The sequence below is a fragment of the Candoia aspera genome, chromosome 2 (genome assembly GCF_035149785.1).
Source record: "Candoia aspera isolate rCanAsp1 chromosome 2, rCanAsp1.hap2, whole genome shotgun sequence".
Lineage (NCBI taxonomy): Eukaryota > Metazoa > Chordata > Lepidosauria > Squamata > Boidae > Candoia > Candoia aspera.
In genome coordinates, this window is record NC_086154.1 from 182,419,799 (window position 1) to 182,552,702 (window position 132,904).

Sequence of the window (132,904 nt, forward strand, 5' to 3'; positions counted from 1 at the left end):
CGATTCCATAGATCTCTGGATCTGTATTTCTTTATTTCTAAAATGATATGCTATTTTGCATTGGGAAAGCTATCAAAGCAATTATAACTGAATGGAAAAGAAAGGTAGAAGGGAAATCTCCCTTCCTCTTAGCTCAATGTGGAATAATCCACAGATGAATGCTAAATAACTTGAGGTTAAAAATATATTTCATCAATAGCTCTGGTCATGTTGTGCTCAGCAAGAATCAAGAAATCAGATAGTTCTATAGTTGAAACTAAAACTATATGTGGACTTCTGCGTTTATGATGGCGAATATTGAAAATGAGAGAGATGGTTAGCTTGTAGCCCTCTAGTTGAACACTAACTCTAGAAATCTTACCAGTCATAGCCAAGAGTAAGGAATGCTAGAAGTTGTACAACCACACTTGAAGGACCTTGCCCTGGTTCTTTACTCTGTTAATAAGTATTTGGATTTTTCTAGGGTACTAATACAAAGGAATACTGTGGGTGACTTAGAAGAAAAATCTTGTGATAGTTCCAGGGGCTAGCTTAAAATATGTTCATGCAACTGTATCTTACCACTGAATCTACCAATTAGCTAATTTAGTATCTTAATCAGTGTTCATTCTTGTTTACGCATTCAGTTCAATTTATTTGAGATAGACTTTGAAAAAGGTATCCAGCATTCCCTTCATTACTTCTTTGGTGATGGCCTTTGTAGTACTAAACATCTGACAGGCACAGGATTGAGAAATGTTGATCTAAACTTGATGCATTGTAGGTTATAACATGTTTTTCATGCTTTCAGTCCTTCAAAAAATGAGAAAATACATGAATTGCACATTGAGAGGTGGCATACAGCATTTAATTTTGTTTCAGTGGTTTACATGGTTTTACATTTTTAGGAGTAAGGACACAAGAATGTTACCACATACAGTCCACATTATTGAATCCTATGACTAACTGTATCTTGATGTATTTTGACAAATGCAACTGGCATTACAAAAAGAAAACTGGCTTGAAACAGTTTTGCTTTATTCACTATGGAATGTAAATATTAAAAACTTAACCAAATTTTGATGCACTTTTATCTTGCATGTTTATGTAACAAAACAGTAATTATCATCTTGATCTGTGTTCCATATTTTATGGTTAAACATTAAATTAAGCTCTTGAAAAAAATGTGGCATTTTTAACATTTTAAAGCAGAAATATCTTTCTTACTATAAGCTTTTACCAATTTTTCAGCTGCAACAAAATTCTCTTCTGGATCATTGAAACAATGATATTTCAGCATCAACAACAGCAAATGAGAGTTTCACAAAAAGTCTGCTTCATTAAGCTAGCTTGTTTTACTACAAAAATCTACCCCATTTTAAACACTATTCTTTCTAAGATGGTTAATGATAAACAAACACCTATAATTAGTCAGAGCAGCACAGATAAAAGCAAAATAGTGGTCACAGAATTTAATTATACATAAAACCAATACAACCAGAATTTTAACTGTCTGGGAGAATAAAACACTCCTTGTGTAGAGTTGCAATGGCAGTCTCCCCACAAAAAAAAATTCAAAGTCGTTGGATCACAGCCAAGAAAGCCAATTCCTCCCTCTCTATCATCCTCTTGAGAGAAGGAGTTTCAACAGATACTGTATAGGCAGCTTTTCATTAAAGTAAGAGAGCCTTCAAGCATCCATCACTAAGCAACACAGTCGTAAAGTGTGATGTCATGTGACCATGCTGACTTATGACAGCAGTTGCAGCAGTCCCAGTTGCTGTCGTTAGGTGAATCCTAATGGTCACAGCATCCTGCAGTCACGTGATCACCATTTGTGGCCTCCTGCTGGCTTCCCTATTGACGTTGCTTGTTGGAAGCCCCCAGTGAAGATCGCAAATGGCGATCACATGACAGCAGGATACTGCGACTGTCAAAATTGCAAGTTGGTTGCCAAGTACCCGAATCGTGATCATGTGACCACAGGGACACTGCAAAGCTGCAACTATGAAAACCCGTTATAAGTCCCTCTCGTTCAGCACGGTCGTAAATTTGAACGGTTGCTGAATGAGTGGTCATTCAATGAGGACTACCTGCATAGCAGTTTTAAATGAAAAGTTGTCTTACCTTGGTTCAGGATTTCACGTTCTCATTTTTGGTTCTAATTGAAGAAAAAAGGTAATGTCATGTCATCAATTCTCCAGTTAGACATCAAAGTTTAAACAGTTTAGAAGCTCAAACTACAGCAGATTTTTCATGTGATTCATTGGAATCAACTTTTGCAAATGATTGTTTTTTCTGTATAGCTTAAACTCTTATGTTCCTTTTATTCTTGTTCATGGGCAGTCTTGAATTACATACATAGTTGAAAAATAGGAGATTAAGAAAAGTTAAGCATGTATGTTTACAGAAGGTGCAATGCAGCACTGATCAATTTTTAGCAGACATTCATGGAATCTTGCTGGACAAAGCAGACTTTGATCTGATCTGGTTAAGCACTTTTCTTCTTAAGCATTTTTACTACTCCAGTTACTCAGCAAAGCTGAATTTCTCATACCAGTTAAGAAATCCTGAATTCACAGTCTTGTTTTTTAATAGTAAGATTCATTCAAGAATAAAAATGATGGACAACAGAAAACTGAAATTGACATGACTACCGTAGGCAGCTAAAGCAGGTTATTAGCTATCTAATTTATTATTATTCTGTTATTGCTGCTAGAAGTAGGTGCTTTTAAAATTTTCTGCCTCAAGTGCCAAATCAATTTAACCAGACATGGATACTTTGACTGGGAGAGATACTGTATATCCTGCACAGAACAAAATGTCTTGTGGCTGCTTCCAGTTTATGACATTTTACAGTTTTTCAAACCTGTATTATATTATACAAAAGATAAATATTCCAGCTTTTTAATCTTGAAGGTGATCTAGTTGAGTTCAACTCCTGGTGACTACATTTCAATAATCTTGGCAGTGTTACAGAAGTGTTCTGCCATTGTTTTCTTCCAGATGTTTCCAGCATGCTTTTTCAACTTCCCTCTCGTGTCTAGTATCCTGGAATTCTTGGGTGGTCCTTCAAATATTAACTCAAGCCAACCATGCTTAGCTCTTAAGATAAGCCAAGATTGGCTAGGCGTTGTTATACACTAAGGTGTTCTAAGTCTGCAGGATGGCTTACCTAACTTTTGTTCTGCTTTACTATGCTCCTATTTTAAAAGCTTTGTTTTAACTACAATTGTCTTAGAACTGTTCTAGAACAATGTGAAATGTTTATAGAACCCTAGTGGTCTCCCTCCTGATTAGCTTTAAAGGACTTGCCCATCAAGGCTGCATTATTTAGTTTTCTTCTCATCTTTATGGGAAGGATTCATTAGAAAATATATTGTAATCCAAAGTAAGAAGGTTAATACCAATTTTGCAGGTAGAAACTATTTCACACGCTTTAGAGCTCCCATATGGAGAAAAATATAATAATTATTCAAAACACAGTGGTGTACTTGGTTGCTTTTTACTGTTGGGCCAGACTTCACCTAATTTGCTGTTTTTTCACAGCATGTATGCTTGCCAGTTTTTCCAGTTTCTGACAAAGGTTCACAATTAAGCTGTCTGTTTTCATTTCCCAGGAAGAAAGCATTGGAGCTCTGGAGAACAGTTAAAAAGGGAATTAAAAGTCAAGAAGGTTAACCCTCTTCAGAATAACTGGAGATTGCTGAATCACAGAAACAGAGTTCTAACCTCCTGCTCAGCACAAAAATCCAAATTAAATAGATGGCTACCTAGACTTTCCTTGAAGCCATTGTGTTTGTGTGTGTGTGTGTGTGTGTGTTTTCCACTGAGAGAGAGCCCACTGCTTCTCAGGACAACTGGTTCCATTGTTTTAATGTTAGAAATCATTTTCTAATATTGATTGAAAATCTGTCTTCATGCAACATAAATCCATTATTTTGTGCCCTGTATTCTGGAATGGATTACACATCTTGGCTTTCTGTGTGATGTTCTTTCAGAAATTTGAAGAATGCTAGCATACCACCCCAAAATCCTCTCTTCTCAAAACTAAACATTCCCAGTACCTTCCATTTCTCTTGATAGGACTTGATTTCTAGTCTAGTAATTGTCTCCATTGCCCATCTCTGTATTTGTTCTAATTTTTCTGAATTCTTATCAAAATATGTATATATGGGGGATGGGGGCGTGGTGGCTCAGTGGTTAAGATGCCAGGCTTGTTGATTGGAAGGTCGCAAGTTCAGTGATTTGAGACCCTAGCCCCACGTGACGGAGTGGGCTCCTGCATTCACCCCAGCTTTTGCCAAACTAGCAATTCGAAAGCATGCAAATACAAGTAGATAAATAGGTACAGCTTTGGCGGGAAGGTAACAGCGTTCCGTGACTGTCATGCTGGCCACATGACCGCAGAACCGTCTTTGGACAATGCTGGTTCTTCGGCCATGAAATGGAGATGAGCACTGCCCCCTAGTGTCGGGCATGACTAAACGGGAACCTTTACCTTTTATATGGGGGATAGGATCTATCAATCAGAATAAAGAAGAACAATTATTTTTTATGATTTGGAAATTATCTCTATGTTGAAAACCATAATAATAAAAAATATTACCTAATGATTCCATTATAGTTAATAAGCTAGATAAAGAACGCTAAATCCATCCACAACGGAGGAGTTGGTTTAGGCACTGTTCTCCAATCTCATGCCCTTCAGATATACAGCACTGAGTTTTAATTCCCATAATTCCCTAGCCAGCATGGCCAATGACTGGAAGATTATGGGAGCTGACCTCCGATACACTGGTTTCATCACATTTAGCATAGGCTAAAATGGATCGAGTACTTTATGATTCAACGGGGGGTGGTAACTGAGCCATTGTCTTAGTGTGTTGTGTGAATGAGACTATCACATTAAAGTATAGTGTGGTTTGTTTTGGCATAGCATGTTATTAGGATTAACCAGGTTGTATGAACCTGGCCATCAAGAAGGCATGGGCTGGAAAGGTATACACAAAAAAACATTATAAAAATGTGGTAAGGTAAAGGTTTCCCTTGACATTAAGTCCAGTCGTGTCTGACTCTAGGGGGCGGTGCTCATCTCCATTTCAAAGCCGAAGAGCCGGCGTTTGTCCGTAGACACTTCTGTGGTCATGTGGCCGGCATGACTAAACGGAACACCGTTACCTGCCCGTGGAAGTGGTACCTATTAATCTACTCACGTTTGCATGTTTTCAAACTGCTAGGTTGGCAGGAGCTGGGACTAGCAATGGGAGCTCACCCCGTCACGCGGATTTGAACCGCCGACCTTCTGATCGGCAAGCTCAGCAGCTTAGTGGTTTAACCTGCAGCGCCACCACGTCCCTTATAAAATTGTGGGCATGCAGCGAATACTGTAAGTACAATAAAAAGAAATGCCAGACAAAGAAATCAAACTTAAAATGGCCATAGTTATTTTTAAAATATCACCTTTAAAAAACAGGGATCCAATACTTGAAAGCTGTCACATGATCAAAGCAATAAGAGAAGTAAAGAAAATTTTATAGCAGAATAATGAGAAAAGGGGGACAAGAATGCATAGACAAGGAAATAGATCAATAAATTTACCACTGAATTCGAAAGCATTGCCACAGGAAACATCTGTTTTTCTTTTAGAAATATGTTCTGAAGAATGCCAAATGCTACCTTTTCAGTTTTGTCCTTTTATTTCCTTTGCCTGTTGCTAAAACTAAAATAAATGCAGGTTTCATTTTTCTTTCTATTCATTTTTCTAAAATTGGTTATCTTATTAAAACTATCTTTAAAAAGTTATGTTTGCCCTATTCATAGAACACTTGTTTCAATACATGACCAGTTCTCTGGCTTTGGATAGAATAACTGCCTTCATTCAGACATCTCCCTTTGAGGTTTGCTTTGGTACATTTTGAGCATAATTTCAGTCATCTTGAATCATGTTGGCTGCATTTTAGGATAATCTCAGCTGTTAGAAGGGTAGAGTTTAAATTATGAAAGAAAAATTAAAAACAAAACAACTAGGCAGGAATAGGTACCAGCCCAGAATCAGTCTTGTTTCCAAAGGCAGATTTTGCACCTTTTTCCTTCCTTTAAATTGCTTCAAATATCAAGCTTTTATCCAGGGTGGAAAATCTGTGATTCTCAAATTGATGCTGGAGTCCAATTCCTAACAACCCAAATCTTTATGGCAAAGGGACACATGGATATATCTGCAGGGGGAGGTCAAAAAAGTCAAGATAGCTGCACTTTAAAAATGGGGAAAGTTTCAATCATGCAGTCTCAGTCACTGTCTTGAATTTTTGACAGACCCACCCCCACACACACATGCCCCTGGGGGTACAGATAATGGAAGCCAAAATCCAACAGTCACCTTGCCTTCATCCAGAAGCTAATCACAAGTAGGTACTTGAGATATGCTACCTCAGTTTTTCTTGTTTATAGTCAATACTACTGTAAAGGTACCTTGATAGCCATTTTGATTGCAATTAGACATTCAGAAACTTTTCAGTGAAGCTTTTCTATGGCATGGAAGCAAATTTTGGGAAATTCTCTACTTATTTAACTTCCTTTTTTCAGGTTCTTTGTTAAAAGATTAGGTTTCAATTCCATTAGAATCAAATTTTATACCTAGACCATGTGAAAGCTGAATTCCATGGCTTACTATTTCTTGAAGGGTTGGGACATCTCTACTGTAGGCATTCTTAAAATCAGCGTGCTCTTGAATCTACCTCTCTTGGAGCCCAGTCCAATATCCTGAATATTACACCACACTGTTTCATACAGGCTCATAAGCAGAGGCACTTCTAGGTCCATATCAGATCTGGGCCAAGGCCCATATGATACAAGATTCCATAAATGTTGTATTTGTTTTGATCTATATGTGCAATTTTAAAATAAAGCATTTTACAAATTCACTATGGTTAACAAAAGGAACAGTCTGAGAATTGCTGAGAATATGAAGAATAATTTTCTCAAATGAAGCCTTTGCTGCTTCCTGTACACTACAGAACAAGGATGTATATCTAATGATTTTGTTGTTTATTCGTTCAGTCGCTTCCGACTCTTTGTGACTTCATGGACTAGCCCACGCCAGAGCTTCCTGTCGGTCGTCAACACCCCCAGCTCCCCCAGGGACGAGTCCGTCACCTCTAGAATATCATCCATCCACCTTGCCCTTGGTCAGCACCTCTTCCTTTTGCCCTCCACTCTTCCTAGCATCAGCATCTTCTCCAGGGTGTCCTGTCTTCTCATTATGTGGCCAAAGTATTTCAGTTTTGCCTTGAATATCATTCCCTCAAGTGAGCAGTCTGGCTTTATTTCCTGGAGGACGGACTGGTTTGATCTTCTTGCAGTCCAAGGCACTCTCAGAATTTTCCTCCAACACCACAGTTCAAAAGCATCGATCTTCCTTCGCTCAGCCTTCCTTATGGTCCAGCTCTCGCAGCCATATGTTACTACGGGGAACACCATTGCTTTAACTATGCGGACCTTTGTTGTCAGTGTGATGTCTCTGCTCTTAACTATTTTTTCGAGATTGGTCATTGCTCTTCTCCCAAGGATTAAGCATCTTCTGATTTCCTGACTGCAGTCAGCATCTGCAGTAATCTTCGCACCTAGAAATACAAAGTCTTTCACTGCTTCTACATTTTCTCCATTTGCCAGTTATCAATCAAGCTGGTTGCCATAATCTTGGTTTTTTTGAGGTTTAGCTGCAAGCCAGCTTTTGCACTTTCTTCTTTCACCTTCATCATAAGGCTCCTCAGTTCCTCTTCACTTTTAGCCATCAAAGTGGTATCATCTGCATATCTGAGATTGTTAATGTTTCTTCCAGCGATTTTAACTCCAGCCTTGGATTCCTCAAGCCCAGCATGTCGCATGATGTGTTCTGCATACAAGTTGAATAGGTAGGGTGAGAGTATACAGCCCTGCCGTACTCCTTTCCCAATCTTAAACCAGTCCATTGTTCCGTGGTCTGTTCTTACTGTTGCTGCTTGGTCGTTATACAGATTAATCAGGAGGCAGACAAGATGACTTGGTATCCCCATACCACTAAGAACTTGCCACAATTTGTTATGGTCCACACAGTCAAAGGCTTTAGAATAGTCAATAAAACAGAAATAGATGTTTTTCTGAAACTCCCTGGCCTTTTCCATTATCCATCGGATATTGGGAATTTGGTCCCTAGTTCCTCTGCCTTTTCTAAACCCAGCTTGTACATCTGGCAATTCTCGCTCCATGAATTGCTGAAGTCTCCCTTGCAGGATCTTGAGCATTACCTTACTGGCATGTGAAATGAGTGCCACTGTTCGATAGTTTGAACATTCTTTAGGGTTTCCCTTTTTTGGTATGGGGATATAAGTTTTTTCCAGTTTGATGGCCATTCTTGTGTTTTCCAAATTTGCTGGCATATAGCATGCATTACCTTGACTGCATCATCTTGCAAGATTTTGAACAGTTCAGCTGGGATGCCGTCGTCTCCTGCTGCCTTGTTATTAGCAATGCTTCTTAAGGCCCATTCAACCTCACTCTTCAGGATGTCTGGCTCTAGCTCACTGACCACACCATCAAAGCTATCCCTGATATTGTTATCCTTCCTATACAGGTCTTCTGTATATTCTTGCCACCTTTTCTTGATCTCTTCTTCTTCTGTTAGGTCCTTGCCATCTTTGTTTTTGATCATACCCATTTTGGCCTGGAATTTACCTCCGATGTTTCTAATTTTCTGGAAGAGGTCTCTTGTCCTTCCTATTCTATTGTCTTCTTCCACTTCCATGCATTGCTTGTTTAAAAATAATTCCTTATCTCTTCTGGCTAACCTCTGGAATTTTGCATTTAATTGGGCATATCTCCCCCTATCACTGCTGCCTTTTGCTTTCCTTCTTTCCTGGGCTACTTCTAGTGTCTCAGCAGACAGCCATTTTGCCTTCTTGGTTTTCTCTTTCTTTGGGATGTATTTTGTTGCCGCCTCCTGAACAATGTTGCGGACTTCTGTCCATAGTTCTTCCAGGACCCTATCTACTAAGTCCAATCCCTTAAATCTATTCTTCACCTCCACTGCATATTCCTTAGGAATATTAGTGAGCTCATATCTAGCTGATCTGTGGGTCTTCCCTAATCTCTTTATTCTGATCCTAAATTGTGCAAGAAGAAGTTTGTGATCGGAACTACAGTCAGCTCCAGGCCTTGTTTTTACTGACTGTATAGATGTCCGCCACCTTTGGCTGCAAAGGATGTAGTCAATCTGATTTCGGTGTTGTCCATCTGGTGAAGTCCATGTATAAAGCCATCTCTTAGGTTGCTAGAAGAGGGTGTTTGTTATGCACATTGAGTTGTCTTGGCAAAATTCGATCAGCCTATGTCCTGCTTCGTTTTGTTCTCCCAGGCCATGCTTCCCTGTAATTCCAGGTGTCATTTGACTGCCCACCTTAGCATTCCAGTCTCCCGTGATGAAAATAACATCTCTTTTAGGCGTGTGGTCCAGTAAGTGCTGCAGATCCTCATAGAACTGCTCTACTTCAGCTTCTTCAGCATCTGTGGTTGGGGCGTATATTTGGATCACTGTGATGCTAGATGGCTTGCCCTGAATTCGAATTGAGATCATTCTATCGTTTTTTGGATTGTATCCAAGCACTGCTTAGGCACTTTACTATTAATTATGAAGGCTACTCCATTTCTTCTGTGGTCCTCTTGTCCACAGTAGTAGATCTGGTGGTCATTTGATGTGAAGTGGCCCATTCCAGTCCATTTCAGTTCACTGACGCCCAAAATGTCTATCTTTAATCTTGACATCTCACCAATAACCACATCCAATTTGCCCTGGCTCATAGATCTGACATTCCAGGTTCCAATGGTGTGTTGATCTTTAGAACATCGGATTCGCCGTTCACCACCAACACCGTCGTCTGCTAGCCATCCTTTCGGCTTTGAGCTAGCTGTGTCATCACATCTGGGGGTAGTTGAACTCATCCTCTGTTCCTCCCCAGTAGCATTTTGACCATCTTCCGACCTGGGGGTCTCATCTTCCGATGGTATACCGACATATCTCTGGTTGTACTGATCCATTTAGTTTTCACGGCAAGAATACTAGGGTGGGTTGCCATTACCTTCCCCAGGGATCGCGTTTAGTCTGACCTCTCTGTCATGACCTTCCCGTCTTGGGTATCCCTTCATGGTTTAGCTCATGGCATCATTGAGGTGCTCAAGCTCCAGCACCACGACAAGGTAACGATCTAATGATACAATGACATAATTGTAGAATGTGACCTTAATAGTTTTGGTGGACCCCCCTTACACAATCATGTCCTTCCCTCCACTGGGAGGAAAAACATGTGGTGAAAGCAAATATCATGCAAGTTCACTCGACAAGACATTTCAGTATTTGCCAAACAGCTTGTTCCAAACTAAGAACAAGTAATGTTAAAAAATCTTAATGTTACCAGTGAAAAACTGGAGAAAACCAATACACACACAAAATCAAGGAATGTCCTCCAGTGCCTTATGGTTATGATATTCCTCTTAAGTTCCAGCAAAAAGGAAAGAGGAGGAGGAGGAGGGAAGAAAGGTTTGCAGTCTTAATTTTGACTGGATTCACAATTGCCCTTAGCTATGGTTTACTGAATAAGCCACAGCAGCTAAGTTCAGGTATGTTAACCCCCATCTGAAAATGAAAGAAACCACTTTTTGGCTTACCATGATGCATGAATCCAGTCTTTCTAGTAATGACAAAAGTCTTGGGAAATACCAAGACTTGAAGAAATAAAGGGACAAAAAATTAGAGAAGCCCTCCATATAATGGGAACAAACTACTTTTTTATTTTATTTATTTATTTAACATCCTGCCTTTATTATTTTTATAAATAACTCAAGGTGGCGAACATATGTAATACTCCTTCTTCCTCCTATTTTCCCACAACAGCAGCCCTGTGAGATGAGTTGGGCTGAGAGAGAGTAACTGGCCCAAGGTCACCCAGCCGGCTTTCAGGCCTAAGGCGGGACTAGAACTCACAGACTCCTGGTTTCTAGCCCAGCACCTTAACCACTAATGGGAACAAACTACTTTTTCCCACCCAATAACCAGCTGGCTCACTTATCATTTAGGGTTTTTCTTTAAATCCCCAGATTAAAAAGTTTTACCCTTTGTCCACTGTCTTTATTGCTAAGTCTGTTTAATAATCAATAGGATGTGAAACTTTAGATCCTGGGTAATAACAAATCTATTACTTCCCCTAGTAAATGGTTAGGGGAAGGAATTTGCTTTCATTTGCTGTATTGGCAGTTTTTAAAAGAAGTGAACTATGTTTTCAAAGAGAACCCTCTCAAAGTCTTTTTATATTTATATTTATATTTATACATACATACATATATATAATAGCCAAAAAACGGCAAGGTGGTCTCTAATACAGTACCATCCTCTGAATATCTGAGATACGCAAGTGGAAGGATGCTACGGTGTTTGCCCTCCATCCTGTTTATACCCTTACCAGGGGTATTTAATAGTTCAACATGGCTCTTCTTATGTTCTTATGTACCCATCTGATGTCCTTCACACTTCAACTTCCATGATCCCCAATCAGAAAAGACTAATCAAAGTTGAAATTGAGTAGCTCTAGATTCAAAGGCCGAGAGCCAGTTTGGTGAGGTGGTTAAAGGCACCAGGCTAGAAATGGGAGACTGTGAGTTCTTGTGCCACCTGAGGCAAAGCCAGCTGGTGACCTTAGGCCAGTCACTCTCTCTCAGCCCGAGGAAGGAGGGAATGGCAAACCACTTCCAAAATCTTGCCAAGAAAATTGCAGGGATTAGTCCAGGCAATCGCCAAGAGTCAACACTGACTCGAAGGCACAAAAAATAAAAAGATTTGAAGGTTACCAAAAAACTCTTGCTCTTTCCAGCTTTCCTCAGTTAGTTCTTCTGGGGGATTTCATAGGACTTCACACTTTGCTTTTGCAAACATTTTCAGACTGCTACCCTATGTTCCAGTACAAAGGATTTCCTTCCTGACTGGTTCTGCTTTTTAACCAGTAATCCTTCCTTCGCTGAAGTTGAAGATAAAAACTTTAGCCACGCTCCCTTCGGTCGGCTTGGCTATTGCGAGGGGGATGCAGTACCCAGCCGTGTCCGCCAGGGGAATCTCTTGGATTCTCTTCCTTCCAGTACAGCATTCAAGAGCGCGAGTCCCGCCGGAGTGCGGGGCGTTTGTTGATATCGCGGTGGCGTCTCGCGGCGTGAATCCCGATCCTTTCTTATTTTTGTCGCTAGCCTCCCAGCGACCCGTGGAAAGCAGTGCGGCGTGGGGAAAGCGACCAACTTGCCCGTAGCAGTAAATTCCCCATTTTTGTTTGCCTGGAGTTTTGGTTTGTTTTTTCCCCCCTCCCTGGAATTCCATTTGGAGTTGATTTCCGTGAGATTGCAAAATACCTTCCCGTTCTCCGTCCGATATCCTTGCATTGTGGAAGGAAGACCGAGAAAGAAACCGCCACCTATCCCAACGGGTTGAACGAAGGTAAATCCCAGGGAATGCCTATTCGCTTAGGCTGACTCTCCTCCTTCCTATAAGAGCCCCTTCTGCCTGGGCTCGCCTCAGATTCCTCTCTGAAATGGACGAGGGTGCGCGCGCGCGGTCGTGTAGCCGAGGAAGCGGAGAAGGAGGGAAAACTGCGCATCTTGAATTGTGCAACAATGTGCCGTGAAACTTGGCTCCCCCACCACTTTTCCTCGTCCTTCGCGGCGTAATCTCAGGCGGCTCGTGGTCTCTTCCGAAGCTCGGCGGGATTGTTTTACTCCTAAGTAAGCTTGGAGTGGGATTGCCGCCTCATCCTGGGCATCTGTTTACTCGGAAGCCAGTGACACCGATTGCAATGGAATCTACCCCCGAAAAGGCTGAGAAAGGGCAAGGAGGATCTGGCGGTTGCTGCTGCTTTTCAGTGGTATTCTGTAACCTATTATTATTGTTGTCTTGGAGTCTTTTAGCAGCTGGGGCCGCCGATCCCCGTCCTCCTCCTCCAAATGGTTGTAAGGGACCGTTTGAATTAAAGGGAGCGGGGAGAATGTTGTTGTTGTTGAAAAAGCCATGCCTCGCTGGAGTCATGTGTTTAGCTGCTGCCTTCGTCTATCGCCTTTCGTAAGAAAAAGATTAATTGCCCGGGAGAAAGAAATTGCAACAGATTCAACACTTGGGGGGGGGGCAGTAGTAAAGGGATGTTGTGGCATTCGTGGGAGGATTAATGCCAAAGAGATTTTTATATTTTATTTTAATTCACGGGAAGTTTACTGTCTCAACTACATTCCACATCCAAGTAACCATGCAGTTCTGGGAAAAGCCAGCTTAAAATAAACCACAGATAGTTTAGCTAAACCCAATCCCAGGTAAATTGCACAGGACAGCAGCCTTGGCTTCCCTATTTTTTTTTTTTTAAGTAGGAGTAGTCTAGAATGATTTCTTCTGGGTCTTCTGTCAAACATCTGGAGCCCCTCCCTTTGATGAAGTGCAGAAGTTTCCTTCAGATTCTGCTTTTTAAGCTTTTCTTCAATAGGGATCAACAGCTTTTTTCACTGACTCTCACACAAAAGATGGAAGATTTCATTTTTTGTGGAACAAAAGTGGCAAACGGACTATTGTTTAAAACCCAAATAGCTGGAGGTGAAAAGAGCAGTGTGGGAACAGTTCGGATGAAAAAGCTTGTAAGAACAGCAGTTTGGGGAGAAGGAAATTTAAGGAATAGGAGGGAGGGGGAAGGTAAGCAAAAGAGAAACGCCTGTTTAGAAGTCCTAGGTTGGAAGGAAGGAAGGGTTATTCCAACTCTTTTTCTATTCTGTTCTGTATTAAAGATATTTGCCTCACTTCTGTTAAGGGAGCTGGATTTAACTGCCTTTAGGGAATCTCAGACTGGTTCTTCAGGACCTGCTGCTTTAAATAGCTTTGATTTGTATCTCTGAGGAGGTGAAGCCTGAAATAGAAATAATGGCAACAAGTGTTCTTTATATGAAAAAATGGGGGGTGGGAGGGAGGTTTACTGATGGAAAGCAAAAAAAAAAAAGATGAAACAGTGGCTGTTCTCAGTATTGATTAGCAGCATTTTCCTACTACATCTCTCCTGTCCATAGACACGAGGTGGGATCCCCAAAACAGATCCACTTAGTGATTGTAATTGCTCTGCTGAGGGGAAAGGAGGCCAGCTGCCAAAGCTTCAGGATTGGTGACCTGTTTGTCACCTTCCAAGCAATGCTTGTTAAAAATGGAAAGGATGTGGGGTTATATAAGTGGAAGCTAGAGGCTGCATTAGGGAAAAGCTTGATCTCACGCAGTCTGTGAATTTGGAGAAATGCAACATTTGGCGAGGAAACCCAGTCACATGACTGGAATCCTTATTGGGGCCACTCTATAATCAGGTATCTTGCAACAACAATCATTTAAAATATTTTAATATGAAAATGTGGAATCCTGAAACAGGTCACAAGCACCCTGCTTACTGGCCTATGGTATAATTATAATTTTCAGAGAAGATATGATAGATACATTGTATGTTTATCAGGCATATCTATAAAATAAGTTTCTTTGAAAATGATATTTGCTGCTAGACTGTGCTATTCCAAGTTCTCCCTCCCTCCTTTAGCATTACATAAAAGAAACCAGGATTCATGTAAGATTTTTAAGACATAAAATTCAGTCTTTTTATATAATGGTAACTTAGGCCAATCTTTGATTCAGATGGAATAATCAGATAGTATTCTTGACCAGACAGCTGGTCAAGATGGAGGAAGAGGGATAAATCTATCCCCTGCTGAATATATAATCAGCTCAGAATTGAAGGGTTTTAGGAACTGGGTTGGGTAGAGGAACCACACATACAGTGCCTAGTTGTTACTTCACAGAGCTACTAGAAGTGCACAGGTAAACATAATCTTCCATGTACAGGATGAGAAAATCTGCTTGTAGTGCATTTTCTTTTAATAAGATCTCTCTCTATCCATCTTACTTACCTCTTATTGTTTAGGTAAGATTATTAATACCTTTGATATAGTTTTCAATCAGCTGTTTGCAAAGTAATGTAAATAAGATAATTATCTGAACAAAGAACATTTAATTTAAAAAATTGACTCATGGTATGAAAAAAAAATAGGCTCATGGCATTTTAACTCCTGTTTTCAGGATTCCAGGCTGTTAACCAAATTCAACACCATTTGTTTCTCATTCAGTGCTCACTCTTACAGTTTGTAACCTATGCCATTATAACCAGCCCTAAACTAAATGCACTGTGATTGGTTTTGATGAGCTTTAACTATCCATCCTCATTGTTGTGCTTCAAGTAGGTAGCAAAATCAGATTTGTTATTACCAGGCATGGTTGGTGAACTGTGTTTGGCATGGTGGATCTTCAATTGCTTATGTCTGCCCTAAGCTATGGGCATTTTTGCCATTCTTCTTCCTCTGCATGATGAAATGTGCTCTAGAGAGTCCCAAAGTCTTTGAAACAGATTTAAGTAATTTGCAGGGACCAGAAATCTTGTTCTGCTGATATGTAGTTGTTTTGTAAATGTGTAGATTTAACTAGATTCAGACCTATATGATTAATCCTTGAGATTTTTCTGTTTAATTCTAAAAATGGCTGTTTTTTTTCTTTTTGCCTTCTCCTTGCCTTTTATCACCTGCATGTAGTAACTACAACTCCTGTTCAATTTACCTTCTTGAACCATCACTGATTAGCAACTCCCTAACATCTGAGATAATAGCCACACTAGTAAAGCCTTTGTTGATTTAGAAATTCTTTTTCCCTGTTACCATTCTCTCTTCTTTTAAAGACTCTGATTAAGTAGGAATGATTCTGCCAATAAAATGAAGAATTAAACAATTTACAGGGGTTCTTACCTTGGATTAACTGATTTGTTTTTGAGTTCTAAAACAATTGGTATCAGCTTTACTGCCAGATATGGACAACCAGTAAACCTTTCTTTTCCGTATGTCATCTTGTCCTGTCAATAAATGCTATACGGTAATTCCTTGTAAAACTGAGGATTCATTTCTTTAAAATCCTCAAACAGGGATAATAGACAACTAGTAAGCTTAGGATGTTATAGGAAAAATAGATTTAGTGGAACCAAGTTACAGTACAACTTAATAAAATTCCTCAAATATTTTTATAGCCTGTAATAAAGTTTTTAAAAAAGAGAGTAAAGAAACAACAGTAAAAAAATAATTATTGAAGATTGTGAGTGCAAGCCTGGATATGTCTATTTACAATATAGGCTGTCTGACCGAGAACAAGATTGCACCATGTGACTGCTTTCTCGCTCCCTTTGTGTCTGAACCAGTATATGTCCTTTCTGTCATTGGCTTAAGCCGAGTCTGGGTAATCTGGGTGGAGTTTTGGCTCAAAGCAGCAGACATTTAAGGAGCACATGGTACAGAAAACGTCTCACTGATGTTGGAAAAGTAGAGAACCATGAGCTACAGAAGAAGAAATTGCTGCAAAGTGCCACTAGACTAATTCCTGGACTTTTGTAGGAGTGGTAGTGACTAGTAGTAAATATCTGGTTCCTGTCTGTCTCTAGGGGCAACTTCCATAGCCCCAATCCCCTTCATTTTATTTTACATTATTTTGGGGGGTGATGGTTTTAGTTAGCTAGAAAGAGAAAGAGGCATTCCCTCACTACCCTGTTTTTCTGGGGAATTCTGGGAGCCAACCATGGCTGGCTGGAGAATTCTGGGAGTTGAAGCCCACCCGTCTTAAACCTGCCAAGGTTGAGATACACTGACCTAGACCCACCAGCAGACCATCCACTACCATCAAAATGGACTTGCCATGGGCCTGTTGCAGGTAGGACAGCATGTTATACGAATAGTTCAAACTTGTGCTGTTAGTCCCATTTATGTTGACTACTCTACAACCATTGCAAAGCATGGCTTAGCAGGGGGAAGACACCAGACATCTTTTGACATTGGGAGTGCTTAAGCACCTATTTAGACATCCATGTATCCTACCCACCTCTGGCAGCCCCATGTTACTGAACAAGATTCCTCCACAGTGGTTGAAGCAGCTGTTGGCATAGTGGCCCAAAGGAATGCTTTGTGTGACCAGCCATTCAACATGGTAGTGAATAGCAGATTCTGGTCCTATTCCATCTGGTTGCCCCTGAATATCAGGCCTGATGCACCATCTTCAGGAGGTGGTGGTGCCCTTCCTGTATCACCAATGCAAGGAGAAAGTAGCAGGACATACACCTCAGATGTTTCATCCAATCAAGGGTTTTTAAATTACTTTAATACAACTGTGTCAGTAATAATTATGGCTGTGTAAACACTGTTACCCTTCAGTTTTTAAAGAATGAATGAAACCTTGATCATCCAGAAATCACTTTTCCCGGTCTTTCCTTTATGTTGCTGAAGACCCGATTCAAAGGCTGAGAGTTGACACATTTCATTGGGCCAGCCTTTGGAATCTGTATACACATGTTACACATAAATTTCCAGAAATATGTGGTAATTTTTTTAGCAGCAATCCAGGCATGGTAAATCCAAAGTTCTTCATAAATTCTATTTTTAGTATACTTCAGCTATGCAGTAACATCTTTAAATCCTAACCTCTTTTCAAGTACCTCATTCATTATACTAAGAACAGCCAATACTAAGAATTCAGCCAAAGACAATGATCAAAGTACATTCAAATTCATTACATCCAAAACATAAGGTATTCAACCAACACTATTTAAGCCTCTTTTTTTTCCTGAAAAATAATTTTTGATCAATCTCATTTTAATAAAAAAATAACATATTTAACATTTTGTCATGTCCCCCGTTGCGATGTATACATACATCACAACGGGGAACATGCCTTTCCGATGAAGGGGAAGGGGAAGGAAAGAATCAGTGCTAATCCTATAAGCACTGAAAGACAAAAACAAAGGACAAAGGGGCATACCTTTGCCCTGACCCGGGAAGCCATCATCCTATCTCCCTGACATCTCTGCATTACCACGGGGGACACACCTGCTCCGGACACAGGAAGAGGACAAAGGCAATCAGCGCTAATCCCCCTGATCGCCCATCGAGACTCTGGAATTGTCCCCTGATCACCCATCGAGACTCCAGGTTCACCATCGGGCAAGACTTCGGGACAATGGGGGGTGGGGAAGGATCAGGTCTGCACCGCGGGTATTTACCGGCTACCTCGCACGCCATGTGCTCATTCCCGTCTTTCTCTGTGTCTGCATTCTATTCCTAATAAACCAGATATCCTTAGCCCTGGCTGGTGAGTCTGTGTTTCATTAGAATAAGGCAACCATCACATAAAGACGGGAATCAAAAAAAAATTTCTGCTAGTACCATTCTAGATTTCGTCTGTGAGGGATCAAAGCTGGCGATGGAAAGACTCAACCCACGAAGAGGTGGCTACCAGAGGACCGGCGACGGGGCACCCAACTCGACGGCATGGGCGATCGGTGAGAACCCTATTCCCAGATGGTACGAAGTCCAGGAGGGTTCGGGATCAAGCTCGGGGGAGGAGGAGGCCAGAAGGAGCAGGACACCTGAAGCCACCAGAGAGTCGCAGGGTGAGTGGGTCACCCTGGACGAGACACCGGGATCCCTACCAGAGACGCTCAGGGCGTCTAGGAAGCCACGGGACCTGCTGTCATCGATGGTCGCAGGAGCTGAGGGAAGGCGCCGGATCAGACGAACCGAAGAAGGCTCACAGACAGCTGAGAGGCTGAGGATAATGGAGGCGAGGCTGGAGTCAATCGAACAGCTGTTCCTGAGATGGTGGCATGGGAATCCCGAGGAAGGGGTGAGGTGGAACCAGGTACCTTCACCCCCACCCCCACCCATGAGACACGACAGCTGGGGAGAGGAAGGAGATGGCAGGAGGCTGAAGCAGCGCCGGGCAGAGTTCACCTCGTGGAGTCCGTCAGGAGGTCAGCTTCCCCCCCTCCCACCCTGGAGACGCGAACGCTGGGAAGAGGCTGGAGCCGGCACGAAACTGAGACAACGCCGCCCGGAGTCCAGCTTGGGGAATCCCCACACCGAGACAGGAGAACCCAAGCAGCCTGAGGTACGCCCAGATGACCAGATGTGTTTTGGAGCCCACCAGGAGCGGGGGTGAAAGACTTCAGGGTCAAATTCGACGGGGACCCAGCAACATTATCCTTCTTCCTAACAAATGTAAAGAACTACCTTACTCCATTGAAGAGGAGGAGAGCGACCAGGAAGAACCGGCGGGAAACGCCAGCCACCTGCCCTGAGAAGCGCCAGAGGGCAGGTGGAGGAGGAGAATGGGCGCAGCAATGTCTGGGTGAGTGCCAACTGTCCCACCCTGTACGTAAAAGTTAAGTTAGGTTCCACCAAGAAGTCAGTTGAAGTCTGGGCCGTAATAGACTCAGGCTGTTCTAGATGCCTAATGCACCCGGACGTGGTTGCTGATTTAAATCTCCCGTGCTTTCCACTTCAGCACCACATAGTTTTTACGCAATTGGACGGTTCGGCAGCGGGAGGGGGCCCGGTCACCCAATTCACCGGAGAAGTGGTGCTGCAGTTAGGTAGTCACCGGGAGAGACTGAGTCTGTGTTTCATTAGAATAAGGCAACCATCACACATTTTTACAATATAAGACCATTGATTTTGGAAAATAGGAAACTCTAATTCTCTATTCCATCCAGATTTCTGGTATATTTAGATTTCATCTCGATCACCTTGATTGACCAGACTGTCACCGGACAGAGTCCTCTGGTCACAACTTGCTTTCCATTTGTCTCTATTCCTGGCTTTTCTTCTCCAGGTTCGGCCAAAGTCCTTGACTATTGGATCGTCCCATCTCTCTGGAGGTCGACTGATAGGTCTTTTTACTTCTCTTGGATACCATTCAGCAACTGCTGTTGTCCAACGGCCATCCGACATGCGCGCGATGTGTCATGCCCAGCGTAGCTTCCATTTTTGATATTCGATGATATCATTTATTCCTCTTTGTGTTCTAATCTGGCTGCTTGGGATGTGGTCTTGGAGAGAAACTTTCAGCGTGGATCTTTTCATAGCCCTTACTACTCTTGAAAGCTCTTTCTCTTCTGCCTTTGTTAGCGACCATGTTTCACTTCCATATAGCACCACCTATAAGACAGTCGAATTAAAAAGATTAGAATGCAGTTTTCCGTCGATCTTCTCATTCTGTAAGACTTCCCTAATGGAGTTGTAACTAGCCCATCCAGCTTTCTTTCTTCTAACCAGTTCTTCTCTTTGATCGTTGTTCATTTTGATTAGCCATCCCAGGTAGACATAGTGGTCAACTTCTTCAATAAATTCATTCTGAAGCCTCATGTGGAATTTTGGAAGATTCCCTGTCTGCATATATTTTGTTTTAGTGTGATTCATCTTTAGATCCACCTTTCTGCGTCAAGTTGTTGAAGCATTTTTTGCAGCTTTCGAGCATCCTTTGCGATCAGTACAACATCATCTGCAAATCTGAGATGGTTTATATTCAGATTTAGTTTAGTAAAGTAATTGTCAGGAAAAATAAATTGCTAGCTTAGATTCTTAAAAAAGTTTGTCTAGTACACAGAAAACTTTAGGGGTTTCTGAGGTAGCCATTAGGTCCAAGCAAAAAACAGTAAATGTTTTACCAAAATATATTGCTGCTGAGGCAGGGTTTTTTGGCAAATAACATTCTTTTTTGTAACCTTTCAAGAGTTTTAAAATAGCATTAACAATTAGCTGATTTCAGGCCATCTTTTTCAAAGAAAAAAATTTCCTGCCATTATTGAATAGAGATTATTCCAAAAAGTCAATTTATCATGAGACCAAGAATCACATTTTAATTTCTTATCAAATACAGGTAGTCCTTGTTTAGTGACTGCCTCATTTAGTAACCATTTGAAGTTATGACAGTGGTGAAAAAGTAACTTTATGACCAGTCCTCACTTTCATGATGTTCACAGGTCTGTAAAGCAAAGGAAAGCTGAAATAAGATCATAAGCACAATCACAGTTTACTTAGTGACCATTTCACTTAACGACTGAGTTGCTGGTCCCAGTTGTGATTGCTAAATGAGGATTACCTGTATTGTACAAATATGTTTGAATGCTTTCAGAGCTACAAATACAATAGAGTTTCTACTACATTTAGAACCAAGATTTGCCCAAGATTTCTGAGCTGCCAAATAATTCAAACTCTAACCTTAAATTAAAATTCTGAGCCCTTACCAGGTGGTCCACCTGTGAATTAAAAAATATTTTAAACAGGTATGCAAATTGTATGTTTTATATCTGGTCACTCCCCCCCCCCCATGTTATTCCATCATTCATGTATTCCTGATTTAGGAAAGATTTTTAAAAGTATAAACTGGCCTAATTGTATTAAACCATAATGTGGTTTGTTGGTTTTAGCTTAATGTACCCTGTGAATCTAGTCATTATCATTTGTAATTACTAGCTTATGGCCTAATGTGTGAACCTGGCTATTACAACTAATTGAACAAACCATGGTTAAAATAAATAGCTTAGCACAGCTTGTAAACCCAGCTTGATTAAGTTTAAATTACAAATTTAGTAGAAGACATCAAATATTAGTAAAGGTAAAGGTTTCCCTTGACATTAAGTCCAGTCATGTCCGACTCTAGGGGGCGGTGCTCATCTCCGTTTCAAAGCTGAAGAGCCGGTGTTTGTCTGTAGACACTTCCGTGGTCATGTGGCTGGCATGACTAAGCGGAATGCCGAAGCGGTACCTATTCATCTACTCACATTTGCATGTTTTTGAACTGCTAGGTTGGCAGGAGCTGGGAATGGCAACAGCTCACCCCGTCGCGCGGATTTGAACCGCCGATCTTCTGATTGGCAAGCTCAGCAGCTCAGCGGTTTAACCCACAGCGCCACCACGTCATATATTGCACGGAGTGAATTCCTGAAATAAACATACCTATAGTCCTAGGTCAAATCATATTTTGATTAATTATTGGATGATTGTCTCACAAAATAAATTGAAAGAATACTTAAGACAATGAGAATATTTAAGACAATGAGAAACATGTTCAATTATATTTAATGAAGCGCTAAGAGCTTGTCTGTTGGAGGTCTTTATTTGCCTTTGACATGGAAAGGATAGAGAGGAATATAGGTAGTACTTGCTCACCAACCACTTGTTCAGTGACCATTCAAAGTTATGATGGCACTATAAAAGGAGATTTAGGACCGGTCCTCTAAATTGCAGCCATTGCAGTGTCCCCGTGGTCACATGATTGCAATTCTGGTGCTTGGCACCCAGCACACATTTACAACGGTTGCAGCATCCTGCAGTCACATGATTGCAATTTGCAATCTTCACAACTGGCTTCTTACAAGTAAAGTCAATGGGGAAGCTGGCAGGAAATTGCAAGTCGCAGCCATCATGCTTAATGACTCACGGTGATTCACTTAATAACTGCAGCTGGAACTGACAAACTGATGTAAGTTGGGCACGGTCACGTGTTTCACTTTATGACCACGTTTAGCGACAGAGTTGCCTGTTGCAGTTGGTAAGTGAGGACTACTTGTAGTAGCAAAAGCCTACAATTTCTTGCTTTTTAAATGGCTTACGTGTGAAGGGTATGCTCTGGTATTCCCCCAAAACATTTTAGATTATTTACACACAGTTTTCCGGTCAGTACTTCTGTCTATTCATGCTTAGCTTCAGCTATAAAACTTGTTGCAGAAATGTCAGATAATAAATAAGTATCACCCTCGTGTTCAATTCTCCAGGCACTGCTGGGTCACAGAAATCTTAATAACAAAAGGTAAGTGTTGTGAAAATATATGCAATATCTCAGAATGAAAATGATTTTTGTTTTTAATGTCTTCATGGTAACATTCACCACCCATCATGATTTTGTATCTCCATGCACATGTATCTTGTTTGTCCAGGAGCTTCTTTCAAATTCAGGCATTGTTTTACAAGCTTTGATCCTGGGGGAAATTTTCATAAATCACATGACAGTATAATGTGGTTTGTTTGGTTTTGGCAAAGTGTATTTGTAAAAACAGGTATTATGGTTTGTAAACCATGTTTTATGGCACAGAGTTATATGTTAATGCCCTTGTGGTATATTCAACAAACTGCTGTTAAATCAAGATTTAGCTCAGTGCTTATGAACGTATCCTGTGTGACCAAGCACTCTCACAATTCCCTGGATAAACACCTTCAAAGCTACCATCATTTGATAAAGATTAATACAGTTATGCAAAAAGGAGAAAGTGGAATTCCAGTGTATATTTGTTTTATGGTTAAATTCGTTAAAGATTCTAAAAGCACTTTCATAGTAAAAGTCCTACATGCACGTTTAAGGATAAAACGGAATTAGTAATGAATTACACAAGTGGCTTTTTGGTAGACCAACTCATAACTTTTCTTCATTCTTTCCTAAGTATGTTATTCGTTTAGTCGCTTCCGACTCTTCATGACTTCATGGACCAGCCCACGCCAGAGCTTCCTGTCAGTTGTCAACACCTCCAGCTCCCCCAGGGACGAGTCCGTCACCTCTAGAATATCATCCATCCACCTCGCCCTTGGTCGGCCCCTCTTCCTTTTGCCCTCCACTCTCCCTAGCATCAGAATCTTCTCCAGGGTGTCCTGTCTTCTCATTATGTGGCCAAAGTATTTCAGTTTGGCCTTTAATATCATTCCCTCAAGTGAGCAGTCTGGCTTTATTTCCTGGAGTATGGACTGGTTTGATCTTCTTGCAGTCCAAGGGACTCTCAGAATTTTCCTCCAACACCACAGTTCAAAAGCATCAATCTTCCTTCTCTCAGCCTTCCTTATGGTCCAGCTCTTGCAGCCATATGTTACTACGGGGAACACCATTGCTTTAACTATGCGGACCTTTGTTGTTGTTGTCAGTGTGATGTCTCTGCTCTTAACTATTTTATCGAGATTTGTCATTGCTCTTCTCCCAAGGATTAAGCGTCTTCTGATTTCCTGACTGCAGTCAGCATCTGCAGTAATCTTTGCACCTAGAAATACAAAGTCTTTCACTGCTTCTACATTTTCTCCCTCTATTTGCCAGTTATCAATCAAGCTGGTTGCCATAATCTTGGTTTTTTTGAGGTTTAGCTGCAAGCCAGCTTTTGCACTTTCTTCTTTCACCTTCATCATAAGGCTCCTCAGTTCCTCTTCGCTTTCAGCCATCAAAGTGGTATCATCTGCATATCTGAGATTGCTAATGTTTCTTCCAGCGATTTTAACTCCAGCCTTGGATTCCTCAAGCCCAGCATGTCGCATGATGTGTTCTGCATACAAGTTGAATAGGTAGGGTGAGAGTATACAGTCCTGCCGTACTCCTTTCCCTATCTTAAACCAGTCCGTTGTTCTGTGGTCTGTTCTTACTGTTGCTATTTGGTCGTTATACAGATTTTTCACGAGGCAGATAAGATGACTTGATATCCCCATACCACTAAGAACTTGCCACAATTTGTTGTGGTCCACGCAGTCAAAGGCTTTAAAATAGTCAATAAAACAGAAATAGATGTTTTTCTGAAACTCCCTGGCTCTTTCCATTATCCAGCGGATATTGGCAATTTGGTCCCTAGTTCCTCTGCCTTTTCTAAACCCAGCTTGTACATCTGACAATTCTCACTCCATGAATTGCTGAAGTCTACCTTGCAGGATCTTGAGCATTACCTTACTGGCATGTGAAATGAGTGCCACTGTTTGATAGTTCGAACATTCTTTAATGTTTCCCTTGTTTGGTATGGGGATATAAGTTGATTTTCTCCAGTTTGATGGCCATTCTTGTGTTTTCCAAATTTGCTGGCATATAGCATGCATTACCTTGACCGCATCATCTTGCAAGATTTTGAACAGTTCAGCTGGGATGCCGTCGTCTCCTGCTGCCTTGTTATTAGCAATGCTTCTTAAGGCCCATTCAACCTCACTCTTCAGGATGTCTGGCTCTAGCTCACTGACCACACCATCAAAGCTATCCTCGATATTGTTATCCTTCCTATACAGGTCTTCTATATATTCTTGCCACCTTTTCTTGATCTCTTCTTCTTCTGTTAGGTCCTTGCCATCTTTGTTTTTGATCATACCCATTTTGGCCTGGAATTTACCTCCGATGTTTCTAATTTTCTGGAAGAGGTCTCTTGTCCTCCCTATTCTATTGTCTTCTTCCACTTCTGTGCATTGCTTGTTTAAAAATAATTCCTTATCTCTTCTGGCTAACCTCTGGAATTTTGCATTTAATTGGGCATATCTCCCCCTATCACTGCTGCCTTTTGCTTTCCTTCTTTCCTGGGCTACTTCTAGTGTCTCAGCAGACAGCCATTTTGCCTTCTTGGTTTTCTCTTTCTTTGGGATGTATTTTGTTGCCGCCTCCTGAACAATGTTGCGAACTTCTGTCCATAGTTCTTCCGGGACCCTATCTACTAAGTCCAATCCCTTAAATCTATTCTTCACCTCCACTGCATATTCCTTAGGAATATTAGTGAGCTCATATCTAGCTGATCTGTGGGTCTTCCCTAATCTCTTTATTCTGATCCTAAATTGTGCAACAAGAAGTTCATGATCGGAACTACAGTCAGCTCCAGGCCTTGTTTTTACTGACTGTATAGATGTCCGCCACCTTTCGCTGCAAAGGATGTAGTCAATCTGATTTCGGTGTTGTCCATCTGGTGAAGTCCATGTATAAAGCCGTCTCTTAGGTTGCTGGAAGAGGGTGTTTGTTATGCACATTGAGTTGTCTTGGCAAAATTCTATCAGCCTATGTCCTGCTTCGTTTTGTTCTCCCAGGCCATGCTTCCCTGTAATTCCAGGTGTCATTTGACTGCCCACCTTAGCATTCCAGTCTCCTGTGATGAAAGTAACATCTCTTTTAGGCGTGTTGCCCAGTAGGTGCTGCAGATCCTCATAGAACTGCTCTACTTCAGCTTCTTCAGCATCTGTGGTTGGGGCGTATATTTGGATCACTGTGATGCTAGATGGCTTGCCCTGAATTCAAATTGACATCGTTCTATCATTCTTTGGATTGTATCCAAGCACTGCTTTAGCCACTTTAGATTTAGCAAATTTAGCTACAACAAAATATGTGGCTAATTTAAGCTGCTGTTGTTGTGAATGTTGTAGATCAGTTCTAGCATTGGTATTTACCATGTCCCTTGAAATCCTGAATGAATGGATAGAATATATTGCCTCTGGAAAAACAGGGTGAGGATTTAGTGCCATTATTGCAATTGGTTGGGAAAGCTGTAACGCTGATTTGGATTAAGATTATTAAGGTATAATAAAAAATAATGTCTATCTGTATTGTTTTGGGTTTAATATGATTAAGATTATTAAAATTGTACTGTTAAGTACAATGGCAGACAATTTATATGTTCTTTAGTTTGATCTTTATTATAGTAGACAGGAATGTATAGAATAGTAGGAAGGAAATAATAAATGTTATCTTTGGGGGGAAGTTGACTAGGAGGTTTATATATATATATTTCTTTTAATATAAAGGGGAGGGAGTAACTGTATTTAGTGATTTTTATAATGTGCTAAAGGGGAATGATTTATAGAAATAATGTGATTTTGGTTTAATATAGAGTAAGGGATTGATTATGGAAAATTTTTGTATATCCTTGTTAAAAGTCAGAAGTTACCTCTTTTTGTAATTTTGAAAAAATTTTCTCTTGTGTTTCTACACTTTTTTTTAGTTTTTTCTTTTTTCTTTGTAGTTTTTTGTTTTTCTGTAGTTTTTCTTTGCTTGAAACTTAATAAAATTCTTATTAAAAAGAAAAAGAAAATTGTAACACTGTAAGAAAAGTGTTGTAGTATATTAATCAGCCATTTTGTTTCTAACAGTGGCCAGTTTGGCGTCCTTTAGTATTTCTATTCTTAAACAGGATATGAAAACAGATACTTTGCTTTTTTGCCTATGCTTCTGCCCTTTGTATTTCAATATATTAGCAACTATTTTATTTAAATTTAATAGTTACATTAATTAGATAAGCTATCGAATTAGATTGATTCAGAGGAGCTTTCTCCAGCCAAATGCCCTCTAAATGTGTTGAGAGCAGCCTTTCTCAACCTTCTGACCCTGGAGGAACCCTTGAAATATTTTTCAAGTCTCGGGAAAGCCCTGCACATTCAGGCTCAAATATAGGCCAGAAGTTACAAAATAATTATATTTGTTTCATGTGTAGGCCTATATATATATGCATTAACAGTGTTCTTAAACTAAAAATAGAGAATGAAACCTACCTCTTTAATGTGAAGTTGCCCAAATTTGAAATAATTCATGAATTCCCGAGGAACCCCGAGTGACCTCTTGCAGAACCCTAGGGTTTCATAGAACCCTGGTTGAGAAACCCTGTGTTAGAGCAATCAGCACAGGTAGTCTTCATGTTGGGCCGAGGATGAAAGGTGTTACAGTTCAGTTCACACATCTGGAGGGTACCGTGTTGGGAAAGAGGATGGGTTTATATAGCCTTCTCTTTGAGATTTATGGTATTTCCTTTCTCACTTCCTGAGTAATATTGTTGCTGAGTGTACCTGACTGATAAAAATGACTAGTGGGTACTTTGTGATAATTGCTAAGAGTTGTTAAGAGAATTAGTATTAGTTGCAATAAAACAGGAGAATAATGGTAAGGAAGGGTTATTGCTATATAAGGCTTTGAAGATGAGCTTCTTTGCTTGAATGGAACTTTGTGGAAGGATTTTTCATTAGCTGATTAATAAGAGACATGGTCAGGTGTATGAGGAAGTGAATGGAAGTTTAGTAGCCGAATGAATTCAATTATCTTCCTATATATTGCTCAAAATATGACAAGTAAATCTAGAATCTGATGGAATGATTTTGCAGCCATAATGTATCCTTCACCTGTCCCTCATTCGACAGAGATTCTTTCAATGAATGGATTCATTTATGAGCAGAAAAATGAGTGGCATGGTGGTTTTTATTGCTGTGTTCTTATATTTCATCTGAGGCAGGGAAGAAGTTCAAGTTTAGTAAAGAAATGTAGACAATGTTATTCCTTCCTTCAGTCTGTTACAGCTGGTGGAGTGTAATAGGTGGCAATGTCAGTTAGGAAGTTCTTGTTCAAACCATATCTTATCCATGAAATGCGCCAAGAATTGGAGACAGTTTTTAAGCAGTGCAAGTCTTCCAAAGGATGTGACTGCTGTAACCTTTCAAGAAGCATGATTAGTTTTGGACTTACACATTTTGCAAAACCTCTCTTTTGATGCTTTGTATAATGCTGTAAATTAGTAAGTAGAATCTTTCTTGATTTTTAATGAGCATAGATATATTTCATTGTAGATACTTTATAAATGGATTAGTAAGAGTTTGATAATAATGATTCAGTCTTGATATTTAAGTATAGTGTATACATTTGTGCTAAATTCTTGTTTTAAAAAAAGCTATTTTTAGTAATAGAGCAACTGATTTTTAGACAATATCTTGCTTTTTAAAAGCATTTTAAAAATGAATTTTAAAACATAATTGCAATCAATGGTCACTTGTCCCAACATAAGTAGATATAATTGACATTAAACTGTAAAATGAAATAAGAAAGAGGAAAGTATTCCATAGCTAAATTACTAACTAAACCTTACCTTACTAAATTAAAATGCCAGATGATTTTGTTATAGTGTATTAAAACTATAACCTTCTTTATTGTTATGCTACAACAGCTGATACAGTGCACAAATCTCAAAGCACAATCTACTCATAATTCCCATTGCTGTAAAAATTACTTTTCTAACTTCAGGCCATGAACATTTGCTTTGTAAAGTCCTTCGAAGTACAAGGCATTTGCACCCATTGTTTGCATTCACCATCATTTTAAGTCAAAAATCACAATGTAATAAAACCAGGATGTGTGTGAGCAGTATGTTTGCACATACAGTTTGATTGCTACTGTATTTGTGTCACACAAATGAATAAACATATCTGATAGTTTAAACCCACAATTATATTTAAATTTGTCTAAAAAAGCCCGAACTTTTTAGCAAAGACAGTTTTAAACTGACTGGTGATATTGGCTTATTTGAGTACATTTAACTCATGAATTCAGACATTCAAATATAATTGTTTCATGGATATTTACCTCCTTAAGAGAATGGAAGAGTTGTTTGTTCTACCTTGCTACTTGTTCACATACTTTTATTTTATTTTATTTATTTTTTACTTAGTACTGTATAATATATGAATGCCCCAATTATTCTCTTGGCCAAGTACTGTTTACTTGGTTCATAGATGAGGTTTTTTGAATGTCTTACATTCAGTCTACAAGATAAGAACTTATGAAAATACAGAATATTCCTAAAATTAATATTTTACTCCCTTAGTTCTCACACCTTTTGTATATAAAGCAACACTTAAAAGTTACCTTACCACTTGAGCTTTTTAAGAAGATGGGTTATGAATAGCATGCATCCTTTAATTTCTGAACGGATCATTTCCCAGGAACAGCTACTGTGTTGCTTCACAGTTAGGAAACTGTTCATTCCTTGAAAATATTTTTTCACTTTTAGAATTATGAAATAAGATGTCATGTTGTCACAATTTCTTGGTCCCTTCTGTATCTCAGTTGCATTCAAACATGTTGCTAGTGTCTTCATTTGCTGGTGAAGGGCATTCTGTAGGTTCTCGAAACATGTTGAGTTCCAGGCATTGTAGGAATGGGCTTTAAAAAGAAGGTATAAAATCTGTTGCAGGATCTCATAGATAATAATTGCACTGCCTCTATTATTGACTTTGAGAATTTCCAGAGGAAATCTGAAGTCTGTCACTTCAGATAAGCATTGCAGTGGAATTTCTTCATTTGTTCTGCAGAGATTATGTAAATTATTCTGGATCAGTTGCTTCCACTGGGCATGAAAGATGGAGCATTTGAAAACAGAATTGATCGGATTTTGCAACTTTGCCAAGACAAGTAGCACGAGGCAAATTTTTAAGCTATAATTATGAGTGAAGGTGATCATGATGATAATGGAGACTGCTGTGTTTCCTGAAGTCTCCTTAAATACATTTTGGAGACATATATTTAGAATCTCCCTTCCTTGTTAATTTATTTATTAATCATAATATGGTTAATTTTTTCTGGGCTCTAAATGCCTTTAGGGCATTGTTACTTTCTGTTCCTCCTAACTGAGGTCTAGCTGACATTTGGGTGGTTCCCGCCCTGCCCTGCCAGTCTACTATATTCTTAGACAAATTTGGCTCAGAAGGTTTGCATTGGGAAACACATCAGGAGAATTAGGGACTTGAGGAAAGCATTAGGTCCTATGTGGGAATGATCTGGGGATGATGGGATCAGAGAGGTAATAGGTGTATTTAAGGGCAAAAACTGTGGAGATCAATGGAATGGGGAGGAGGAAGAAGATCTGATTTATATCTATGTGTCGAATGTATGTCTGCATGAATGTGTTTGTGTCAGCGTGGTAGCTTGTGGGTGCATGAAAGTAAATGCCTGCATATGTGGTTGGCCAGTGACCTGAAGAGAGAGAAAGAGATTAGAGTGAAAGAAAGCTAGGAAAAGAAAAGTGAGTGATGAGGTATATGAGTAGCTTTGTCAGTGAAGTGGTCAATGGCTCATTGGGAGAAGGAATTGTGCCAGATGCCTCAAAGGAGGTGGTGATGCAGTCATTTCTTAAGAGACCTTCTCTGGATCCAGTAATTTTACATAACTGTTGTCCTGTGTCTACCCTTGTTGAAAAGGTGGTATATAGGAGGGGGATTATCTGTACCCTCTTCCATCAGGGTTCACACCTGAGCATGAGGCAAAAATGGCACTGGTTGATGAGGTGGACGACTGTAATAGGCTGTAGGAATAACCTTGAGGAGCAAGAGGAAGAGGCACAACCAAGACAGTGATCAAATAAAAGAAATTTGAGTCCCAGGCAGAAATGTAATTTGAGAAAGCGCCTCAGGCTTGACCTTCCCTAGTTCCCTTGAAGATAAAGGGAGGGAGAGGGGAGGTTCAGTCAGCCTTGCAAAATTCTGTTACAGTAACCTTATAATAAAAGTAGTATTAGCATTCATGACTTTAGTTTCCTAGCCTGGTCTACCTTGAAGGGCTGACAACGACCTTCATCAGGACTTGGATTTTGGGAGTTTTCTGGGCTGCCTGTGATGACTGGGAATAAGAGACACTGTTTTGCAGTAGTTCTGCTGATTCTTAAATGTTGGTGGGGGATGAGAGGCCATGCCCTTGGGTCCTTTCTTGTGCAGTGCTGTAGGGTTCAGCCCTCTCTCTTACTATTTAGCATCTACTTGAAACCACTGGCAGGAGTCATCCATGGGTTCAGGGTGAAACATCATCAATATGTCGATGACACCCAATAATACATTTCAGCCCCTCTTCCCCCCAACTAGGATGGGGATGCTCTGGAAGTCTTGACCCAGTCTGGAGGCTGTTTGGGCCTGGATCATTGGGCCTGGATGAAACAGATTGAGATTGAACCCTAACAAGACAGAGTTGCTGTTTGTCTAGAAACCATCTGGCTCTTTGTCAATTCCATTTTAAATTCTGAATGGAGTTTTATTTCCACTAAAGAAGCAGGTCCACAGTTTGAGAGTTCTGGATTCACTGTTACTGTTGGACGCCTGGGAGGAACCATGACCAGAAGAGCTTTTGCCCAGCGTTGGCTGATAAATCAGTTGCAGCTCTACCTGGACTGGGAGCCAATAGTGATTGATACCTTTTTCACCACTCAAATGGTGAAAACACAGTTTTTACATTGGAAAGTACTTGGAAGCTGCATTTGAGGCAGAATGCAGTGGCTCACAACCTGATGAATGAGAGCCACTACAGCCATATCATGCTGGTACTGTGGGTGCTGCATTGGCTCTCAGTAGGCTTCTAAGCACAATTCAGAATGCTGGTTTTAACCTTTGAAACTCTTAACTCCAGGATCATTATGTCCAGCTGGAGTTGACCCACCTGGCACAGTCATTTGAAGTAGGGAAGCTTAGGGTGCCCCATATTTTTGAGACTAATGGAGTGGAGGTATGAAGGTGGTGTTTTTCTGTGGTGGCCCCCAGAGTTCCATGTTGTATTTATCTTGGCATCTTTCAGAAAGGCCTTGAAGATGGAATTCTTCTACAGGGCATATGGAACCCCTGCACATTCAGGCTCAAATATAGGAATTTACAAAATAATTATATTTGTTTTATGTGTAGGCCTGTAATATATGCATTAACTGTGTTCTTAAACTAAAAAGAAAGAATGAAACTTACCTCTTTAATGTGAAGTTGCTCGAATTTGAAATATTTTTTAAAATAAATTGTGATCTCTCAGGGAACCCCTAGTAACCTCTCGCGGAACCCTAGGGTTCCACAGAACCCTGGTTGAGAAACTCTGCTCTCTCAGTAGATTTGGTCTGCTGCCTCTGACAGAATATTTCTTTTGCAGTGCTTTCTAAATGTTTTGTTCACATTCAGCTTTGAATTATTCTGTTGAACTTTTGGTCCTGTGGTGTAAACCAGGTATACTTGGCCACCTGAATATGCTTTACTCACCCTGAAGTAAATTATTTCAAATAACTAACATGTTGCTACAAGGTGTGTGCTCTTCTGTCTGCGTACAGTGCTGAATCATAGAAAGACAATATGCATATAGAGTATGACATTTCTTCAGCTGCTTTGCAAACTCCAATTCATAAATGAAGTGTCCAGCATACCAGTGTGTCATATGCTTGCTCAGACCCTTTAGTTTTATCTCATTGCAATCCTTGGTTGAGGAAGTGAGTTATCATTGCTTTGTTCTCTGATCTTTTTTCAGCTTCCTAGTCTAGCCAGCTACTAGAGAAAAAGGGCCAAATGTCTAGCCTATGAAAGCATTTTGTGAGTCTGTTATTCTTAACCAAGAATTATATCAATCTGTGCCTGATTGCTTGCTCTGGTCAATCTTAGATTCCTCTATCAGAGATGTGTTTAAAAGAAATTTTCTTGCTGCACCTGCTCTCTAATATCTAAGCCAGCTTTTCCTTTTGCACAGTTGTAGTCCAACAAACTAGGAAAGGATGCAGCTGGAGAAGGTTGATGGTAGTTTATTAATAAATAGGGATGATGGGTATTCATACATTTTCACTGTCTTTCAACAAACAACAAGGATTCCCCAAATATGTTAACATTTTAAGGTTTTTCCTGACCAACTTATCATCTAAATTTGAACTCTGATTTCATTTCTGGTTACTAGGAAATTATAAATTATAAATTATAAGCATGCTCTTACATATTTGGATTATATTTCATGGAATAACTGTAAAATAAACATAAATGGCTTGTGTCCTGATTTATAGTCAGTATACTTTTAATTGTGTCCTGATTTATAATCAGTATAATACAATTTTAATAATATAGTCAGTAACATTTAACATCTTCAGCAAAGGATCGTTACCTTGTCGTGGTGCTGGAGCTTGAGCACCTCAATGATGCCATGAGCTAAACCGTGAAGGGCCACCCAAGACGGGAAGGTCATGACAGAGAGGTCAGACTAAATGCGATCCCTGGGGAACGTAATGGCAACCCACCCCAGTATTCTTGCCATGAAAACTAAATGGATCAGTACAACCAGAGAAATGTCGGTATACCATCGGAAGATGAGACCCCCAGGTCGGAAGATGGTCAAAATGCTACTGGGGAGGAACAGAGGATGAGTTCAACTAGCCCCAGACGTGATGATGCAGCTAGCTCAAAGCCGAAAGGACGGCTAGCAGCCAACGGTGCTGGTGGTGAATGGCAAATCCGATGTTCTAAGGATCAACACACCATTGGAACCTGGAATGTCAGATCTATGAGCCAGGGCAAATTGGATGTGGTTATTGGTGAGATGTCAAGATTAAAGATAGACATTTTGGGCGTCAGTGAACTGAAATGGACTGGAATGGGCCACTTCACATCAAATGACCACCAGATCTACTACTCTGGACAAGAGGACCACAGAAGAAATGGAGTAGCCTTCATAATTAATAGTAAAGTGGCTAAAGCAGTGCTTGGATACAATCCAAAAAATGATAGAATGATCTCAATTCGAATTCAGGGCAAGCCATCTAGCATCACAGTGATCCAAATATACGCCCCAACCACAGATGCTGAAGAAGCTGAAGTAGAGCAGTTCTGTGAGGATCTGCAGCACCTACTAGGCAACATGCCTAAAAGAGATGTTATTTTCATCACAGGAGACTGGAATGCTAAGGTGGGCAGTCAGATGACACCTGGAATTACAGGTAAGCATAGCCTGGGAGAACAAAACGAAGCAGGGCATAGGCTGATAGAATTTTGCCAAGACAACTCGCTCTGCATAACAAACACTCTCTTCCAACAACCTAAGAGACGGCTTTATACACGGACTTCACCAGATGGACAACACCGAAATCAGATTGACTACATCCTAACAACCAAATAGCAACGGTAAGAACAGACCACGGAACAACGGACTGGTTTAAGATTGGGAAAGGAGTATGGCAGGAGTATACTCTCACCCTACCTATTCAACTTGTATGCAGAACACATCATGTAACATGCTGGGCTTGAGGAATCCAAGGCTGGAGTTAAAATCGCTGGAAGAAACATTAACAATCTCAGATATGCAGATGATACCACTTCGATGGCTGAAAGCGAAAAGGAACTGAGGAGCCTTATGATGAAGGTGAAAGAAGAAAGTGCAAAAGCTGGCTTGCAGCTAAACCTAAAAAAAACCAAGATTATGGCAACCAGCTTGATTGATAACTGGCAAATAGAGGGAGAAAATGTAGAAGCAGTGAAAGACTTCGTATTTCTAGGTGCGAAGATTACTGCAGATGTTGACTGCAGTCAGGAAATCAGAAGACGCTTAATCCTTGGGAGAAGAGCAATGACAAATCTCGATAAAATAGTTAAGAGCAGAGACATCACACTGACAACAAAGGTCCGCATACTTAAAGCAATGGTGTTCCCCATAGTAACATGGCTGCGAGAGCTGGACCATAAGGAAGGCTGAGAGAAGGAAGATTGATGCTTTTGAACTGTGGTGTTGGAGGAAAATTCTGAGAGTGCCTTGGACTGCAAGAAGATCAAACCAGTCCATCCTCCAGGAAATAAAGCCAGACTGCTCACTTGAGGGAATGATATTAAAGGCCAAACTGAAATACTTTGGCCACATAATGAGAAGACAGGACATCCTGGAGAAGATGCTGATGCTAGGGAGAGTGGAGGGCAAAAGGAAGAGGGGCTGACCAAGGGCGAGGTGGATGGATGATATTCTAGAGGTGACGGACTCGTCCCTGGGGGAGCTGGGGGTGTTGACGACCGACAGGAAGCTCTGGCGTGGGCTGGTCCATGAAGTCACGAAGAGTCGGAAGCGAGTAAACAAATAAACAACAACAAACATTTAACATAAGAATCTAAGAAGAGCAGTGTTGGATCAGACCAAGGACTTATTTAGCCCAATATTCTATTCCCAAAGAGGCCAATTAGGTCGTTATAGGAAGACCACAAGCTCCTATTTATGCTCCTCAGTATATTGGCTCTGATCCTGGAAGTGATATATAGTTGTTGTGACTAGTAACTATCGATAGCGTATCGTTCATTCATTTCTTTCAACGCTTTAAAAAAAAAACTGGCCTAATATGGACTGCCCACCCATGGTTAATAGACCTGGCATACTGTGTCAGGGATTCATATGCTTCTTGCACTTGTCCTGCCCTCCTTACCTGTTTCATTCAGATGCTTGCATCCATCTCAGTTACTTGGCTGAATGCTAGCTATTGTTAATTTTAAAGTACAGGATAAAGGCTGGCTTGAAATTTCAGTTAGAGAAATAGGATTCTAATTGTGATTAACAACCAGCTTTTTTCAGATATAATGCTAATCTCAATTTGTGCTAAAAATGAAATTTCAGTGGAAGAGATACATGGTGCAGAATGGTGAAAATTTGTGCCCTCATATAGGTTAATACTAAAGTTGTATATCCTACTATTTGATTCAGATACTGTATATAACTTCTTTGTGTATCAAAGTGGGGGAACATTCAATGGACCAAAACTGCAAGGAAGAACACAATAGATACACATTTTGTTACAAATCCAATTTGCTCATACACACACACACATATATATTCAAGTTATACTCTGCATGAAGATGATATATTCATATATATTTAGTCATATTTATTTATTTTAGCATTTAAGCTGTCTGTAAATTATGAGTTGATGGTTTTAAATGGTGGATTTTATTGTAAACTGCCCAGAGTCCCCCTCTTGGGGGGGGGGGGGAGATGGGCGGTGATAGAAATTTGAATAATAAATAAATAAACAAAATAAATCTCTGTGTGTATCTTTATGCACAAAATAGCTTGAATTTCTTTCCACTTTCGTATTTAGTCACTTTTTCTGTAAATAAATGAGGTAGACTTGTGACACTTTAAAAAAAATTATGCTTTTTAATTAATAACATAAAAAAGAAAAAGAAAAAACAAAACCCCAAAATAATAATAAGATACATACATCGGGGGGGAAAATAAAGTGACGAAATACAACAAAGGAAAAAGAACTTGTCATAGTATATCATTATAGTTAAATATATAGTTAAATCTGAATATATTGATCTAATGTAAATACTATTCAAATGCATACATATTTCTAGTACATTTACATGACTACGTGTATGTGTGCGTGTGTATTACCCTACTGTGTTTTGTATAAATGAGTCCCATATTTCATTATACTTGTCCATACAAAATCTATGTCTATAGGCAGTCCACTCGTAAGCAGCAAGAGCAGTCAGGTCTTCAATCCATTGGATAAATGGGTCCATACATTTATCTTTCGAAGGTAGACTTGTGTAACTTAGAGACAAAGTAATTCTTTCTGAGTGGTTAAAAGGAACTCTGAAACTTTTCCTGTCATTAATCGTTTTGTTCTTTACCTCGTAATGTGTTTCTTCCTATCTCTTTGCTTTCTTTATCACAATGAGCTTAAGGAGCTTATCTGGTAGTAACAGTTCTGTTTCCTTGCAGAAAATCTCCAGTTCAGTACACAATATTACCTATTAAAATTGAATACTTGCAGGCTTACCTGAGACTTAGAAAAGCTGGCAGTCAGAATTGGCAACACTGGCCTAATTGTGAAATGGACCAGCACCCTAACTCACTGTAAGTTCATTCACTGTAATATTTCAGTTCTTGTTTCAGTTTTGGCTTTCATTAATTGAATACAAAAGACAGAAATTGTAAATACAGAAAGTTATAGAGAAAGTAGACTAAGAAAGAGAGAAAAAACAGACATACAGGTCATATATTCACAGATGCATATATATGTGGAAATCAGTGTGGTGAAGCGGTTAAGGTGCTAGGCCTAGGCATGGAAAGAACCAGGTGGTGGTTTCCCCTTAGGCACGGAAGCAGCTGAGTAACTTTGGGCCAGCCCTGCTGTCTTAGCCATATACTAAGAGGTTGAAAAAAATGACATAAATCTGCACTGAATCATTGCAGTGTATCATCCAGAAGCCTTCATCCTGCAGTGGCTAAGAACTGGAATTTGCAGTAGATGTTAAACGGCCTGATGTAGCATGGACTGTGAATCAGAAAATTAATGTATCGAAGGCCAAAGTTGTGAAAAAGAGAAGTGAGCAAGGCAATACATTAAGTCAGCATTTCTCAGCCCTTTGAACCTGGAGGAACTCTTGAAATATTTTTTCAGGCCTTGGGGAACCCCTGCACATTCAGGCTCAAATATAGGCCAGACGTTACAAAATTATTATATTCATTTCATGTGTAGGCCTGTGTATATGCACTAACAGTGTTCTTAAACTAAAAATAAAGAATGAAACTTACCTCTTTAATGTGAAGTTGCCCAAACCTGAAATAATCCTTTAAAAAAATTGTGATCTCCCAGGGGAACCCCTAGTGACCTCTTGTGGAACCCTAGGGATCCATGGAACCCTGGTTGAGAAACCCTGCGTTAAGTGGTGCATGGATGTGGTAGAAGCAATGATGATTTGCAAGGCTGGAAATGTGTGGAGTGGTGGTGATTGATATTAACTTTTTCTTTTTTCATGTCTTTTTCTTATCTCGTGCCTTTATTTCTTTGGCTTAATATTTCTTTCTTCTTTTCTATATTTTGCCCAGTACGGTTTATCCCAAAAAGGAACAGCATAGTAAGTATGTAAAGAAGTATGTTGGTTGAGAACACTAATCATTTTAACTGGGTACTTAGCTTAATATTGGTTCAAATTAATTATTAAATTTATGGAATACTGTACTAATATATGGTCTGTCCTGGGAATACAGCATTCAGCTTCATTTATAATGATATTGATCACAATGATTTTATAACATTCTTGCCTTGTATAACTCCTGAACTGCAATTAGTAAGAGATTATATTCCATCTTGTTCAGCCATACAATACACAACAGTGTACTGAATTTAATATCTGAGGTAAGCTTTTACTTAGCATGCCAGAATTGATAGATTAATGTTGGTAACAGCAGGAATATGCAATTAATTTATCTGGTTCATGCAGTGGTGAGAAATGGTATTAGTATTCAAATAAAGGCTCTTCAATTTTCACTGAGAATTTTATCTGGTCAGAACCTATCAGATAACAAGATAGATGTAATAAAATATGTAACAGTTTTCAGATATTCTGCTTTGCATTCCTATTGTGTTTTAGGGAGGAAGTATTAAAAATATTCTCCACATTGACCAGTAGTGCCAGACAAAAAATAAAAAGGAGCATGTTTTCCAGATCTCCTGATATTCCTTCGTTGTGCAAAGTAATGTGGCGCATGGTGTGCGTGTGTGTGTGTTTGTGTGGCATAAGCATACACATATTTAAAATACCTATCCATAAGACTTGAAAGACAGGATATTAGCTAACTAAATCCAGCAAAAGCCATAAAAAACCCAGGTCTTCACTTTATCTAGAGGATAGAGGGAATGGCCTTGAAAGACAGGAGAAAGAACCGCTACCAAGGCAATGGTCAGATAAAAGGGGTCTGAGCCTAGGACAAGAAAGTAATGTGAGAAAATGTCTCAGACAGACCCCTCCCTAGTTCACATGGAAATGAGGGAGGGGGAAAGTGTATTCAGACTTGCAAGATTCTGTTACGATACAGGTAGTCCTTCCTTAGTGACTGCCTCGTTTAGCAACTGTTTGCAGTTACGATAGTGATGAAAAAGTAACTTCACTACTAATCTTCACATTTACAATCTTTGCAGGTCTGTAAAGCAAAGGAAAGCTGAAGTAAGATTGTAAGCACAGTCACAGTTTCACTTAGTTACCGCTTCACTTAACAACCAAGTTGTTGGTCCCAATTGTGGTTGTTAAACAAGGACTATCTGTAGTCATTACAATAAAAGTAGAGCTGGCTTACATGGCATTGATTTCTTAATCTGGTCTGCCTTGAAGGGCTGACACTTTATGTCTGAAAACTGATAGAATTGGAATTAAATCAACCCCTTAATTAGATAACAAATGTGGAGAAACTGGTGTATGTTCTGACAGAGGGATGTGATAGATAAATCCAACAAGGCAGGATTACTTACTCTCTGTGATCAATCTCGTATTTAAATAACCTTGTTCTTTCCCTGTGACTGTGACCAAGTCAGAGGATATCATATGACTAGCATCCTAGAGACTGAATATCCTCTCTCTATCAAACAGATGCAGTATAAGGGAAAGACTATGATAATTGCTTCCAACTTAACCAGTCTTTGAAAGTGTTGACTGTGTCTTGAAGTATTGTGAAATAGAAGCTTTAATCAGTTTTCTCTGTTTTCTAAAACTTAACAGGGACACTATATCTCAGAGGTGTTACTCCTCACTTCCCTCCCAGGGTTCAAAGTTCAAGAAGAACTGGCTGCTGAAATGGAAAGCTTGTGGTTGCAGCATCTGGGAATACTTTTCATTTTGTCATGTCTTCTGTCCCTGTGAGGCTCTGTAGAAACAGTCTAAGAGAGGGCTGGGACAGGGACACTGGGAGAAAAATATCATCTCAGTGTATTTGTAAAAAGTTCTAGAATAAACCAGATATAAAATTAGGTGTATCTAATTTTCTCTCTGATTATATCCTCTGACTGCAGAGGATATAAACTGCAGTTGGACTGATTAATAAGCTATCACAGTGTTCTTCCATTAGTTACTGTTTGGTATTCCAGAACTTGACTGATTTAGAACTTTAGTTATTAATAATCTGCTTTTGGGGGGGATCTTCCTTGGGCCCCCTCAATCCCCCTGCTCTGTAAAGAATTAATAGTCAAAACATAGAACTCATAAGCAGGACTATTCTATAAGCAACAGTGATATCAATTATGTTGTTTTTGTAATGACAACTTCATTCCTGCAAAAATTGGAACACTGAGTTCTTTCACTAAAGAAACAGTGACTGCACTGCTTTGCTTTGCTTTAGTGATATGACAAATGTGAATGGTTCTGAGAAATGCTAAAATAAACTACAGTTGACAGCCAGATTCTAACTGATTTATAGTATACTTTAAGTCTGGGTCTAAATGGACAATAAAAAGGAAGTAGCCATCTGTCCCCTTGGTTTAAAAAAGAAACTTTGTATTCCTCCCTTTTCTCCTTAATCACCTCCTTATTTTATTGGTTTACCCTTAGAGAGACCACCTGCTCTTTATTTAAACATGTGTCTAATTAAAATGGTTAATGGCTGGAAAGGAGTAGGTTATGCCTAAAATACGGCTATAGAAAGTGAAGGGGCAAAACTTAATTTGAGAATTACTGTCTGCTTGCAGGTAATAGCGCTTTCGTGGTTCAGTGGTTGATAATATCATCTGTAACGTAACAATTCCACAGTTTGAACCTCACTTAATTCCATGAATTTGTTGAGTACCTTCAGGTCTAGTACCATTCTCTTAACTACAGTATTTATTTGGCTTATAGAATTGTTTTACAGCAGCCTTCTCCATGTCAAGTTCCTTCAAATGCTTTGGCTATTACCTCCATTAGCCCTAGCCAGCATAATTTCTATACATGGAAATGGTAGTCCAGGACATCTGGAAGAACCCATAATGGGGAAGGTTTGCGATTACATATGATACCTCAAGATATTTTCAGATGTACTGTGTAACTATGAATACTGTTTATTACATTGTTTGGAAAAGGAAAAGTTTTGGAAGAGTTCATGAAAAGATTACTTAAACATTTGGTTCTCAGCTATATAATACCCACACAGCACAATACATACCCCTCAGAGGCCCCATCTTAAGAAGGGGAGGGTGAAACCATTTCAGAAGGGGTGTTTATTCTCTTTCTAATGTTTTTCTGATGCAGCACGGTTCAAAGAATTCTATCCTCACACTACCTACTTTAAACTGCTCCTTACATAGCTGTTTCCCTTATTAGTAGAAATTGTCAGAATTTTGATACAGGTTTGCATATAATGCATGGTTTGTATAATATCAGATGCTGCAAGAAACTATACAAAAAGGTGTAGTTTGAAGGTAGGTTAGTGGCTGCCAAATCTGATGCTGTCTGTTAAATCTTTGTTGTGGGAAGTGGATATATTTAGATTATTCTCTTTCTCTGTAATACTAGGTTACTTCAACAAAATGACAAGTCTTTACACCATTAAATTGTAGGGTAGTGAACAGAAGTGAGTTTTGGAGAATTTCATTGAGGAAGGAACATTTAGTGAACTGTAATGGAGCTCAGATTCTAAAATGAGTATATTTTTACAAGTTTTCTTATATTTTTGTGCTTCATGACAATGTTGTCTTGATGTTACAGGTCGTGGAATCCTTCAGGACTTCTGACTGTTTGAAAGGGATATTCTGATTTTAGATTACCCTATTCCCATGTAGGAAGGTTGACTTTTGTTAGCACAAAACTACTACAACCAACAATGCCAATTCTGACACCACCAGTCCCTCAAAATAACCCAGTCAAGCAGGCCAGAAATGTATTTGAAGATATCTTTCAAGGGAGTCGGCATGTTAGTCTAGAATTTAGCTTTGAAAGTTTAAGTGAGGTTCCTTTGTTCACTGAAGTGTAACATCTCCTTGATGAACCGGTGGGGAAATCTGAACTGGCTGAGAATTTTTCTGCACATTGCTGTCTGCAAGTTGCTTTAATAAGTGCTGCGCCTCATTACAGATTACAGAATTTGTGAGTTTGTTCTGTTTCATCAGACTGAGAATGATTGTGAATAACTGGCTCTGTGTAAAATGGAGCATTATATATTTTTTAATAAATCAATGCATTTCTTCTGCCCTCCTTGACACTGGGAGATGTCAAAACTTCTCTGCAAGTTTTCCATGGTTTGCTGAAAGACACTGCTTCTGTTTCCTGCCTCTGATCTCCCTCTCACTGCAGCTATTCTCTCATACCATGTCTCACAGCTCCAGAGCAATGGCGGCCTCATCTTGCATGCTGTGCTCTGCCTCCCTCTCCAGCTGGGGTGGAGGGAGGGAAGCTGCTGGAAGAGAGTGTGAGGGTACTAATTGGCAGGCAAGCAGAGAAGCTTGTTGCCCCTGCAAGTAGCAATATCTGCTGGCTATCCGTGCCATCTCTGCCACTGGCAAGCTGACAGACCCTGGCTTGAGTAATGACATTCAGGTCAGCTGCATAGCTGTCCTGCTTGACCATGATGCTACATTTTCTTCTTAATCTAAGGGAGGATCAATATCACCTGGCTAAGATCAGCAAGATGATATCTTACATCCAGCTGTTGCTATCCGGTGTGTGCCAGGGAGGCTTGGGTCACACAAAATGACCTGGAGGACTTATGCAACTCATAGTCCACAAGTTGGAGACTCATGTTCTACAGCTCTTGGAATTAAAAAATAATAATAAACTGATAACAAACTTCCATTAGGTTAACTAAGCTCAAATTATTTTTTCTTACAAGATGGTATCCACAGCTGTGTGTAATGAGCTGACAATAGTGTCTCTAACACTAAGCCCCATCCAAGTGGATTTACTAACTGGTTGGACAGTAGAATGGTGATTTTGGGGGCTTCCTACAAAGAACCTTTAGAAATTAGACTCTGTGCCTGTGAACAGAACATTTAATATATGTATATCTTGAAACAGACTGAAATTAGATTGTCATGGAGCAGAAGAAGGGATAATGCTTTTCTGTGCTTAGTCTGTGCATTCTTTGTTTTAGAACAGCAGAGCAACCATTTATAGCACCTTCAGATATGTTTAGAGGTGGTTTGTGATGAGATTAAGAGATTCAAACAGCAAGGAGCAGAATGAAAAGTTACATTCCTTGACAGGGGCACATGCATCACTAGGGTGAATAATCTGAATCTCTGACTTCAGACATCAAAGCCGTTCACTTTCCTTGATCTCTAGAAATGCTACTGAAAGCAAGTGGTATAAATTCCTTCATTGGTAGGCTTGGCCTTGAGACCATTCGCTCCAGGGTTAGTAAAATGAGCCCAAGAAATGTGTTTATTGGTTTAGCTGTGACTAGGATCTAAAGTGCACAGGATATATTTTCTTTGACACATTTTATTTGTGTACCGTACCTCTGCAGACTTCACCTCTGACGCAATAATAGAAAAAGAAAAATATGTAACTATAGAAACAATACACTGAAAGCAAAAACATAATCTTTAAAAGAACAAATGAAAACTGTTTCCTTATAATAAAAATACCTAGGTATTAAGACAACCAATTTATAATTCCTTGTCAGACAGGGAAACGGATTAAAACACATCGACTGAAACACCTGCAGATGGACCTTTTTGGGTTAATCCCAAATGTTACAGAAATATGATAAAGCACTCCCTAATTGTATATGTCTTATCCAACATCCTGGTCAAAACATTTTAGCTGTCGTATTTAATGTTGATGTTGGTTTGAAAGGTCTTTCAAATATTTCTTGTATTTCTTCTCTGTGTAGCAGCTGCTTTCCATTTTGAAAGGGTTGATAAAGGGTTCCATGTGTGAGAAGTCTGATGTAACCTATTCACATTTCTATCAGAAATTAGCCAGTCTTTTTACTATATGTAGGATTGGTTGCAACAAATTACAACATATGAAAGGAGATACATGGGAAAATAATTATATTTACTCCATCTTCCCGTATCTCAGTTTAATTGTATTGATCGTGGGCTACACATTTCATAAAGCAGGAAATTACTTCTTGATGAATCTCATTCTTTTTCTCATGAGTATTTGTACTTGAATCTCAAACTGGCAATCAGTTGTTGGATATCTCATTTGTTAATCTCTTTATAGGAATTAACACAAATCTTTCCAAAGAAATTATTATAGGTATAGTAAATATTTGCTATGAGTGAGCATGCTAATATTGGATTTTTTTTCCCTTGGAACCCAAGTCTTCTTTTTCCTATTATACATTTAGTATATTCTGAGCACCTTTCTTCCATCTCATTGTCAAGATGTACATTTTAATGCAATGTTTTCCTTTTTATCTGCAATTAATATTCTTGCTTTAAGTGACACAAATTGGACTTAAGGATGAGTCAAGGATTAAAACCTTGTAAACTGTCCAGAGTTGCTCTTTGAGTGAGATGGGCGGTGTCATGTTCGCCGTTTCAATGTCTTTGATACATCGTAACGTTTCGCATGTCATTAGCAGGATGCGTGTTTCATCTTTCTCGGGAGGATGGGAGTACTTATCTTTTGGCTTTGCTCTGGAATGTATTTGCATTATCTACTGCGCTCAAGGTTACTTTCCCAGGCTAGCAACTCTGACGATTGCTAGCACCTGTGCCGGGCGGGGCTGTTAGGAGGGAGGCGGGATACGTTTGCACCAAGGGTTTAAGTTTGTATTTGGCGCGCTTTTGCTCATTCTCAGCTTTCTCTGTATTTGCCTTTAGTTCCTTAATAAATCAGATTTCATATAGCAGCCTCTTGTGAGTCTGAGTATTTGGGCTAGGGCAATCATTACAGGCGGTGACTAAATTTGATGTATAAATTCATACATACATACATACATACATACTATTTGGATATAAAGTCTATTGGCTGCATCCTGAAATAGTCGATCTGTTCCTGGTCTCATTAAGTGGAATTTGAACAAGATAACCATACCAATATAAATGCATTGCCCCCTCTCAGAATTGGCATATACAGTTCCACAAACAAAATGTGTGTTGTCAAAATAGTTGATTTTTCCTGCTGGTGGAAGGAGGTGCCAGCTCGTACAGGCTTTTTTTTTTTTCTGAATAATGACATAGATTGTTCCACAGTTCCTACAGCCTAGTGTAATGCTTGTGGCTGTAGCGCATTCAGTACAGATAGAAGGGAGTTTTTCTAATTGTTAATAAGCATGAAGGAAAGGTCAAGTGCTAATATAGCAGTGTCTGTAGAACTCTAAATAATTGTAACAGTCAGAACCACACAATGGGTATGCTTTTTTCCCACTTTTGAGAGGATGAGGTAGTATACAGTTGGTGTTCTTTCCTTTCCTAGTAGTTGCCTTTAGACCTGATCTGGTTAACATTTTAACGATTGTGTGAAAACTATGTATGGGATGTGATTTTTTATTATTATTTTGGGGGCACACATAAGATATTACCAGAGTCTCTAGCCACATTGCTTTTATGTTTGAAAATCCATAGGTTAAGATAAAAAGTGAAGAAAGAGTAGTGAAATTAATTGGATTCCTCCTTTGTCCCATTCCTTCATTTTGTTATCTTTTTGAGACTCTTTTTAGGAATTCCTTTCTGATACTGGGGGAAATTAAGAAGTGGTCACCTACAATAAAAATAGAAAAGCATTAGGAAAGCTTAAAATGCTAACAACAAATTGTTCTCATCCAAAAGAGCTATATCTGGTAGGTAGGTAGGTAGGCTGGCATGTAGATAGATGCTGGAGCCTGAAAAGAGCTATGGAGGAACCTAAGCTGAGTCATAATCTTTTTTTAAAATTGCAGATTTTGTTATCTCACCTTTATTGTTTTTATAACGGGAAAACATACCTAATACTCCTTCCTCCTCCTATTTTCCCCACAACAACAACCCTGTGAGGTAGGCTGAGTGAGAGTGACTGGCCCAAAGTCACTGAGCTGGTTTTCATGCCTAAGGTGGGACTAGAACTCACAGACTCCAGGTTCCTAGCTTGGAGCCTTAACCAGTAGACCAAACTGGCTCTTCCACTTTGCTCTTTCCTGGAAGGAAATCTAGGCATCTGAGAACTGCTGGACTGTTTCCTTGTGTAGGAAAGGAGCTGTGACAGAGTTATCCTCAGTATCTATAGCACCTGTGTAAACTTCCCATTACTTTTGCATGAGAATTTTTGACACCTGAAGGTACTAACTTAAAACCATTTAATCATAGTAGGCAATTTCGCTGTTATTATCGCTCTGGTTTGGGATTACAACATCACTCTAAAGCAACATCAAGGAATCTTTATCTTTGTGTCAGAACTACAGATGATCAATATTTGATGCCTTGAATGTACCTGTGAGATTATGTTTCTTGTTCTTATACCAAATTGTTGTAAGCTAGAGTGCATTCTTTTAATGAAGCAGTAATCTGTATTACAGTTGCTTAAAAAGAATCACAATTCAGAGCTATGTGTCTGTTTTATAACCCTATTACTAGACAATTGGTTCCTCAGCTGTGCATGTGTGTGAGTGAACAAAACCAAGCTAAATTATGTCTTTCCAGCATGTAGCTTGTAGAAGAAGAAGCATCAGAATGAACAGTGTCCAACCATATGGAAAACATGGTGAAATAATTGTTAATGCTTTGTTCAAATGGCCCTGATCTTTAGCTATAATACTACCTAAATAAGCGTTTTCCTCCAGATGTGGAATTTTTATTCTTCAGGAAGCAGAAATACTGAGAATATGGGGAAAAATCAAAACATTGTTGGCTGATCATTTTTGGCATATAAATTGTAGAAACTTAATTCTTAGAATTAAAGACACAGCACCTATTTTATGCATATTCAGAAGCACTTACTGAAAACGTTAATGCAGATCCAAAAAATAAAAAAAAATCTTTTTCTTCTTCCTGGAAGGAAGGAAATAACATTCTCACAGTAGGATCAAACTCAGGCAGTTGGGAAAAGATAAAATCGGTAATTAAATTAATCAGTAATGGCAAATATCTACACCAGGTGGGTTAATAGATAATGTATATAATCTTGTTGTTGTTTATTTGTTTAGTCGCTTCCGACTCTTCGTGACTTCATGGACCAGCCCACGCCAGAGCTTCCTGTCGGTCGTCAACACCCCCAGCTCCCCCAGGGACGAGTTTGTCACCTCTAGAATATCATCCATCCATCTTGCCCTTGGTCGGCCCCTCTTCCTTTTGCCTTCCACTCTCCCTAGCATCAGCATCTTCTCCAGGGTGTCCTGTCTTCTCATTATGTGGCCAAAGTATTTCAGTTTTGCCTTTAATATCATTCCCTCAAGTGAGCAGTCTGGCTTTATTTCCTGGAGGATGGACTGGTTTGATCTTCTTGCAGTCCAAGGCACTCTCAGAATTTTCCTCCAACACCACAGTTCAAAAGCATCGATCTTCCTTCGCTCAGCCTTCCTTATGGTCCAGCTCTCACAGCCATATGTTACTACAGGGAACACCATTGCTTTAACTATGCGGGCCTTTGTTGTCAGTGTGATGTCTCTGCTCTTAACTATTTTATCGAGATTTGTCATTGCTCTTCTCCCAAGGATTAAGCGTCTTCTGATTTCCTGACTGCAGTCAGCATCTGCAGTAATCTTTGCACCTAGGAATACAAAGTCTTTCACTGCTTCTACATTTTCTCCCTCTATTTGCCAGTTATCAATCAAGCTGGTTGCCATAATCTTGGTTTTTTTGAGGTTTAGCTGCAAGCCAGCTTTTACACTTTCTTCTTTCACCTTCATCATAAGGCTCCTCAGTTCCTCTTCACTTTCAGCCATCAAAGTGGTATCATCTGCATATCTGAGATTGTTAATGTTTCTTCCAGAGATTTTAACTCCAGCCTTGGATTCCTCAAGGCCAGCTTGTCGCATGATGTGTTCTGCATACAAGTTGAATAGGTAGGGTGAGAGGATACAGCCCTGCCGTACTCCTTTCCCAATCTTAAACCAGTCCGTTGTTCCGTGGTCTGTTCTTACTGTTGCTACTTGGTCGTTATACAGATTCTTCAGGAGGCATACAATCTACACCTTTTAATTAATGGGCCTTCATAAACAGCCTTACCTTTTTCTCACATAATGGCACCTTAAGCTTATATGTTTCATAAAGTTAGAAAAGATTCATTAAAATGATTAAACAGTCATTGGCCCTTTTTACTCTTCCATTTTTAAAATGTCCAGTCGAGTAATTGAAGTATTGGATTGTTTGGTGTGGTATTTCAGTAACAAAAGAATTTAAGCCTTTCCAAGAGAGCTAATCTGTATATGCAGTTCATTTTATACGGGGGATGCCCTCATTTATTTGCCAATAGTATCTTAGTATTCTAACAATGGTACAGATGAATTTGGACAGATTTTTGCAAAAGCAAAGCAAATCTACATACGTATATTCTTTGTCATTGGATTTTTTTTAATCAACATCTAATTTCACATGAATTGGTCATTCTACTAGGGGTCTAATGACTAATTTTGCATTCAAGTCATTTTAACTGTTATATACACCAGTTAGTTTCAGTAGCACTGGTTTGGACTTTTGGACTAATAAGTAGTAGCTTATCTTCCTGAACTGTGCTTGAGACAGGTCCTACAATTTTGCTATGATTTGTTGTTGGGCATTTTGCTGTCTCTCCTCCTTCAGAAAATGTCTAGCCTAACTGAATAATGTTATAATGATTAGTATGAGGGGAGGCGTAATGACAACATCTTGAGGTTGGAAACCATAAATCAACAAAACCATATTATTTAGTTGCTGGTATAACTGCTTGACCCCCAGGTATATGCATTTCCCGCTGAACTGTGTTAACGCATAAGACATCCTTTCTAATGCTAAAAATATAAAATGCCTTATGTGCTAATACAGTCCAGTAGGAAGTCTGTATATGTAGGGTCAAGTATAATAAATCTAGCTGATTGCAAAACATCCAGAATTTGGGTTGCAGTAGCATAAATTTCCTACTATATTCTATAAATACAAGGGACAAGTTTATAGAAAACGTCAGGATCTCAGTTTATATAGAGAAGAGAGGAAGGAATAATAGTGATATTTACAAAACAGAATTGTCTCTTTTTAAAAAAAAACACTGCCATACTAGAAAGAGGCTTGGAATGATTTCAGAATCCCATGAAAGTCAAATGATTTGTATTTGTACGTATGAGTGTGTCCGTGCGTGCGTGCATGTTTTTCAGTCTCTTTCCTTACATGGAAAGGGAGGGAAAGAAGATACTTTTTCTCATTTACTAGTTGTCATCTACCATTTTCACAGTTCTGGCTTCAATTATATTCCTTGTGGTTGATGAACTATACATTTTGATGAATCAACTGATTTATATCCTAGGGACAGAAAAGAACTCTCCAGTATTATGCATTAAAATTGCTGATGCTGTTGTTATTAGACTGTCCTGTCTTTCTAGCCAAAATGGGATTCAAGAGAAAATCATAATAAAATACAAAGCAAACAAGCAATTAATTAAAACCACAAGTAACATAATATTTCAATAAACAAAAAGTATAAGTACACATAATGACAATATAAAACAAACACTACACTAAAAAAATCTTGGTGTCTTTTCTGAAAGTAAAAACCAAACCACAGATCAAACAGCATCAATTTAATTAAAACCATTAAGTGCCACAAGTGAAATTACTAAGTCATATTTAGTAAGTGAACCACCAAGAATGTGATGATGTTAAAGTATTTCCACTTATTCTTCAATCTAGGTATTCAATCTAGGGACGCGGTGGCGCTGCGGGTTAAACCGCTGAGCTGCCGATCGGAAGGTCGGCGGTTCGAAACTGCGCGGTGGGGTGAGCTCCCGTTGCTAGTCCCAGCTCCTGCTCACCTAGCAGTTCGAAAACATGCAAATGTGAGTAGATCAATAGGTACCGCTTCGGCGGGAAGGTAATGGCGTTCCGAGTCGTCATGCTGGCCACATGACCCGGAAGTGTCTCCGGACAACGCCGGCTCCAAGGCTTAGAAACGGAGATGAGCACCGCCCCCTAGAGTCGGACATGACTGGACTTTACGTCAAGGGAAACCTTTACCTTTACCTTAGGTATTGAAGTGTTTCCATACAGATGGTCCCTGGTATTACAGTTCAAATGTTGCTGTGCATTTAGCTTTCCCCCCTTACACTGTTCTCCAATAGAGTAAACCAAAAGTTCAAAACATGATGGGAAAGTATTAAAGTGAAAAACAGCTAACTCTTTCTCCCCCTAAAAAAATGTGTCAATAAAGTAGGGTGATTTCACAGTGAAAGCTCATTTGGGCTTAACAGATTTTTAGGCTGTCCAATTCCAAAATGAACTTGACAAAGTTTAAAGGAATATTACATAAAAATAATAACCGTACATAAAACAAGAACCATCCAAGAGAACAACAAAGAATCCTTCCACTTTCCCCCCTCCAGCTTAAAGGGGCATGTCCAGCCATTCTAACCCAAATCCTAGGGGAAAAGCCAGATTTTTAAAGATTTCTTGAAGGCAGGCAAGGAAGAGGAGGGCTGTATGAATTTCTTGGAGGATGCTGTTCCACAGGGCAGGTACAGCAACAAACATGGTGTACCTCCTGAATCCTGCTAGATGATATTGCTTAATTGACAGGACTTAAAGCAAGCCAATTCCATCAGAGCTCTCTTGAGGGTTCTTCGCTTTCCAAGGACTAGACACACCACAGTGTAGCAAATCTGTACAAAATGCTTTATCTCAGCCCATACCTTCCCCAACAACAGACAATTGCTCTGGGTCAACTCCACCCATTGAGGACTTGCAAGTTGCTGTTGCCACATAAATACTTTCAGTCCTTTCAAGTCTCAAAGTCTATAAAGTAGGATTCAACCTTTGCCTTTTTCCAAAAGTTCTTGCACTAGTTGGAATGAGGTGCTGCCTCAGTGTGGTTGTTCCTTTTCTAGTTGCTGCCGAGCTCCAGGCCAAGCTCTAAGCTCTGCTCTTAAGCAGATGAGCTCCTAAGCCAAGCTCCAGGCAGGAATCCCACCAGGATATGCTGCTTGTGGTCCTGGCAGTTGATTGATAGTCCTCTTGTCTGCCTGTAATAGCTGTCAGTCTCCAGATGTCACCTCCCACTTCGTCGCCTGCTTACAGTTTTCCTATCTTCTTTTCTCCTATACACCAGCCTCCCTACTCTGTCTTAGTATTTGCTTTTGTAAGCTAAGAGCCTGGGTGGGGTGAGACTGCCTCTGAACATCATTTAGCCAGGCAGCTGGAAGCCGGAGCAGATGCTTGTGAGTAACTTTGTGAGTGAGTAAGTGAGTGAGTGAATGGTTGCATGAGCCCATCTCTCGGTTTCTGGGGCTGTAAGCTTTTACAAACCTTTGAGAAAGAAAAAAAAAACATGAGCTGTGCTGAGCCTTGGGGAAATGGGGGTGAGAAGCATTTCTGCCTGGCTGCAGCTGCTCTTCCCAATGCAGACAGCAATCCCAGCTTCACTTCCTCACAAGCTCATAGAATGGACAGGCACAATGGAAGAAGGCAGTCCCTCAAAGAGCTATGCCCTATGCCACATAGGGCTTTATAGGTGAGGACCAGCACCTTGAATTGCACCTGGAAGCCAACTGGTAGCTAGTACAGCTTGTAGCAGTGAGCTTCCCACACTGCTTGTGCCACTGTATTCTGGACCAGCTGTGGTATCTGAACGGTCTTCATGGGCAGCACCATGTAAACTACATTGCAGTATCCACCCACGAGTGCCCAAGGCTGGAGTGACCATGAGGAGGTATAGAAAGTAAGGGAGGTGACTTTAACAGAAATATGCAAGAACTGTTACCTAGGCATATGGGGTTGAAGTAGATAAAGCTGTCTCTTCTTCCTTCACTTTTCCTTTCCAACCATGATGTGAGAAATCACTGAGGACAGAAGACAGTTTTCTCAAGAATGTTGCCATGTTCCTTTAACCTCTCCAACTTTCTCTTTCAGAAATTAAGATTAGTAGTAAATGGGTGTTGAATGTTTAACTGCTATATTAATGGCAGATGGAATGGCATAAAAATGTGAATCTTGTAAAAATTTCAAAGTGCATATATATAGGCAAATGTGTCCATGTGTATGTGTTTCTATTAGGGAAAATTAAAACATGGGCCATTTTCTTATCATCTTAACAATAAAAGTTATTGTTTAACAATATAAATTCCTATAGAATTGTATATTTTGGCGTATTTATGAGATATACAAAGCAACTTTATTTATAAATGTGAATTGTATTGAGCTTTACGGCCTTGAGTTAAATAATAGCACTTTAACTACTTAGGACTTCAAATAAAACAAATTCTAGAGAATTGTCAGGACTCATATTTAGCACTGACTTGTAGTATGCTGTTGTTTTTTCTCTTTGAATCTTTAGGAATATGATGTTATCTAAGAAAACTTCAAACCAGGACAGCTAATGGACTAGGGATTTCTGTTGGAGAAATCTTTTTCCCTGGAGATATAACAATACCATTATTCTAGTGCCTCACTGTTGTTGGAACTTTGGAACTAGAAGACATGTCCATTGCACTCAAGCAAGTTTTTAATAAGGACAAGACATTCCGTCCCAAACGGAAATTTGAACCTGGGACCCAGAGGTTTGAGCTTCACAAACGAGCACAAGCCTCACTCAACTCTGGAGTGGACCTGAAGGCAGCTGTGCAGCTGCCCACTGGAGAAGATCTAAATGATTGGGTTGCTGTTCATGTAGTTGACTTTTTCAACAGGATCAACCTGATCTATGGAACTATCTGTGAGTTCTGCACAGAGAGAACCTGCCCTGTGATGTCAGGTGGGCCTAAGTATGAATACCGGTGGCAGGATGATCTAAAGTACAAGAAACCTACAGCATTACCAGCACCCCAGTATATGAATCTTTTGATGGACTGGATTGAGGTGCAGATCAACAATGAGGACATATTTCCAACTAGTGTAGGTAAGTTTATCCATGTCCAAGAATTGTTCACTTTGAATGGTTTTCTCCTAGAATCTGTTGATCGTAGTATTTTAAAAATGGAAATTTTAACAATGGAAATTCCAATACTTTTAATTAAAGGTTAGATTTTTGTCAGTTGTGTAGTGTATATGAAAAAATGAATTGCAAAGAGACATTGGTTTGTATTTGCTGCGGAGGAAGACAAAAAAATGGTTGCGGAGTAGCAAAACAGAGAAGTGATTAAGTCACCATTTCTGTGATTGGTGGAACTTAAATACTGTCATATAAGATTGCTATTGAATTTATATACTTTAAGGATTGGCAAATTTGTAAATCTCTCTCTTATGAAGAGTGAACTGAATGTGATTCCATGAAGCTATGTATGTTTCTAGTTCTCAAAAATGAAAGTAAATTGAAGGAACATGATCAGAATAACTAGTATATTGAATATTTATGCTTTTTAAAAAAATAGTTGTGAAAAACCTGTAGGCAATATAAAGCTACAAATATATATAGAGAGAGAGAAGGAGAGAGAGAGAGTCAGTCAATCAGTCAATACTATTGTATTGGAAAAGACCTATTGACAAGGGTCTGAATGAGACAATATATTTACTAAGACCAACTAAAATGTACAGATGTTTAGAAGGTTTGTTACCTGGTGATTCTTCATCTTATATTTGTTATATTTATCATTCATTTATTCAATTCAATTTTGGTACCACCTCAGAGCAACTGTGGGCTGCTTACAATATAAAAAACAATCCAAATAAATAAGGGAAATAAAGAATACAATAAGGGAAATAACAAAACAGCAATCCAGAGCACATCAACACTTATGCAACATATATATCAAACACCTCTAGCATCTACCCTACCCCAAGATTGGGAGAATAGCCAGGTCTTTAAGATCTTCCTGAACGCTGTGAAAGTGGGAGCAGTCCGGATTTTGGGGCAATCTCATTCCCGAGAGCAGACACTGCAACAGAAACATATGATTTGTAATCAGTCTTAAGGACGATATGGCTTTTCTACATTCTACTATTTTATTTAGGACCAAATCCAATGGCACCAAATGGCAGTGGTGCCATTTTAAAAAGGTCCATATGGCAGGGTTGTACATTTTAGAATGTTATTTATAGTACTACTTGTAGTGCCAGTAAATAGCAGCCTGATTAATTTTGTTGTTAAATTCTGGCAGTATCTTTGTGGCAGGTTTGATTCCCTGCTTCCTCCTCCCGGATGAGTAGCTTTGCAGTGTGCGCCTTCTCTTGATCTCTGTTTGAGAATACAAATCAAGCAAAGAACAAACAAATCAATATATGAATCTCTGCCAGTTTCTCCTTCCTGGAATCTGTTCCTTTTATCCAAGTAGTTGTAATACTTGTGGAAGGACTTCTTTTATTCCTATGTTGGTCTGATCAGAAACATGAAATATAGATGGATTGATGGATGGAGGGACATAGATAGACTTAGGTCCCACCTTTGTTTTGTACAAGTGAAGGCAGTGCATCTAGTGCTCATGCCTCCTGTTTTCCCCATGACAGCAGTCCTGTGATGTGGGTTGGACTGAGAGAGAGTGACTGTCCCAGCCACCCTCTGTGCCCAGGGGAGGACTAGATCTCCTGCTTTCGAGCCCAGCACATCAACCACTATACCAAACTTGCTATAAATTTGTATTTATTGTAATTTTTATTATATACATTGCAAAGGGGCCATAGTGAAGAAGCATCTTATATTTTTAAGGGTTCTCCCGTTATTAGCAGTCAGTTGAGTGAGCAATAAGGCATAGGATGGGTTGTATATAGTCATGCATAGGCTATGGCCGTGGCAAGTCCTTTCACTGCTGCTATTCTATCTGTTATTACTTAGTTGGAATTAAATTATGCCTCATTCTTAACAATGTCCCACCTGTGTTGGATTGGGAAAAATACACCCAACCAATCAGAGTCTTCGGAAAGAGTTCTTCCAAAGATCTGGACTTGTCAAGAGGTAATTAAGAGCTATTTGATTAGAAAGTAATAAGAGGCTTTACAGAAAGAGAACAGATATGAACAAACCTCTGATTAGATTAAGCATAGCCCATGGCATGTGGCAAAAAAGCATAGTGGCAACATACATTATTTCTTCTCTTTTTGTGGTGATAGTGGTGATGTTTTTGGAAAAGTACATTTGCTTCCGTCATAGAAAATGCATAGCATATAGGAAAAGAGCAGTTCAATGGACAGCCCAAGTGTCGTCTATCAGACTGTACCTTCACAGATGGTTTATAATGGTGGAGTTAGGCCTCCATTATTAGTAATGAGTTTGGTTTATACTGTTGTGTGCTATTAAGTACAGTACTCTGTGTTTATGCCCTTAGAACTTCATTTTTATTGACCTGATTTATGTTTCAGATTCCCTTAGCATTTCTAATGGCCTTTTGCAGAAGTATATGCTTTCTGGGTTAATCTTTGTAAATCTGCCTCCTTTAATTTTATATGCATCCATACAGAGTATTTAGAGAAGGATTTCAAGAAATGCAGTTAAGAAAGACTTTTGTTTGAGAACTAATTCTTAAAGGGAAAGCAAGTAATTTCTGAAAGAACATGGATGCTTTGAGATGAATCATTTCCCTTTCTCATTTTTTTGTGTTTGCCCTCTCAAGCGATACTAAGATTCATTATAATACATTACTAGTAGAAGCAGAGGAATGAATGTTGCACTGATAATTTAAACTAAAAACAAATATTTTTGGAGTTACTTTTTAAAAAGGAAACTCAAAACTTCTGCAAGTACTAGGTCAAAGTTTTCTGCTTTGAATTCTTAATCCCCCCCTTTTTTAAATTATACTGAAAATATGTGTGAGAAACAGTGGGGTAGCTGAATTGTAGGGGCAGATGTTAAATCCCCAGCCCACTTCTTGATATTTGAAGATAGTTTTTTGATGTCACTATAGGGCTGAGATTCAGTCAAAAAATTTTCAGATTCTAAATTTTCTAAAGAAAATTTTCCAACTTGGATAAATTTGGCAGTTTCAGAGTTGTATGGTGTTGCTTTTGAAATTATTGTTCTTTTTTTAAAAAAAAAATAGCAGGGAATTCATGTCTCCCTTACTAGTTCCAGTAGCTGTGAGATGGGAGAAAACTAGCTGGAGAAGAACGACAAGCATCTCTTGTCTTTTCCTGTAGCCCCCATGAATGATGGTGCTGCATGGATGGCTTCCTGTTCCTGTTGTGATCAGACAGGAAGGAGCCAGAGGCACTTTTTCATGGTGCACCATGCAGGTATGCTCTGTGATCCTTTCAGCTCACTGGTCATCTCTGTTGGTCATTTGCTCTGCTAGACCCCTCCTGGTGAATCGCAATATCTAATCTAAGCAAAAAACAAACAAAACAATAATGTATCATTGCAGTGTATCAGATTACATAGACTAGATCTGAGACTAATGTGGCTGTTACAATATAACTAGATAACCGTGTGACCTGTTAGGTCATCCTTTGAGAGAAAGGTAGTGCAGTCTGATGTGACCAGAATGAACATTAAATTTTAGGCTGACCATATTTTTTTACCCCAATGCTTGGATGGTCCTGTGATCATCTAAGAAGAGTATATATCATAAATAGAAAAATAATTGTAGAGGCAAACAAACATCAATAATGAGTCAGTATTTGCTTACCTAAACAGGTAAACAGAAAGACCATGGGCGGGCAAAAAAGCAGTGGGAGTGGGAACGACTTCCAACTTCCTGCTGGCTTTCTCATTGACTTTGCTTGTGGGAAGCTGGCAGGGAGCATGGAAATCACAATCATGTGACTGCAGGGATGCTGCAATGGCCAGAACTTTGCAAATAAAACTAGTCTGAACATCATGGAAATTTCAGTTCCACAGGAGTAATGGATACCAGATTTTTTACACATTCTTTAAGTTAGTGGATTTTAGTTACCTCGATTCAAAAATTGTTGTAGTATAATGCACCGTTTGGGCTAACTTGAGGGTAAAGACAAACAGATAAACCCAAATGTGAGTTTTAGTAGCATATAGATAATAAAAAAGTCACTAACAGAAGTGAAAATTTGTAGCTTAGGGTTGAACGGTGGAATCCTTGGTGCTCTCCGAGCCTTGTTGTTTTCTTGCAGACATTTCACTGCCAGGCTGGGCAACATCTTCAGTGCGAACAGGGAGTGGGCCTTGCTCTCTGTATATAAACAGAGAGCAAGGCCCACTCCCTGTTCGCACTGAAGATGTTGCCCAGCCTGGCAGTGAAATGACTGCAAGAAAACAACAAGGCTCGGAGAGCACCAAGGACTCCACAAAGTCACTAAAGTTAAGAGGAAAATTGCCAAGTGGAATACTGCAGACAGGAGTATGCCAACAATACTACAAGCATGAAAAAGCATTTAATGTAGTAGGAAAAAAATATCCAGAAAGAATACAAATGATTTATAGAATGCTAATAGGAAAACACAGTGATGAAGCTGTCATCTGAGAGAAGCCTACATTAGGAATCACATTGTTTCTGAGCTTCCAACAAAATATTTTTCTCTACATAGCAAAGTGCTTAGTTTCTTTGAATGTAATGTCCATACATCATGTACATCATTTTAAGCAGCCTCTTGTTCTGGTAAGAGATATTTAGGTTAATATCAAGCCTTTCACTATGGGGCATGATCAAGAAAGCAAGAATTATACAGATGTCAGGTAAGTATTTTAATGCAAGGTTAGGGCTAAAGTACTCTAATAGAAATTGCAGCCCTCATTTGTTGGTGATTTAATTAAGGCAGAGTGTCTCTGAATCTTTTCCCATGCTTTCTGCGAGTTGGACTGAGTTGCCATTTATGAGATAAGCTACTATCAGTTGTTTATGTTTCTTTATTTATTTACAGTCCAAGACCAAGACAACTGTTTATGTCTAACAGGTTAAACCTGTGGATGTTTTCCTCTCATTTATTTTTGCTGCCTTGGGTGCTGTATCAAAGAATCTCAGTTGAAGGAACCAAAAGGCACCCTGTGAGCCAAACTATTTTAAGTTTGTCTCTTCACAATGTATTAGTTTAGTCTGCAAAATTGTAGTCACTTTACACAGAATTTTTATTATTCATTTATGGTCAGAGACCAAATTTTGGGGGGAAAAAAAAAAAGCAAAACAAGTAAAATAAATTAAAATCATGCAGAATAAAAGATATGCATCAATCCAAATATTAAAATAGTAAAATAGTAATAAGTAGGGCGAGGATTTCTATGACATGTCATATTTTTTATGGAACCTTTATCTGAATTTATAAGTAAGTTAAAACATGGAGTATTCTGGTGAGAATTAGATGTTTTTTATTTTGCCTGAAAAGTCATATTTTGACTTTTTTTTAAAGATGTTATGTCATATTTCTGCTTAATTTTGTAACAAAAGTCATATTTTGGTCATTGGCAGCCCTCCTAATAAGCCAGCAAGTTCGAGCCAGCAAAGAAAGTGAGAATTTGCCTGTTTTTTTGCTTTTTCTTATTTGCTTCCCAACTCAGGGAGGGGTGTGTGTGTGTTTGTGAGAGAGAGAGAGGTGGGGACAAAGCCTTCTCCCCTGTCCAGGCCTGAAGAAAAGGGTGAGAATTTGCCTGTTTTGTTTTGTTTTCCTTATTTGCTCCCCAACTCGGGTGTGTGTGAGGGAGGGAGGGAAAGGGAAGAGGCTTCTCCCCTGACCAGGCCTGAAAAAAAGAGTGAGAATTTGCCCATTTTTTTTTCTTTTTCTCATTTGCTCCCCAACTCGTGTGTGTGTGTGTGTGTGTGTGTTCGAGATGGTGGAGTCACGTGAGAGCTGCAATCTGATTTCAACATGCCTAAAAGTAGATGTTCAGTGAATGTGAAATTATGGCGTCTTGTTCAAGAATTTGGGGAGCAGATTTTCAGTAGCGATGGATATTTTGTTTCATAAATTGTGTGAAGTTAAGGTAACGGCCCAAAAGCATTTTAATATTCAGCAACCATTGTGACACCACAAAACACAAGAGTTGTTTAGCAAGATTTACTTTCACTGAACACAGGCAACATCTCCTTTTCAAGAAAGCTTCTTCTTCAACTGCAGGTTCATCAAATACCCAGTCAGAATTTTGTAAGGATCTCTGTACAATGATGGTTACTTCAGATATTCCCTTAAGGATATTAGGTAGTGGTAGCCTCAGGCATTTTTTGGAGAAGAACACCAGTCATCCGATTCCAAATGAATCAACTGTAAGGAAAAATTACACCTCTGCCTGCTATGATGATGTGTTAGAAAAGCTAAGATCTGCTGTTGACAACAATAAGATAATGGGTTTCAGTAGATGAAACAAGTTATGTAAATGGAAGATATGTAGCCAGTGTTATTATTGGCACTCTGAAATGTGACAAGCCTGGGGAAGTATTTCTTCTAACATGTGAAACTCTACAAAAAGTAAACAATTCCACTCTTGCTATGCTCCTTGACGATTCTATGAAACTACTCTGGCTGGATGGTGTAAAAAAGGGAAATATCCTTCTCTTTGTAACAAATACCGCTCCGTACATGACTAAAGCAGCCAAGGCACCTAAAATTCTTTATCCAAAAATGATCCATATCACATGCCTTGCACATGGTTTACACAGAGTAGCCAAAGAGATTCGAAGCAACTATCCAGATATAGATAATTTTGAATGGGAAAAAAATGTTCATTAAAGCTCCACTTCGAGTACAAAAGTTCAAAGAAATTGCTCCTACTTTGGCTGTCCCTCCCCAACCCATCGTGACATGTTGGGGGACTTGGCTGGATGTGGCTAAGTATTATTTCACAAATTATGCTTCCTTGCAGCGGATAGTTAAAGATTTTGACTGTTGTGAATCTTCCTCCATCAAGATTGTGCAAGGTTCCTTTTCTGAAACCTTGGCTGGAAACTTAGCATATATAAGATCTAACTTCAGTGGATTATCAAGAGCAATCACCTGCCTTGAAACTGTAGGAATGGAACTTAGTGATGCACTGAACATTGTAAAACAAACAGAGTGATTTAAAGCAAGCAAAGGGGAAAGTGGCTGAAAAAATTAGTGATAAACTGCAAAGTGTGTTGCAGTCTAATCTGGGTTATTCAACTCTTTGCAAAGTAAGTAACGTTCTAAATGGACTCGAAGCAAAATTTGAAGACTTTGGGCCAGAATTTTCTCCAGATGAGTTTGCTTTTTTCAGATTTGTTCCTATAACCTCTTGTGATGTCAAATGGAGTTTCTCCAGATACAAGAACATACTGGTGGACAAGAGAAGGAGTTTTGAGTTTGATAACCTCAAGATACACATGGTCATCCAATGCAATTCTGCTGTTAATGAAAACGAATCCGGGGATAAACCATTTTACTCTCAAAATGTTCATTTGATTCCTTCAATACTAGCACTTCTGCACTGGAAGTGAAGAAGAATAAACCTTTTAATTTGTGTGTGTTTGTGTGGCTGTAAGCACAGATTTTTAAAAAATTGGGTGCTAATTTCAGAAAATCTGTAAAGTCATATTTTTGCTTTAAAAGCCATTTTTGGTTTAATTGGTCATATTTAAATGGTTTTAAGGTCATAAATGCTTGCATATTTCTAACATTTTTAGGTCATAGAAATCCTCACCCTAGTAATAAGCAATAAGGAGCAGTAACTGATTTTGGAAAACGACCATTTTAATCCCCTAAATGGCAAGCACCCAATTGTGACTGTTTTTAGTCCATTGCAGTAGAGCAGAACCTAACTGCTTTATTAGAAGTTTTTACAGAAATATCCACTAGTGAGAACTTTATAGTCTTGGACAGAATTATATTGAAGTACACAGGATCTCAAAATAGTTGGGGTGGGGGGGATCCTCAGTCTAGTAAATGACGGGGCTAAATTAATTATTGAATTACATTGCAGTCATGTTTTTCTAAACCTTTTCAACTTGAATTCATGAATGTAATTGAAAAACTAGATGAATACATACAATTTCCAGATGATAAAAGTATGTGATCTGATTCCTTATGTTCTGAATTTTAATGTTCTGCAATGTCAGCCAGACAGTTTAAATTTCTAAAAACATGGTATCACACGCTCTATTCTGCAAATCTTTCCAGAATTAGTGCTATAGGAAGGATTATTGCCACTGCCAATACATTAATGTGTACGTATTTTTCCTGTTATGTTAAAGCAGTGCGTGACATTTACAGATGGAAACAATAAATCTGATCCATATTGGGAAGAAGAAAATGTAAAGCTGGATTCATATGTGCAGATGGGATTATAGGAAGGAGAGCTAGTTGGGGCTCTGATGTAAGACTTGTGATAAGAGTTAATCCCAAGACATCAGGATAAATACATACTGGGGGAGGGGGAGAGAATGAGTGAATCGTACCAGCATCGTAAGCTCAAGTGAAAATATTTGGGATATTTGTAAGAAATGCAGTTACTGCTGCTGTTACTCATCAGGTAGAGAAAGCAGTGAAGTGTTATTCTGTCGGGCCAAGTCTGTCCTACAACTTAATTAGAGTTAAATAGAGTCACATATGTGAGATGGGTGGCTATATTGAATGAATGAATGCTATTTCTTAGTGGTAGTTACTACCTATATCTTATTTTTTCCAATCTAATCATATATTCCTTGATATACATACAGTATTTTTGTATTTTTGTGTCCAGATTGGGGTCCTCTTGTTGGCATTTAGTCAGCCCCTATGGGAAACAGGATGCTGGATGGGATAGGCTTTTGGTCTAATGTTTTTTTCTTAATATCTTAACTATAGATGTAAATGCTGTGGCCATCACTGCAAATGGCATACTTTCAGGACTGCAGTAATCCCAGGGTTATCACCAGCCATCTGATCAGCATGATCACTGGCAGGTAGGAAGTGGATGGCTGATTTCCCACTGCCAGAAGTGAGAAAAAATACAACATTATGGTGCCTGCTGGTCAGCTGGTTCGTGGGAACTGGATCATCATTTCCACTTGCCAAAGAAATGCATTAGATCCCGGGAAGGAGTGAACTATGTATGCAAGAGAGAATGTGTGTGATAAGAAGGTGGTGTGCAAATGGGGATGCACGTATATGTCTGCATAGATGCTAGTATATGACTCTGTGGCTCTTCTGGTAGAAAAGATTGCCCAGCCATATTTTAAAAAATTCATTACTCATTATTGCTCACACATTTCAGAAAACCAGACTTTATGTTCTTATTCTTTAAGTTAACTTATTCTTTCTGAAGACGGGATGATATAAATCAATTAGTCTTGAAGCAGATGTGAGTAAATTTTAATTTGATAAGGTAGGACAGTGTACATTGCTTGACAGGGAGAAGAAAGTAAAACTGAATGAAAACAATCCGCAGTAATCAACTCCATCTTTCAGTTGGTTGAGTTCAGTTGTTTTTGTTCTACATTCCTTACAACTGTTTGACTGTTCTTCCTTTGATCAAGGATGGCATTCATCATACTGAATTTCTTTCTGTGTGCCATTTTTAGCTTACCAGTCAACACTGTATCCTTTGTGTAGTCTAACGTTTTGGCAGTGCTAGGTTGCATTATTCTCACGCCCAAGTTATTTCTGCTAACCCTTTATGTTTGTGAGAGAGGGCTATTTCCAAGAGTCTGGGAGCACCTTGTTTCATCCTTTGACTTGTACCCAGGTTCTGTAGTTCCAAGCAATCTACCGTGGAGCAGGGAATTAATTTCATTTGGCTTCTGTATCGGCCTTTCCCACTTGCATCTGACCATGGCATGAACGTGATCCCACCCCGAAGGGATCAGTGAAGCAGCCCCATTGCACTCCCAACAAAACTGCAATGACTTGCTACTTGCTGAAAGGAAAAACATAGTTTTAACACTGGAACAGTGAAGGGCAATTTTTGAGCTGCATGTGTTGGGATGAGATAAAGGCAATGTCATGACGATATGCCCCTCCCCTCCCCAAAAAAGAGGTTGCCAGGATGTGTTCCTACTGTAATGAGAACACATGGGAAACCCCCATATGCTGGCATGAGTTGTAGCCACTCTACTGTAGGTAAAATCTAATGTCCTTCAGCAACCGTTGTGTTTCTATGTCAGCTGACCCTGAAGGGCCTGATTAGCCCAACACTTACTGGCTACTTGAAGCTGCTACAGGTATACCACCCTCACTCCAGTCCTTGTATTCTTCTCTGGTGCATTCTTGTTTGTTTCCTCAAAGCAGGGGTGTGTGACCTTGCACAACTGTACTCAGCAGCTGCCCTATTCTTGCAGCACTGCTGAGCTGCTCTCAAGCCACTTCATGGTAAAATGGAAAAGCACTGGGTGTGTACACGCCATCACTGAGTCAGGAGAAGATACATAGAAAGCAGCAAGTTTTAGGACAACTCCTGAAAAGATTTCAAGACCATAGCAAGAGTTGCTGTCTGTTGTCTGTATATTTTTATATTGGCAGATTCCTGTTTTCTCTCTTCTTGCATTCCTGACCGTCATCGTTGGCTCACCAAATAACAGTTGGCTCTCTGTGGTGTCTCTACTCAGAATTCATAAAAGAAATAAATAAAAATGCAGACCTAAATTAAAAGGTAGAGATTCTCTTTTTCTTCTCCCCCCTCCCTCACTTTCAGACATCCTTCTTGCCTTTCCTTCTGCCTAAATATGTTTGCTGTGGCAGAAGAAATATTTTCTAGATGAAGAGAAGGATATAATCATTTTAAATTTCCTATTGAGAGTTATTGTAAAATTGGGTGTTTTGCAAGGTGAAATCCCTGCCACATTCCAAACCCTTCTGGGATGGGAAGAGACCATGAAAAGGAGTGTTGAAAGACCAAGCACTGGAAAGGCTCTTAATAGCTGCCCTTTTTGGCGATAAAACTACACCAGGGCCAAAGGGCAAATAAATCTAGTGCTGCAGTTAGCTCTGCTCAGAGGTCACAACTCCTGTGGCCTCTCCCCCCAAAAAGTGGAGGGAGGAATCTCGTTCCCAACCTAGCCAAACCAGGAGTACCAAAAATGTGAATATGATCAATGTTCAGGGGGGGAAAAGCCCCCCACCATGATTTGATAGAGCACAAATACAAAATTACATCCGGTTTTTGGTCTTGGACCTCATCCCATCACTGCAACAACTGGTGCAACTTTTCCCATCAGTAAGTGGGGCTCAGAAATGGAGGAAGCTGCAAAGCTGGAGAATTCCATCAACCACCTTATTTAGTGTGCCTTGCGCGCAAGAATCAGAACACCCCTATCAGCAGTAAGCTGGGGCAGAGACATCTGGTGTTGAAAATGAGAACAACGAAGTACATGGTCTCTGTGGTTTTTTGACAGCTCAAGAACAGGAAGAGAGCATTTACTGAGCTGTGAGGAAAGGCTCTATGCTATCTTGAGAGCTAGGTGCAAATGCTAGTCACTGATGAATCTCAATGTGTAGCTACAATTGGTTTCACTCACAGATGAATTGTTTGTTAGGTCTGATATAAATATAAGGCTTTGTCAAATGTAACATTTCATTTTTTTGTCATATGTTCTTGCTGCAGGCCATTTCCACCCCCACCCCCACTTAGACATAATATTCATCTGCCAGAAAAATAACTGATACTTCTCCATGGAATAATCATGAATAGTACAATACAGCTAATGGGCCTGAATAACAGATATTGAAAATTATAAGAAACACTATTGGAAAATGAAAGCCTTTTTTACTGCATTTATGAACATTTTTCCAAAGGTGTTGTTTGTAAGTGTGGAATAAACTTTGGGCATTACACTCTAGTGCCAAAACAGGATTGTTTAGAGCAACACATCAGTGAGTTTCTTAAACTTTTTGCTCTCAGAACCTCTTTCCACTTTTAAAAACTATGAAGGACCCCAAAAGAGCTTTTGTTTGTATGGGTTACAGTATTCACTGTATTAAAAATTAAAATTGATGCATTCATAGAAAATTTATTGAATCATGTAAAAATAACAATATTAAACCTGTTAGATATTAACATAAATAAAATATTTTTCATGAAAAAACCCTATTTTTTAACAAATAGAAAATAATGAGAAAATAATTAGAAGTGTGACATTTTTGCAAATATTTCAATATCTGGCATTAATGTGACCATTAAAATCAAAATTAGAATGCATAGCTTGACACAACAGCAGAGGTGAGACCTTTCCCATTCCTCCCTAGTTGAGAATTAGTTTTGGCATTCAAAAATGGATGTTTTGCTATGTGCACCAAACCATTTACTGTGTATACCCATGGATAAGCTGCCCCTCAAGTTTTTAGCCAAAATACTGTGGAAAAAATGTACCACCTGCAGATGAGCCAACCCTCAAAATGTTCATACTTTATAATTTTCACAATTGGTTTAAATGTGGGTGATCCATGGATTATCCATTTTTCATGGTATTTGCAAAAGGTACAGCTTTTTTAGTGATTCAGAGAGCTGTGCTTCATTCATGTGTTGCTTTGCACAGCCCTATAGATATTTGTCATTAGTGAGCTTACATTTTAGATAGCTTGACAGGTTAAGGCCTGCCAAAAAAATTTAAACAGAAATTTGTATCCATTAAATATATTGGCTCTTCCTCCAAAGAGTTACCAGTGGTTTATATATTGTTGGAAAGCCGTCTTCCATCGAGGTACCGTGCACAGCTTTATCTGCTTATATGAGTATGACTTGTGTAAGTTTCTTTCCTAAATTTCCCTTTGGATTTTGTAAATGTGTTGTTTAGCTGCAGAACAGATTATACACGTAGTACTTGTCCATGTTATTGAAAATGATTTTCAAATTATTCTATTATGGGAAGAGCAGGTCAGAATCCACAGAAATATTTGACGCAAAAATTAAACATACTATTAATATGAAGGCAGAAACATTATTAAAAAGTCCATTGAACTATGGAGCCCCAATTTAACTTATTTGGAATAAGAGAGAAGACATTTGGGAGAAGTAAAAGCGTCAGGAGGGATGCAAAGGACTTGTTCGTTATCGCTGAACCAGTTTGTGTGCTGTTTCCTTGTGCCTCAGGATAACTTATACTTGGACCTATGTAAATTTAATGGGCACTTGTCTCAGCTGACAACTGACTGCTTGCTGCAAGAAGAAACAAGATATTGCAGGTTGGCAGGTGCCTGAGGTTAAAAATGCATGCAGTGGAAGTGCAGCAGAAACAGTTAATTTCAACAGCCTTTTAACCTTTCCTGCATTGTTTTGATCCACCCAACCATTATATGGCAAATGCCAGAATTAAGAATGAAATGCCTCTTTGTGCTTTCTCTGCAGTCATAAATATTCTAGTTTTATGTGCAAAATAGATAAATATGATGAGGAAGGAGGACAAGTTTGCTTTGGGAACAGAGACTTATATTCTGACAAGAATCCTAGTCTAAGGTAACAGGGTAGGTAGATGTAGAAGATCAAAGTCTGATATTCATTGCTTGCTCATAAAATCCCAATTAAACAGCAGTTTTTATTCATCTGCCCTCTGTCAAACAAAGGACAGGACAAAAAGTTCTCCAACCTCCAGTGATAAACATATACTTGAGCATTTATAGAATATCATGCAGATGTATTCTATGTCTAACAAAAGCTGGCTTTCAAAGGGGAAATGGCTAACATCAGTAATTCTTGGATTGTTGCATTGCTTTTACAATAACATCCCAGACCCAGAAGGCATTGTTTCTCTATGTCAAACTCCCCCAGCAAAGCAGCATTCCTACTTAATGCTTTATACCTTCAGTAATTTCCTACCTGCATGGCCATACTTTCTGTGGGGTATGGATATTGTATCTCACATACTTGCTCGGCACCAACTTGGGAAGGATTGCTGTGGAGAATTGGGGAACTAAAACTTTATAAATGTGCCTGTGTGTTGGAGCATAAAAACAGTGGATTACAAAATGTATGTTTCAGTGTCCATGGGCTGTGAGTGTATGTTTCAGTGAATGTCAGTGTATGTTTCAGTGTCCATGAGCTGTGTATATGTTTTGGGGTGCCAGTTGAAAGCTTAATTGTTCCTGTAGATCACTATTCAGTGTAATGGCATCACATATTTTAAAAGGGGAGAAAAAGAAGCATAGGGGATATGTGGGTTTTTTTTTTCTTTCCCACAAGTTTTTCAAGATTTTCAGTTCTTTGTTGGTCAAAATCCACTAATGAGAACATTCCATAATTCTAGAGTTCCCACCTGCCCACATAGCCTGTTCCTACTCAGACTGCAGGGATGTTAATTAGTGCTTTTTAGAGCCTTCATGGATTCATATGCTTGACTGTCATTTAAAAACAAGCAAGCCTTTGTGGTTTTTGAATGTATTTGGGAAAACAGGCAATATTCTGCCCAGGTATTTCATAAATGCAAGTATTCTGCTGCCTTCTCATGCTTTAGCCAGTGAGAGACAGTCATTGCAATTGTTGTGTAAATTGATCTGCCAAGAAGCAGAGATACTATTGTTTTTAACTATCCAGAATAATAGAGGAGAGAATTTGCAGCAGGGGATATAATCTACTAGATTGGCAAGATCTCTTCATAAACTCAAAATTAACAAGCATTTTCTGAGGCAATTGACATTATTTTCTCTCCAAGCATTTTATTGGATTGTCTGTCTCTGAGGTGTGAGTGGGGATGGGCTGCTTGACAATTTATTTTGCTGCAGGGAGAGGTATTAGATGTGTTACCATTTTCTTTTCTTATGAATATCATTTTAATATATGAGACTGGTCTCCACTGACATGTTGAACGCATTGGATAAGCCTTTGAGTTGAACTGCTGTAGGGCAGATCACCATTGCCCTTCATCCCAGTGCCAAGTTGGACAGAAAAATCAAGGCTTTTAGTGATGGGCTGCCAAGATTATCTCATCATCTTATCAGAACAATGCCAAAACAAGCCCAGGGTGGAACAGGGTTGTGGCCATGGTGGCAATAAATCCTCCAAATGTCTTCCTGTCCACCTCTAATTATCCTTGATCTAGCATGGAGTTTGAGATCCACTTTAAGTATGTGCACTCTAGTCTTCGGATATGTCAATATTCTGAAATAAGAAAAGGATAAAATGCTAGTTACAGAAGCCCTGTACCTTGATGCTGAGTGCTTCTGAGCATGAGCGCCTTTCACTATGAAAGGAGCGTCTCTGGCTTTTTCAAATATGAAGCACACTGTGCCTCAATCAGCAGGCTTCCCCCATGGATGCTTCACATCTGAAAGGCTGCATTGGTGTTTAATGTCACAGAATTGCTTGGCTGGGGAGGAGAAGCTAATGTTTTTGTTCTGAGCTAATTAATTTGCTTATACAACAATTAAAGGACTAAACCAGCAGGAGGAGATACCTCTATGTTTGCTACCTTGAGCAAGCAAGTTAGCTAAATACGTGCATTTCTAGTGCTCTTTGGACACTTTGTGTGGCAAGTGCCAGAAGCAAGCCAAAGGCTATGTGTTTGATGTGCATAATTAGCAAGCAGTTTGCATAACGTGTAGCTTAGCCAGTCTGTTGCAAATGAACTTAATGCACACTTGCGAGCATTGACCATAAAAGTTAGAAACCCACAAAGAATGTTTACAGACTTGCTTGCCAGTACGTATCTGTTAGTCATGTATGCCACATCGGCAGCTTGAAAAGAAAGGGAAAAAAATGTAATCCTTTTCTAGCATAGCAAATGCTAACGACAACTTTCTCCATTTTATACATTTACCGGTTTCATCTGTGCATTAGAAAGTCTTCCTAAGATTTTGTTTCATTTTCTTGTAATTACACCTCTGCTTATAAAGAGCAGCGGCATGAAGAGGGGATCTAGGTCAATAATATTGCACTGGAGAAACTGACATTTTTGTTTTTCCCACGGAAAAACTCTTTAACTTTCGAAATCTGTTTGTGTTTCTAAACTTTTGTCTTGTCTTGAAGTAGGTAGTACTTGTGAATCACTTCTCTTTAGCCTTCTTGCTAAAGTGATGTTAGCACTGATGCCAATGAGTTCACTTTCACAGTTATTTAGAAAGTGGCTTGTTTGTTTTTGTTTTTGCATAATGTGTAAATCAAGCCTTGTTGAACAAACTACGCTTAAAAAGAGCAACAGCTGAGCAGGATTTGTGAATGGAGCCAATATTTAATTGTGCTTAGGAAAACTTGTTTCAGGATACTGGGATAAGAAGCATACGATTTAACAGTTCCTTACATGTAAGGATATGCTGTCATTTTATCTGTAGATAAAATAGAATATGTGGCATGGCAAAGATGGACTGTTGAGTTTCAGGTGGTGGTGTGTCCTAATGACCCAGTTTAGGCAGCAGGAGAAGAATTAGGTTCAGGCAATTGTACTTTTCTGTGTAGGCTTAGCCCTGTAGTTGCCGTGACAAAGTGCACATACCAAGGGTACATATGTTCTTATTTTTTCTCTTACTGTTCCTTGTCTTAATTTGGCTCTCCTTTTTTTTTTTTTTTTTGCTGTTATCTCCCCAGCCACAGCACCAGCAAATGGGTGGTTGATACCAAAACAGAAGCCATTCTCTTGCTTGCTTCCCATGATGGTTGGAAATATTCACTATTAAAAATTAATCTGTACAGCCAGTTCAGCTGTGTTCAGTGAGAAGGGGTTAGAAAATGAAGTAAGACAAATAATAACAAAATAAAAATAGGATACAATAAAACGTCTGGGAGCTCTCAGGGGATGTGTATGCACAGCTTGCCATCTTGACTCCTTCCCCTCCATTTCTTCCTCATTTCTTTCCTGCTTTCTCAATTTTCACAATAGGAATATCATTTTCATGGCAGAATTTCTGCTCTGAAATTAACCATAAAAAGAAACAACTCTCATGCATCTATGGCTAGTATTAATAGAATTGTTGTGGCTATTTTGTCTTCATTTTCTGTAAACACTAGGCAGGAGGCTGGGATGAGATCTTAGTGATTGCGTTAAAGGGAAAGAGTTTGGAGGTTAGTAGAATGCATTTTTATAGAATTTAGATTTCTTGATAGATGGTTGGGGAGTTAGTGAGTTCTTAGCATCTGTTCTGACTAAAGCTATGTTGTGGGAGTGATTGTATAGGACAGGTAATTGTTGATGGCAATGGTGGTATGATGAGATTGTTATACAATAGATTTTTCTGCAGCCCATGGAAGAAGACAGTAGAAGATTTAATTAACATTGTGACACACCTTTGAAAGATCCACAATACACTGAAAATACTGATGCAATTACTTTAAAATGTGCATAATATGGTTAGTTAGGTTGGTGTATATTCTGTAACAGACCTAACTTCAGCTACTGAAACTGACAGATTTAGATTCCGCTGTTTTTTCCTCAGCTAATGCCAGGTTTGCTATATGACATTCATACTATAAGGACCACACAGGAGTTGGGTTGTGTTAAGTAGAATCATATATCCTCCAGTCATATGTCTTCTTACCATTGTGTTTAATCTGTGAAGGTTTACTTTGTGTGATGAGAAACCATTTATGCATACACGTTCAAACACTCATTTAACCAATGGATTATACATATTAAACTATTCTGAACCATGTTTATATGCAGAATAACATGTAGAAGCAGACTGGATGTGCTGAGATTTTTATAGATCAAAAGTAAGGATCAGTAAAGAGGGACGCGGTGGCGCTGCGGGTTAAACCGCTGAGCTGTCAATCGGAAGGTCGGCGGTTCGAAACCACGCGGCGGGGTGAGCTCCCGTTGTTAATCCCAGCTCCTGCTCACCTAGCAGTTCGAAAACATGCAAATGTGAGTAGATTAATAGGTACCGCTTCGGCGGGAAGGTAACGGCGTTCCGAGTCGTCATGCTGGCCACATGACCCGGAAGTGTCCTATGGACAACGCCGGCTCCAAGGCTTAGAAACGGAGATGAGCACCGCCCCCTAGAGTCGGATTCGACTGGACTTTACGTCAAGGGAAACCTTTACCTTTACCTTTACTAAGGATCAGTAAGTAATTTAGAAGTGAAATATTGGTGGGTGCAGTATTGTAATTTTATTATAATTATAATATATTACTATTTTATTATTGTGAGTGCCTTATTACTTTTGTAACTTGGAAAAAATATCTCAATTTGAAGAAAATGTGCCTTTTTCTTTTCTTTTCTTTTCTCTTTTCTGTAAGCACCATTTTTCCTACAGTGAAAAGCAGTGATTGAACATACTAGTGGTATATGTCTGTGTGTACAAGGTTGACATTTTTCATGTGCTTTTTGCCAAAATCTCTGAATTCTTGGGTTAGGTTGTAAAACATGTAAAAAAAAAGGTTTTGGCAATTTTCATCAATATCAGTATCTAACCACTTAGATTTGTCTTCTATTCTGGCACATCCAGAGGTGTAGGACCACAGCTTTCTCCTCTATTATAAATTGGGCATTCTTCATGTTCCCATCCTGTCTGGGATAAATCCTTTTTGCTTGTGCCTGGATTTCACCACAGGTAAAAGTGTAGCTTTCTATGCAGTATTTCATGATATGGCCTATTATAACTTGGCTGACATTATCTTTATGTTTCATTGAATAGCCATTAAGTGTATTGTTCTTCAGTTGGGTGCCTAAGCCCAGTAATTCATTTTGGTTCATGATACAGAAGGCAGTAGAGCCATTTTGGTGTAGTGGTTAAGGCATCAGGCTAGAAACTGGTAGACTGTGAGTTCTAGTCCCATCTTGAGCACAAAGCCAGCTGGGTGACCTTTGGCCAGTCACTTTCTGTCAGCCTTGGGAAGGAGGCAATAGCAAACCACTTCTGAAATCTTGCCAAGAAAACTGCAGGGACTTGTCCAGGCAGTTGTCAAGAATCGGCATGTTTAGGATTATTGTCTCATGTGAACTCAATCCTATGGGTTACAAAAAGGGATACATATTCCATTTGTGCCAGGGAAAACTTTTAAATAATCCATGTATGCAGGGGGACAATTGTGGAAACAAAGCAGCTGTTTGGAGATTTAAATCTCATCATTTCATGCTCAGTGGTCTGAATACTGTATTGGGATGAAATAACAATACTTATCCTCTATTTTTAAATATAAAATCCATCTGTCACTGTCTCTACCCTTGGACAAAGCACAGATGTTCTTAGGTAGATGGACAACAGAAGTAGAGAGAAACTATGCTATTTTTATAATAGCTTAACAAAGCTGGCAATAATGTTACCAATAGTTTTAGGGAATACATTTTCAGATAATAAAATCCAATTTTCAGTAATTATAGTCCTATTTGTTTCTCTCATGAGATTTAGATTTAGATAGCTATAAAGATGTCAACAATATTTCCCAATATAGTTTGGATAGAGGTGAAATTAATTTCCACATTATTCATGCTATTTGATTTAACTAGTCTCTCTTTAGAGATTATGAACAACATATTTGGGTGTCTCTGAACCTTTGTACCAACTAATAATCTTGAAATGTAAGTGCTTTCTGGGTTTTTCTTTGCTGAGGAACCCAAGAAAAGTTTCTGAGAAACTCAGATTTTAAGGAATACCATTTTGAAAATGGAGACTTTAGAGGAGGGATGGTCAACACCAGGATGTCCCTGGAGTGAGCTGAGGCAGATTTTTCAAACTCTGCAAAGGCTTAAAAGATCTATTTCACCATTTTACCTAACCCTCCCAAAAAATAGGCCATTTTTTCCCATTTAGGAGTTGGTTGCAGAGTTTTAAGACACCCATTTTGTAGCTTAAACCCCTCAGTCCCACCATCCACAATGCTGATCATAGAGTTTCACCCTGCCATACTAATTAATTGGACTAGTGGAAAATATATTAGGGTGCATAAGAAATTAATCCGTATCTCCTTATGCTATTGCCTTAATATGTGATAGATTTCCCATTGCAAGTCTCTCCTTCAGCTTGTTTTTTTCACTGTCTACCCTGGCCAACTGATTGTTATATCAAAATGTATGTATGTATGTATGTATGTATGTATGTATGTATGTCTCAAATTTGTACTACCACCCATCTCCCCCCAAGGAGGGACTCTGAGTGGTTTACAGTAAGTTAATCAATTAAAACATGAAAACAATAATAATAAAACATAAAATATAATACAACACAATATTAGATTAAAAAAATAAAATAGAAATCCAGATGGCTATAAAAGATCATAAATATGAAGGGAGCGCTCTCAGGTGCCAGCTGCCTCCAAGAATGACTCCCCCCTTCCCCATCCCAAGCACGGCAGTAGAACCAAGTCTTCAGGGATATGCAAAGTGACTGATTGTAGTTACTCAGGTTGTAACTTACTGCAGGGATTTGCTTGAGTTTTTAATCTGGTGAGCTCTTTGGCAATGCTTTCAAAGTAAATGATGATTCTTCAAATACCGTTTGTCTATCAAGCTAGAGAGAGTTTCTAAGAAATTATTAGATGCAATGAATGGAAGAAAATCCCTGAAAACATCTGCCAGACTATTTAAAAAGGGCAATTTTAAATTCTTGGTCTACTCGTGGAAGAGCAAACTATATAAAATATAAAATGTTTCTTTATTTATATTTTAAAATATAAATAAAAACACAAAATTTCTGTGCTTTTATTTATTTATTTGTATACTATTAGCATCCTAAAATAGGATGCTAATAGTATACAAATGTTTATAATATAGATAGCTTTGTTAAAACTTCAGAAAGTTGAGTGATCTGGAAAGTTTTTAGTATCCAGAGGCAGGGATTCTAGGAGCTTACTTTTCTCTCTCTTTTCTCTTAAGGATGGTTTATCTGAATGCTAGGAGTAATTCTCCAAGCATGGTGGGATATGTGGAAAGCTCTGTTCATATGGCATCACATGTAATTTCTAATAAATATGAAGTATATTTAATTCTTCATATTTTCTCCAACTCATTTTTAGAAGAGGAAAGACAAAAGTATTTGTTTGGGTGCTTGTGAGACTTTATATCCATGGGGTATGTAAAAATTTAAGGCTGGCAAAATAAACCGTAAGTGATTTCTTTTTTTGAAAAAAATGTGATATTCAAAAAACCTATAGGACCCATACACTCTGTTTCAAGACTCTAATATGCATTTTAATTAATTTGTGCTTAAGCGATTCCTCTTCTAGAAATGCTGGTATCACCAAGAACCATATCTGTCTAGCAAAGTTACTTTAAAGCAACATTGATTAAAAGGATATGGTTTTAGTTTACAACATTCAGATGCTAGAAATTATTGATTAATAATGTGGCATTAATTTTGTTTCCATAAGTAACTTTTTCTTTCTCTTGGTGAGTCCATACTTGTTTTTTCTTCTAGCAAAACAGGTCTTTGTACCCCACTGAAAGAGGAATGAAAGTGTTATTCCATATAATTACCTTTATTACATATAATCATCTTACTATGCATGGACGCCTTAGAGTTGACTGAGTGGAAGATTCACTGTTATCACAATAATGCCTGTTATGAATGCCTGGTTTATCTGAGACTTGTATTCCAGTGCAAATACCTGCCTGCCAATTACATGCAATATCCAATGCACTACTCCTACGTAGACTGGAGAATTTGCATCCACATTCAAATGTTCTCCTAGGAGCTAAATTCCTACAAAATTTTACTAATGTAACCTTGGTAACTGTGAAGTAAAACTAGTTTTGAGATTTTTTCCAGAATACGACAAGTACTGTTTTTGAGTCTGCAAAAGTATGGTTTGCCAGAACTATGAAAATTAAACTTACAAAGAAATCAAGTGCCATAAATAAAGAAAGGTAAGAAAGGTAAAAGACGAGAGAAGCTCTGGCCACAGAAATAGGAGCAGAAACAATGCTGAGATAAAGTGTAAAGTAAAGAAAATCAATGACTTAGATGACAGGCAGTTCTAAAGTCTGAAAATAAATTCTGTAGGTCAAAACAGGAGATTGGCCCCCTGCTGGCTTTTCACAAGGCCCTGAAGATGTAGCTGTGTTCCTGGGTATGGGGATCAGTGTGTCAGTTGGAGCCTGTGAAGTAATGGTAACGATGGTGGTGGGTTTTTTTTTTAATCTCTCCTGCTGATCGTGTATTTCTTTTGCATTTCTTTTGTGCTTTTTGCCGATTTTAATGGTTGTTGGCTGCCCAGAGTCACTCAGTTGAGATAGATTGAATAAAATAATACAAATAAAGAAATTTTGCCGGAGATCTTTGGGGAATCATTGTTCACCATCTTTTATGCCTTTCTTTTGTGTAATGTAATTATTATTTTTGAGCTTTGCTTATAATCTGCATTGTGCTATATTAGGTGGGAATATGGGTTAATTTTCATTTCTTACTGCGGACATGTTATTGTTTTCTATGGCAATGTGAGCTGCTGTGATTCTGGAAGGATTCAGCAACATACAAATTATAAATTCACGTCAGACCCCATAGGCCAATCGCAATATGTTGTTGTTTCTTTTTTCAGAGAAAACATTATTGTACTTAGGAATGTTCAAAGATCATGCATCAAACGAGTAAGGAAGAGGTCAGAAGAAAATGGCAATCAATTTGAAACATTAAACTTAAATTATCTATGGGACCTGACTTTTAGTACATTCTCTCTGTGTGTGAATATGCGTGTGCGCATGCACACAAATATACATACATATTGCTGTAGTGTGGAGAGGGGCAATTTTGAATTCCAATATCAGTCTAGAATTCATTGTAAACTCTCTTCATTTCCATCTGCCCAGTTTGATCAGCGTTACAGGGTTTTTAGTATTGCTCTTTTGGATGAAAAACAAATGTAAAAACGTTTTTTACATTTTAGTGAGTGGTTGGGGACACTGATGAATGTGCACATTAGGAATTTAGTGCTAAACCTATTTTATAGTAATAGAACAATGGAAACTTTATGAAAGTACACATTTATTTTTGTTGACCTGACATCTCTTGGCAAGCTGTGCCACATAACAATGTTGTACATTTTGTGTTAAACAAACTAACTGGTTACATAGCTGTTTGCAACAATGGTCTATTGTTCATAAAGAATGTATTTTGTATTAAGAGCCCATTATGCGTCCACAGGTAATTGCATTATTGTAATAAACTGGTATTGTGGGAGAATGGTCAAACAAAAAGTTTGACGTGCTGCATTATTCTGTTAAATGTCTGTAGAATGTCATATTTAGGTATGATTTTGAATAGTACCTTTTTGAGCATTTGCTTCCAGATGTAGAATCCAAGGAACCAGCATCCTTACAAACAAGTGTATTTCTCCCATCAGTCAATTTTGAAATCTGATTTGCTAGGCCTTGTCTTGCTATAATTAATAAAATAAATTTCATTTAAGGAGATCCTTAAGTAAGCCACTGGGAAGCATGTCCTCTCTGAAAATCCTGCTAACTGAATGATCCATTTGTTCTTGCTAATAGTTTATAATATATACTTAATCAGGCTGTGCAATGCTTCAGATTAAGTTCCAAAAAGATGGAAACAACAACAGCAATGACATTGGCTGTTCCCAGGTAGTCTGAAGTACCTTTTTTGGACTGTGTTGCACAGTCATAGTGTCTTACTTTTTCATCTTTTGGGTGTGTTGGCATCTGATTTCTTTGAGTGAAATTTGAGTGAATTTGTTTATGAGTGCCTGCTTATTAGTTTGTTTTGATGCATACAGCCTTCTTGATCTGGCTTTCTCCATTCTGCCTATCTCTATCAACCCAGCTGCCAAGAAAGCAATGAAACAAGCCACTTGACCCTGTGGTGCTGTGACTCAATTCCAGGTGTCAAACTTGACATGCATCTGTGTTAACATAGGCCCTAACCAAAATGCCCTCTGAACATCTGCTTTAAAATGATAAATGTGCATAAATAAAATGAAATAATTGCTGCCTCAGTCCAAAGTTGTGTTCTAACGTTGTTAGATTCTGTCTTTTGTAACAGTGGTATGTATTACAACTGACTATATAACATTTGTCCACAAAAGTCAATTCTGTGTTTTAGTTACCAGATAATGAATGTGCAAAGCATATACAACATTCTTCTTCTAAGAAAAAAATGTGGGATATTCTTTGCTAATAATTCATATAGAAAATTAGAAGACCACTATATGCCTTCAGAAGTAAGTTTTTATACTGCCTTAATACATTCAATATTTCTTATTCTCAGGGCTTAATATTTTATGGTGTTTTGATTAGTAAAGCCTAAAACTGTAGGATCAAGTGATGTAATGGGCGCAGTGACTTTATCAAATGATGTAATGGGCAAAGTGAAATCATGGATTCGTGTGATGTAAGTCAGGGCTAATCATGCATATCAGGGAAGTGAAGCTTTTATTTTGTGAATGTACTATAATATTCCCAATAATACTTTTCAGAGGTTAATCAATAATGGAGGAAGTGTTCTAACTAAATAAATACCATCTTTTAGGAAGGGCAGATAATTTTTGATTTAAAGGAGGCAATCATACCTTTTCTTAAGAAGTCTGCATTAGATCTTTTAGAAGTGGGCAATTATAGACTGATCTTTAACCTCCCATGTTTAGATAAGATCTCAAGAAGGTAGTGGTTGGTTTCAAGCAGTCCTGAAGGAAGGAATTACATTGACCCACTTTCAACTGACTTTAAAAGCTGCATACTGAAATTGCCCTGGTTGTTTTGATGGATGATCTTTCAGAATTCCTGGGAGTATGTTGGGTCCTACTGACTTTTCAGTGGTTAATAATACTATCAACCATGGTATCCTTCTAAATTGTCCGAGAACTTTGTGAAGAGGAGATGTTGTTTTGTAGTGCTTCTGTTCTTCTTCCTAGGTACATTTCAGATGAAGTTTTCAGTATCTGTCCTTACTCATGACAGTATCTGCATGAAACTTCTAAGAGATTTATATCTACAGCTAATAATATGCTTCCTCTACTGTGTAACTGCACTCAGTGAAGGGCTGGATGGGAATGTTAAATGGAAGCTGAATCTAGGCAAGATGGGAGTTGTTCATTATAGGGGAGGAGGCATAATTACAGAGAGAAAATTTATTTAGCTGTTCTGAGTGGATTGTAGAAGGAACGCTTTAGAATTTGGGGGATGCTCCCATATCTGGATTTTCCTCTGGTTTCCCAGGTAAGATAATGGCTTAGAGTGCTTTTTATCAAAGTTGGCTGATAAGACCAGCTACTTCCTTTGTTAGAACAAAATGTATAGGTTAATAACCTTTAGGTTTTGATTATAATAATGTGGACAAAGAATCTCTTTGGTCCAGAAACCTAATTTCAGAATCGTAATAGCCTGAGCTGAAGTCATTGTACATGCTGCCAATGTGTTTCTTGGCAAAATAAAAGATGTGCTTATCTTTAATGCTATATAAGCCTGTGGTCCAGGATACCTTCTTTATTAGTCATCCCTACTCATCTCTTTGGGATCACTGAGGTGTTTGCCTACAGTTGCCAAATATATTGACACCTCAGGATTGAGCTTTTCTTGTAGCCACCACAGATCTCTGGAATTCATTGTCTGCTGGGTTTAGAGCACATCTCTCTGAACTAGTGTTTAATGATTGATAAATTTAATTTGTTTTGCATTTTTTATTTTAACTTTTATGTTTTGGTTATAAACCAGTAATAGACTTCCGGATGTATCATACAAAAATTGAATAAATATTATTTACACTGATATTCATAAAATAAAGTAAGTTCCCAGCATCATCTTCCAGAGGTTTATATAAAGAAGGAAGTGCTTTAATTAAATAGCTTCAGTGTTGAAAGGCCACCATTTTCTTTATCTTCACCAGATAATACTCATACTGCCCTATCTCATACTCTCTAATTGTCCTGAAAAGTTCTTTAACAACAATCAGTTATCAAGAATGATCACAAATAAAAGTAGAGGAAATGGCTTCCAGCGCATTGCTCTTTCGTTGGTTTTAATAATATGAGTGTGGTAATCGTTCATTCAGATTGTATTATTGGCTTTTGGTGCCAGTGTGATATCCAGCTATTTTCACTTTTCCCTTTCTGAGAATGGTTTCTGAGTCTGATCATCTATTGTTCCCTTGGTGTAACTTATCAACTGTACTTTGACAGCAAAGCCTGCACAACCCTAATATGGTTCTATGTTTATAAAATATGTATTTTTGTAGACTAAGTTTGTTTCCTGTTTATGCTATTGTAAAGGAAATACTATATGAATTTAATTCCCTTCAGATATGCTGAAACTTAGTAAAATGGCCTTTTCCAACCTGCTGACTTCCAGAGGTGTTAGTCTACAATTAGAATGGTCATCCAGTATAGCCAACAATTATGTTGGCTGGGATTTCTGAGAATTATACTCCAAAATATCTGAAAGGTATCAGGTTGGGAAAAGCTGTGGTAAAAGATCTATACTACAAGTCTTTTGATTTTACTGTTTTTTGTTTTCATAATTTATTTTGTAAATTGCCAAGAGTCACTCAAAGTTTAGTAATAATTCTTTAGTAGTAATTTAGTAATGTAGTGTTAATTTTGGGAGATGGGCGGTGATAAATTTGATTAATAAATAAATAAATAAATAAAATATATATCTGGAATTTCCTGAAAATAGTTTGTAATACAAGTTTTCCATTTCCACTCTTCTTCCACAAGTCCTACCTTTTTTTTTTTAACTTTTTCAAGAGTTAAGTCTGGTTACTTCTCTGATAACAAGCCTCAGATTTGAGCTGTATATAGTGTGCAATTTCACATTAAAATACCAGAGGCAGAACTTCCACAGTGTTACACATTCTCACAAATTCAGCATTTTTCATTGGATTTGCATAGTTCTGAGATAATTTGTTCATGAACAGAATTAAAACTCTGGTGATCAACTCGTAGTATAGAGCAGGGGTCCCCAACCCCAGGGCCGCGGACCGGTACTGGTCCGTGGCCTGTTAGGAACTGGGCCGCACAGCAGGAGGTGAGCGGTGGGCGAGCGAATTTACAGCCTGAGCATTTGCAGCTGCTCCCCACCACTCACATTACTGCCTGAGCTCCGCCTCCTGTCAGAGAAAGCAAGCCCATTGGCTCCTATCTTCAAATGGTGCGAAGAAAAAGAATAAAAGGTCGGGAAAAAGAGGAAGTGCTTGAATCGTCCCAAAACCATCCTCCCCCCCCCCCCCCCCCCCGGTCTATGGAAAAATTGTCTTCCACGAAACTGGTCCCTGGTGCCAAAAAGGATGGGAACCGCTGGTATAGAGAACATTATTATTTATTGATTTAGGCTAGATTTTGATTCAGTCCAGATAGAGATAAGTAACATTGTTCCATTGTAAATGAGCATAAGTATTACGTACCAATCATGTGCTAGATTAATTTGAACAGAGTTGAAGGAGGCAAGATTCTCCTAGTCATAATAATATTCATATAAACTGATTGATCTGTGTATGCAGATTATATTACAACTCCGGTCTGTTTTCCATTTTCTTCAATTGGGCCATTGCAGAAGGGTCAACATCTGGAAAGCTGCAGATACTTAGTAGGTAGTCCAGTTTACCTAACCATTTGCAGCTGTTAGGTTATTTTGGGAGGAACTGAGTCCCGCATCACTGGCGTTGTTTGCTTTGGCATTCAGGACAGATACTTCCTTTATTAACATACTGAGATAAATTGAAACATCTGGCTTGGAAGCTTGGTCTGTTCTTAGTGGCAGAGGAGGTGCAGCTATAAGAAGTCCTTTTCAAACTCTGGCTTATGAAAAAGGGAAGGGAATGTGTTAATTTCCATTCCTGAAATTCACAAATGATGTTTGGGTTTTCTTCAAGCTTGTACATTCATCACTGCAATTTAAGCTTAAATTTGTTTCCAAACTAATTATGCAATGGCATAATCTCTCATCAAGGGAGTCTGTTTTCTTTTTTCTTCTCTACTTTCCCCCTTTGACTAAACTTTTGGAGAGAAAAAAATAGAATTGCTTTCTCATGTGTGTTGATTATTGGATAGAGTGCTAAGCATAGAGTTTTATGTCTCTGTGTGTAGATCTGATGTATAAAGCAGTTTTCCCCAACCTGATTTACTCTAGATGAGTGCTTCTCAAACTTTTTCCAACCATGAACCACTAAATAAACATTAGGAAAATGTAGGGTCCAGCTGGTGGAGTAGAGGTAGTCAGTGTGTTCTGCTGCACAAATATGGTAAGGCTGTGTGACAGAATATCTAATGGAGTTCCACAGAGCCCACTTTGAAAATCACTAAATGAAAAATGCAGCTCATCAGCCTCTTTTGTGGACTGCAGAGCCTCCCTGAATGAGTGGAGCCAATCATTTTGGCCCATTGGTAGATTTATGGTGCTTGGAGGTTTGTAGAACTCTGCTCTGGATGTTTTAGAAGTACATCTCCCAACATTCCCAGCAAACAAGCCCATCATGGCTATCAGGATGTGTAAAATTCTTCCCATGATAGCTGCTTTTACATGGATCCTGAGGTACTTCAACATTTCCCTGATGGAATTGATTAAATCAGCTTCCCCAACATATATCATGTATCAAACTTTAGACACTTATGAAACATCTCAGCTTACTTTCTGCTTTTACTTTCTGGATTGTTGACCACTCCATGTGATACCTGAAGTTATGTCATATATCTTCGTTCAGTCTTCCTGAGCCTGATGTCCACTAATAGCAGACACCAGTGCCCATGATTTCCAGATGCTGCAATTTTGGCAAGAATAATGGGAATTACAGTGCAACACAACAGAAAGCTGCTAATTGGAGAAGCTGCCTTAGTTATACAAATGCTCTGCAGGGATTATTGTGTTCTTCAGATGAGGATGAGCTTCAGGATTCTTCCAGGCCACCCAGTGTTTCTGCAAGGCTAGAGTTGTAAGGCTCTGAAGTGCATAGATGGACTATTTGTAAATGGCAATTTAGAAGAACCCAACGTAGAGCCCTAGGACTGTAAACTCCAGGTCTGCACGGTCTGTTCTATTTTACTCCTTTGTTCAGGAGCTGAATCAGTAACACTGCTTGAACCAGAGCCAAATCATTCATCCAGTAATACATTCTTTTCTCCTATTTCAGCAAGTAGCTGCTAGCACAAAATTTTTCCCAAATCCCCTTTTTATTTCTTCTTTAATAATTACAGCTTAGTGAGCTAATTTAATACTTTAATCTTCTACTCTCCAGTGTCTGCCTGTAAAATCAGTTCTTCTTTTAGAATATGCTAGGTGTTTCTTTCTTTATAACTCAAATAATTTAAATACCATTTTTTCTGTAAAACATTGGGAAAGCAGAATATAAGGTATGTGTAGGCTGTGGGCTGGCATGGATTTTTAGTACAGAAAAAGAGAAACCATAAAACTAAATACTTTTAAAAAGTAATTTTCTTCCAAAAGTAGATAGAAGTAACATCGGTATGGATTGGTTTTGAGAATTTCTTTAACTTTCTGCTTGGCTTACTTCCAACCATAATAACTACAGTGAGGTCAGTATTAAACTGAAATCTGCTATGCAACCAAGTAGTAATTTCACTTACATTAAAATTAGGCTTTATATTTACAATTAGAATAATGTAATTGCAAGTAAGCCCTGTTAGGTGGCAGAACCTAGCCAACCTTGGCAGTTCTCAAAAATCTAAGGAGGGTTGGACTTGGATAGGAGACCAAAAGACATTTCAGATCTGTAATCTAGACAAAGAAACATCCTGGAAAAAAGCAAAAGCCACCATTTCCTTGTTGTTAACAAGAGTACATGGATGTATGAAGCTATCATGAAGTAAGCTCAACTTAAGAGAGAACTGACTTAATTGAAAACAAAATATTAGCTTTTGGATTTAAGTTTTTTTTTTTTCAAATTAAGGCTGATGAATTCTATTCTCTAGTCTATAAGACTTTAAATCAAACCAGAGAGTACTATGCATTGATTATGTGCTATCAAGTCAGGGTCATCTCTTAGCAACCTCATAGATAGATTTTCTCCATGACAATCTGTCCCTAACCAGAACTGAACTGGTCTTTCAAGTCTTCCAATGGTGCACCCTTCATCACTGTGACTTGCTGTTGATCCTCCTCCTCTTCTTTTCCTTCCACCTTTCCCAGCATTAGTACCTTATCCAGAGAGCTAAGTCTTCACATAATATGTCTGACGTAGGATAATTTGAGCATTGAGTGAGAACTCTGAGTTGGTTTGTTCAGTGATCCATTTGTTTCTTTTCTTGGCTGTCCATAGTATTCTCAGCAGTATTCTCCAACACCAAAATTCAAAAGCACCAACATTCTTCTTCAGAGTCCAACTTTTGCTTCCATCAGACATCACACAGAATACCATTGTTTGCACTATTCTGATCTTTGTAGGTATAGACATATCATGGCATCTGAATATCTTTTCCAAGGCCTTCATGGCTATTCTACCAAGTGCTAGTCTGTGGAGTATTTCTTGACTGCTTGTTCTGTTACTGTTGATGGTTGATCCTAAAAGGCAGAAGCTATATCTAAGGCTGGTTATCATACCTTTGGTCATTTTTTGATCTTCTTTACATTTAATTTACTCCCATTTTTTCACTGTGCTCCTTGACTTTTATTAGTAGGGCTTGCAGATTCTTTGCATTTTCAGCTGTCAGGGTAATGTTTAAATATTTGTATATTTATTGATATTATTCTGATTTTATTGTATTTTATGCTGTTTTATTGTGAACCACCCAGGTTCCCCCAAGTGGGGGAGATGGGCGGCAATAAAAATACGATAAACAAACAAATAATGTCATCAGCATAAAGCAGGCTATTAATGTTTCTTCCTCCAGCTTTAAAACCATGCTCATCGTTTTCCAATCCAGCTTCCCTTAATATGTATTTAGCATATAGATTGAATAAATAAGGGCAGAATATACAGCTTTGTCGCACTCCTTTGCCAACCTAGAGTCTGTCTGTTTCATCATGTTCTGTCTATACTGTGGCTTCCTGACCTGTACAGGTAGATACACCCACTCTTTCAGCGACTGTTCAAAATTACAACAGTGCTGAATGAGGGGGATTTAAAACTGGTCCACAAAGTTGCAGCCATCACAGTATCCCCCCACTCGCGCACTCCATAGTGCCTGCCAGCGGCTCCTCGGGAATCCCAGAACATCTCATTGTCCTCATGAGAAACTTATGTAATGTGTCATGTTCCTCAGCCTTTTCTAAAGCCAGCTTGAACATCTGGGATCTCTTTTTCCATGTAGGGCTCTAATCTGTGCTGGAGGATCCTAAGCATTATTTTGCTAGCATTTGAAATTAAAGATATTGTACAATAGTTTGCAGTAACATATGTTAAAATATGTCATCCCCACTCCCAACTTATCCTGGAATGAATTGAACATTTTGACAAAAAGCTGAAATGTTGTTTATTTTCAAGTATTGATGTTACATGTTTAATCATATATTCTGAACTATAGTCAGACTTTATTTTTATTTATTTATTTATTTAAATTTGTATCACTGCCCATCTCCCCCAATGGGGGACTCGTTATAGGGATTGTTTGCCTTAGTTCCCTTGTCAGGTGTTTTTTTTTTTGTAATTATCTGACTAGTCTAATGACTTGCTTATGGAGCACAATAGTTATTATAGGCAAGATATCCATCAAATGATTGAACTTGAAACAAAGAATGCAAATGGCAATGAGAATAGTGGTTTCAGATTGCTATATATAACTCTTCATTGAATGACACTTTTCTATATTGCTGCTTTTAGAAGGATGTGGGTTATATCTCAAAATGAAGTCAACAGTTCCCTAAGCAGAGTCCATTGTCTTGTGTTCTTGCTAATCTTTCTATCGCTATCTCTTCTCATGTTTGTGATTTAAGAGGCAGAGGGCAATTATCTGGAATATGTCTACGTAATTCATGATGTCACAGTAAGATGACTATGCAAGAACAAATATTGTTATCTACTTTCTGTGGAGTATGCAGTCAAGTACTATCCACTGTGAGCACTATGGTGAGATGTTTAAAATAGCCTTTAGCAGACTTCTGCTTTCCAGATGTGCTGGATTACAACTCCGATAGAAAATTCTGCACAGGAACCCTTGTGTCATGCGCTGCCTACCTCTGAATAACGTTCAGACGCTGGTTTGCAAAGCAGGTTCTGGTTTATTTCAGGGTAGGTACAACGTTGGTAGAAAAAAGCTGAGAGTGACAGGAGCGCGCCGGTGCGGGGTTTAAATACCCCGCGCCGGTCAGCGCCCCCTCGCTCACGGTCACGTCACCCCCCTTTGTCCCATGCGTTGCCCTGCCATTGGTTGAGGGTTTCCAGGATCGCCCATCCTCAGGTTTCCATTCTTCTGCTGATTGCTTTCAGCTGGGCGATCCCCGTTGTATTGCCGCTGATGGCTTGGGTGGTTCCGTGATTCGTTTAGCTATTGTTTGTTAGCCGTTAGTCGTTGTGGGTTGATGGCTACTTAACTTGTGCCCCTTCACTTATTTCCTTGTCATTGTCATGTGTGCCATTGCGCTGATGACTTTAGCTCAACGGCACTCATGACATACTGCCCCCTTTTCAAATAGTGTTCTCCCCCGGTTTTCTTGGTTTTCCCCGTGGAGCTGTCAAAACGCCACATTTTTTTTTTTTTTTTTTTTTCAAAGTTCCCGCCGGAGTAGTTGTCGCCCCTCCCTTTGCTCCTCCCTCTACCACGTGCCTTCCCAGGGTGTGTCCATGGTGCGCATGCTTGGGTTCTGACCTGGCGTGTGCATGCTCCAACCACACCCTGTTTGTTTGGCTCAGTTCAGCGAGGCGAGAGGCGTGGCTGGTCGGGTGCTGCTCAGCTCCAGGTAGGGCCCTTCTTTTCTTATTTAGAGTGCGTCGCCTTTGTTGTGTCTCCTGGGCGTTGCCCCCAGGTTGCCCTGTTGACTTGCTTGCCACTCCCCCGCGGCCGGGGGGCGGGGGGAGGGTGCTGGCGATCGTTTGTCACCACCCCGTGGGCCCGGGGCGGGGGGAGTGAGTCCCGGGGGGGGGAAGGTCCACCCAAGTCGCGGGCTTGGGGGGGGCCCTTTCCCTTGGGGCACGGGAGGCGGGGGGGGCCTGCGCGGGGGGGGTTGGTTTTGCTGACCTTGATTGCGGTTTGTCGGGGTATGCCCGGTGAAATGCTCTGGTCAGGTCAGGCGCGTTAACGTTGTGCGCCGCCACCCATTCCGGGTGGGGGAAGTGTTTCCACCTGACCAGATAGTGTAGAGTTCCTCGTTGCTTGCGGGAGTCGAGGATGTCCCTGATCTCGAAGTGGTGTTGCCCGTCGATCATTAGCGGTGCGGGCTGTGGCGTGCTTGGGTGCCATCGGGAGGTGGTTGCCGGTTTTAGGAGGCTGGTATGGAACACCGGGTGGAGTCTCCGGAGGTTGTGTGGCAGGTCCAGGCGTATTGCTACCGGGTTCACTATTTGCGTGACTCGGAACGGCCCGATGTACTTAGGCCCCAGTTTTTTCGAGGGTTGGGTTGACTTTAGGAACTTGGTGGAGAGATAGGCCATATCCCCCACCTGGAACGTCGGTTGTTGGCGCCGGTGCTTGTCGGCCTGCTCTTTGTAAGCAGCCTGTGCCTCCTTCAGCGCCGCCGTGATTACTGGCCATGCTTCCGCGATCTTCCGTCCCCAGTCGCTGGCGTCCACCTGTGGTTCCGGGGGTTGAGGTAGCTCCGGTATGGGGACGAAGTCGCGCCCCGAGACTACTTCGAACGGGGTTTTCCCCGTGCTCGTGTGGACGGCGTTGTTGTATGCGACTTCGGCGAACGGGAGCAGTTCAGCCCAGTCGTCTTGGTGGTAGTTCGTATATGATCGTATAAATTGCTCTAAGGTGGCATTAAGAACCTCAGTGGCTCCGTCCGTCTGCGGATGCCAAGCCGTAGATAGGGCCTGTTGGGTCCCCGTCAGCTTCAGGAAGGCCCGCCAGAATTTGGAGGTGAACTGTGTGCCCCTGTCGGTCACCACACGTGCGGGACATCCGTGTAGCCTGTACACGTGGATGAGGAAGAGTTTGGCTAGTTGTTGTGAGGATGGGACCGACGTGCAGGGGATGAAGTGGGCCTGCTTTGAGAAGTAGTCCTTCACCACCCAAATGGCCGTTTTCTTCTGGCTGGGTGGGAGGTCCACTATAAAATCCATAGAGATTTCCTCCCATGGGCGGGAGGGTTCTGCCACCTGTTGCAATAGCCCCGCGGGTTTGCCTGGTGCCCGTTTGGCCCTAGCGCACGTTGGGCAGGACACCACGTAGGTTTTTACGTCTCGCCTGAGCGCGGGCCACCAGAATTGGCGCCGTGTTAGGTGTAGGGTCTTGAGGAACCCAAAGTGTCCCGCTTGCTTGGCGTCGTGTGACCTATGCAAGATCGCCTGGCGTTGCGAGTCCGGGACGTAGATTCTGCCTTCCCCCCATGCCAGGTCTTGCGCCATCGTTACCTTGTCGGGGTTTGCCAGGAACCAGGGGTCGGTTTTGAGGGCGGCGGCGAGGTCCGTGCGCATTCCCCCTGGTAGTTGCGGTTGGCTTCTTTCCGTCGCCGGTTGTCCCGCCATCGGCTGCGCCGTAGCGTCGAGCTGCCTCCGTGCGCCGCTTCGGGTGGTCACGGCCATTCCCAGTTGCGAGGCGGATAGGACCGTCCCAATGGTGTCTGGGGCGGGCTCTTCGTCTTGGGGCAGCCGGGAGAGGGCGTCGGCCAGGAAGTTCTTCTTGCCCGGCATGAACTTCAGCTGGAAATCAAAGCGGCTGAAGAATTGGGCCCATCGGACCTGTTTTGGGCTAAGGCGTCTGGGCGTTCGTAGGGCCTCGAGGTTCCGGTGGTCCGTCCAGACCTCGAATGGTTGGGTGGCTCCCTCGAGTAGGTGACGCCATGTCTCTAGTGCCGATTTCACCGCGAAGGCTTCTTTCTCCCAGACGTGCCATCGCCTCTCTGTCTCGGAGAACTTCCTTGACAGGTAGGCGCATGGTTTCAGGAGCCCCGTGGAGTCTTTTTGTAGCAGGATGGCTCCCAGGGAGAAGTCTGAGGCGTCGGCTTGGACCACGAACGGCCGTTCTGGGTCCGGGTGTGCGAGGATTGGCTCCGTCGTGAACAGCGCTTTCAGCTTGTCGAATGCGGTCTGGCACGCGGGAGTCCAATTCAGCACTGTGCCTGGGTTCTTGGCGCGTCGGGTGTCCCCCACCCCTTTGGTTTTGAGGAGGTCCGTTAAGGGGAGGGCTATCTCAGCGAACCCCCGGGCGAAGGACCTGTAGAAATTCGCGAATCCCAGGAAGCTCTGTAGTTGCCGTCTGTTGCGGGGCCGCTCCCAGTTTAGCACCGCTTCGACTTTTGCGGGGTCCATTTCGATGCCGTCCCCGGAGATTCGATACCCCAAATAGTCTAGGCGCTCTTTGTGAAACTCGCACTTTGTAGGCTTTGCATAGAGCTGCGCCCTTCTGAGCTTGTCGAGGACTTGCCTGACTAAGGTTACGTGTTCCTCGTGTGTTTTTGTGTAAATGAGGACGTCGTCGATGTAGACCAGGACCCCTTTAAACAGATGTTCATGCAGTACCTCATTGATGAGCTGCATGAACACCCCAGGGGCCCCCGCGAGTCCGAAGGGCAGTACCTTGTACTGGAAGGCGCCTAGGGGGCAGTTAAACGCCGTCTTCCATTCGTCCCCCTCCCTGATTCGGATGCGATAGTACGCCTCGCGAAGGTCCAATTTGGAAAAGACTTTGCCCGTGGAGAGGTGGGCGAGCATGTCCTTTACCAGGGGTAAGGGGTATTTGTTGGACAGGGAAGCCGCGTTTAGGCCCCGGTAGTCGGTGCAGAGCCGTAGGGTCCCGTCTTTCTTCTCCCGGAATAAGACGGGGGCTCCGACCGGTGAGCATGCTGGCTCTATGAATCCCCTGTCTAGGTTTTTATCGATGAACTCCCGGAGGGTTGCCATCTCCTTCGGGGTCATCGAATAGATCTTTGGTCTAGGTAGGGGGACGTCGGGCAGTAGGTCGATCCGGCAATCCGTCTTGCGGTGGGGGGGTAGTTGGTCTGCCTCTGCCTCTCCGAAGACCTCGGAGAAGTCGGCGTATTGTTCTGGTAGGTCTGCTGTGGTAGCGGCGTTGTCTTGTGTGGTCGCCTCCGCTCGTCCTACCGTGGGGTTGCTTTTGCCAGCTGGTGCTGGTGCTCGATACTCGCCGTCGCCGAATGTGAAGGTGCGGGTCGCCCAGTTGATCCGCGGGTTGTTTTTCGCGAGCCATGGCATCCCCAGGACTGCAATGGGCCGTCCGATGGGCGTGACTACGAACGATGTGCGCTCGGTGTGAGTGCCCATTTGCAGGGTGACCGGCTCGGTTTGTAGCGTGGCTGGTTTCCCTCCCGCTGTAGAGCCGTCCAGCTGGTGGAATGCCAGCGGCGTGGGGAGGGGGAAGCAGCGGAGGTCGAGTTTGGCGACTAGGTCGGGGTGGATGAGGTTTTTTGAGCACCCCGAGTCCACTAGTGCCGCGGCCGTGGTGGCTCCGTTGCCGGCAGAGAGTTGGATTGCTGCCATTATTACGGAGCTTTTGTCGTTTCGTTGAGGTGGTCCGCGTTGCTGTCCCACCGCCTGCCTCGCCACGCGTCTCAGAGCAGGCGGGGAGCATTTCCCGCCGGCTGGTCGGGGTCGGTATTGTCCTCTTCCCCCCAGTACGCGTCCCAGCCCTCTTCCGGTGTCGCTGTGGCCACGGTCATTCGGCGGTGAGGGGGCGGCCCCGGGTTGGGTGGTTTGGGGCTAATTTTCGGGGCGGGCTTGGGCGCGCTGGTCGGCGGTCGGTTGGCGAAGCAATCCGCCGTCTTGTGCCCTAATTTGCCACACTTCCCGCAGGGCTCCCGGTTGAACCTCTTTTTTGGGTATATGGGGCCGGCCATCCCCCCGTGTGGTGCGGGTACCTTTTTCCCGACATAGTTTGTGTCTTCCGTGGTTGTCATAAGGAAGGTGCGGTGCGCGTGTTCGGCTCTCCCCGCGAGGTGGATCCACCCGTGTAACGTTTCTGGGTCGTCGCGGTAGAGGGCCCATTGGAGAACGTCGCGGTTGAGCCCCCTTTTGAAGATTTCCAGCAGGGTGGTCTCAGACCAGTCGCAGACCTTTCCCGCGAGGGCTTTGAACTCCAGGGCGTAGTCAGGGACCGTGCGTGTGCCCTGTTTAAGTCTCTGGAGTGCGCTTTTCGCCCGTACTTTAGCTAGGGGGTCTTCGAAGTAGTCTTTCATCTCTTTGATGAAAGCAGGGAAGGTGGCGAGGGCGGGGGAGCTGGACTCGTACAGTTGGACGTACCAGTCCGCCGCCCTGTCTTGGAGTTTGATCGCCACGGCGGCGATCTTGTCGGCCTCGGAGTCATAGGAGTGTCCGTGCCTCCCCATGAACTCCCTAGCGTTGGTAATGAAAAACGAGAGTTTTGAGGGGGTCCCATCGAAGAAGATGGGGAAGTCCTTTGGGGCCCGGGCGTTTTGTGCGGCCCCGCCTCTCGCTTCCCGGGGTGTGGTGTCGGCCGCCTGTGCCGTCTGCTGGCTCTCCGCTGGCCCGTGTGGGTTCGGTGCTTCGCTCGGGGTGTGGGCTTGTGCGGGGACGTCGTTGGGTGGCGTGGGGGGCATAAGCGCCTGGAGCATGGTCCGGAGTTCCGTCAGCTGAGCCCGCATGGCCGCGAGTTCAGCTCGTGCCTCCTCGTCCACAGCCCGCGCCGCCGCTGGGGCCGGTTCCGTTGGCGCGTCCTCGGGGGTGGGTTGCCGGTGGGGTTCATCGTCCCTCCGCCGCGGGTCCGCTTCCTCCTCCGTCTGATGGGTGTCTCCGTCGTCCTCCTCCGTGTTGAGCACCGTGGGGCTGTCGCTCCACGCCCGTTGCTGGGGTGCGATGTGGGGCGCGGGGTCCTCCGCTGGTTTCGGAAGTCGTGCTGCTCCCTCCCGCGGTCGGGTTGCCTCCGTCGCCATCTCCCCTTGGGGTTGGAGCTGAGGCTCGGGTCGGGTGGGGTGGGCGTCCATGGCTCCGGGAGTCCGCGGTGCCTCTGGCCTCGGTCGGTCCTCCTCTGTCTCTTGCCGCGCGGCTCGCCCTCCTTGCCCGCGCCGTTCCGGCCTCATCTTGCTGGTCTTCTCGCCGTCTACTCCTCCCGCGGCTCGTTGTCGTCCGGTGGGGCTCGGCGAGGCTGAGTTTATGACTCTCAGCTTTATGTCATGCGCTGCCTACCTCTGAATAACGTTCAGACGCTGGTTTGCAAAGCAGGTTCTGGTTTATTTCAGGGTAGGTACAACGTTGGTAGAAAAAAGCTGAGAGTGACAGGAGCGCGCCGGTGCGGGGTTTAAATACCCCGCGCCGGTCAGCGCCCCCTCGCTCACGGTCACGTCACCCCCCTTTGTCCCATGCGTTGCCCTGCCATTGGTTGAGGGTTTCCAGGATCGCCCATCCTCAGGTTTCCATTCTTCTGCTGATTGCTTTCAGCTGGGCGATCCCCGTTGTATTGCCGCTGATGGCTTGGGTGGTTCCGTGATTCGTTTAGCTATTGTTTGTTAGCCGTTAGTCGTTGTGGGTTGATGGCTACTTAACTTGTGCCCCTTCACTTATTTCCTTGTCATTGTCATGTGTGCCATTGCGCTGATGACTTTAGCTCAACGGCACTCATGACACCTTGCCTGGTCAAGCTAGCCTCTTCTTGCTGCCTCTCTGCTTTCTCCAAGGAAGCCACGTGCTGGCTCTCTGTGCTGTGAAGCTCTGATAATGAGCTTGTGGCTTACCCCTTTTAGCCTTTCCACTTACTTACTTACAAGGTAACCACTTTCACTCTTATCACTTAATTGACCTCTTGCTCTTGCTCATCGTGTAACCAGCTTCCTGTTCTCCCCAATCAATTTCCTGCACTCGGCATCCTCCCCATTTCCACACAATTTTGCTGATATAAAAAACCAAATGTCAGCATTGTGATTGATAACTCTTAAGGTTGGTTCTCTGTGCCAGTTGGGAGGGAGAAGCCGAGGGCTATAAACATGCATGCTAAAGATCCCTAAGCATGGATGTAAGTCATGATGAGTGGCCTCTCTTGCCACAACTCCCTTGAGTATGTTTCTTTATTAGTATTATTTTATTAATAAAGCTTTGTTTATTACTTTCATTCTAGTGTCTGTTGTTCATTCTTTCCTGGCTTTTGGCCACATGAGATGGGAATTATGGGCATTGGGCCAACATAGCCTTTGGATGAAAAATCTCATTTTGGAGATCTTGGATCATTTTCTTGCTGAAATATCCAGCCTACATTTTTATTTGTAATCATCAGAAAGGCAAAAGAAGCCTCTTGGATCTTTTGGCAACATTTTATGTAATCAACCACAGTACTCTTCTGGTCCACTTTAGGGAATTGAGCATGAAGGCATTGCTGTCCTGGTTTAAGCAAAAACCATGCTGAGATGAAGAAAATGTCTCTAGTGTTTATTAAACTGTTATAGTAAACAGAAAATCCTACCAAACTAAAGGGGCATGAGAAAACCCAGACAGATAAACCCCCAAACTCAAGGCGGGTCTGTTCTGGATTTCTTTGAATGACAGTTCAAAGCCTCGAAATTACGCATGCGTTTTCCCCCCTGGATAGGGGCCCCTTCCTGCTCACCATCCGTACTCATAACAATAGCTTTGTCATAGTTCCACTCCTAAGTTGAGGGCAGATATCTGCTTTTCAATATGAAGCCACTGGGAACAATCATCAGGGGATGTCAAGCTGGGTGCCACCTCTGTATGGATGATGCTCCGGTCTGGTTCTCTTTTCCATTTTTATCATGTCTGTTGGGCTCTTTGATGGACTACTGCTGGGGCCATATTGCAGACTGGATGAAATGTAACAGGCTAAAACTGAATCCAGACAAGACACTGACTTTGGTAGTTGGGGAAAATGTTACTCATATGAATGGGACTATGCCTGCACTTGATGTAGCATCTTTTCTCTTGAAGAAACATATACTTAGTTTGGGGGATTTTCTTTGATCCAGTGCTGCTCTTCAAAAGGCAAGTTGACACTGTGACATGGAGTGCATATTTGCAATTATGACTGATTTGCCACCAGTGCCACTTCCCAGAAAGGCCCGTTCTGGTCACACTACTCATGCAGTGGTTACCTCCCTCCTAGATTATTATAATGTGTTTTGTGTGGAAATGCCCTTCAGGAAAACACAGAAATTACTGTACAATGGGTCCAGAATGTGTCAGTCAGGCGGGTCCAAAGTAATGTTCAATCTGTTTTTCAGATTTATATGTCAAAGCAGCCAGAATTTAATCTAGAATTCTACAGGGGACCATTGCAGTGCCGGCAAAACACCTGTGTGCTCTGATATAAATCTGAAAAAAAGATTGAACATTATTTACCTGAAGGAGCAACTTCTCCCACATGTACAAGCCAGGAGATAGAGTACTATTATGAATAGCTTTTGGATTTTGAATTACCAAAGCAATGTATTGCTGTATTATATGAAATTATTGTTATTTACAGATTTTATATTGTGCTTTGCAGTTTTTAACTGTATTTTTATAATTGCATGATTTTATTTTTGATGCTTTGTATATGTGATAGGCAAATTAAGTCAGAAAAGATCAGACTACTGTTGCTGCTCACTCTACGTGCAGGGAGTTAGAAGAAGCCCTGCTCCTGTCTGTTAACTGCCTAACATCTAGTATTTACCTTAGCATGTTTCAGCACCCTACCTTCAGTGCCACTGGAGGAAAATCTGTTGAAACATTGCCATACAGATCATGTTAGTCCATGTGGGAGGCAAGATAAAAATCATGGGCCATCTATTACTGCGCAACCAGTTTTATAGGAACTCCTGCTACCTTCGTATTAAGCCTGTGTGAAGTGAAAGTGAAGAGATTAGCACTGCAGAGGCAATGTGATTTAGTTAGCAGGAGTAAAGCACTCACTCACTTTGCCTCAGTGAATCAGTTTGGGCAGTTCTGAACCACTTCTGTCCAGTGTTGCAGCAGTATTTGTTGAAGGCGAAAGGGGCATCTCCTCTATGGTGTTCACCAAGCAATATGGTGGAGACTCCATGTTGGGTAGCTTCAGTGTGCACTGTGGAATTTCCTGCAGCATTCATTAGTTGCCCATCCTGGAAGACCTTTGGTGCCTATCAAGGGTGTTCCGGGTTGTCCATCTTCAGCACATTTATGGGTATATGCTGAAGCTGTTATCCTGGAAGCAATTCAGCCAGTGCTGCTTGAAAAGGCTCATGGGAACCTCTTCTGCAGTCTTTGCTGAAAACAATTCTCTCAGCTTTTTCTGATAGAATGAGCCTAGTTGGAAAAGGCTAAGAAGGGCTCAGAAACAGAGCAAGTCAGAGCAACATGGCCATGTTACTCATTTCAACTTTGAAAGGGTGCTTTGTGAAGACTTTGGTGAGGTATAGTACCACTCTGAAGGTTCATGTAATGCCCCTTTCAACACAAAAATCCAGTAAAGTGGTAGAATCTCAAATTATCTGCATAGTATTGGATTAACAAAGTGTGGGATCTCTGATTGTTATTCTGTTCTCTATAATCACCATGACAGTATGCCACAGTTGTTTTAATGAATGCTAGCTGTATTATTACATTTTTTTTCTGCAGACCTTTGGACTGTAAGACTATTTGAAGTACTTGTTTTTATTGCTGTTATTGTCATCAGTATAATAAATGCATCGGTAGTTGCTTTTCGGTGATGAATTTAATTGTAGAGGTATTGATTTGCTCATGTATACTACCGAGAGTTAGTCAAATTGGAGTGGTCTATAAAAGTTGTCAAATAAATCTGTTTTAGGCTTTTGCTGTGCTGTTGCAGTAACCATTATTTTAGCTGTTACACACTTTAGCAACTTAAAGTTGTTGCGGTTGTTCGTTGTGGTTGTTGTTACTATTATTAAATTAAAATCACAGAGAGAAATAACAGATACCCAGAAAGCCAACAGAATAGAAACCAGTCTCTGAAGAAGACTGATTTAAAAACAACAACCAGCAAAAACTATTGTTATGCATCAAAAGTATACAATATTATATGAGATAGATGGCCATATAAGTTGGAAGGGAGGGAGGGAGGAAGGAGATTAATTCTCAGGAGAATAAAAAAATATTCATCTAGCACTGAAAATACCACATCGTTTGAGCTTTTGTGGGAAAGGGAATTCAACAGCCAGTGTATTCACCCAGAAAAATCTTGGATACGTAAATGCTGAGCTTCATTTAGCAAACATATCCTGAAAAACATTATACTTTCAGCTAACAAAAATGTCAATCATCTCTTCTCTATTCACAGGTGTACCATTCCCAAAAAACTTCCTCCAGATCTGCAAAAAGATCCTGTGCAGGCTATTTCGGGTGTTTGTACACGTTTACATTCATCACTTTGATCGCATCATTATAATGGGGGCTGAGGCCCATGTCAATACCTGTTACAAGCACTTTTATTATTTTGTCACAGAGCTCAACCTCATAGATCGTAAGGAACTAGAACCTTTGGTAAGTATTTGTTCTCTGTCCAGGCATTAAAAAACTCAGATTTCTGTTTTTCTTCCTTAAGTTTACCTGATTCTTCTGCTCAAATTGTGTGTGTGTGTGTGTTCATGCACAGTCTAATAAGAAAAATCCATACATTTTGGAAAGATTTTAAAATTGTCTTGCAAGAAGATTATATATTATGAAAAGAACCAGATTTGTTACTGGCTGTCTAAAAATCTACTGTTTGTTTTTGGGTTTTTTGTAATTTTTGCAATATTTATTTATGTTTTTTCCTTAAGTTTTGCACAGCTCATTCTGGCCTCTGGACTATGTGTTGCTATATAATTTTTTACAGCTAAGGATGACCTCTGATGTTACAAATTCACAACTAAGACAATTATCTAAAATGTAGCAAACCACCATCCAAAGGATCCTGGATAGAAAGACTGATAGGATTTCCAGCCATAAAGAGCTTTGCAGTGAGAGCAGATCCTGGACTAGGCAGATCATTGTCTGTCACAGTATCAGGCAATTTTATACCTTGTGGAGCATGTACACATTCAGTACCTTGCATATCGTAACATGTTGAAGTATTTTAAGCGTCCGTAATTCTCTTTGGCACTTGCATGCCATTACCTCATTACTGTTTCCCAGAGTGTGCTGGGCCTGTCCAAGCTTTGTACATCAAGTGATAAAATTAATGAGATCTCATCACTTTCCATTGGTAACTTTGGACACTTTTTGTTAATATTCTTAGGATTTCTTTTACATCTTTGTGGTAAAATTTAATTAGCTGTGGAATAGGTGGTCATTCCAGAACTGAACTGATTGTATTAAAGTCAAAGAATTTATTTTATGTTCAAACACAAAAAGTCAGCATTCCCCTTATATCCATGTAAAAAAAATTTCTGCATATCATCTTATTGAAATACGGTACAAATAGAAGAGATTCCCCCCATGTGAATATATGACCGCATTTTAGCCTTCAACTCAATCAGCTTTAAATTGCATGTTGTGTTCTATGGATTGCATTAGATTAAAGGTTGCTTGGTTATTTATAATTACTGTAATTTAAGTCACATTTGCAGAACAGTTGTGAAACAAGGAGAAATTAGAAAGCAGACTCTTATTTTGTTGCCAGACTAGTTGAGCAGTGAATTTTATATGTTTGATGAAGGAAAGACTTTAAACAATATCCCCTTGTTTGTGGATATTTTATCATTCCAGAGAGCCTGAGAATGTAAACTGAATGTGTGTACTCAGTGTGTACTTTGAAACTTTACATTTGAATCTGAAAGCTCAGGCAACCTGAACAAATCTGTTAAATTGTATCAGGAACACTTGAATATTTGAGTCTCAGTTTCAGGATTTATTTTATATATAGCCTACCTTTCTCTTCTGGCAAGTAATAACTTTATCATGTACTATGATAGAGCTACCAGCTTAGTAGGTTAGGATAATGCGTTGGACACTGTGCATCTGGACTTGAGATTTGATCTAATATTAGTTCCTACTCACTGCTGGCATATAGGCCTACTACCATTAGTGTCTCCCTGCAGTTTTTCATTCAGGGAAATACATCTTTATGGGAGCTGCTGTTCACTTATAGATATTCCATGGCTTGAGAATTGTACATTGTCAGTGTTCCTGATCATGTTTAGAGTGTGCACGTGCCCCAGTTTGGTTGCAGAAGGTATTTAGGACCCACAGGCACATATAATTGTGCAAAGAATGAAGTGGCTTGAAAAATGGCAGCCATATTCTCTAGCATTTCAAGGGCCTGTTTTCTGTGAAGAAAAACAAGAGGAAGGGTACTGATGTTGAATTCTTCTTACATACTTCCTTCATCTGTGATTTCAAAATATTCCAAGGTGGGCCATGATTTTTTTGTGTATGTCTGTATATATATATTTTTCTTTGTATGTTCTATGCTAACTACTGTATTTCAGAATTTATTATAGATATGTGACATTTGATTAGCTTAGAGTTGCCACTGTATAATTACATTAAATATTTCATATTTATTGCTAGAATGAAAAGCATGTGATTAAGGGAACACCAAGGTATGGAGAGTTTTCAGTGACATGGTATATGAAATTAAAACCATAATCTTCAAGATCACCCACCAATTCTGCAAGGCAACATACATAGTGCTGTACTTAAAGAGTATTAGTTGCATGTGAGAAAGTCTGTGACTCAAATTTCAGCTTGGCCATAGTTCTGAAAGTAATTCTGCATATACAAATATGAGCAAATTCCTTATCTTTCAATTGACGTATGATATATTCCAAGTGCTTTGAACATTTAGAAGAAGCAATATAGAAATAGAATTTGTTTTTGTACAATTTGTAACTGAAAAAGATGGTAGTGAACTATAGTTTCAAGCATCCTTCCCTATTGGCCATGAAGGATAATATTTCCAATTCCTGCCATATGTCCTTGCGCATGGCGAAAAAAATGGCAACGTTGCCATTTTTTTCGCCATGCGCAAGGACATATGGCAGGAATTGGAAATATTATCCTTCATGGCCAATAGGGAAGGATGCTTGAAACTATAGTTCACTACCATCTTTTTCTGTTACAAATCGTACATATCGTACAAAGTCGACTTCTTTTCAGCAAACAATTTTGCGTTGGAGCTAGCTTGTCCTATGGTTTGTATGGAGACTTGCCTCTATTCTCCATGACGCCTCAATTGTAGCATTCCAAGGAGTAAAACTAAACTTCAGTTCAGTTTCTAGCCAGTATCTAACTGAAGTGGAACATTTAGCATTTCTCCGTTAATGTTTACTAAGGCATCTGTTCATTTCTCTGCATGGTGAAAAGCTTTCTCTTACTGTTACGAAATAGCCCAGCAGTCTAGACTTCATAATAAATGGGCTAACTATAAAGTTGAAATTCTTCAGTACTAGAGCTTAAAATGTGTGGGTGGGCGGACTTCTTTCACACTTAGTAAATAGCTTTGTGTCTGTGGCCAAGATATTAATCTGTTGTTTGGCCTTTATAGGCATTGAATTGTTTAAAGAAGGAGGGAGAAAAATCTGCTTCAGTTTTGGAATTGCAATCATTTGCAAGCCCACACGATCTTTTCATTTCGGCCTCTGCAGCCCAAACTATTACATTCTCCCTCTTTACCCTGTTTCCCATTCGGATATAGTTCTGATTTTGGGTGAAGTAGAATTGGATTAGAAATCGAAAGATGAGTGTCTGATATGAAGGACAAGCAATGATGACAACTGACTACATATGGATATACAGTAGTATCACAAACCTTTCAAATTCATGATATATTAGCAGCTCGTTCTAGGGCAAGAATAGAGGTTTTCTATGCTGTGTCTTTTGTCAGTATGCAAAATTTACAGCATAGAAGATGTAACTAAGAGCACTGAATGCATAGACATTCAGCCCTGATCATCCATCTATGCTTTTTTCCCTTCTGGAATTCCCCAGTTTTTTCCTCTTGACTAAAAATGTGCCTCAGAATGCCTGTCTGCTGGGAAGGGGGCAGAGGGGGAAACCAGCCTGGAAAGGAATTGCAAAACAAAAGATGGGATTAATCCTCCCTCCTACTGATACTTCCTCCAAATCACAATTATTCTGGGGAATCCACCCTAAAGGGTCAAGGTTTATAGTGTAATCCTTGACCCTTGTAATAAAAATAAATTGGAAATCCACCCTAAAGGGCAAGGTTTATAGTGTAATCCTGATGTTTCAGTACAGACTTAGTCACCATAGATTTCTTTGAGCTTTGGCTCCTAGAAAACATGTTTACTGCTTTAGTTCAAAGTTCAAAGGACTTCTTTAGCAAATCCTATACGTGTCTTATGGAATGGTTATTTACTTGCTTGGTGTGGTGTGGTGTGTTGTAAGCACAGACACAATGCACAAAATTAATATTTTAGGTCAATGACCTTCATGTTTTATTACATTCCTTTTTATGGGTTTATTTACTACCAGGGGATTTTTTTTTTAACATTGGAATGGACTGGAATGGAGCGAGCCATAGACCCACCTAATCCAGCATTCTGTGTCACATAGTGACCAACTGACTGCATTTGGGAAGCTCACATGCTTGGGCTAGAAGGTCAGCCTGTTCCACTGTTGCTGTTCCACAGCAGTCAGTATTAGCAGCTGTTAGTTGCCTGATCCTCCATGGACCTTTCCAGAACTCTTTTATAACCATCCAAATTGACTCCCATTTCCACAAGTTTGCAGCAAATTCCAAAATTAATTAGATTCCCTGCATTTTATTTCAATAGGGGACCTGAGTTTTAACTCTGAAGGAGAAAACTTCCCTTTTTCCTGCTCTTTGGGTCATTTGATATATCTCAACCATATCTTCCCTTACCCACATATTCTAAACTAGACAGCTACAAATGCTACAGTCTTCCTTTGCACGGAAGATGGTTCAGACCCCAATTGTTTGGGTTGTCCCTTCTTTTGCATGTTTTCTAGCTCTATAACATCTTTAAGATGCAATGTCCAGAACTGTACATAATATTCCCAAGTGTGATCTTACCATTGATTTCTATAAAGGCATTATATTGGCTGTTCTATTTTCATATCCTTTCTAATGCTACTGAGCATGGAATTTGCCTTCTTTTTACAGCAGTTGCACACTATGTTGACAGTCCGTCCAACTTGACTCCATCATTCCTGTCTGGTTCAGCTCAGATCCCATTTTTGTTTTGATATTGATACTAAATTGCTCCTATATTGATGCTAAATTGATCCTATATAAATCTTTTTATATGTGTGTGTGATTTCCTTTATTTTAACCGCTGTAACATACATAGGCTTTTTTGAAAATATGTATACCCAGTAGTGCATTTTGTTGTTGCAGCTGCTTCCTATATCACACCAATAAAGATTCTGTTTTTGTTTAAATATTAAATATATAGTACCATCATTCATTTCATTTCCATGTCCTTTCCTCTTCTGTGTACAGTCATTCCCACTGTAATCACAACACTTGACCTGAGATAGTACCTTCAGACAGCCTTCTGCAATCTGACACCATTCAGGTATATTGAGGTTGTATCTGGCAGAGAATACTGGGAGTTGCGATAAAGCTGAGGGTAAGGAATCAATGTAGCCTCACCAGCAGGTTCACCACATATGAGGCCATTCTGACTGATGTTTTGAAGGAGCTGGTAAACGAACTTTTCTGGATGGTGCCAAGTTGAAGAAGTCAGTTCTAAATTTTATAGATGTGTTTGAAGCAGGTTTTGCTCAGCCCAAATCCTAAGATGTATAAAATGCAATAACCAAGTTCAAAACCTGCACTAAAGTGCAGTTTGCTTAACCACATTTTATTGAACCAACTGTTAATGGCCAAGTTCACACATGTGAAGCCAAAACAAAGCACACTATATGGTTCTAATGGTTGCCTATTCTAAAACACCATCAGACTCATGAGTAGGAATTCAGAGATACCTGATTTATTAAAGAATAGTATGCAGGATCACAGAGAAAGCTGAGAACGATGAAAGCACGCCAAATTCAAACTAAAAACCCTCGGTGCAAATGAGATCCCTCCCCCCATAGAATCTTCTCAAGTTCACAATCCCAGGTGCTCCTAACGGTTTCTGATGGTCTGCGGGAAAAGTCCTTGAGCAGAGAAAATAACCTAAACACATTCCATTGTACTGATTTCACATACAGGTCTCATAGCAGCTCCCTCCCAAACAAACGCGCATCAGCGCCATGGCATGTGAAACGTTACGATGTATAAACTACATTGAATCAGTGAACATGACATAGGTTTGGTGCTGTGTGTGATTTTTTTTTTTAACGTTTCTTTTCCCACTGCAAAACTTAGGATAAAACAGAGATCTGTATGCTGAACAGAAGCAGGCAATTGTCTGACCCAAAAATTGGATCTGAAATAATTCAAACATTATGTAGAGCAGGAATATTCAAATGTGAGTTCTGGGTATTATCAGTTTGAGCTTTGAATAACATTCATTAAAATGTACATAATGTGACATTTGAAATGGTTATCAGAATTTGGAAGCTGATAGGGAATTGCATTGTGATTTGTTAACAATTTTGGGGGTGATCCCAGTTTTGGACTGGAAATATATTTAAAATACAGATCTTCATTTAGTTTGGACTCAAACTGGAGATTAGGAATAAGCTGATAAAATTTATTAGGAATCAGCTTCAGCACCACAGGCAAATTACTTGAAAACCAGTAACTTTATTTTAAAACAACAACAACAAAGTAATAATGAAGTTTCTTTTCTCAGTCAAATGACAACAGCAATTTGTTTGGTGCCACTCAGTGGCTATAAATCAAAATGCAAAATGGAAGAGGAGCTCTTGAAAATGTGGTTCTGCTAATTATTATATTCTAATAGTAATAATAAGTTATGTCACATTTAAAAACTAAGTACAGAACAGAAATAAAGAAATACCAAATTTGAATATGCTGAATTACAAAGGATGCACACTGAATACCTTGGGAGCTCTAACTCTAAGGCAATAGTGAAATACCAAACAGGCTTAGGGTTTCTGTCAGAAATCCTGCTTTGAGTCAATTCACACTTAAATGTTTTTGTTTCTGCAATAATAAAATTGTTAGCTTTGTTAGCTGTGAAGCACCTAATATTTTTTTTTGTTTAAATATATTAAAAGTATATTAAAATTGCTTAAATAGAAAGAGATTAAAAGGACAAAAAATAATAATTTCTTAACTAAATAGGAATGGTAAATAATTCACAATTCCTGTCTGCTTTAAGTGATTTAGCGGTGTACTTTTGTTAATGGACATAAACTTTACTTTCTGAATTAGGTAAATGTAGTTTAGCTTTGTTTTATTTTTTAAGCAGGAAACCAAATGGTGCACCAGTAATTGGACAAATGACAAAAAAGTTTTACCCACTTTTTTTATAGATATTGATAAGACTTGGGCTCCTAGTTATATAAAAGCAAATTAGCAGAGGTAAAGCAGGAAAGTTTATAAATGAAAGGTCTGTAAAGTACATACCCATTCTATTAGAAGTCATCAATTGAATTAGAAGACTGATGCTTCATTATTACACTTCTACTGAATGTAGTTTCTTATAGCTGGGTCATAAGCAAGAATTAGAAGACATACAGTACTTAAATGTGGATTAACTATATATGTAATTAAAGGGGTATGTGTTGATACTATTACTATTCATATACAGTAAATGTATTGGTCCTCTTAAATCATTTTGCCAAGCTTCTGAATTGCCTATAGCTTCTCAACCCCCCACGATTTTAAGAATGTCTGTCAACTCTTCAGATATTGCAATTCTGGGGAAGCGGCAAGTATAGGAGCCAGTTTGGTGTACAGGTAGTCCTCATTTAGTGACTGCATTGTTTAGAGACCATTTGCAGTTATGTTGGTGATTAAAAATTAACTTTAAAACAATCCACACATTTTCAGTCTTTGTAGGTCTATAAAGCAAGAAGTAAGATCATAAGCACAGTGACCCCTTTACTTAACAATCGAGTTGCTGGTCCCAATTATGGTTGCTAAATGAGGACTACCTGTAGTTGTTAAGGTGCTGGCCTAGAAAGCAGGAGACTGTGAGTTCTAGTCCCACCTTAGGCATGAAAGCCAGCTGGGTGACCTTGGGCCAGTCACCCTCTGTCAGCCCAACTCACCTCACAGGGTGGTTGTTGTGGGGTATGTTTGTCCCACTTTGAGATGAGTGTGTGTGTGTGTATGTTTGTGTGTGTGTGTATGCATGCATGCATGCATGAATACAGGATAAAAATCTAACAATAATTGTTGATTGCTGTGTTTAACATAGTGGGCAGGCTTAGAGTTACTAAAAAAAGTCATTCCAACAGAGAAATGTTTCTTCCTTCTAGCCTGGACTAAGGAATGATAGTGTCCTAAATAGCCTGGAGTAAGGAACCAGTGTCCTAAATTTGCCAGTTAGGTGGCTTGGTCTTATTTGAGCTGAAAGTTTGTTTATTAAGTTGTGAATAAAGAGATTTTAGTGTGGTACATGATTCTTAATGACTCTGCTCCCTCCTGGAATAGTAACTTCTGGCAGGAACTTAGTGGCATATTTGGAATTTTGCAGTGCTGTTTGTCTAACTGTTACACTGGCCATCTCATTGACTGTTAAGGAAGTAACAAATAAAGTTAGCAAATAAGTAACACATTCATTTTTCAGGATGATAAAAAGCGGTATGCGTCATGAGTTCATTTTGGAAGCCACTGGTGCACACAGGAGGACAAGTGGGATTGGGTTTCAGCCATACTGTACAGGGTTTATTGATTGCTCAAGAGTTGCAAAAGTAGAGCTTTAGTTTTCCTAACAGAATCTTAATCCTAGCTATTTCCTACTCTGCAGGCTTATCTCTATTGAGCTATGGACGTATGTTCAGTGTGTTCCAGTAATTTTCTTCAACTCTGTGTGCTGAATCTCATGTGTCTTTCCTTTTCCAGTTTCTTGTTTGAGGCATACAGGTAGTGGCCTAAGAATTCCCCTCTCTGCCAAGACTGGTAACTGTTTTTTTACATGCTGCTGTATTCACTCCACCTACTTGATTAATGCTCACTTTCAGTCTCCATTTTCCTACATTCTCTTATCCTACCAGCTTTTTGCTGTTGTCCTGCTTTTCTCTCAAAAATATTACTTTTCTGGCTAGCTTCTGAGTGACCCGGTTCACAGTAAGTGTCAATTGTCTAACAGACTGTTGCTTCTTCACTCACTGCTTTCTGTTTTTGCCTTTCCTTTCCTGCAGGCATTTGCCGCTGACTCTGCTTATCTTGTTTATGGGCCCCCAGTATTCCAGCTACTCTGTCCCATGTGCACCCACATCTTCCTTCCTTCCAATGAAAATTGTAGGCTAGAGACATACGTACACACCAGCTCCAGCGTCCAGTGTTCACTCCTCTTCCTTTTGACAGAGCACATCAGTTAGCTACTTGGCAGGGAGGCAGACAAAATCCAAAAATTCCTGTACCTTCTGGAATTATTGTGAAGGCTTGCACTTTCCAGAAGCTTCTGTTAGCTTCAAACAAACAAACAAACAAAACATGTGGGGGGTGGGTACAGTTGCTCATTCCCAAATGTTTACATGTTCTTCTGCATGAAAATTCTGGAAATTCACAAAAACAGGCCTGCTGTGGAATGTGATGACAAAAGTGGAAGAGGGTATGGATTTATACTCTATTACATCAGTGGCTGTTGGTCTTTCATGCCTTCCTTTATTTTACAGAAAGAGATGACAGCCCGAATGTGTCACTGAAGAACCGTGGCTGCATGGAGAAGGGGAAAAAAAAGCAATGTCCTGCTAACTGAAGAAGAGTTAGAAGATATACCAGCCCTGCGTAGGCAAGAGCTTGCCTACTTATCCTTAAAAAGCAGGAAAGCCAGGAACAGAAGATTATTGCTTTCACACACACTTGGCACCAATAAGTACGCTCTTAACCTGAACATGCTGCTAGGTACTCCCTTGGAGTGTTGTGGATAACTTGTAAAAGAACGAAGAAAGAAAAAAATGATTCGTTTTGCATAGACCTGAATGATTGAGAAGGAGTTACTCGGATTCCAAATCAATTCCAACTTCCTGTTCTTACAGCTTTACTACAGTTGTGCTTTCTAATCGTCATTTTGATACTGACCTTAAGTCACTAAATTGTGATTGTATTATTGTGCAGGCAGTCTCTCTTAGAAGCCTTAGCAGTAGCTTGTTCCTTTTCTTCAAATAGGGATAGGAAGTAAGTCACTTGGGCACTTGGCACTTAAAAATGCTGCTTGTGTGTTTGACCAAGACCTGAGACGACTGTCTTAGAATAGGCAGGGAAGAAGCTAATCACCTAGTAGAATGGACAAAAAGTTTTCCCATTTAAAACTGGCATGACTGCTTACCCAAAGAGTGGCTTTTGAAACACCTCCAAATGTCCATACACATCTCATTGGTCTCCTTTACAGCTGTCTAGAATGACTGCCATAAGAGGTTATCAGCTTGCATCTTGGCATCAAGAACATGGGTGCCCAAGGCCTTGGGATCACTAATAAAAAAAATCCCTTTGACAGCGAGTTCTGCCATAGCTGGCTCATACAAAGGATACATCTATTTTTCATGCACACATAATATAAAAAGTCATGTTCCATCCTGAGTATTTGAATGAATACAGAGATTGCTGGGGAAAAGTGACAAAAATATATTGATGAGCAGGCCAAATAATGTGTATCCTAATTTGGAAAAAGAGGTGAGTTGTATCTCTGTACAAATGTATTTGTGTGCACAGAAAGAAGGGAAGACTACTCAGGGAGAATCAGGAAGAGAAAAACCTCTGTGTGGTGGGAAGGGGTAGATGTTACAAGGTGTAAAAAAAGTCCCATTTGTTGACACAAAAAGCACTACTTAGATTCATTTGCTATAGTTACTGAAACTAGAGTGACTTCAGGACTCTCTTCAGAGGGCTAGTTCAATGTGCAAATACGTAGAACAAGTATAACAATCCAGTAAAAGCCACTAGACTCTGTACTGATAGTGTATTTCACATTGTGATCTTATCTATGCAGCTTTCTGGACTGTCTTATGTTAACGTTTCCTGGTAAATACATTGAAATACCGCTGTGCCTCTATTAATATGCCTTACTCAATTGCTTTTCTTTCTAACACTTATTTCACCTATCAGGAAATTGGTGACTTGTGTGATTGTGGTACTGGCTATAAATGTTGTAAATCCTGAGGCTGGTGTGAAGAACATGTGCAATTAAGATCATTTTTAAAATGTAGGAACTGTAGAACACCTTCTTTGAGATTGTTCATAATCAATGCACTTTGCCTGTGCAAGAGATCTGTAGTCTGTGAATTGTACATACAGATAATTGGAATACACACATGCACAGAGTTAGTGGTTCTCATTGCTTCCCACTCATTTCTAGTTTTCTTTTAATTTGAAAAACTAAATTCAAAATGTTGAAGCAAAGATGGTGATTAGGATGAAGTTGGAATTAGAAATACTACTTTTATTTCTTTTGATACGTGATAAAAATTCCTTCACAGCTTGATAAATAGCAAATTGTCCAATGAGATTCTCCAGTGAAATTAATATTGGTGACTTCAGTGAACTGCCAAGGAGTATTCACAGCTTAATCATTAATGAATTTTTACTGATGAAGTTTTAACACACAATTAGGAAAATAAGAATACAGAGAAAGAAATAGTGTTTACTTGGTACATTTCTTCAAATTTAATCATATAATTTTAGAATTAAAAGTGTATCTAGAATTTACAGTTTGTATGTCTTCTTTCAGGCCTTGAAATTTTTGCTGACCTTATGCAATCTCTTCTTTCTGAGCTGTTCCAAAATCGATATTAACATAATACAACTGTCCTAACAGCCAGGAACCACGCTGAGACAAGGAATAGGTCTCTAGTGTTTATTACTGCTACATTAGACAGAAAATCCTAACAAACTGAAGAAGCGTGGGAAAAATCCAGACAGATAAACCCCAAAAGTTAAGGCGGGTCTGATCTGTGTCTCTTTGAATGGCTGCTTAACTCCTCAGTACTATGCATGCCTTTCCCCCCCTGGATAGAGGCCCCCTCCTGCTCATCATCAGTACTCATGACAACAACATAAGATAAAAAAATAAAATGTAGGTACGTTATTTGACTATATTAGCCATACAGAATAATATAATCGAAAGATAGTGGAGATTTGTAAGAATTTATTTTTGATACTGATATATTATTATTTCCACAGAATTTAGCACCAACTTTAATGTGAATCTGAATCAGAATTTCAAAGGGGTTTATATCAAATTACAAATTCTAACCTTCAGGACTGATTTTTTTTTTTTTTGGTGATGTTCCCTAAATTAATTTAGGATACAAGCTGACATGCCTGAGTCAGAGATATTTAATCTTAAGTGCCACTTGCATATTCAGCAGCAAAGAATAAATGGACTACTTCTGAAATAGATGCTGGTGTTAATGGGTTCTTTTTTGTTTGTTTTGGTTTCTTCCTTTATGCCTGCCCATTTTTTGATTTAAAACTCTGAAGTCACAAAGAGGTAAGATATACCTGCTATTTGCTGTAAGTTCGCAGGATCAGCTTCTCTGAGCTGAGTCCAGAAGAAAAATGTATGGCAAGTGTGCTCCCACTCTTTTAGTCCATGTGAAAGGTGAAAGGTCCCTGTGCAAGTACCAAGTCATGTCTGATCCTTTGGGGGGACGCCACTTTTTGCGACGTTTTCCTGGCAGACTATAGCAGGGTGGTTTGCCATTGCCTTTCCCAGTCGTCACCTTCCCCAGCAAGCTGGGTGCTCATTTTACTGACCTCAGAGGGATGGAAGGCTGAGTTGACCTGAGCCGGCTACCCGAGAATCCAGCTTCCGCTGGGATCAAACTTGGGTCGTGGGGAGAGTTTCGGTTACAATACTGCCGCCTACCACTCTGCGCCACACGAGGCTGTCTATTAGTCTATACGTAACCTTTTTAAAATATGAAGACCAATGCATCCAGTCCTTCTAATATTTGACTTTTTTGCTACTTCAAGAACGAGTAAACTGGAAACCTTGGGGTTTTTTCCCCCCTCTTATCTGGGACTTAATAATTTAACAATAGTTTCAATAGGTTATTTTAAAGGGATTAAATAACAGGAACTAAAATGGAACCACATTCTATTTGATGGAACAGGCTGGTTACAGTTAAGTGATGCAGTGTCACCCAAAACCGGCAGATCTGGGTTGATCTTTATTGCACGCAGTGACCAAACTCTAAATCCTTACTCAGGAAAAAGCAAAGAACGTGCTGTTTGACTTTTGTGATTTAGAGAGGCAGAGAATATGATCATATGTTTGAAACTGGAAACATATTTTCGAATAAAAAATATCAGGGTTCCAGCCACTCACCCCAGTGGTTGAGAGCTTTGCCCATCTTGCACAGTGCAAGATAAAACTGATGAATCTCATCTGAGAGATCTATACTTAGGTAAACTGAAGGGCTGTCATCCTGGTGCTCCTCAGATACGTTGCACTACAACTCCCAGAATAACCATTCTGTTTGGGAGTTGCAATCCAACCGCATCTTGAGAGTACCAGATATGGGCATGGCTAATACGGAAGGAAACAATCCAACTGGTGGCAAAATTCAGTGAGAACTGTAATAAGAGCTGTGTTTCAGTGAAAGGTGCAAACATGGGCAACAGGCTGGATTTATTATTCATAGAGGAATCTGCAGCAAATCAGACATGGTATTTGGGAACAGCATAATTTGGCTTCACACGTCCCCAGCAAAAGTGACCCTGTCCATAAAAGTATTAAAGGAGAAGAAAGTGCTTCATCAGAATTAGCTGATGAACAGTAAATTATGAAGCTATTTTGAAATATCAAACGCAGATGATAGTAATGTAGTTGTTCGTATGGTCCTAACCTCCTTGTAAGTAAAGCTCAACAAAACCAAATATAGTTTCTTTTCTGTGATTCAAATATTTCTGTTTCGAAATAAACTTAGTTTTATAATGGAACAGGTTTTTTAAAAGGCAGTTATGCTTTTTATCTGGTCTGCGATGGTACACGCAAGGAGCTTTCCCCACTAGTTTAGAGAGAACCTGTGGATTTTTTCCCCAAGTGTTTAAGGTAAACTTTTGTTTTCAGAACTGCGTAATTTAGATTTTTTTTTTCTGCCATACTAACTGAATTCTAAAATGCAGGCCTTAGGAATGTCAAAGCCAATACATTTATAGAACATTTGTAGAAGTTATGTGTATGTGATTTAAATTAAAAAATCAACTGTTTGATGAGTTTAATGGTATCAGTGAAATAAAATGAGTTTTCAGAAAGGGTTAGTAATGTTTGTAATGTTGCATCACTCCTAAGTCACGTTTTTAATCTATGCACCCAAGAAAGAAGAAACAACATAGGCGTCCTATATGTGGTTTATAGAAAATCCTATTAAAAAAAACAAAACCAATGTTGTTACAGCAGTTTCTCTTTTTTTAATGACAAAGTTTCCCCAGTGTATGGCTTTCATAAACCCTAGCTAAAACATAAAAGCTTTGTTTTCTTTAATAAAAATATACAGTATGTATTTGGTTTTATCTCAACTGGGTAAGGTAATTAGCCACGTTGTTTGCTTCAGTAGTATCCTGAAAAAAAATAGGATTCCTCAAATAGAAAGGTAGGAAAAACAACACACATCTGAAAACAGCTCATTCACCATTATGGGCTTGTTTCTGGAAATAGAGAAATTGTGAGGTTTGAGCCTGCTTTTGACTCTGAAAATGAAAATTATTCGGAGTCAGGAGGGGAAAACGAAACCTATCTGCAAGGTCTTGAAGAATCTAAACCAGGAAGCGACTGGACAAACTCCAGAGGAAGATTTGAAACCTCCAATCTCATACATCAGATACGGCTTATAAATGTGTTCAGCCAGTCACATTAAAACAGCCCATGATTTGGGAATCATGGTAAGGCCTTCTCAGAGTTCCCAAATGTACAAAAACTCTAAGCAGTTGGGTATGCAAAAGTTTTAGAGAGTGGTTCAACGTACAGGTAGTCCTCAGCTTACAACCACAATTGGGATTGGAACTTCTGTTGCTAAGCAAGGCAGTTAAGTGAGTCACACCCGATTTTTATGGACTGGAACGGCTAGGCTAGGCAAGGCTCAGCTCTGGAGACAAGGCTGGACTGGGCTGGAATGTCTTTGCAAGGCTCAACTCTGGAGACAAGACTGGACTGGACTAGAATGTTGAGACAAGGCTAGACTGGGCTGGAGCATCTCGACGAGGCTTGGGACTGGAGGCAAGACTGAATCATGCTGGAGCAACAAGGCAAGGCTTGGAACTGCAGGCGAGGCTGTGCTCAGCAGGAGCGTCAAGGAGAGACGTAATTGGAGCAGCTGGTGCAGGAAGCAGGTCCGCAACGGCAGAAGGCGCTGGCTCCGGCTCCATGCTGGCTACAGGCAAGGCTTCAAGGACTCTTCCACAGGTGCTGTGAGCAAAAAGGATTGGTTGTCTCCAGCAGCTTGCTCTTGGTGCGCATGCCTTTTAAAGCAATCCTTTCCACGCCATTTCTCACCTGCAAACAATCGGGCTGCCTTTTGATTTGTGCACTTCTCTGCTCGTCTTTCTCGAGTGCTGATTGGAGGATTTAATTCTTCCTCCGAAGTTTGACCAATCAGCATCTCTGATTTCTCCCACTCTGCTGAATCACTTCTGGGTTTTATTTCTCCAAGTCCTTCCTGATAAGTTTCATTTTCCCCTTCTGACTCCAGATAAGTTTCATTTTCAGAGTCAGAAGCGGGCTCAAACCATACAATTGTGAGCCGGTTGCCAAGTGCCTGAATTTTGATCATGTGACTGCAGGGACGCTGCAATGGTCATAAGTGTAAGGACCAGTTGTAAGTCACTTTTCTAGCACCACTGTAACTTTGAATGGTTGCTAAACAAATGATCATAAGTCGAGGACTACCTGTATTTTCATGACTCCTACCCAGTTTGACCCTCCACATGATTCAGCTGAAGACCTATTTTGACTTCAATTTCCCTCCAGTGTTTTGCAATTAGCAGTAAACGTCACTACCAATCATACAGTTTCCACATTCATGTGGGATAATGCAGTATCTAAAGGATATCGTTACCACAATCATACATGCAACTATGCAAAATAAGCCAGGATTGTTTGGATGTTATGGGCTGAGAGAGGGTGGCTTGTCTCCCATCCTTCCTTGTGGAAGATGCCATTTTCAGGTTTATAGTTCAAACTGCCTATGCAATAGATATTAATAGGCCACCGCTTCATCTGAGGACTTATGACCTAGTGAAGGTTTTGAGTTATTCTCATTTGGGGCTTGTTTATACATCTGACTGGCACTGATCTACAGGCCAAAAGGTCCAGTGGGGACCCGTTATAAAATGTGGGGAGGGGTCTGCTTGGCTGTGTTAATCAGTCTGTAGATGTGTTTTAAGTCAGCACTGTAAATTTTTATTAAACTGATAGTTTTAATGTGATTTATGTTCATTAACCACTGTAGCTGCATTACATTCTCTTATAGCAAAAGATATATTATCAAAAACAAAATAGGTACACTATGAAACCACCCTATTGCCTGCTATTCATAATGACCAGGCAGTTCTTTCATTAGCTGCTTTACTATTTAAGTGTACTATGGCTAATCAGATTTTCCAAGAGCTAAGCCTACATTTTACAATTGAAGGCTTGTAACCGCATCACAGGGTTGTTGTGGGGCAAATAGGAGGAAGGAGTATTAGGTATGTTTGCCGCCTTGACTTATAAAAATAATAAAGGCGGGATAGAAAATAAATAAGTAAATAAGCAGTGGGTCAGTGTACCATATGTGGCATGCTGGTTAAATCTGGCAGCCTGAATAACTGGGCTGTTTACATTGCATACTGTAGATCAGTATTTCTCAACCTTGGCAACTTTAAGATGTGTGGACTTCTACTCCCAGAATTCCCCAGCCAGCATGACTGATTGGCCCATGGCTGGTTGGGGAATTTTGGGAGATGAACTCCACACATCTTAAAGTTGCCGAGGTTGAGAAATACTGCTGTAGATCATAACACAAGTCTTCCGGGCTTCTACGCCGTAAAATTCAGGACCAGTTCCTTCAAATCTAATGCTCTATCCATGGATTTATTAGAAGAACAAGGTTAACTTCACTTTCATGGATAATCAGCAATCTCTGCAGATTTAAAACTGATGTTAAATGAAAAAAACTGCTACAGTATTACCAAATACCGGTAATGCAGCTTCAACCAAAAGACTAATCCTATGAAATGCAAATCCATCCTTTGTGATGTCATTTGAAAACCACGAATAGTGTTTTGTCTTTTACAAAAGATTTAGCCAGTTGAAATGCCCCACCCCCAACCCCCAAACTAGATTCAAAGCCCACCTGCCTATTTCCTTCCAAGACATACAGTATGCCTGATTTACTTACATGAAAGCACTTTTTTGCCTCCCTCCACCTGAAGAATGCAATCAAGTCCCATCCTCCATCCACCCATCAATCTATTATTTTTTTTACATCAAACATCTTCCTCTATTGCTTTAGCTCCCCCCACCCTCCACGAACAGCCAACAAACTGAAAATCCCAACCCGTCTCTGCTTGGTTAACTGACAATAAATGCTTACTCTAGTGTAGTGCTTCTCAACCTTGATGACTTCAAGATGTGTGGACTTCAACTCCCAGAATTCCCCAGCCAGCAAGGCTGGCTGGGAAATTCTGGGAGTTGAAGTCCACACATCTTGAAGTCACCAAAGTTGAGAAACACTGCTCTAGTGTCTTAGCTCCTGATTTGCCTACCTGCCTCCCCCTGCATGCATACAGTCATCAGATAAAGGCCGTTCCTGCTAAATCTGAGTCTCAGTAAATCACAGCAGCATGTGATTCCCACCTGGTGTAGTGGTTAAGGCAGTGGGTTAGAAACTGGGAGACCGTGAGTTCTAGTCCTGCCTTGGGCATGAAGTCAGCTGGGTGAGCTTGGGCCAATCACTCTCTCTGAGCCCTAGAAAGAAAGCAATGGGAAACCACTTCTGAAAATCTTGCCAATAAAACTGTAGGGACTGGTCTTGGCAGTTGCCAGGAGTTAAGACTGACTCAAAGACACCCCCCTCCAGCACCCCCAGCCCAGACCAGCACATGTTTTTTTGCAAACAGGAGGGGCAAGGCTGCACCTTATGTGACTGGTTGGAGCAGCTGCCAATCAGTTGCAGAGAGAAGAGCAAGCTCTAGGCCTCTGGAGACAGGCTGGCCCTCACTTCTCCCCAGCTATGGGTCTGGTGATCTCTTGACCACAGAAGGCTAGAGGACTGCTCCAGAATGTCTCTATATACTTGGGTAGTTTGCATGAGATTACATTGTCAGAAAACAAAGCAGAAAATATGGCCCTTTTACAGTCAAGCTTCTCCCTAGAATAATTATCTGTTAAAGAAGCCTCCCTTAACAGGCTGGCTACCCTCAGCTCCCAGCTCAGAAGCAGGATAAATAATGCTCTTGAGTGGAGACTTTCAAAATCATTGGTTAGCCACAAAAAGGAGCAGCTTTTCAAGGGGCTAACCTAGGATCCCCACCTAGACCTCCCAGGAGTCCTCTGACTTACCTGAAATAGAATGGGAAAAAGCCAGAAGAGCAGCAGCCACTTCCACTGCCTCAAAGGAGGAGGGAAAGTCATAATTCACCAGAGTGCCTGTGTTTCTGAGGGCCTCTTTTCCAAATTCAGAAAACGTGAATATTGTGTGCCCTCAATAGTCCAGAATTGGTCTGGAACAGTGTTTCTCAACCTTGGCAACTTTCAGATGTGTGGACTTCAACTCCCAGAATTCTCTAGCCAGCTATATTAGCCATGGAATTCTGGGAGTTGAAGTCCACACATCTGAAATTTGCCAAGGTTGAGAAACACTGGTTTTGAGGCATCAAAACACATGGGCTGTGCCTCAGATGGTATGATTGTCATATGCAAGATCCTTGATAGGTTATTTGATTTTTTTAAGTGAAATGGTCTGCTCAGACCCATTAAGGAGATTTCTAGAAAATTCATTCTAGGTTTAGTCAAAACCTAGCATCTTTATTTATTTATTTATTCATTCAGTCATTCAGTCATCAAATTTGTCACCACCCATCTCCTCCCACCAGAGGGACTCTGGTTGGTTAATTACATTACATCTAGCTAATTACATCTAACCGGAAGAAATGGCCAAGAGCATGTACTCTGTGCCTAGGAAGGAAGTGACCTAAGTGATGAGAAATCGCTTAGACAAAGAGCTGGAGAGTGATAAAGCAGAAACACAGAAATAATTTCAACTCTCTCTGCTCCCTACTGCCCCCTTGTAGTCAGGAGGGACTTAAAGTCAGTGTCTTTGGAGTTGGACTTTCCTTCAACATTATTTATTCTCTCACATAAAAGGTCTTTAAACATTTTAGAGGACATCCTTCTGTGATTTGATCTTTTGGAAAAGGTTTTATTCTAAGAAGTTAATCACATCCTTGAATAATACCATGTTACTGTAGCTTCTCATACATATTTATAAAAAAAACATTATTATTATTTGATTATTCTACAAATTTATATGGATGCACATCTTAATCAAATAACTCCAGGTAGCTAACAAGCAACAAAACAGAAACCTATATATAAAAAATTAAAAAGAAAACAGTAAGAGATGCAGGGTAAAAAAAATACTTCCACAATCAGCACAGGGCAAAACCCCAAATCAGGCTTTACTATCATCCTGACCCTAAAGTGTGACAAAATTGTAAATTCCAACTAAATTGGAAATATTCCAGGAATGGGCAGATTGAGGGGTATGAAATTAAATTTGATTCCATGATTCCCAGATCTGCATTTTGTTCAATATAATAGATTTATAATACTAATTCTTGGCAATTTTGTGATTGGTTTATAAGCTAAGAGGGTTAGGGTTAGCAGTTGGCAGTTCCATTGCTGCCCACTAGATGGAAATATTGTCTCAAATAAAATGAATAAATTGCCTAATTCAACTGCTAAAAAGTAAAAGTATAATGAGGAATATTCTGTCTCCCTGCTTCCATCTGGTACATACTTCGTAAACCTCCATTTTGCCCATGTTGTTTATGAACTGCATTAATAGACTTTTGAATTACCAGAGTAAAAGGGAGAATCTTCCCCCTTCAGTATGGGTTGTGTAAAGAACAATATTTTTACTCTGGCATAAAAGAAAAAATAAACAATAATACATTCCTTCAGTCTAATTTGTTTGATTGCGTAGAATGGTTAGACTGACGTAGGATTTAAATTGGGGTGTAGCAGGGGAAAAAGAGGGGAAGACAGGTTAGTTGTGCAGATGCAGGTTACATGTGAAACAGATTATACTTTTTTTTTTAATCTGTTCAATCATGTCCGATTCTTGGAGACTGCCTGGACAAGTCCCTGCAGTTTTCTTGGCAAGGTTTTTCAGAAGTGGTTTGCCATTGCCTCCTTCCTAGGGCTGTCAGTGAATGGCAGGCAGCGCATCTTTAGTTTCATCCAGTCAAGCTTCAACTTCATTAACAATTTCAGTGCCTGGAACAAAGGATGACCCTGACTGATTGATTGATTGATTGATTGAAACAGAGATTGACTCTGGGCAGTTTACAATAAAAACAAGAATAAATAATCATTGAAATACAATAAAAACAATAAAAACAGTATCTTCTGTCTGGATGCTTCTGTGGATCACTGTTAAGGGTGGAATCTTCTGACTTTCTTAAAGAAGGGGAATGAAATGTGATTAATTGATAAATTATTGTTTTACTATATTTCATTGAAAACAACCAGATTTTTAATCTATCCACACGATTAGATCCATGCTCAGATTTTAATCTGTCCATAGGGTAAAATACAGACTCAGTCCTTAAAGTACACAGAAGGGCACACTTCAACCCACCACATGAATCAACCAACTTCTCCAAACCATCTCACACCTCGGTTTCTCAACATAATATTTACTTTCAGCCAGACACCAGGCCAAGGCAACATTTAAACAAAGAGTCTTTGATGTTAATGCCCAAATCGATATTGAGTCACTTGCAAACATTCGGTCGCTGAAATGGCTGGCTAAGAATAAAATGTCTTTTCAAACAGAAAAATACCTGACAATGGGTCTGACTCAATACCATAGGATAGCTCTTACCAGAAGAAGATTTGAGCAGCTAGATTCTGTGGTTAAATATGGATGATTCTATCAAGTGCCATATTTTGAGAGAACATGTGTTTGTGGAGCATCTGAAATAGAAGATACTGCACTTGTCCTATTTAACTGCCAATTATATGCCCAAGCAAGGGCTCAGAACCTACAGACACTACTTGACAGAACCATATATTGGGACTGTAACAAATGATTATGTTACTTCCTTCAGGGCACAAACACATTATGTAGTCATTAGAACTGCTAAGTTTATAGTCGGGGCTGTCCAATTGAGAACACATTTTATAGATCACATTGGGGTGGCATGCAAAGGTGATGAATTCACCTAAAAACATATTGTTTTTGTATTTTATTAATTATTTTATTATAAGCCTTTGTATTATCTTATACTCTTTTATCTTACTCTTTTCTCTCTATTTCACCTTACAGTATTTTATCTTATTTTATCTCACTTTAGCTATTTTCTCTTATCTTACTGTATTTTACATGCCTTATGTTACTGTATTTTATTGTGGCTGATACCCAATGTTTTGATTTGGTCAATTGATTAATCAATAAAGTTATACTACTACTATCTTAAAGTACAGAACAGAACTTGTTTTTGATTAACAAGCCCTGATGTAATCAGGCCAACATCTCCCAATTCTGAAGAATAATGCAACCCTTTACATCTGCATTATGGGTGTCCATTATATGTCTTCTAATGTAAGATGAACTTCTTTACAAACCTAATCATCCCTTGCCTTTATGTTTTGACTGCAAATCACAAAGAGCCTTGGAACTGATAGAATAACCAATTCAAATGAATAACAAGCTATTCAATTGTTTGTAGTCTCAGTCATTCAACATTAAACAGGATGACTGAGATTTTATTTATTTATTTATTTATTTATCACATTTCTTCACCGCCCATCTCGACAAACAACTCTGGGTGGTTTACAAGCAAATTAAGACAACAAAAAATTAAAATATCATTAAAACAGATTCATTATAAAAATATAAATATACATAAAACCCTAAGATATAAAATATCACAGTCTCAATAAAATTTCCCAGGGCCACATAAAGATGCCAACCACCCCCATGACAGACTGTCCTCCCTCCCACCCCAAGCAAGGTGGCACAGCCAAGACTTGACCCCTTTTGGAAGGCCAGGAGAGTGAGGGCCTGCCTTACCTCTGGGGGTAACTTATTCCAGAGGGCGGGGGCTATGGCAGAGAAGCCCTCTTCCTGGACCCTGCCAATCAACAATCGCTCGTGGACAGAGTCCGTAACATGCCCTCTCTGCCTGACTAGAACTAAGCTTGGATCTAGCAAAGAATCATGTTTGAAAAAATAAAATGGGCTGGAGGAATGAAAGTTAGGTATGGCACATTATCCCATTAATATCAAAAGGGTTATTATCATCTGTAGTTAAGTATGGATCTTAAATTAGTTCAACAAAAATTTCTTAGGGTTTGTGCTGCCCTAGGGCTCCCTGATTCTTGGTGATGCCACTCTCTTGGGGATGAGCGGGACCATTTTGCTTCAAGAGAGAAGCCCACTTGAAGAACGTGTTTGTCAACAACACAAATCTTTTCCGCAGTGGGGGACTTGCCTGCACTGTCGCAAACAAAACCAAGTGGCAAGGAAGAAGTATGTGCCAAAAACAGCCAGGAAAGTAATTGTTTGTCTTGACAACTGCAATGTGGTTCCTGAAACCTCGTTATGGATAGTTGTCAGTGATGAAGTTGTACTTTCCTCCATTTCTGAAAGAGAAAAGGGTGGAGAGAAGAAGAGAAAGCTATTTTCAACTAGTCCAATAAAAATGATTCAACAATACCTGCAGCTACCTGTCATCATATTTAGAATATTTTTCCATTGGAGAAGTATAGAAACAAGTGGCTCTAATGTAGCTTTTGCTCCATTTCTATCCCGCCTTTCCTCTGAGAGCTCTAACTTTATCTCCACAGTGAGAAGTACTGGTGGGATAAAGTCAGATAAATAAACAAACAATAAACCTGAAACATAGATGGACTAGGAAAGGGAACCTGGCTCATCCTGTCCCAAAAACCACTCTGTTGGAGCGGTGACTTCAGCATGGATCCTCCCAGTCCAAATTCAACATTAAGTTCAGTGGTGAATCTGGGCTGTGGTTTTACAAACACAGTTTGCAAGCTTAACTCTTCCATAGCAAGAATCCCTTTACGTAGAAAACCAGCATTTCAGGTTAGAGACTGGCTACACATGAGAGCATTCAGATCTACAATTACTGCCCAATAAAGGAGGAGCCCTGAAAACTGTGCTGAGTGAGGTTTCTGACTGTATCTTTCAAAGTTTAGTCCCTCATGATTCACCCAGCTGGCTTTGTGCCAACGATGGGACTAAAACTCACAGTTTCCCAGTTTCTAGCCTGATCCCTTAACCACTACACCAAAATGGCTCTCTTCTGGCACATTCTTAACTTAGTGTTTCTTTATATCCAATCAATGAGAAAAAAGAAACAGAAATATTGTTATGTCAAAGCTAGAGAAAGCCCCATGGCCTAAAATAGAACAAAAGCCTAATTTAATCATACTGTACAATATGTCCGTATCCCTGTAACCTGAATAGATCACAATGCCTCTCCCTCCACCCAGCTCCTGTTTTCCTTTAGACCAAGTCCTTGATGCACTCAGGTTTTATAGACTCCAAGGCCAACCCTCCCAACCCAAATACCCCAAAAAGGAGAAAAAAAATATATCCAGGTAACCTAATGAGATCAGAATACCTCTCCCTCCACCCAGCTCTGTTTTTCTTTGGACAACTCCCTGATTCACTCACTTTTTTTAGCCTCCAAGGCCAATACTCAACAGGGCCATTCCCGCCAGCTGCCTTTCCCTCCCTCAGAACCTCCTCCCCCTTTTGCAAGAAAAGATACACACAGATTTATAATATTGAAAAACAAAAAGCAAGGAACACATTTAATATTTAAATAAGATAAAAAAGGAACAAAAATTAATAAAACCTAGCAACCAAATTAATTCAAACAAGTAGTAAATACTAAATAGATATTAGGGGAAGCTCTTCTGATGTTCTCATCAAATCAAGTCTTACTTCATTTACTACTAGACAACCCATGACCCACTGAGTCATCACTTCAGAGATATTTCCTTACCAGATTTCTCAATGCCTTCAACAATGGCAGAGCTTCTAATGTACTGAAAAAGTTCTTAAAAATGCAGGGAGAGATGTATCTGCCTTGAAGGTAGCCAATGTTGAACTGTATAGCGCACAGTCTCCTGTCTGGGTGCTGATGTCGGAGGTAGAGGGTTGTAGCGGTGACACTCTCCCACTGAAAAACCTTTGCCTGGAGATTGAAGAACAAAGGGAGAATAAAATACCAATAACCTTTACATTATTTTCTAAACACTAATAATAAGGGTTATTATTATTATTTGTAATAAACTGGTGGATCTTAAATTAGTTCAAGCAAAATTTCTTAGGGTTTTCACTGCCCTAGGGTCCCCTGATGCCACTCTCTTGGGGATGAGCAGGACTGTTTTGGCTCAGAGAGAAGCCCACTTGAAGAATGTGTTTGTCAACAGTATGAATCCTTCCCATAATGGGGGACTTGCCTGCACTGTGGCAAAACGATGCATATGGCAACAAAGAAGTACATGCCGTAGACCAAGAACGCTATGATTTCATGGGAAAAAGGCAAGGTTCCAGAATCTTCCTTAGTGGGAGATGTCGGGAAAACAGTGGAAGATTCTTCCATTTCTGAAACATAAAAGGGTGGGGGGAAGAAGCAAAAATTTTACATTAGTCCAATGGAAATGATTCAAGAATACTTCTGGCTATACACTTCCGCTGGAGGGCATGGCGGTTTGACCGTCCTCAAGCTAGAGGAGACGGCATCTCAGCTGATTAGTGCCTCGCAGACATCGCGGGACACTCTTCTTCTCCTGGACGAAGGAGAAAGCTCTAAATCAACCTATTTGATCTTTGGACAGCCATTCCTTCTGGGCTAATCGCACAAACAGAGGCTTTTGTGAATGGCTGGCAAGTAAAGCAGCTGGGAGGCCAGGAATACATCGTTGTTCATGGCTGAGGTGCATCCTGTTTTTGGATTTGGGAAGCTGCTGACCCCATTTCTATTTCACTTTTGGATTCTACCTATTCTTCAGTTTAAGAGAGCCTTTCTTTTACAACAGATAAGTATTTCTCTTGGTATTTTCTTTGGGTTTTTTAGGACTATATAGTTTGGGAAAGATTTGGTGACTTAAGGTAATTAAACTATTCTGAAACTTTGCAAAAAGCAGGATAATTAAAGTGACATAAGAAAGTTGACAATGGAAAAATGGGAGGATTTGTTTTTGGATTTTTAAAAGTTTAATTTTTTCGAATCTGCACAGTTAAAATTATAACTGTTTTAATTGGATTTGGCTCTTTCATGGGAAAGTCTTTTGTTTTGTTTAAAGCAAGTTGCTAATTGGCTGGGATCATATATCAAAAGAGCCCAGTAATCAGTCTAATCTATTTTTAGCAGAGACCTCTCTCCCCAAGTCCTATAATTTCTGCTTTAAATGCACAGGAGCAGCCTTTCTCCACTTTTTGACCCTGGAGGAACCCTTGAAATCTTTTTCAGGACTCAGGGAACCCCTGCACATTCAGGCAGAATATATGAAATTATTGCATTCGTTTCATGTGTCGGCCTGTATATATGCATTAACAGAAGTCTTAAACTAAAAATAATGAATGAAACTTACCTCTTTAATGTGAAGTTGCCTGAATTTGAAATAATATTTTAAATAAATCATGATCTCCCAGGGAACCCCTAGTGTGGAACCCTAGGATTCCATAGAACCCTGGTTGAGAAACCCAGCACTAGAGGGAGTGAGCTCCCTGTTTGTTTGTTTTTAATTCTCTACTTTTAAACTTTGGTTTTTTTCTTTTTTTCCTCTTCCAATATGACAAGAAGACAAAGAGTTCGACTGGATGCTAGAGGAGGCTCCTCAGAGCACGCACTAGAGAAGGAAGGAAAAGAGGAAAAGGCAATTTCTTTCACCTTTCTTAAAGAAATGTTTGATGAATTACGGTCTAAACTGGTGCAGTCATTGGAAGCTAAATTGGATGCTAAATTTATGACCCTTGAAAAGAAGATGGAAGAAAGATTGGATAAGATGGATAATTCTATAAAACAATTGTCTGGAGATGTTAAGCAGATCTTTGGAGAAATAAAGCAAACTAATGAGAGAGTGGAAATTTTAGAGAAGAAATCTGGAATCAGAGATATAGAATTTGAAGGAGGAATGGACAATTTGGCTGTGTTGGAACTGAGGGAGAAAGAGTTTTGTTTGAGATTTAGAGCCATCCCTGAGGAGGATCCAGATTCAGATATTAGGAGAAAAGTTGTTCAAGCACTGTCAGATTTTTTAAATTGGGAAGATGATGATATTAATGAAGAGATCAATAAAGTGAGTTGAATTAATTCTCATTATGCTACAATAAAATATGTTCCAAGAGATGTCTTGGAAAAAGGAGAAGAGATTAAGTTTTACAACAGCATTTTAAGGTAAGATTGAAAATGGATAATGCAGATATAATCATTTTAAAAGAAATTTCTACTAGAATTCTATGCAAAAGAAAGGATTATTCTTTTCTGACTGAAGGTTTAAAGCAGAAGAAGATCCCATTCCATTGGGAGAAGTTGCAGGGTGTTCAATTTTTGACAGAAGATTTCGATTGAATACTGTTCAAAATGCTAGAGAATTGTTGGAAAAAATTAAAGGTGATTTGGAAGACTCTCAAATGGAAATTACAAAGAAGATGAAGAGATTACAATAGCAACAGCTCTGGAAAAAGAGGATTTGCAATTAGGTGCTGCTGGCATAGATTTTTCTAAATTACTGACCTAACCATAGACTATAAATGTTTAACGTGGAACATAAACAGGGCAAATTCTCCCTCAAAAGGAAAAACCTACTTCATTATTTAAAAAAAACTAAAAAAGGATATAATTTGCTTACAAGAGACTTGTATTAGAAACAATGATATAGAGTGCAAAAACTGCAAAAATGTGGGAGAAGAATTTATTTCGGCAAGACCAAAGAAAATTAATGGAGTTGTCCTGTATGTTAACCCCCAACTAAAACCACAATTTATATTGACTGATAGTCATGGCAGATTTGTGGGGGTGGAAATTGAATTATGGGGACTTAAAACTTTTCTTTTGGGACTTTATGCTCCAAATGAAGATAAAGGGAATTTTTATAAGAAACTTATGAATCAACTGTCAGGTTTTTCATGTGAAAATTGCTGTTTGATGGGAGATTGGAACAGTGTGGTCTCTCCACAGACAGACAGAACATCAGAGAAGAAAATGAAAAATACTCAGGGTAAATTACCAAAGACTCTTTTTGATGGACAATTTAGCCTTTAGTTGATATATGGAGAAAGAAAAATGGCAATTCCAGAGAAAATACGTATTTTTCAGAAAGGCATAAATCATTCTCAAGAACATATATGATATGGATCTCAAAAAAATTGGCTACTAAGACCTCTAAACCTGAAATTTTACCAAAGACTTTCTGATCATAACCCAGTGAGTTTGATTTTCAAAAGGAAATCTACCACTTATACACGGAGACTAAATGAAACGTTATTACTCAAAGAGTGCATAGTGAAAGACTGTAAAAAGAAACTGACAATTCTTTGAAAATAATTTAAATAGGCATGGACTTAAGAACCATTTGGGAAACAAGTAAAGCCTTTTTAGAGAGTATTTCATACAATATAATACTGAATTTGAGAAAAAAGCACAAGAGAAAATGCAGGCTAGCTTACAGGAGATAAAGAGAAAAGAGGAACAATGAAAGAAATCACTGGCAAAATCAAGTATTTTATATCAAATTAAATGTTTACAACAACAGCTATCAATGTCGACAGCAAGAGAAATGGAAACTAAAATGAACTATGTTAAGCAAAAGAATTTTGAATCTTCAAATAAACCAGGGAAATGGTTTGCTTGTAAACTAAGGAAGGAAAAGCAAAAGAAGATGATTTTGAAGCTTCAAGAGGGAGAGACGTTTTTAACAGGTAATGTGGCTATAGAAAAATTTTTCCATCAGTATTATTCCAATTTATATAAAAGATAGCATATCTCCTTGGGAAAAAAATAGATGACTCCCTAAGAGTGCAGAATTTACCATGGCTTCCAGACATACAAAGGCAGATGATGAATGGGCCTGTAAAAATAATGGAACTTTCGGAAGCCATAAAAAAAGGTTAAACCAGGAAAAGCCTCTGGACCAGATGGACTGCCAGGCTCTTATTATCAATGCTCTGAAGATGCGATGTTACAACCTCTTCAGAATACAGTGAATTTTATTCTGCAAGGGTGATGGGATGCCCGAGCTGTGGAAAGGCGCTATTGCATTAATAACTAAGGAGGGACAAGATTTAAATTTAACTAAATATTATAGACCGACTCTTGAATGACTCCGGGCGGCTTAGAAGTAAAAAACCAGCATGTGAAAGGAAATGGACCAGAAGAGCAAAACCCCACACAAATGAGGGCCACAGAAAGCAAAGCCCCCAAGGCCCAGGAGAGCGGCCTTTTCTATATTCACCTTCTGAGGCAAAAGCCGTCTGGAAACGCATTTCTGACGCCTGAAAACCCAAAAGACCGAGGCGTGGAATATTGTGGCTGCTGGCAAGGGAACAAAAGGGGAGCTCTGGCTGACGGCCAGGCCGTCCTGATGGAGGGAGGACCTTTGGCAGGACGGGGCTTAATGGCGGATGGAGCCAGTGCGGACGGTGCGGGGTCGCCCCTCCTCAAGCAAACCGCAGGCCTGAGAAGCCCCAGGGAGCCTTGGAGGGAGAAGAGGCCTGGCCGGAGGCGGGTGGAGGCCCCTGGAGCCGGGCCACGGTGGGCTGCGAGGGGGAACCTCTGAGGGGAAAGGGTGGAAATACTGTGAGTTGCTTTGGGACAGGGAGGGGGAAAGGCGAAAACAGCAACAGCTGCCAACTGAGGGGACGTAACAGTGTGGCCAGGGAATGTGCATGCCACGGTTAGGCACGAGCGGGGAGAGGCCCGAGGAATTTGCGCCTGGGGGCTGAAGAGTGGACGGAGCCAGGGCGGAAGATGCCATTTGCTTTTCCCTTCCCTCCACCGTATTTCTTGCACCGCAACCTTTTTTTCTGTATCGTTGTAACACCTTCCCCCTAATCGTTGCTCGGGTGGAATTCTGTCTCTCAGGGACACTCACAAAGACACCCAAGCGTGGCTCTCCCACAGTTCTTGCTGATCAACCATGCATTGCAACGGACCTTTACACTAGGGATATTCCATGCAGATGAATCTTTTGAGGAAACGGAGGGGATAGAAAGAGAAACGTGATAGAGGAAGTGAGGAGAAATGAAGAAAAGTCAAAAAGCGAGATATGAGAGGGAAATGGAAGGCGGTGGAATGCATGAGAATAAAGACAAATACAGAAGAAAAAATGCCAAATCAAGCAAAAATTTACTATGTCAACAACAACAAACAAAGAAAATGTACAACAGAATTAAAAAGGCTGCAGTGGTTATAGGGAAATAGCAATTGGGTAAAAAGGAGACATGAACAAAAGGGAGCTAAGGGAAATAAGAGCCAGTTTGGTCTAGTGGTGAAGGCAATGGGCTAGAAACCAGGAGACTGGGAAGTCTAGCCCCGCCTTAGGCATGAAAGCTGGCTGGGTGACCTTGGGCCAGTTACTCCCTCTCAGCCCAGCCCACCTCACAGGGTTGTCGTTGTGGGGAAATAGGAGGAGGAAGGAGTACTAGGTATGTCCGCCGCCTTGAGTTATTTATAAAAATAATAAAGGCAGGATAGTAAATAAATAAGAAATAAAATAAAAAAATAAAATGCACAGAAGAAATGGGAGGGAGGGAGTAACAAAGAGACTTGTTCTCCTGCCCTTCCTGTGAGCTTTCTGAAAGCACCTGGCTGGCCACATGGGTACTTCAGACACAACTAGGGTTTTTTCCCTTTTAAAAGTGGATACTTAGAATAGAAGTTCGCATGGTCAAGCATTCATCCCATCAGCCACCAGAGGTGTCTTGTTAAATACACTCCAATCCATTTCAACTATTTTGCAGAATATATTACCAAAATATTTAGATGTACATGGGTAAAACCCTTAAAAGTCACCAAACAAATCACAATGGAGGACTTGCCTTCACTGTCACAAAATGATCCATATGGCAACGAAGAAGTACATGCCGTAGACCAAGAACGCTATGATTTCATGGGAAAATGGCAAGGTTCCAGAATCTTCCTTAGTGGGAGATGTCAGGAAAACGATGGAAGATTCTTCCATTTCTGAAACATAAAAGGGTGGGGGGAAGAAGCAAAAATTTTACATTAGTCCAATGGAAATGATTCAAGAATACTTCTGGCTATACACTTCCGCTGGAGGGCATGGCGGTTTGACCGTCCTCAAGCTAGAGGAGATGGCATCTCAGCTGATTAGTGCCTCGCAGACACCGCGGGACACTCTTCTTCCCCTGGACGAAGGAGAAAGCTCTAAATCAACCTATTTGATCTTGGACAGCCATTCCGCCTGGGCTAATGGCATGAACAGAGGCTTTTGCAAATGGCTGGTGAGTAGAGCAGCTGGGAGGCCAGGAATACATCATTGTTCATGGCTGAGGTGCATCCTGTTTTTGGATTTGGGAAGCTGCTGACCCCGTTTCTATTTCACTTTTGGATTCTACCTGTTCTTCAGTTTAAGAGAGCCTTTCTTTTACAACAGGTAAGTATTTCTTTTGGTATTTTCTTCAGTTTTTTTATGACTATATGGCTTGGGGAAGATTTGGTGACTTAAAGTAATTAAACTATTTTGAAACTTTGCAAAAAGCGGGATAATTAAAGTGACATATGAAAGTTAACAATGGAGAAAGGGAGAGATTTGTTTTTGGATTTTTGGATTCAGGAGGGAATTGTTAGTGGAACTCAGCCATTCTGAGCTCCTTGGACGTTGGAACTTTTCTCTGCCAGACCTATGAGGTCGTTATCAATTTCCTATGGCAGTGAGGAGGAAAGAGAGATAACACATGGGTCTTTGAGTTCTGCACTGCTACGACACTCTTTTCTTTTGCTCCTAATGCCACTATATAGGTAATCATTCAGCTGATAGTATATTAAAAAAAAATTTAAAAAGTTTCATATTCTTAATCACTTGAAGGAAATACCCTCCCCTCAGGTAGATAAGTCATGGAAAATGTAGAATGTTTTTCTTTCAGACTGTTGCCTAGAAACTCGGCACCCTGAGTTTGGCATGGAGCTGATTAAAACCTGGTCCCTGAATTTGGGAGAGAAACTAACTTTGCAAAGTGGCTTTTTGCCTACCTGAAAGCACAAATCACTCAGCAATTCAGGCAAAAGCAAAAGCATTTATTAAGGGGGGTGGTCAAATACTTTTATAGGGTACAGAGACAAATGATATCACATATACATTTGGCATATGTGATATGTCATAAAGCAAGTAATCAAACAATAAAAGACATTGATTACATGTGAGGGGGGGGCGTGGTGGCTCAGTGGTCAAGACACTGAGTTAGAGGACCATTAAGGTCGGCAGCTCAGCAGTTCGAAACCCAAAAGCGCAAGGCACATGACGGAGTGAGCTCCCATCAATTTGTCCCAGCTCCTGCTAACCTAGCAGTTCGAAAGCATGCAAACGCAAGTAGATGAATAAGTACCACTTCGGTGGGAAAATAACAGGGACATGAAAGGAGCCTCCTTGAGCGTCCCCCGGGCAACAGTGACTTCACCAGCAAATCCTTTCACTACAGAAGTGCCTTGGTGGGTCCTTCTGACACAGAAAAAATAAATTACATGTGAGAATTAAACAGTAGAAAACATTGAATTTATATAACATTCCACAAGTGGCAAATGTATGGGTTATGTCACTCCCTTTCCCAGCCAGGTTTGTACCATCTTAAAACTTGCAAGTGTATTCAACGACTTTCAGAATACGCTCTCTATTGTTTAGTTGCTGAAAAGGCTAATTTTTGCAAGTAAAATAAAGAAAGGTTTTGGGTAAAAGGCAGACATGGTTTCTTGAACTTGAAAAGAAGGCATGGATGGCATGCTTAAATGCTAATATCACCTTTATTAAAAAGCTAATAAGGAAGCCTAAAAATTTCAAGTAACAAGACCAATCTTGGGATTAATATGTATTATTAAAGGCTTTCCTTCCCTACCTTACACACTTTGCACTCAAGAAATGGCAGTGGCTCTCCAGAGTCTCAAAGGAGTTTTATCAACACAGTTTGGAAAAAGGGAGGATTCAACCTGGGATGGCCAGATGTTCTACTACCAACCTCTACAGAGAATACAACAAACTAAATATGAGTTTAATAATATCTTAACCCAGTGAACTTATTTTGTTTTAACATGCTTATTTTAAAAATGCAAGGGAAATAGTGAAATACCTGGTAAGATTGGGCAAACCACTCAAAAAAAAAAAGGTGAAAAAAATGTTACAGTCATTGAAGAGAAGGGTAAGATATATAGTTGTCCTGAAGACACACATTTTCAAAAATTTACTTGGATTTCTACAGTAAACCTGAGAATCTCATGAAAGTATAGACATATTTCAGCTAAAAACCATCCACAATTAGATTCCGTACAACCATCTTTAGTTGCTCCTTTGACAGGGTGAGATTTTTAAAAAAGTGATTTTTTTAAAATACAATTATACAAGGAGATTTTTAAATATATTTTACCTTTATTTAAAACATATCCTGTAGTTATCAAACATACAGTTATATCAAACATATAATATCAAAACCTAATAAAGATCATAGGTAATGTCTATATTAATGAAATATCCTATTTCACTGATGCAGATATTAAAAATTTAACTGCTGTTTTAGCTATTGAAACTGTTTGCACCTGTTGGCCATTCATAGCCAAGGTAGAAAAACAGATAACTTTATTGTGCCGCAACAAACAAAAGAGCATCCACACTTTATTTCATTGTGCAGTTGAACAGGAACATGAGCAAAAAAGTCTGGAAGTACAATTGGGCTGCTTCTCACAGGTCAGTGCTGATCAACCTAGGCATGATGGTACCTCTACTGTGTTTACAGAAGGGAAAATGAGATATGCAGACAGTTCCCCAGGGAAAGTTGAAGCAAAAAACTAAAAGTTGAAAAGAGCCTATTCAACGTGTAGGAAAATGCTAGTATCTTCAAATTTAGTACAAAAATAATAACAGGGAGACAATTACTTACTCTCAGTCCTCCTTAATAGTGGGATGGAAAACAAAGGCCAAAACTTAAAAAGATTTTTTTTAAAAAATTGATCCCAAAAATAACGATAAGCACCAAGAGAACTTGTTTTTCCTTGCTGTAGAAAGCCTCTCTTAAAAGAAATATAAATTGGGTGATTCCATTAGTTTGTGGGTCTTCAAAGACTTAAAAGAAATATAAATTGGGTGATTTAGAAATGGGGTGGCTGGTCTTAGTGTCCCTTTAAGGCTACATCATGGCTTGGAAATGGTGACATCCCAGCCTCCTGGCTGCTCTTACCTGTCGAGTGCGAACGCTGTTTGCAATCTTCTGGCTGCAAGCAGCCATCCAGAGGACAGATGGGGTGATTCCAGGTGTTTTCCTGTTTCCGTAAAAATGCTCATGGGCTTCAGGAAAAATCTGCCTGAGCCCGAAAAAATTGCTGCATTGTCAGTTCTGCCTGCTGAGCTATGGACACAGCCATTCAGTCTGCCATGTCCCCTCCAAAAGTTGAAATATTCTCACTTCTTTCAAGGATAGTCCCAAAATGCCATTCAGGCTCTGTGGCTACAAGGAGCCCAATTCTCTCCGGCTCACCCTCTATTCCTTCTTTTGGCTACCAGTACATTCTCAACTTTTTCATGTTGAGATTTCACTAAGACTACTCAAAGGGCACCTTCTTTTTCTAGCAATAGAACTTTTTGGCAGAGGATTGGTTTATTTCTTTCTGACATTTATGGACTACAGAATCACTCAGCAGTTTACAAGAAAATTGTACAAGAAATCTTGTACAATAAACAAAAGTATGCAAATTAAAGACCCACAAACTAATGGAAACATAGAATAAAATTAAATTAAACAGGCCAATGTATAACCAAACCAAGATGGACTAAAGGCCGAAATGCCCTCTGGGGAACCTCTTTTTACCAGCTTCTGAAGGCAGTCAGGATGGGAGCCACCTGGATGTCCACCCTAGGCCGTTCTAAAGGACTGGTAAAACCTCTAAAAGCAGCCACCCAGCCTTGGAGCTCCTCACCTCTCTAAAGTGAGGACCACTAATAATTTATCCTGGGTAGCTTGAACTGTCCAGGCTGATTCCAATGGGAGAGTTTGATCATGCTGTTAATGCAGCAAGCCATTCAGGCCTTTATAGGTTAGTAGTAAAGGTAAAGGTTTCCCTTGATATTAAGTCCAGTCGTGTCCGACTCTAGGTGGTGGTGTTCATCTCCGTTTCAAAGCTGAAGAGCCGGCGTTTGTCCGTAGACACTTCCATGGTCATGTGGCTGGCATGACTAAATGGAATGCCGTTACCTGCCTGCCGAAGCGGTACCTATTAATCTACTCACATTTGCATGTTTTCGAACTGCTAGGTTGGCAGGAGCTGGGACTAGCAATGGGAGCTCACCCCGTCACGCGGATTCGAACCGCCGACCTTCTGATCGGCAGGCTCAGCAGTTCAGCAGTTTAACCCGCAGTGCCACCACATCCCTCTTATAGGTTAGTGCCAGTACTTTAAATTATATCGGGAAGTCTTCTGGCAGCAAGAGCAGGCCCTGCCGCAGTAGTGTTGTGTGTTTCCACTGGTGCAGAACTACTTGAAATAGGAGGTGGAAAGTCAAGTAATTACATGCTCTTAATAGTACTGAAGCATGAAGTTTATAGTGCATTAAATTGGAACATCTTTTATTCAGACAACACTGACTTTTTAGAGATCTCTCCATTTCGTAGTTTATGTGGATAACAATCTTAGGCTCAACAGTGAAACTGAGGTTGCAGATTGTTCCAGAAGAGCTCAGGGGTTCGCCCATTTTTCTGCCCATGGTCTTCTGCTTGCAGAATATACTCAAACAATACCCAAACACTTGAGTCTGGAGCTCTAGTTTGGTTTCAGGAAAGTAGTTTGACTGTGGAAACACTGCTAGACCCATCAGTAAAAGACAAGTGCCTGCCTCTATTGCTCTCTGTTTAAAGCTGTGTTTCTCAACCTTGGCAACATTAAGATGGCTGGACTTCAACTCCCAGAATTCTGGCTGGCTGGGGATTTCTGGGAGTTGAAGTCCACCCATCTTAAACTTGTCAAGGTTGAGAAACATTGGTTTAAAGCCCTTCCAAGAAAGCAGTCAAGAGCTTTGCTCAAAAAACTTTCTAAAAACATTTTTCCCCAGCTTAACTCTTGAGGATCAGACAAATTTGAGAAGGTACCCCCACCTACAAAACCTAAAATCCCAATTCCTATTATATGCCAGACTGCATCTTAATCTGACCATTTTTCCTAAGTGGGCTTACACTTAAGGTGCCATGAGTCAGGTCAGGAGCAGCTTCAGTTAAGTGCAGATATGCTGTCAGACTACTTTTCACCTTCTACCAGGTAATACATGCCCCCATCTCTTGCACCAGCTGTGAAGATGGCGATTTTGGTCAGCATAGCTCCCTGGAGGGGGAAACCCTGGAGCGGAATGCAGGACTTCCAAGGTACTCCAGAGAGAAATGCCACCATGAGTTTGTACTTTCTGTGCTGATCCTGAAGAACCACCAGCCTCTTTGCAGCATTTGTGGTCTTCTTTATGGGAACAACTGGAGAGGAGGACCTTGGTCAATCTGGGCATGTTCATGTCTGTCACTGTACCTTTAGACAGTGGTAACCCACATAGTAATTTCTTCAACAAAGATCAGATCAAGGTGATTGCCAGCACTGATGTTATCCTTGGACTGCTGGATTAGTTGGTAAAGTGTCACACTGAAAGATAGCAACAACACAAAAAGACAAGGGATCCCCTTCAACTGTGCATTTATTTAAGTAAAGGTTTCCTATTTACCTGTCCATGTTGAGTGCAGCAAGATGGGACTGACACATTTTTTTAAAAAAAGGATTGGCATCAGAAAATTCTTTGATAAATGATAGAGCAGTAAGGAGAAGACATCAAAGAAGAGACCTCAGGCAGAAGAAGGACCAAGCAGCAGTGGCAACATCTCCACACTGGAGGAGCCAGAGGACCAGTATCTGGGGGTCTCTTCCAGGAGCATGGGCATACCAATGTTAGGAACACAACCTTAGGAATGTAGCTTATGATTTAGTTATAACCAATATGTAAAAAGAGGGTTGTCTCTGTCACTGACTACCAAGAACTCTCTAAATTCAGAGGTTGAATACAACTCAAGTTCTGAGTTGATTGGAGTTACAATCCAAGACATCTGCATATCCCAGCTGAACAGCTTGAAGAGCTATTAGGAGAAAAGTAAATATGTTGATGGTTAATACTTTTTGGAAAAGACATGCACCAAAGGCTTGTATTTCTGTAGAAACCAACCAAGGATTTCTCATCAAAAGATACAGAGAACAGAGAAGAAATGGAATTATTGAAAAGTTTTACAATCACAAACACAACATACCATAACATACAAAAGGATTGGATCTGGTACAAGAATTATTGCTTGAGAGCTGCTGCTAGATGATGTGGATGGTACACCCATGCTCAAGTCAGAGTTTGCACACTTGGCAATAAGTTTTGACATATGCATAGAAGATTCACTAACACTTTTTTGTGAGTGGTGAAAGGCCTACTGCAGACATGGGCCATTTTGAGCAAGCCTCTATACTTCTAGGGCTTTGAACTAGCTTTGATTCACCTGCCCTGCTTAGTTCCTGCCAAACTTCTTCACTGTGCACCAGCTCCTTCCTCCTTGCGGGATGGGATCAGATGGGTTGCAAACTATTGTGATGGCTGAACAATAGATGGAGGCTTTAAATACACAAATCATGCTCCTCACTGGACAAGGCTAAGGAAGTTCAAATACCCTAAAGCTCATTTTCCAAGTGTTGGGGAATTAAAGACTGTAGTAAAGGAAAGACAAACATACTAACACCTTTGTTAAACTGGTGGATTTGAACTGTGGACTCTTTTGCTCAGAACTCCCCCCACATCTGATGCCTTCCAGATGTGTTGGACTACAACTCCTATCACCCCCTGCACTGCTGCTTAGCAGGGAGGTGTTTTTCTTATGGCAACACTAACAGCATTCCCTCTTCCCCCACTTGCAGGTCATTATTCATGTATTTATCTTGCTGTTTCTAGGATTTGGTTGTATCCTACAGTGCAACATCCTTGTTCTACATTTGTCTTTTCTAAGCGGCCTTAAATTAAGGGAAGATGTACAAAACATTTAAAACTGCAATACCAATCATGAGCACTAAAGAACACTTGCTCTTACAGAATTTGTCTTGCAGTTCTTTAGATTCTGGAACATGTCAACATTTTGCCTGATGTATTTTACACGCTAGGGGGAAACGGATGATGTCACTGATGTCCTTTAGTAACAGATCAGGCTACAGAATGACAAAACTAGGGAGTAAGATAGAAAAAGCAAGCTTCTTCAAGGTTTACCAAGAAAACTTTATTTCTCCTTTTCAATGTAGTTCAATAAAAAACATTTAGTGGCATGTTCAAATTTAAACAATGACAACAAATGTTGATACTTTATGCTAATTGCTAAGACAGCAAGGGAAAAAAAATAATACAATGCAGCATAAATGTACACCCCCATGAAAGGGTGTACTTTTTAAGCCCAATGAAAGGCTTAAAAAAATTCCAATGCTTAGAAGCTTTAGACATTTGACCTGTAGCACCCTCAGGTGGTGTGAGCAAGCAATTCCATCATCATCTGCTCAAGACATACACACTGTCCTTGTGATTTTTTTCATTTAAAGAGTTTCAGTTTAATTCAACTACTTCCTAATACTATTTTACAACACAAAAAACTACTGTAATCAGCTTTCTAATAGAGACTCCCCATCAAACCTCAAACACTGAGAAGCCTTTTGCAGACAAGGAATGTTTGGGGAGTGAGGACTTTTTAAAACTTAATTGGTGATGGTAACCAAATTTGTCTAGGCTACTGAAGATTTTCTTAAGGTATCCCAGTTTGTATCTGAACAGTTTGTGTGTGTGTGTGTACACACACACACACACACAGAGTAACAGTGAAGAACACTACATCATGTCCTTGA

The 132,904-nt window shown here is 40.1% G+C and overlaps 1 protein-coding gene across 1 annotated transcript; it reads left to right on the forward strand.

The window, feature by feature from the left end:
* Positions 1-12,146: 12,146 nt before the first annotated feature.
* On the forward strand, positions 12,147-108,942 carry MOB3B (MOB kinase activator 3B). Its single transcript, XM_063294995.1, has 5 exons — positions 12,147-12,487; positions 52,327-52,887; positions 94,838-95,040; positions 104,230-107,140; positions 107,451-108,942. Exons 2-4 carry the CDS (start codon positions 52,470-52,472, stop codon positions 104,257-104,259), a joined length of 651 nt encoding a protein of 216 aa, XP_063151065.1. The 5' UTR covers positions 12,147-12,487; positions 52,327-52,469; the 3' UTR covers positions 104,260-107,140; positions 107,451-108,942.
* The last annotated feature ends 23,962 nt before the right edge of the window (positions 108,943-132,904 follow it).

Bases quoted from the DNA above. Each gene is read 5' to 3' on its own strand.
- MOB3B (XM_063294995.1), top strand. From the start codon at position 52,470: ATGTCCATTGCACTCAAGCAAGTTTTTAATAAGGACAAGACATTCCGT. The intron at 52,888-94,837 runs GTAAGTTTATCC...CTCTATTCACAG, and splicing joins CATATTTCCAACTAGTGTAG to GTGTACCATTCCCAAAAAAC. The intron at 95,041-104,229 runs GTAAGTATTTGT...TTTATTTTACAG, and splicing joins GTAAGGAACTAGAACCTTTG to AAAGAGATGACAGCCCGAAT.